General features: G+C 40.4%; 1 protein-coding gene across 2 annotated transcripts; it reads right to left on the reverse strand.

The window, feature by feature from the left end:
* Window positions 1–9077: 9077 nt before the first annotated feature.
* On the reverse strand, window positions 9078–107394 carry LOC126334678 (juvenile hormone esterase-like). Of its 2 annotated transcripts, none has more exons than XM_049997151.1 (12): window positions 104028–107394; window positions 103419–103500; window positions 83627–83794; window positions 66500–66637; window positions 38026–38182; window positions 37251–37436; window positions 33975–34174; window positions 31130–31304; window positions 30880–31055; window positions 30645–30795; window positions 30405–30537; window positions 9078–9310 (listed from the first exon to the last, which is right to left on the reverse strand). In XM_049997151.1, the coding sequence occupies exons 1-12, from the start codon at window positions 104048–104050 to the stop codon at window positions 9133–9135; spliced, it is 1767 nt and encodes a 588-aa protein (XP_049853108.1). In that variant the 5' UTR covers window positions 104051–107394; the 3' UTR covers window positions 9078–9132. The 2 variants fall into 2 exon arrangements, with proteins under 2 accessions (XP_049853108.1, XP_049853109.1); XM_049997152.1 differs by lacking the exon at window positions 104028–107394 and adding an exon at window positions 103598–103816.
* Window positions 107395–108804: the final 1410 nt, after the last annotated feature.

The raw sequence follows: 108804 nt of genomic DNA on the forward strand, positions 1-108804 counted from the left end.
GTTAACATAATTAACACACAATTCATTCAACTCGGTCAAAAAGGCAAACTATTCAATGTACAGTTATGGAATTGCCATCATTATGTTCTGGAAGAGTTGCACTATGTTTTGATTTTAGTTTTATGTGCGGCAACAAATTACTAAGACGATATACAGACAGTTTATGAAAATACATTTTCTGACGATGTAACTGAAATTTTGTAGTGCGGGAAACTTTTTGTTACAGAAGTTAGGTGAACACAGAATGCAAAGAAAGTCTTAATACTGCATCAAATTTTCATCTACTACAAACCAGGACTGTCAGAGTTCTCCAGCATGAGATAATTTGAGTTAAATATGATCCACCACGGTCTGCTCACTAAACAGTTGCCTGTGTGGTTTCGTCATGAGAAACAGGTCTCACAGTTTATAATTGAACAGCTATTAATTTTTCTGATGTTCTTTCACTCAGGGTCAGTAAAGCATATTCTCCAGCACACTCAATTCATACAAAATTCCTAGAATAAATAAATAAATATATTTTTCCCATGTGGAGGTTTCTTTCTGTTTTATTTACATCATAAATAAATAAATATATTAAAAACAAAGATTCCAAGACTTACCAAGCGGGAAAGCGCCAGCAGAAAGGCACAATAAAATAACACACAAACGCACACACAAAATTTCTAGTGTGTGTTATTTTATTGTGCTTTTCTACCAGCGCTTTCCCGCTTGGTAAGTGTTGGAATCTTTGTAATATATTTTTCCCATGTGGAAGTTTCTTTCTATTTTATTTACATCATAAATAAATATATTTATATGACCCACTGTGCTGACAACCAAACGGGGAGTGGAGAATGCACAGAAATTGACAATTTTGTTAGCCATGAGCACATGGCTATCAAATCCTAGTAATGCAGTGACAGTTTTGTCATGGGCTTATTCGTCGATAGGCGGACAAAAGTGTCACCTGTTTGCCACGTTGTAACATGCGCGCATCTCCATGTATGTCCACAGACAGGACAAGAATGAGAAAACAATAACAGTGACAAAAATTACCCATGCGTGTTAGTCATAAGTGTTAAAACAGCAACAAAAAATTTTCTTGCATGTTTTTGTTTCTCTTTGCAGTGTCACTTTGAAAGTTGACAAAATATGGCTGACCCTGATGTTGATAAGACTGCGGTCTCAGTGCAAGCGATATTGGAGGCTTCCATCAGCAACCGATCTTTCCAAATCAATATGCCACTATGAGCATGGTCACATTGTAGTTGATTTCATCGCCTGAACAAATAGAATTTTGGATGACAGTCAGAGAAATTCAATTAAGTTTGTTTTCTTCAGTCAAATTGTCTGACGCTCTCGCGTATAGACTGTGAAAAACTGGTTAGTTTAATTCAAGAAAGAGTGGGTCAGTGACATACTGAGGATAAAACGTGACAGTTGGGTTTAAGTTCGGAATCTATGGACTGAAATCAGGTTTATTAGAACCCTCAATTGGGCAAAATCTTTATTGGAAATTTTAAGTGTAAATTACGAGAGCGGTTTGAAAAGTTCTCGGAATGGAATAGAAAAAAAGTACTTACATCACAGTAACTTTTTTTTTATTTTTCAATGTAATTTCCTTGTAGATTAATACACTTGGTCCAACAATGTTCCAGTGCCTTGTTGGCATCTCTAAAAATGAGTTTCCTCCAGGTGGGTGCACGAATTTCGTCCTTGCCTGACTTGAATTTTTATCACTACATTTTGTTGCAATTTGTCCAGGCGGTTATCACAGTATTTTCCAGTAATTGTCTGCACAGTGGAGAGATCATCTACAACAGGATCCCCTTCGCATCCCAGAACACTGTCTTTGCTTTCTTTGGTGGGGGAGAATTGGCATGTTTCCACTGCTTTGAATGTTGTTCTGTCTCTGGGGTATAGTAGTGCACCCAAGTTTATCTGTGGTCACAAACAGGCACAAAAAATCATGTTCATTTCTTCTAACATGGGCCAAACATTGTTCCAATATGTCCATTCTCATGCGTTTTTGATCCAGCATCAAGATTCATGGCAACAATCCATGATCCACAGAACATGAAACTGACTAAGATTGTTTTCCTGTTCCTTGCTCATTCATTGTAAACCAGAATCAAACTGATCTATCATAATTACTTTGAGGTTGCTACTAGTAGCAAGCTGAAAGACTCTCCAGAAGTTGATTTTGTTAGCTAAGAGACTGATTTACCATGGTAATGTCTATGCAAATTGCAGCACAAGCATTGTTTTCATATGCGGTTGGATAATGCATTCCACGTAAATGTTTGTTCGCATTTGTTTACAATCTGAGAAAATCCAAAGTTAGCATATGTTTGGTACTTGATCTAATTTCTGGAAAAGTACTATTGCTGCTTTTGCATTTGGATCATCTACAGCTGTCATTCCATTAACTGGAAACTGTGGAATTTTACTGCAATTAACATATGCATCTTCAATACATGTAATATTTATCTCCCTATCATATACTAATTTATTAGTTCAGTCTTTACTCTTACACATTGCATAGCATTTATTTATAATATCCAAATATGCCAAGGATGTACAATAATAAACACACAGCTTTTTGGGGAATACTGTGTGAAGTCAAAATAGATCCAAACATGTGCTTTGACAAAATCTTCATAAATTTGTTCAAAATCAACAATCTCTTACTCCTAGTGAAAACCTGCTGCAGAGGTTGGAAAGTTCTGGGTTCATTGATAAGTTGCTCATTTTGAAATGAAATTGGTCAATAACTTCAGGAGTCAGAAAGATCACTGAGATATCTTTTGAGTCTGCCATGTGAGCAATGTAGCACAGGTCTACTAGAAGCGTGTTTATGCTGTCTAGTCTATTTAAGGAACGATTATTTTCAAGTTTTTAAAGCATGTCTTCTAGTTTTTGTTGCATGTCTATAGCTGATGTGATGGCATCTGAGGACTATTTCAGATTCTTGAGAGATTGTGGATTAGCAGATATAACAGGTTCTGGTTATCCCATTACATTACTCTTGCTCGCACTATGTAAGAGTCGAGGGACCATTCAAGTCTCTGAAAGGGTATAACTATTTGTTTCCCGTGCCTTTCATTATCCTTACTTGCCTTACCTTGATTACCATTACCTTGTCTCTGGTTTTCACAGAATTGAGTAGTTCCCTTTACAAAATGTATCCCATATCTTTATTTACACCTTGAGTTACAAGATCATTAGAATTCTAACAAATATACACTATATATTTTTGGCAGTATCTCTGATATTCATTTTAGTTTTTGGTTTGCTCAGCACATAGCTTGGTGTTATTAATTTTGCTCATAGTGGTTAGAGATGTGTAGTACATAGGCGCCGCAGTTAGGCATGCATGCCAAACATTCTGCTGCTCATTTACATAATATTTATTACATTGGTCTTCCCTGTCTTCATTAGTTCTCATTCTATTATGATCATTTTGTTTTTCTCATCTCTGTAATATGTGCTGTCAATTTCAAAGGCACCTCAAAGGAGGTTTGTTCTTTTAGTGCCTACAATTATCTCTTTCTATATTCTGCATAGTTTCCTGAATAGAGCATTGATCTCCTAAACTAAATGCAAGAGGCTTACTGGCCACAGTCAGTTTTCATTTCACACTTTCTCTTTGCAGCAAAACCTTATACTTCACTTCCAGGCGTGAGCATTTCTTACCTCTATTTGCACAGGATAAGCACTCTGGAAAGATTGAAGAGTTGGGACAATTTTCTTTAAGAGGTTGGCTTCACTATAGTGTGCACAACTTGTTTTTCCTTGACAAATTTGAAATAATTATAACCACATCATTTTGAAATTTTTGCACAGCTAAGTAGACCCTGAGTACTGTGCCAGGAAGTTAATACAGAAGGCTCTAAATACGAATCTACGAATCACTACATGCAGTATTGCAAAATGTTTTACTATGCCATCAAAAAGGCAAAAACCATATACTATGTACAAAAATTCAAAATTCAGTGAACAAATCAAATGCAGTTTGGGTCATTATTAAGTGTGAAAGAGATGAACCTGGTAAGACAAAAGATATTAAACTCCCTGATGACAGTAGCAGCATGACCAATGATATTGAATTCAAATTATTGGCTCTAAATTCAATGAATTCCTCCTAAAAAAATCTGAATACACCATGACAAAATGAACTATTGGAAGCAGATAGATGAGATTTATGTAGATGACTATCTGTTATTCACTCCTAGTTTTCCTAAATCAGTTTTAATCGCAATCACAAAACTTTACATCACTGATAAGCAAGTAACTCATCCAACTATGGTGGTATTTCACCTAAAATCTTGTTAGTGGCCTCCCTTGAGCTAAATTTGTAATCGGCTGACAAGTTTTCCTGAAAAACTGAAGTACACAGAAGAAAAATGTAGACCCCTGCCCTTCCCTGTTCTAAGGCATTTTTGAGATGTGAGGTCACAACAGAATATTCAGCCATCTTACAAGAGAACAACCTCTTAACAGCAGCTCAGTTTGCCTTCTGTAAAGGTTTCTATACTGAGAAAGCAATATATGATTTCATGAAGACATTCCTGATAGAAGCAAAAGAAGAAAAGTTAACCTGTTAACATAATCTGTGATCTTGCCAAGGCCTTCAATTGTGTACAAGATAAAATTCTACTGGAGAAACTAAAATGGTAGTGTGTTAAAGCCATTCGCCTTGAATGAATGGGGTCAAAACATTGAAATGGAGGGCCAAATTAACAACTGATACAGGAATAAGGCTATATTCAAAATGGGTAAACTTCACGTTCAGCTTCCCGCAAGTTTCGGGTCCTTGGCTGACTCTTATTCATGACCTATATTAGAGAACTCTTCAAAGACTGTAATCTCTGCTGATGACAAGTATACTGATGGGAGTTCATAGACATCTGTAACAGATATAGCCAAGACAAAAATGAACAGGCTTACAAGCGACTGACAGCAAGCATTTCAATCTCAAAAATTTGCATGCAATCCCAAAAAAATTGAGATGACTGACAGGTACTGCAAATAGTGATTAATGGGTACACAAGTGATGATGCTCCATATGTAGAGTTCCTAGGTATAAACTGAGGTGGCACTGGTGTGAGGGTGGGTTAACCCAAAAAACTCAGTTCTGCCTAATTCACACTTAGAAATTTCTATCTATCTATCTTGACTTTCAAACAGAATTGTTAGCACACACACTCACTCATTACTGCCATATGGCATAATCTTTTGGGACAATACAGCTAAGGTCAAAAAAGTATTTCTTTGACAGAAGCATGCAGTAATAACAACATGTAAGATTGGTAATCAAACATCTTCAGAGACCCAGGTATTCTCACGATTATATGCCAATACATATATTTCCTAATGTTATTTTTGGCTCATAACAAGAGTGCATTTAGGATGAACTATGTAATTCACAACCAGAATTTTAAATGTAAAAATAATTTCCATATACACCAATGAGCCAAAACATTATGACCACTTGTTTAATAGCTTGTCTGCCTGTTTTTGGAATGAAATACATCACTGATTCTGCATATCAGGAACCATCAGTGTGTTGGTAGGTTTGTGGAGGTATGTGGCATTAGATTTCTACACACAGGTCATGTAATTTGCATAAATAACAGGCTGCTGATTTACATATGCGTTTGATCATGCCTGACAGTGATCCAGATGGGTTCCATATGGTTTACATCAGGCAAATTTGGTCGATGAGGCATCGATGCGAGTTCACTATAACGCTCCTCAAATCATTGTAGCACAGTTTGTACTCTGAGACATGCACGATTATACTGGTGAAAGATGACATCACCACTGGGGAAGACATCAAGCATGGAGGGATGCAGGTGGTTTGTGGCTGTCTGTGTTTCAATTACTACCACAGGTCCCATGCAAGCACAGGAGATTATCTCCCATAGCGTAATACTGCACTCACCAATCTGTGCCTGTGGTGTGCTGGATGTTTTGAGCTGCTGTTCCCCTCGATCACTACATTTGTGGAGATGACCAGCCACCTAGTGTAGCAAAACTGTGACTCACCACAAGAGCCAATACATTTCCATTGATTGACAGTCGAATTCCAATGGTCCCTTCACAGCAATTGTAATTAACAATGTCATTGGGTCAACATGTGAACACACAGGGATGGTCTGCTGTAGAGCTCTATGTTCAACAATGTATGACAAACGATGTGCTCTGAAACCTTTTTGTGTGCACCAGCATTGTGCTCTTTCAGCAGAGTTGCCACAGATCACCATCTTTCCAACTTAACAGAGCAAACAAGCCTCTGAACTCCATATTCTGTGAAGATTCGTGTACATTCAACTATTTAGTGCCTATTGGTAGTTTCACTGTCCTAACTCTTTCTCTAAAGGCTCACGGCAGTAGCATGTGAAGAATCGACCAGCTTTGCTGTTTTCGAGGTACTTGTTCAGAGGCTCTTTCTAATAATGATCTGCCCTTTGTCAAAGTCTTTATCTCACTGGATTTCCACACTTGCAGCCCATATCTTCATTAGGGTAATCCTCCATCCGCGTCTGCTCTGCTTACATACTTTTGTTGCAGCGACATGTGCCCGCAACATAACCAGACAGCATACAATGTTGCAGTGGGCAGTGGTCATGATGTTTTGGCTTATCAGTGTAGACTATGAATCCCTCGTTAGGGTCAGAGTATAATATATTCTGGTACAGAAGTCTATGGACCTCAGACAGGAGACTGAAAAACCTGAGATATTACGAATCAAAGTGAAGGAACACCTCATTAGCCACTCCTAAAGTTTATCACAACATTTGTGACTCCAGGGTGTAAACAGCATAATTCTAATTTTGTATTAAGCAGGTCTTGACCCTGCCAACATATAGACAGCTGAAAGATGTCAGCATAAAATTACATATATCCTTTATCTGAAATGTTACATAAAACAGCATCATCATCAAAGAAGTACAAGAGATGAGCAGTGACTTTTTTTCCAAGTAGGTGCTTTTTCTCCGAATATGTAGAGTTATTTAGAAGTAATTCTCATGATTATCAGTGGGAGTATATTAGCATAAGCCATTATTTGTTGTTAATAAATTTCACACTTCACAGAGCTAGCTTTCAGTGGCTGCTTGTGGCTATCAATGCATAACTTGACTTGTTGCACATCCTTGAAAGCTTGCGTTCATGATGGGATTTACTGAACACGATGAATGAATGAATGAGAGAGAAGTGGCTTCAGAAGGAAGAGTAACCTCAACCAAGATTGCAAGCTGGCTTGGAAAATTTAACAACAAAACAGTCTTCTATCCATGAAAAAGGTGAAAGACTTGCTTAACTCAACAAAGGACACAACAAAACTACACTTATCTTGTGTACAGTTGGTGTTCCAGCTGGCATTTCTATTTCTGGGGGCACTTTAGAACAGTTAAATATATGCTCCATTCTGAAGTAGTCACACTTGCCTCTGGAAGCATTGTATATGCATCTGAGGGATACATTCTTTCTCAGTCAGCCTGTGTGCCAACACCACATCAGATTGGTTGCTTAATTGTTGATTTCTGTGTGTGTGTGATTTTTGCCTGAATTAATTTCCATAAGTGTGTTGCTGTCCTGACCATTTGAATGTATATTGTGGAGACTGACAGGAAAACACGACAAGTAAGAGTTTTCCAGCAGACTTGTGCAAATCATTGAAAAACTGCACCAGTGTTGCTTATGACAACACTGTCTAACCCTTTTGTGCAATAAGGTATTTGCAGGCAAGATAAAAAAACTGGTTACTGGGAGACGATAATAACAGAAACATACAAATCATTATTACTTGTGACCTTGTTAATAGGACCAATGGCTCTCAGCTCAGCTTAGCACTCTGTGCCAGTGGATACATGGTGAGAGCACAATGAGAATTTGACATCACATGAGCCAGGGTATTAATGCTCATCTGAAGAATCAAATGAAGCATCCAGTTCTCCAGCCAGTACTGGCCAATAGGGGATAACAAAACTGGCACACGAGAGACAAGGACAGGTCTCCTTCAACATGTGTAGAGGAGGAACTCAGCAATATCTGGGCACATTTGAATAAGTTTAAAGCTCTGTGGAATTTCAATCCTGCCACCCAACTGGAAACTCAAGTGCTTTGGATCAGCAATATATGCTGGTAATTCCGAGGTCACAAAAAGAGGAGACCCAAGTTTTGACTAAACAAGTAGAGTGACATTTTCCACTAGCATATGCATGCACACATTTTTTGCAGCTGTTATTAAATGGTAAAGAGAAAGGAATGTGTGGCTGTTAAGACTTCTCTAGCGCAAATGATTTCATTAGCATGGTGAAGCTCCTTGATATAAGCCCAGTACTTTTTCCATTTGCTTCCAAAGTGATTTTTACCCACTTCTACTGAAGTTAATTTATGGCAATACCACTACATTGTTATTAAGCTTTCTACAATATGATGATTCCCATTAATGTCTGAATTTCAGCTACTATGCAAAACGTTGTGTCACAGTCATATATGGCTCTTGCCATTTCCACAAAAACTTTCTCCTATTTATTAATTATTGTTTTTAATAGCAGGCTGATCTTTCCCCATATGACTAATTCAACATTTTGTTCCTGAGAAATCTTTGCTCAATGGGCTTCTCTCTTGTATTTCACTATTATTGAGTTGCTATAGAAAATGGAATTTCATTGTTTCTGCTGTAAGAAGCGTGAAGACCTACACACAAAACACAAATGTAACTTTCAGCTGACATCTATCATTCTACACCATGAAAGTGTGTTATTTTCTGTGAGTACATCATACTGATTAATATATAAGGTAAGTCTTTCTGCTCCCGGGATTGGAATGACTCCTTACCCTCTCCCTTAAAACCCACATCCTTTCATCTTTCCTTTTCCTTCCCTCTTTCCTGACGAAGCAGCTGCCGGTTGCGAAAGCTCAAATTCTGTGTGTGTGTGTTTGTGTTTTATTCATTGTGCCTATCTACCGGCGCTTTCCCGCTTGGTAAGCCTTGGAATCTTTGTTTTTAATATATTTTTCCCATGATTAATATATTAAGTTTATTTTTTCACATTTACATAAAAATGAAGTAATATCTGCAGTTTGACAGCTCACAAATATTACATTTATTGTGCCAAATAATGTCTTTTACAAAGTTCACAGTTTTGATGCTGATGTACTCCATTTGTATAGATCATCCCAAAACTCCATGCGTTCTTTGTTAAGACTATGCCTTAAGCTGAGATCCTTTTCGATGTTCAGGTAACATGGGTTTGTCAGGCTATATGGTGTCCACTTGACCTTTACATCAGCATCCAGGTGTGGTGTAGGGTCACTGAAAAACACAGAGGCAAAATAAAGATTAAGTTAGAAGATATGAAAACAGCATTAGGCAGAATAGAGCAGATGGACACGTGTAATACAGTCTCAGCAAAATTTTTTTATTTGCTGTTAAACACTGAAAACACATTGTAATAATTTGCTCACAATACAGTCAAGAATATATACCTTCGACATAAAAAGAAGTGAAAAGATCTTTCACAAATATACTCACCAAATTGATCGAATAACTAAACAATGTTACAACTGACTCTTGATCAACTTACAATCAATGAAACTTTGAAGATGATTGGACAGTTCTGCTGTGGAGAACTTTGACGAGAACATCAATAACGATGAATTACACTGAGATGACAAAGGTCATGGGATAGCAATATGCACATATAAAAAATGGCAGTACATCCTGTGCACAAGGTATAATACAGCAGGGCATTGGTGGAGCTGTCATCTGTACTCAGGCGATTCATGTGAAAAGGTTTCTGATGTGATTATGGCTGCGCAACAGGAATTAACAGACTCTGAATGTGGAATGATAGTTACAGCCAGACGCACGGCACATTCTATTTCAGAAATCGTTAGGGAATCCAATATTCTAAGATCCACAGTATCAAGAGCGCACTGAGAGTACCAAATTTCAGGCATTACCTCTCACAACAGATAATGCAGTGGCCGATGGTCTTCACTTAATGACTGAGAGCAGCAGCATTTGCATATAATTGTCAGTGCCAACAAACAAGCAAATCTGCCTGAAATAACTGCAGAAATCAATGTGGGACTTATAACCAACATATACATTGGGACAGTAGAGTGAAATTTGGCATTAATTGGTTATTGCAGCAGAGGACCAACACGAGCGTCTGTGTTTACTGCACAACATCGTCTAGCATGGGTCTCTTGGGCTCATGACCAAATCGGCTGGACCCTGGTCAACTGCAAATCTGTGGCCTGCTCCCATGAGATCCAACTTCAAATGGGAAGAGCTGCTGATAGGATTTAAGTGTGGTGCAGATCCCACGAAGCCATGGACCCAAGCTGTGCAAACTAGTGGTAGCTCCACAATGGTGTGGGTTGTGTTTATATAGAACAGACTGGTTCATCTCGTCTGAACCCGTCATTGACTGGAAATGGTTATGTTTGGCTACTGGGAGGTCATTTGCAGCCATTTGTGGACTTCATGCTCCAAAACAATGATGGAATGTTGATGGATGACAATGTGCCATGTCACCGGACCAAAATTGTTCACGATTGGTTTGAAGAACATTCTGGACAATTCGAGGGAATGATTTGGCTACCCAGATCATCTGGTATGAATCTCATTGAACATTTATGGGATATACCTGACAGGTCAGTCTGTGCACAAAATCCAGCACCAGCAACAATTCCGCAAGTGTGGATGGCTATAGAGCAGCATGGCTCAGTATTTCTGCAGGGTGTTCCAATGACATGTTGAGTCCACATAGCGTCAAGTTGCTACACTATGCTGGGAAAAAGGAAGTCTGACATGATATCAGGAGGTATCCCATGACTTCTGTCACCTCAGTGCTCATACTTCTATAAAGATCAATTGCTGCAAGTAACAAATAACCAAAGGGCCACTGAACAGAACAGCTACAAAGTGCATTTGAATGTACTTCATCTGTGAATCCAGAGCAAGACTAGAAGCAGTAAGCTGTATATCATTAGAGTTCAGTATCAAGTCTCCATATAATGTCACTTTGGCAAGAGATAAAGGCTAATAACTATTACAATTATAAGGCTACCTCAGTGCCTGAGAAGATGCAGCAAAAGTAGAAGACACCAGTAACCAGAGGCTACCCTGTCTTGGCATTGAGGGAACAGTTTGAGAAAGGTTGTTATATGAAGGGTAGAGGACTGTGACAGTCAATATGCATAATTGACCTAGTAAGAGGAGTGTGACACACTTTATCTTGCCTATAGATACAGGAAAGTGCAGCTAGTGGAAGAATGGCAGAGACAAAACCTATGAGCTGAATAATTTCTTGGGCTTCTAACTGAAAATGGAGCTTCTGCTGGTGGAACTCGACTCAAAGCCCTGTGCTTTAAGTATTAATAACAGGGGTAGCATCAAAATATTGCTGCAATCAGGCAATACGTCTCAAATGTGATAGCAATCATGATGGTACAGCAAAAGGGCAAAGTGATGGTAGGCCAAATGTTGTAAATTGGCTACTCTGTAAGACCTCACGCTGCACTAATTAGAAGCCAAAGAACAATATGAGACCAGATGCATTTAGATAGTACTGAAGTTGTCAAGAATACCAAGTGGAGGAGGAGATGCAGCAAGCTCCCGACAGCCATTGTGGCACAAGACAGAGGCAGGCAAGCAAGAGTCTGCCTTGATTCCAGCCAGACTGAACTATAGTTGGTCTCACACCACTGTTTATAGCCAATTATGAGTTCAAGGTCCCACCCCAACCACCATGCCCACTATGCCTTGGATTATCTTATGTTTTTCAGCATACACATTTTATCAGTGTTTCCCAGCTATTATGGATAGCCGCATTAGTTGTAGTACAGGATTTGATTACAATTAGATGCAGTCAACTGATCACTGGGATGTTGCAGTTCATGAAGAAAATATTTGTAGTAAAGTTTGTATGTAATAGTAATAATCCATCAACAAAAATTGAAGATTAACTGTAATGACTATGCTCTAACCGATTTAATGCAAGTCACCCAAGACGAAACTTCACCTGAAAACACAATAAAAAGGGGGATATGCAAAGCAGTTGCTGTGTGCATTCTAGCCACAACGGGCAGAAGAAGGCTGAAAGGTTAAACATACAGCATTCTTGTTGTGCCTGTCTGTGAATCAACATTGCCTCTATATGGTGAGAAGCACTCTGTCCTTTTCATTATATTGTTAACATGAAAATTGTAATTCTAAATGCTGCATAAGATGTAGTTAGCTTTTACGGCAAACTGCAAATGTGAAGGTGAGTAGTCACTGATTTGCTGGAGGACATGTGTCTGCTGGTTCACAAGTGCACTGGACACAGCAGACAGTGTACCTTCTGATTTGCAGCGGCTGGCACAGACCTGAGAAATGTATCTGAATGAATTACTTTGTTTTCCAAAAATATGAAATGTACAGAACTATGAGTATAGTTCCCATGGGAAAAACATCATCATCTGCAAGCTGCCATAAAGTATGTGGAGAACACTAAATACTACACCAAACTCATTTTTTTACACTTTATATTTCACTCAGGAATGGCATGTAGGGAGAAAGATTGTTAGTATTCCTCTGTATAAGCCCAAATCTCTCTAATTTTACAATTATGGTTATTATGCAAGGTATCATTTGAGGAAGTAAAATGTTTGTCATCTTGTTTTGGAATGAGGGTTTTCAGAATTTTTTGAGTACGGCTCTCTGCAATGCACAATTCACTTCTTGTAATGTCTCTGCCTGCAATTTTTTGGGTATATCTGTGGAACTGTCATGAAGACTAACTGAAACTTTGACAAAGCACATAGCTCATCTTTGAATGTTCTCTCTGTTCTGTGTTTATTCAACTTAGTAAAAGTTCCTGCATATTAAATGATACTTCATAAATGTATGAATAAATATTTTGCGAGTGTCCTCTTCCGTATATGAATCACATTTTTCAAGGACCCTAATCAATAAATTGTAGTTTGTCCTTCCCACAGCTAGATTTGTGTGGTCATTTTGCCTTAATCTGTTCCACACATATATTCCTGGATACTTGATAGTTGTAGCTGATTCCAGTGGCTGATCAGTGATCATGTAATCCAAAGGAAATTGGATGTTTCCATCTGTTAATGCGCATTACATTTTATTTAAAAAGTTAGACATCAATTTTAACAGCACATTTTGGTCATCTTAAAGTGTGTACAGATTTTATAACAATTTTCTAATGATGGCATCTCCTAGCAAAAAACTGTCATCTGTAAACAGTTTCAAGAGCTACAGATATTATTGTCCTGTCATATCACATTATGTATACAGAACATTACTTTCATTTCTGATGATGCCTTTTCATTCTGCATACCTTTTTGGGTATTCTGTATGCATTTAGTTTGTTTACTAAATGACGGTACGAACCTGCATCAAAGGCTACTTGGATTACAAGAAACATGGATCAACCTGCACTTCGTTATTAGCAGCCTTTCGGAACTCATGAATGAAAAAAGTAAGTTGGGTTTCAAAGGACCTTTACATGGGGAAGCCATGTTCTTTCCTACAGGAGAGTTGTTCTGTTTCTAGTAAAGTCATAATAAGTGAGGGAAAAACAAGTTGTCTTCCATAATTCTACAATTTTTTGATGTCAGAGTTATAAGTCGATATTTTAGTGCATTTGTCCTATGATCATTCTGAAAGGATAGAACAACCTACAATTATTCACAGTCACTTAGCAAGCTACACTATTCCAGAGATCTGTCAAAGTAGTGACAGAGATGAGGGTCAGTTCTTCCACATATTTCACAAACAATGCACTGAGTGAGCGAACAGGTCCAGTAGTCTTAAACTGAATACCACAAGCGGATTTTCAGTTCTTCTCTCACATATTTGTATTCAGAATGGTTGAACTTTCAAACTATATTTAGAGCTTCCTTGGTGAAGCAATTTTAGAAGTCAGAATTTAGTATTTAAGCCCAGAGTTCTTCACCTTCCATTTCAATGCCGTCATAATCAACAAGAATCCAGACAAATGGATGTTTTGTACACTAACTTTATGTGGGATCAAAACTTTTTAGGTTTTTTGACACATTGGCTTTTGAATTTATTGAACAACTTTGCAAACCATCAACATGTTGATAAAATAACAAACTGCAACTATATACCACACTTAATAAGTAATTATACTTAAGTATCATTCCAATCTAGTACAGATGGTAATCTGTAACAACCAATTAAGAAGAGAGTTACCAATTCTTGAACACGAGCTCAGGTTGTCTCTCTCAAATTCTCAAACCTGTGCAAGTTTACACTCCCGTTGTTGACACTGGTCACGTGGAGGCTGGTCAGCTATAACAAACAGAACACTGTGCTGCTGGGACAATTTAAGGAACCTGCCTCTGACATGTTAGTGGTTTGTTCCATTACATTTTTGGCGTTTGCTGATACCAGTGTTGAGAACTTGTTAGTGATGGATTTCACCAATACAGTTCACATTGTGTCCACTCAGGTACCAGATTCTCAATTGGAAATATTTTGTTTGGATTTCTTTTTGGAAGGTAGAGGGTGTGCTGTGAACTTATCTGTTCATATTTCTTTGAAATCCAAGGCTTGGGCTAATTTTAGTCGTGCACTTCCCATTCACATCACCCCGAAAGATCAAGCGAAAGCACAATTGGACAGACTTCAATCTCTAGGGGTGGTGCAACCCATTATGGGTAGTGAATGGTCGTCTGCGCTAGTTGTAGTTCAGAAGCCATCAGGGGAAACTTCACCTCTGTGGCGACTTCAGTACTACTGTTAATCTGCAGTTGATTGTGGATATGTATCTTATTCCACACCAGGAGGAACTGTTGGCAAAAATATTGAGTGGTCACTACTTTTCTGAAATTGATTTTTCTTAAGTGTATCTGTAGGTTTCTGTGGATGAAGAGTCTTGGTGAGATCTGGTTTTGAATATTCCTTTTTTGTCTCTGTCAGTATTTGCTTCTTCTTTTTGGTCTGGGTAGTGCTCCTGCTATTTTCCAAATTGGTTAGAGCAGTTGACTAGGTCTGTTCTGAGTTCCATTAATTATCTGGATGATATTATTGTCACAGGCTCCTCCATGGTCAATCTCTTGAAAAATTTGTGCACTTTGTTTTCTGTCTTACAGTCCACAGACAGACGATGTAACCTAGCAAAATACACAGTTTTTTCAGTTTTATAGTGTTCATTTGAGGTTTGAGGTCTTGCAGGATGGAGTTTGTGCTATGCCATATGATATTTTTGCCCTTTGTTCAAGACGGAACTTCAGGCCTTTCTAGGGATGATAAATTCCCGCTGGGAGGAGGGGGGGGGGGGGGGCATTAGCACACCTACTGCATGCCCTGTTACCCAAGAATATAACTTTTTGCTGGAGCCCAGATTGTAAATGTTCTTTTCAAATGTTGAAGTCCAAATTCCTCTCAATCCCTTGTTCAGCTATGTTCTCTCCAAGCTAGCACATAGTTTTGGAGACTGATGGCTCACAGTACGGCCTTGGCGTGGTCCTTGGGCATCGATGACTCTGGACAACCTGTTGCTTTCGTCTCCACATCTCTCAATCCAACCCAGCAGCGTTGCTCTCAGATGGAAAATGAGGTTCTTACCCATGTAAAGCCCGTGGTTCCCATACCGGGACCTCAGGGTACGTTACATTTAAGTACTGTATCTTCTTTTGGTTTCATAATCAACTTCGAATAGCATCAAAGCTAACTCCAAGACAAAGTCTATTGGTAGCTTATTTATCCTCCAACCTCACATTTCCTCACAGTTTACAACTACAAATTGTACTGAAAGACTCGTTTTGGCAAGATCTATAATTCGGTGTATGTTAGTATCACTGTATGCTTATAGTTTCTGGTATTATAATTTCTAAACTTCAGACATTTCATATTTTGTGCACTCAAACCACAGTGTTTATGTGTTTGCATGATGAAACAGTGATGTTCCCATGACGTCATGGATCTTGTGCTGTGATTGGCTGACATGAGCAAATGCCATGGAAATGTACAGACAGTATCTGTTGTATTTAAACTTTTGTATTATAAAAATATGCATTTTAAGTGATATAGCGCATACAACCACTCCGCTGTATTGTACATTTCTCTCTTTAAATTTGCTTGTACATCCTTGTCTGCATTTACACTATTTTTGTTCTTGATTCATGTTTACATCAGGTCTGGGTGCACAAAGTTCCTTCATTTTCATCCTAACTGTATGTTCCCAAATCTTATCTAATAAATTCTACACTGAATTCATATTATTTTGATAAATACCATACTCAATTCATATTGTTTTGTTTTCGAACATGTCGTGTACTGCTGTTATTTGCAAGAAAGTAAAACTTGCTGAACTTTTGCGTAACACACTTACAAAAAGAAACCTACTAATAACACATGTTTCCTGACATTCAGAAAGCAAGGAAACAAAGTAACAGGATGTATTTTGTGCTTGGGGCATATTTCACACATTTTTTCCTCTAACTCGTGAAACTCACACCAGGTGGTGCAACTTATGTTACTGTACTGTAGTGTACTCCGGAGAGACATTTGCAAACTAATTCCATCAGTGGATATAGTAGCCAACAACAGACACAGGAAACTACGTAAAACACTATCCAAACAATAATACTAAACATGGGCTAAATACACACTTAGCACAATAAAAATATTACAGATACAGGGATTGGATAGCAAAGTTTCAGAAACTATGTTCATTCCCTTTTGATGAAAGCACTGGCACATGAAAATTGTGTGCAGGTTGGTAGGACACCCACAGGCTGATACACCAGAGCCTTCGGGACGCCCATAATGGCTGTACTCTGAGAAAGCCACGCCCCCATACCTCTGCCACATACACCTAAGTGGGATTCCAAGGTGCAGCCTTAAGACTAGCTACTACCCATTTGAAAAACATTACATGGCACCTCATATATAAACAGTTAAAAAAACACTGATTGGCATTATTTGAATTTGTGTGGGAAATAGGCAAATTGCATTATTGAGAAATTTCTTTTAACATATACTGTGGGGTGGCTCTGCCTCAGCCAAGCCTGCTCTTACCATAATCTATGTTTTCTGGAAATGTCACTTTTTTGTATGGCTGGAGGTTTTATCTCATTATTGACCATAAACTCTTGGTTCTCTTGTTTAATCCTGACACTTTCTTGCCTGACAAGGCAGCACACTGCCTACAACGCTGGGTGCTGTTCTTGTCTCACTACAATTATGAAATCCATTTTCGACCTATGTGTAAACGTGCCAATGTGGACACCTTGCCCTGTCCTCCTGTGGGTCCTGAACCCAACTTCGATCATGAAGAACTGCGTTGCTTCCATCTTCATACTGAAATACAGGCCACAGTCAAGGGTTTCCCAATTACGAGCTTGCTCATAGCAGCTGCTGTTGCCTCTGACCTGATCTTCACAAGGTGATTCGGACTGTTCAACAGCGGTGGCACGTAAACCACCATGTTAGGCTTCAGATCCCTTATGCAACTATTTTTCCTTACAGTATCACTTCTCTATTTTTGACAGTGTTTTGCTGCTGTATATGGAAGACCTATCTCCAGAGTAGTCACTCCTGCTGCGTTACGACGCGAGATTCTATGCCTTCTCCACCTTGGCAATTAGGCAGTTTTACACACTAAACTGTTAACTAGGAGACAAGTTTTTTGGGCAGGGAATGATGGTGAAATTGTCTGTCTTGTCACGTCTTGTGAGCAGCATGCCCAACAACAGGCAGCTCCTACGGCATCCTTGTAACCCTGGCCCACTCCATACCAGCCATGCGAACATATTCATGTCAACTTTGCAGGTGCCTTATTAAATTCCTACTGTGTCTTGGCTGTGGATGCATTTTCCCGGTTTCCTTACATTCTCTGGTGTGTGTTTATGCAGGCTGAGGTCACAATTTGTAAACTTTTGACAGTGTTCCCCCCCCCCCCCCCCCCCCCTCCCCCTCTATTGAGGGGCTGTCTTGAACTTTAGTTTCCAATTGTGGGGCCCAGTTCAATTCTCACAACTTTCAATTGTTTGGTTCCCGTCACAGCATTGGTCATGTCACGTCACCACCATTCTACCCTCAATCAAATGGCAAGGTAGAATAACTAGTGCATACATTCAAGTCCCAAATGAAAAAAGTTTGTTGTTTCCCGGCCAGCAGCCACGCACGGTCCTCCACCTTCTGCAGTCGGGTTCATCAAGCTGCTTCACACCAGGATCATCAGTGTGAGCATGAGGGTTTGGTTGCTGGCCCAAGTGGATACCAGTCACTATTTTCTGCTGCCAGGCACACCGTCTTTGTGACATATATACGGCTGACAGGGTGATCATGTGCCACTCTGATCAGTTGCGTGTCAGTTTGCTGCCAAAGCTAAGGTTCGCAGGTGCAGCCCCCCTCCACAGCCCATCCTGTCTTCCTGTGCCTTGAGTCCATCGTCACCTGCTGTGGAGGCGGCCCCATCTCATTGGCTGCCTGCTCCATGTGCGACACCCTGGGGTTGCAGCTTCCTGGCGCCAGGCATCAGTCCGCCTCTGGCCTGGGGTCCGTCGTTGCAGCCTGTTGTTACAGTCGAGCCACCTCCTTCAGCCTCGTAGCCATCATCATCTCAACCACTGTGGTCGGTGGATCCAGCCCTGTCTCCCTCTCACTGGGACCTGCCTGCTGATGACGATGCAGAGATGGTGATGACATCCTCCTTTTTGGTGCTGTCTGGAGGCACCACGTGGGCCTATCACCCTCAGGCGTGCCTGTGCAGTCCGGCCCTATGCTCTGGTGCTTGATAAACACATCGCTCCACTGCTGCCACCTGATGGATGTGTCTCTCTTTGGGTTGCCAGTGTCTCCTTTGTTGCCCTGGACACTCACTTCGCACAATGGAAAGGTGTGTTGTATCCTGCTACTAGTGTGTCTCTGCCATGCTATCTGCTGGCAACTTGCGCCTATATATGTGCGGAGAGTGCTGTGTGACTTTCTCTATGTTCTTCTAGTTTGTACCATTCACATCAGTTGTCCTGAGTCTTGTTACGTATGGAATCACGAGAGGTTCAGAGGTTTACAAGTATGGCCATATTTGTGTTACTTGGATTGGTTACTGGTATTACTTGATTACTTGACATTCTGTTTTAGTGTATGTCACCTCAATCAAAGGACTACTTGCAGCTCACTAGAGTAGCCTTAATCAGGGTGTATACGTAGACAAGAAGAAAAAAAAAAAAAAAATTCCCGGATTTTTCCCGGTTAAAAATACACTTTCTCCCAGATGAAAACACACTTTTTCTGTAGTATTAAGAGATGCTATATTTTCCCTTGGAACTGTAAAACTTATAAATCCTTTGAATGACTATGTTTTTATACACGGGCGTAAAATTTTCCGGCACTTTAGAAAACGAAACTCAGGGACGAAAACTCCTTTTGGAAAGATTTTTGATTTGCAGCAACATGTAGGCTGCATATTTTCGTATTATGAAAATGTAAATTCGAATTCCACCAAACACCGCATGTTACTTTCCGAACCATTGTAATCGAGATTGCGATGCATTTTTGTAAGCCAGTCGTAGCTCATGTCGAGATCCTGCCGGGAGATGACAGTGGATATTCAGACCACAGGACACGTGATGTAGTCAGCTAATAGCAACACCAATGTTAAGTAATGTGGATACACAAACAGAAAAAGTTAATGTTTTAAATTAATGTACATAGTGTTGCTACAAGAAAAGCAAAGCTTTCACATATAACATTGGTCTCTAAGGTTAATAAACTGCAAGAGAAGCTAAGCTTTCACATATAATGTTGATATTTTTTGTGGGTGTTACACTTTGAGATATATCACACAAATGTGCCAGTAACTCATGACTGGACTGATGAACGGCCATGGGAACTTCAAAAAACACCTACATACAACGGATATAATAGAAGAGGACCCTAAATGTAGGATATGTAATGAGGGTGAAGAAACTGCATCACACCTAATCTTTGAATGCATGGCACTGGAGAGTAAAAGATACAGAATCTTCAGGACAACTAGACCTGAAGAAATTGTGTCTAACAAAAAACTGGTAGAGGGACTATTTGCACTATTTAAGGGCACTGGTTGGCTTTACTAGATATACAGGGAGCGATACCACACAATAAACCTAGTTTTGGTGGGGGCGGTGGCGGGTTGGACCTCAGCTGTTTTAGCTCTCCTGTTAAAATCAGTCAGTCAGTCAATGCGCCAGTAAAATTTTTGGCCGAATCCAGTGACTTGTCCTCACAGTTTTCCCCACAAATAAATTAGCTACAGCAGAGGACAATGTAATTCTGTCAGAGACAGCAAAAGACTTCGAAGAGTAGTTGAACGGAATGGACAGTGTTTTGAAAGGAGGGTATAAGATGGACATCAACAAAAGCAAAACGAGGATAATGGAATGTAGTCGAATTAAGTCGGGTCATGCTGAGGGAATTAGATTAGGAAATGAGACACTTAAAGTAGTAAAGGAGTTATGCTATTTGGGGAGCAAAATAACTAATGATGGTCGAAGTAGAGAGGATATAAAATGTAGACTGGCAATGGCAACGAAGGTGTTTCTGAAGAAGAGAAATTTGTTAACATCGAGTATTGATTTAAGTGTCAGGAAGTCATTTCTGAAAGTATTTGTATGGAGTGTAGCGATGTATGGAAGTGAAACATGGACGATAAATAGTTTAGACAAGAAGAGAATAGAAGCTTTCAAAATGTGGTGCTACAGAAGAATGCTTAAGATTAGATGGGTAGATCACATAACTAATGATGAGGTACTGAATAGAATTGGGCAGAAGAGGAGTTTTTGGCACAACTTGACTAGAAGAAAGGGATCGGTTGGTAGGACATGTTCTGAGGCATAAAGGGATCACCAATTTAGTACTGGAGGGCAGTGTGGAGGGTAAAAATCGTAGAGGGAGACCAAGAGATGAATACACTAAGCAGATTCAGAAGGATGTAGGCTCAACGCTTTCAACATAACCGCTGCTATAAAATCCATTGTTCCAAGTTTACAAACATTTCGTGTAAACTCGTGAATACTATTTCACAGCTTCAGTTCCTTTCACCCATTACACAACCATCTCAGTTTTTTTTTTTTTTCCAACAACTTTCGTTTTATTTCCATTCCCGTTTTTCCCACAAAACCGATCATTTTGTAGCAGCTTCCCACAGGTTTACACGTTATTATTTCTTCATCAAACAATTGTTAGCCTCATTATCATAACCTGCCAGTACATAACCAGTCCTTTGAATACATTTACACACATATTCTTCGAGATTTTATTCGAAAATTTTTTTCGTATTTTATTTTTTCGCAAATTATTTTTTCGAAACTTTTTTCGAAAAAATTTTTTTGTCGAAATTTTCTTGACTTTCTCGAAATTTTCTTGAATTTCCCCACCCTTTAACGTGATCTGGAGACAACATAACTACCCAACCTTTGCACCCATTGTTGTTCACCAACCTAAGTTCAGCACATGATCAACATAGCTCATCTCAAACCAACACTTTTCGACTTTTTTCACACCTTTATCTCTCCCTATATAAATCTCTCTTTACTTTCACTTTAACCTCATATTACCCTTTCCACCTACCAATACCATGTCAACCTCACAACATCCCTACAACGACCCCATTAAATTTTATTTACATTCCCTCCGCAAACATGCCTTCACCCTAGCCAGATTACGCTCCCATATTTTATTTACTCAGGCTTGTCTGACATTTGGCATTACTCCCAAAGGCCTCACACTTAAAGTTCCCATCTCTGGCTGCAATCCTTCTTTCCATCAGTCCCTATACCAGTTCCAAACAGCACAATCCATAGCCCTCACCCGCCTAATCCTTCACCTATACATCGACTCGGCCAATGAACACACCCGTCAACTCCTATCCCAAATCAAAGTCCTCAATCTTTCCTCTCCCACATCCACACCGGCTGTACATAGCATCCTCCTACAGGCCAACCGCAAATTAGAACAACATGCCACCCTCCACCTCAAAAAACTATCCAATCTCCTGGTTTCCCACCTCCGGAAAGGCAACTCACTCACCCTCCACAACCTTTCCAACAAACCTCAACCTCTTCTCATTGCACACAGACCCAGTCTCTCCCATCTACTCAATCTCCCACTTCCAGCTCCACTCCCCCCAACACCTCAAAATTCTAGTCAACACAATCTGGAACCACAACACCCCAATTCAGTAGTTAACCTTTCCTCCAAACCCCTCTCCCAATCCGAAACCTCTGTCCTATCCAAAGGCCTCACCTTCAGCCCCACTCCCAGGTTCAACCAAACTGCCCTTGTCAAGGATTTACTGTCCTACACTCGTAGTCTCTGCTGGAAATATCACTTTGCCACGAAGAAAAACAATCCTGATCCCACTCCTAATAATCCAACTCCCCAAGACACTATCCAAATTGAACCCTGCCTGCAACAGTTCCGTCCTCCATCACAGCGGGACCCACCTCCTCTTCCTCAAAATCACCCTCTCCAAACCTTCCAGGAATTTCTCACTTCCAACCTTGCCTCTCAATCTTTCTTGAAAAACCTTAATCCTACTCCCAACATCACCACAGCCGAATCCCAGGCTATCCGTGATCTGAAAGCTGACCGATCCATCATCATTCTTCCGGCTGACAAGGGTTCCACGACTGTGGTACTTGATCGTCGGGAGTATGTGGCTGAGGGACTGCGTCAGCTTTCAGACAACTCTACATACAAAGTTTGCCGAAGTAATCCCATTCCTGATGTCCAGGCGGAGCTTCAAGGAATCCTCAGAACCTTAGGCCCCCTACAAAACCTTTCACCTGACTCCATCAAACTCCTCACCCCACCGTCACCTCGCACTCCTACCTTCTACCTACTTCCTAAAATTCACAAACCCAAACATCCTGGCCGCCCCATTGTAGCTGGTTACCAAGCCCCCACAGAACGTATCTCTGCCTACGTAGATCAACACCTTCAACCCATTACATGCAGTCTCCCATCCTTCATCAAAGACACCAACCACTTTCTCGAACGCCTGGAATCCGTACCCAGTCTGTTACCCCCAGAAACCATCCTGGTAACCATTGATGCCACTTCCCTATACACAAATATCCCGCATGTCCAGGGCCTCGCTGCAATGGAGCACTTCCTTTCACGCCGATCACCTGCCACCCTACCTAAAACCTCTTTCCTCGTCACCTTAGCCAGCTTCATCCTGACCCACAACTTCTTCACTTTTGAAGGCCAGACATACCAACAATTAAAGGGAACAGCCATGGGTACCAGGATGGCCCCCTCGTATGCCAACCTATTTATGGGTCGCTTAGACGAAGCCTTCTTGGTTACCCAAGCCTGCCAACCCAAAGTTTGGTACAGATTTATTGATGACATCTTCATGATCTGGACTCACAGTGAAGAACAACTCCAGAATTTCCTCTCCAACCTCAACTCCTTTGGTTCCATCAGATTCACCTGGTCCTACTCCAAATCCCATGCCACTTTCCTAGATGTTGACCTCCATCTGTCCAATGGCCAGCTGCACACATCCGTCCACATCAAACCCACCAACAAGCAACAGTACCTCCATTATGACAGCTGCCACCCATTCCATATCAAACGGTCCCTTCCCTACAGCCTAGGCCTTCGTGGCAAACGAATCTGCTCCAGTCCTGAATCCCTCGACCATTACACCAACAACCTGAAAACAGCTTTCGCATCCCGCAACTACCCTCCCAACCTGGTACAGAAGCAGATAACCAGAGCCACTTCCTCATCCCCTCAAACCCAGAACCTCTCACAGAAGAACCCCAAAAGTGCCCCACTTGTAACAGAATACTTCCCGGGACTGGATCAGACCTTGAATGTGGCTCTCCAGCAGGGATACGACTTCCTAAAATCCTGCCCCGAAATGAGATCCATCCTTCATGAAATCCTCCCCACTCCGCCAAGAGTGTCTTTCCGCCGTCCACCTAACCTTCGTAACCTCTTGGTTCATCCCTATGAAATCCCCAAACCACCTCCCCTACCCTCTGGCTCCTACCCTTGCAACCGCCCCCGGTGTAAAACCTGTCCTATGCACCCTCCCACCACCACCTACTCCAGTCCTGTAACCCGGAAGGTGTACACGATCAAAGGGAGAGCTACATGTGAAAGCACCCACGTGATTTACCAACTGACCTGCCTGCACTGTGATGCTTTCTATGTGGGAATGACCAGCAACAAACTGTCCATTCGCATGAATGGACACAGGCAGACAGTGTTTGTTGGTAATGAGGATCACCCTGTGGCTAAACATGCCTTGATGCACGGCCAGCACATCTTGGCACAGTGTTACACCGTCCGAGTTATCTGGATACTTCCCACCAACACCAACCTATCCGAACTCCGGAGATGGGAACTCGCCCTTCAGTATATCCTCTCTTCTCGATATCCGCCAGGCCTCAACCTCCGCTAATTTCAAGTTGCCGCCGCTCATACCTCAACTGTCTTTCAACAACTTCTTTGCCTCTGTACTTCCGCCTCGACTGACATCTCTGCCCTTAACTCTTTGCCTTTAAATATGTCTGCTTGTGTCTGTGTATGTGCGGATGGATATGTGTGTGTGTGTGTGTGTGCGAGTGTACACCTGTCCTTTTTTTCCCCTAAGGGAAGTCTTTCCGCTCCCGGGATTGGAATGACTCCTTACCCTCTCCCTTAAAACCCACATCCTTTCATTTTTCCCTCTCCCTCCCTCTTTCCTGACGAAGCAACTGCCAGTTGCGAAAGCTCGTAATTCTGTGTGTGTGTTTTGTTCATGTGCCTGTCTGCCGGTGCTTTCCCGCTTGGTAAGTCTTGGAATCTTTGTTTTTAATATATTTTTCCCATGTGGAAGTTTCTTTCTGTTTTATTTAGAATGTATATTGCGCATTAGATGTAATTATTTCAAGCTTCTTAAAAATATTCCTGCATGTAGCTCTAGGATGGACTCCACACATGATCCTTATGGCTCTTTTTTGTACACACAGTACGCTTTTAGCCAGTGGATGATTTCCCCAAAATATAATTCCAAATGCCATAATTGCATGAAAGTAACCATAATACGCCGACTTCATGGTGTCCGTATATGTATAAGAAGAAACAATGTGGAATGCGTATGTTGCTGAACTTAGTCTTTTGCATAGGTCCAGGATGTGGTTTGACCAGTTTGCTATCAATCTGCAAGCCTAGGTATTTTGAGTAATGTACCCTGGTTATTGTCTGCTCACCTATTTTGCTACTATTTCCTCATTTTTGGATGTTGTGTGGAACTGAATGTAGTTTGTTTTACAGTAATTTAAAGAAAGACCATTAATGTCAAACCAGCTCATCGTTTCATTTAAAACCTTATTTGCTGTTACCTCAAGTTTGTCTACTGAATTATCAATAAGTAGTGCAGTGTCCTCAGCAAAAATGGTGAATCTACAATATTCCGTACAGAGAGGGAGATCATTTATAAATATAATAAAAAGTAGGGGGCCCAGAACTGAGCCCTGCGGCACTCCACATGTGATGGCATCCCATTCTGAAGATAATGAGACACCATCTTGACTATCTACTACAACTTTTTGTTTCCTGTTTGACAGATATGAGTCAAGCCATTTCTCTGCTGTACCACTTATACCGAGATGTGCAGCTTTTTGTAAAAGAATTTGATGATTTACACAGTCAAATGCTTTTGTTAGGTCCAAAATATGCCAATAACTTTCAGTTTTTTGTTGATAGATACCAAGAGTTTGCCAGTAAATGCAAATATTGCATCTTCTGTTGACAAACCTTTCTGAAGTCCAAACTGACTTTTGCTGAAGATTGTGTGTTCACTGAGATACTTAACTATCCTGAGATGCATTAGTTTCTCTAAAACCTTTGAAAAGCTTGTCAGTAGTGATATTGGCCTATAGTTAGCAGTATCCATCTTATCCCCCTTCTTATACAGAGGTTTTACAACTGCATTAATACGAATAGTACCCAAGGCTAGGGTGGTTTCTCGATCTGACTACGTCTATTTTGTCACTGTCTGCCAGATACAACAAAATAGGCCCTTCTGACACTGCAGAAATTGTAACACACACCAAATAAATGAGAATCTTTTGGCACAAATCATCTATTTTATAATACGACAGAATATAATTCACGAAGGCCAACATAAAATGCCTATTAGGCCTACTACAAGCAAAAAGCTGTATGTTACAAAATAGCTTCACATTTCATTCATATGCTCCAGTTTCTCGAGTACGAGATCGAAATGTAGTAGTTTGAGATTTTTATATAAATTTGGAATCTTCATATTCTTTCCTAATTTGTGCGGTGTCCCCATTTCTTCTCCTTCCTCTCTCTAACAAACAATCTTGTCATGACTAATTCTGGAACTATTCCTGCCTTTGTCAAAACTTATTCGCCGGGTAACTGCACTAACCCTGCAAGAATCACCAGTTTACTTATACCTGATTATTCTCCAGTTAGGCGTTGTTATGTTTGTACAAACCATTTTCCATGCTTCTTCCAGAATAGAAGTTAAGTGGCTGCTAGACGGGGACTGTACAACTGGCCCTTACTAATCTACCGATCTGTCCAAAAACCTTCTGACAAAATTACATTTTCCTTTATACACTAAGAAGATAATACAGTCTTTCTTACCTGTTGGTCGTTTATTTCCACTCTGGTAGTCTGAATCTATGGATTTCTCTAGTAATTAAAACAACCCTGATCATTCACAAACCCAATCAGAAACATAATCAGACAGTGATTGACAGTCCCCTTTTGCCTGCAGGAAAGGTTATTTCTAGATGTGATGAGGATTACCCTGATGTACACATCATGTACACTATGCACACATCAAAAAATCAACTTATTATTATTATTATTATTATTATTATTATTATTATTATTTTACTACTGGACCAAACTGCTGATGTCATTGGTCCCTAGGCTTACACACTACTTAATCTAACTGATGCTAAGGACAACACACACACCCATACCCGAGGAAGGAGCCGCGTGAACAGTGACAAGTCGCCCTAGACCGCACAGCTACCCTGCGTAGCTTATGATTCATTCAGAAATCAACTTACAGGGTGTGTTCAAAAACCAACAAGAGATGCGCATCAAAATCATATGAGTAATTGATAGACCAACGTGCACTGGAAGCTAGGCGCTTTGTGAAACAAAGTTTTTTCTGCTCAAGAATATGAATTTGGCACCCCCCCCCCCCCCCCCCAACAAACTCTCATATATCCGGGCCCACTGCGCATGTGTGAATCTGGCAGGTTTGGGCGCGGCAGTAAAATTTTTCCCGGTTGCATCTAGCTGCTTGCCGCAAGTGCTTACACAGCCAACAGCCACATTTCTGTAGCCAGAAACGGGAGAAGGTACTACTCACATGCCACTCAACTCCACATACAGATGAGCCCACTCGTAACTGCTAAAACGAATCTAATGTAAACAATTGTGACGTCACACTCATCGGAGGCAATTTGTTGTTATGCACAGTCTTCCTAAAGCCATTGACACATTTTGCTGTTGGCAAATGCTTCTATGAGCACTGTGTTTTGTTGTTGTATATGGCACATTTCCTTTCCAATTTATGTTTTAAATTTCGTGTTTTTTTTTTTTTTCTCATTCACGTTTTATTGTTGCAGTATTATTCTGCAGTACCGGGATACAGTAAAATCCTTTGTTAGAGTATCGATTCTTACCAGTCAAAACTACAAAAATTTGATTGTAAACTAAAACAACGGTAAATTCCTGGAATTCTAAAAAATTCCTGGGATTTTCCCAGTTTTCTCCCGGATGAAAAAATCCCCGGGTTTTTCCCGGATCTCCTGGGTTGTATACACCCTGTTATTACATCATGCTACATCTTTCATCTGGACAAACTGTAGCATACAGGCCTCCTAAACAGTACACAGATGTGTACTGTAAACATGGTACAACACATTGCTTATGTAACTTGCAACTTGCAAGGTACAAAACATTTCTCATGAGGAAAACTGATATTACTTCTTGAGGTCATTAGACGTACAGAGGCATTACAGCTCTAATCAGTTTTCAATTGTGTGCTATGAAAGAGTTGTTTTTTGCACTAAATAACAGTGTAGTATACTCATGGATGCTTTACAAAATATCACAAAATAATTATTCACTTATCAGTTCCTTTAATACAGCTTTAGAGTCTCATGTATGGAGGTGAAAGATGAAGGTGTTGAGTCCTGGACAATTCGATGCCTTGCTGATTTTTACAAGGAAGTGAGTGTCATAGCAGCAATACAAGTCTGTAATTGAGTGTAAGTCTTGTGTTTTTTCTTGAAAATTGGTGGCTACAAATCAATAATGGCAAAGCTGTTGAATGTCACACAAAAATGGAGGGGGGGGGGGGGGGGGGGGGGGGGACCATCTACCACAGAGTTAAAAAAGAATAACAACAGTATCTATTGGTTCTTTTGTGAACTATTTTTAGATAAAACTTTAAATCATGACTTTTTTTTACCCAATTTTGATGAAATGAACCCTGTATGTTGCTCCAAGCTATGCTTAATTTACCTGTGAGAATCCCATGGAAATTTGTCTGGTGGTTTTGGAGATTAACATATTCAAACAAACAGACAGACATGACAGTTTTTTTGTTTTATTTTTAGTATGTAACATAAGTTGTAACTACAGTTACTGTGTACTGTGTAGGGAATCCACAGTTAGTAGCACATTTTGAAAGACATATTTAGTTACAAGTTGCATATGCTTTGATTAGACGCCACTTTAGCAATACGTATGTCAACAACAATGCTTATTTAAGTAAGTATCTTCATAGATGGCCTCAAGAGACCAAGTAATCCTCATTCCACGCCATCACACTTCCTCGAGAAGGGCTTTATCAGCAGATGGGAAGTAGAGCCACCTCTTTGCATTATAAGCCAGAACAGATGCATTTTACATCTTACCACTGTGACAGTTTAATAGCAACAGATCAACAATTTCTTTCTGTTCCATATTATTGTCTAATGATAATTTCTTGCCCACTGCTTCACTCGACTAACTGAATTTTGTAAAAGAAGTGATACATAAGAATAGTAAGTTCGAAAAGTATAAAATCAACATGTGGATGCCATAAATGCTGTCTGCCTATTTGGTTGTTTTCTGTGTTTTACTGGCTTATGGTCTTTACAGTGACAGAAGAGACCTAAATCTCTTCGTCCCATGGCAGAGGATAAGAAATTTGCAGAAAAATTAGTTACCGAAACATGCAAGTCTCTGGCGTAGATGCTTCCATGTTCAAATACAGAAGACCTTGAGTGATCCACAAAATGTTACTATATGTGATAGAAATATAATATAAATGGATAGATAACAAATCTACTCACCATGAGGCAGTTGGAGAACATACATATATAAAGGTTAAGGAAATTTGCAAGCTTTCAGAGCTGGTGGCTCCTTCTTCTGGCAGAAGGCTGAAGGGGAAGGAAGAGTGATGAAGAAACGGGACTCCTAAAGTTTAGGAAATGGGGAGAGTTTGGAAAAATTGCCTAGAATTCCAGGTCATGGATGACTTACCAGATGGGATAAAAAGGAAAGATTGATTGTTCCTATTCATCCCATCCACTAACTCTAGAGCCTGATCAGGTTTCTGGGTGACTTTTCCAAACTTTCCAAATGTCCTAAACCTGACCTCTCCTTTCACTTCATTCCTATTCCTTTGGCCCTTTAGCCAGAAGGAGCCATTGGCTCTGTAAATCTGCAAATTTCCTTAATCTTTATATGGGTATGCTCTCCTGCTGTGGCATGGTGTGTAGATTTTTTATCTCACAAGTTACATTATATGTTGAAAAATTGGAAACTGGCTATACGATGACTCATACAATGATTCTTGGAGCAACACAAGCAACCTTTACAATTTTGATGAGTCACCAAAATCAGAGGACTATTTAACTTTTCCCCTAGTTTCTCCACTGATCAGAATTTTCAGTGACTTCCCTCACTCCTGTACCTTAGATCCCAATCCTCTTACACTCACCCCCATTTTATTTATTTCCCTTCGTCCTACAAAATGGGCATTTGCCTATCAGCTCTGCTGCAAGTTTATTTGTTTCTGTAGCAGGAAAAGTTTTCAATCTTAGTAGTTACATGCTCCTTTATTTCCTGTCTTTTTCTGTGCAGCATGAAAAAAGTTAATTATATTTAGAAACAATTACTGGGTGAATATCACTAAGAATCATTCTGAGACTTACAGCGAAAGGAATGCAGAAGTATTTTCCCCACTTCTGAGAAAATAAGATCTACACTGCTGCACTAAACATAGATTTATAAATGCGAACTAATCATCAGAAAGGAGGTGCAAGACTAAAAGAAGTTATCAAGGTTTTTTTTTACATTAACATGCAACAATTGGTACAATATTTAAGCATACCCAGTCTTTGCAAAATTGGTCCACAACTTCACCATCCTTCGTATAGTTGACATTTCTATAGAGTCATGTTCTACAGTGATATCAACAATTGACATATGGAATAAGTATCCAATATCATCGATATGACAAACACCTGAAATAAAATGATCAAATAGCAATAAACAAAAAACTTCAGAACATCTGTGACAGTGTTAAAACTAAGTATACATTTGTGCACAGAAATAGTAACACAGTTATTACCAGGAAGATGAGATGCACCGACAAAACGTTTGAAGACACCCAGAACACTATCAAACCCAAAACTATAATAATACAATGGGCTGTGACTGTACTTCACATGGTAATTTGCTGTTTGGTACACTCCGTGTGCGAAGTTTATATCAGTCTGCAACTAAAGGCCAGAAAAAGCTCATTGATATCTCGAAATTCAGATGATATACTGAAACAGCCACATAGAAAAATTAATTTCACATACATTTACATAATCCATTATGCTATCTTTTGTGAGTGCTTTACCATCAAAATAAAACTGTCTTATCATATCACTGGCTTTCTTCAATCTTTCATTTTCTCTCACTTCCATATCTTCCGGCACGAATCTTTCAAAGTCTGCGTCTATTTCTTTCAGCAACTCTGGCTTTTTTAAAATATCTGAAATTTTTAATAAGTATCAGAAATAATTAATTTTAACAACCTGTACAATGGAAACTATGAGGATGACATACTTCTAAGCTCCATTAAGCCTTCATGAGAAGTAACTCCAGTTAGGTAAGGCACATCACAGAATTTTCCTGATTTTACAATATTTTGTGGGTTATCAGGTAGGAAGACATCTTGTAAACTGCCGGAGTCCTTTTCTGGTATTGGTAAAAATGGTATGCTGTTTCCTCTCCGTTTGTCCTAGAATAGAAAAAATAATAGTAACAGTAACAACAACAACAACAACAATAATAATAATAATGAGATAATTTACACTATCTCCAAACTCTCCAACAGACAGAGAAAATCATCATACACTCCTGGAAATGGAAAAAAGAACACATTGACACCGGTGTGTCAGACCCACCATACTTGCTCCGGACACTGCGAGAGGGCTGTACAAGCAATGATCACATGCACGGCACAGCGGACACACCAGGAACCGCGGTGTTGGCCGTCGAATGGCGCTAGCTGCGCAGCATTTGTGCACCGCCGCTGTCAGTGTCATCCAGTTTGCCGTGGCATACGGAGCTCCATTGCAGTCTTTAACACTGGTAGCATGCCGCGACAGCGTGGACGTTAACCGTATGTGCAGTTGACGGACTTTGAGCGAGGGCGTATAGTGGGCATGCGGGAGGCCGGGTGGACGTACCGCCTATTGCTCAACACGTGGGGCGTGAGGTCTCCACAGTACATCGATGTTGTCGCCAGTGGTCGGCGGAAGGTGCACGTGCCCGTCGACCTGGGACCGGACCGCAGCGACGCACGGATGCACGCCAAGACCGTAGGATCCTACGCAGTGCCGTAGGGGACCGCACCGCCACTTCCCAGCAAATTAGGGACACTGTTGCTCCTGGGGTATCGGCGAGGACCATTCGCAACCGTCTCCATGAAGCTGGGCTACGGTCCCGCACACCGTTAGGCCATCTTCCGCTCACGCCCCCACATTGTGCAGCCCGCCTCCAGTGGTGTCGCGACAGGCGTGAATGGAGGGACGAATGGAGACGTACACCTCTGGTGATCGTCGAGGGGACACTGAATAGTGCACGGTACATCCAAACCGTCATCGAACCCATCGTTCTACCATTCCTAGACCGGCAAGGGAACTTGCTGTTCCAACAGGACAATGCACGTCCGCATGTATCCCGTGCCACCCAACATGCTCTAGAAGGTGTAAGTCAACTACCCTGGGCAGCAAGATCTCCGGATCTGTCCCCCATTGAGCATGTTTGGGACTGGATGAAGCGTCGTCTCACGCGGTCTGCACGTCCAGCACGAACGCTGGTCCAACTGAGGCGCCAGGTGGAAATGGCATGGCAAGCTGTTCCACAGGACTACATCCAGCATCTCTACGATCGTCTCCATGGGAGAATAGCAGCCTGCATTGCTGCGAAAGGTGGATATACACTGTACTAGTGCCGACATTGTGCATGCTCTGTTGCCTGTGTCTATGTGCCTGCGATTCTGTCAGTGTGATCATGTGATGTATCTGACCCCAGAAATGTGTCAAAGTTTCCCCTTCCTGGGACAATGAATTCACGGTGTTCTTATTTCAATTTCCAGGAGTGTATGTTCAGTGGAATAGTTTGAGCACCTAAGTAAGCTCACTGGCCAAAATATTAAGAACCCCATTAAAGACGCATATTAGCCACTTTGGAGTGCTGCATGTGGTGCACAAATGATAACTGGCAATTTTATGACTCTCAACTGTAACTCATAGAAGTGAAATGGTGCAGATGTGCCAGGTGGTAGTATGGAATCTGCGCAGTAAGGTGGGTCAACCTGGAGAGGTAATAGAGTGGCAGAGAGGAGCTATCACATTATGACATACCCATGAACGCACTGTGAATGAAGTTGTACAATTTGTTAGTGTGCGACCTTAGACAGTCCAACGTCCCTACAAGGTGGACAAGTAAGAACAGTGATCATAAAAAGATTCTAACCAACAGGGACTGGAGATGAGTGCCGCACCTAGTTAGTGACAAATGGTTTCAAATCAGCTGCTATTGTTAGTGAATGCAGTTCCATCTCAACCAGTTCCCAAGTGGACATTGCAGAGGCAACTGCATATTGTGGTCATTTGGAGTCAGGTACTTCACAAAAGATCATTGGTAATAGTGGTACATAAAGTGCCCAGTGGGCTAGATAACACAAAAACTGGACAATAGCCAACTGCAGGCCTGTAGTGTGGTCTGACAAGTCATAATTCTCTCACTTTTTCAAATCTTGTAAGGCCTCAAGAGCACTGGCAACCCAACAGATAGAAAACCTGCATTGTGTGGAGGATGTAGCTGAGGACAGAGTTAGTTCTGTGACGTTTTGGAGGCACTTTTCCTAACATGACTTGGGCCCACACATTCAAGTCACTATGAACATTAACCATGATGTTTATTTTAACATTCTCGGTGGCCCAGTGTTGCCCTTTATAGCACATCTTCATGATGAATATTGTGTGGACACTTCTGTCTTCTAAGATGACAACAGCTGTGCTCACAGAGCTACACACATACATGCCTGGTTTAACAAACAATAAGGTACCCTACAGTTCCTTGCTTGGCTAGCTAAATAACTTATTTTTAATCACATAGAAAATGTCTGGGACTATTTGGAACAGCAGATGAAATATAGTAATCAACAAACATACAATATGGATTTAAACATCAACAAATGGCTTCAGCTGGATATGGCGTACCAAAAGAAAATTGTGGACACTCTTGTTTGCCAAATAAAGGAAATTTCAAAGATTTCAAGTGATATTACATGATATTAGTGTGATGTTTTCTGCTTGTGACTGATTTTCTGTCTGGTATGCTTATTTTATAGTGAACAGCACTATACAGGATACATGTAAAATAATTTCAGTCAACTTACATCAAGAGTTACTATTTTTGCAGTGCCTTCCACTATCTGTTTTGGAGTGCAAGTCCTGAGAAAATCAATTAGCACTTTTGGATCATTTGTTTTACATCCCAGCACAGCACCCAAGGCAAACGACCTCTCCTTCAAAGTTTTTCTGCTTGCCCAAGGATTAAAAATAGAACCACTCTGTGCAATTGCTTTGTGAAAAAGTCCTAAATGAGAAAATATATTTAATATGTAACTGTATTAATAGGTCTAAATATTCAGTGAATCAAAAGCTATAATGACACAAACTATTCATAGGTTTGCATTGTATATTTTATCATCAATTTGCGGGAAAAAAAATTCTGCAAGAAACTTTGAAACTCCCTGAAAATATCAAACAATATTTCTTTAAACAGATGTGCGATAACACAATAAGAAAAAGTAAAGGAAAAAACATCAATTAAAATACACTCCTGGAAATGGAAAAAAGAACACATTGACACCGTTGAGTCAGACCCACCATACTTGCTCCGGACACTGCGAGAGGGCTGTACAAGCAATAATCACACGCACGGCACAGCGGACACACCAGGAACCGCGGTGTTGGCCGTCGAATGGCGCTAGCTGCGCAGCATTTGTGCACCGCCGCCGTCAGTGTCAGCCAGTTTGCCGTGGCATACGGAGCTCCATCGCAGTCTTTAACACTGGTAGCATGCCGCGACAGCGTGGACGTGAACTGTATGTGCAGTTGACGGACTTTGAGCGAGGGCGTATAGTGGGCATGCGGGAGGCCAGGTGGACGTACCGCCGAATTGCTCAACACGTGGGGCATCAGGTCTCCACAGTACATCGATGTTGTCGCCAGTGGTCGGCGGAAGGTGCACGTGCCCGTCGACCGGGGACCGGACCGCAGCGACGCACGGATGCACGCCAAGACCGTAGGATCCTACGCAGTGCCGTAGGGGACCGCACCGCCACTTCCCAGCAAATTAGGGACACTGTTGCTCCTGGGGGTATCGGCAAGGACCATTCGCAACCGTCTCCATGAAGCTGGGCTACGGTCCCGAACACCGTTAGGCCGTCTTCCGCTCACGCCCCAACATCGTGCAGCATGCCTCCAGTGGTGTCGCGACAGGCGTGAATGGAGGGACGAATGGAGACGTGTCGTCTTCAGCGATGAGAGTCGCTTCTGCCTTGGTGCCAATGATGGTCATATGCGTGTTTGGCGCCGTGCAGGTGAGCGCCACAATCAGGACTGCATACGACCGAGGCACACAGGGCCAACACCCGGCATCATGGTGTGGGGAGCGATCTCCTACACTGGCTGTACACCTCTGGTGAGCGTCGAGGGGACACTGAATAGTGCACGGTACATCCAAAACCGTCATCGAACCCATCGTTCTACCATTCCTAGACCGGCAAGGGAACTTGCTATTCCAACAGGACAATGCACTTCCGCATGTATCCCGTGCCACCCAACGTGCTCTAGTAGGTGTAAGTCAACTACCCTGGCCAGCAAGATCTCCGGATCTGTCCCCCATTGAGCATGTTTGGGACTGGATGAAGTGTCGTCTCACGCGGTCTGCACGTCCAACACGACCACTGGTCCAACTGAGGCGCCAGGTGGAAATGGCATGGCAAGCCGTTCCACAGGACTACATACAGCATCTCTACGATCGTCTCCATGGGAGAATAGCAGCCTGCATTGCTGCGAAAGGTGTATATACACTGTACTAGTGCCGACATTGTGCATGCTCTGTTGCCTGTGTCTATGTGCCTGTGGTTCTGTCAGTGTGATCATGTGATGTATCTGACCCCAGGAATGTGTCAATAAAGTTTCCCCTTCCTGGGACAATGAATTCACGGTGTTCTTATTTCAATTTCCAGGAGTGTAACTTGAGTAGCAATAACTGCAAAAAAATTATATTACATTTATTTCTAATCTACCCCCCCCCCCCCCCCCCCCCCCCCCCCCCACACACACACACACACACAGAGACGGTGATTAAAAAAATAGTTTACAAACTGACATGGCACATCGAGCATACAGCAAGGATCAGTAATTACACAGGAACCGACGGTTGTAAAAGCCATTCGGAGTTATTAAATGGCATTGCAGTTATTTAGTCACATGCTACAACTGGACACCCATTACTGGAGATGCTCAAAGTTTTGTCCAGATGCACTGAGACACGCTTGACACTGACGATCCAGTGAATGGAGCCTCCTCTTAAAGATACTTGAAGATGTCCTGGTGCCACAACAGTCCTGTCCCACTAGGTCCTCCAGTGATGTAACAGCTGTTTTGTACACAAGGCCCTTTAGATACCCCATTCCCACAGGAATATATGTATTTGAGACAGATTGGGTGATTGTGGTGGCCATGTGACTAGAATGCCACGCCAATCTAGTGGTCAGGAAAGGTTGCCGACCGATGTGCCATCACTTGTCCACTGAAATGCATGGGGGTTCCATTGTGCTGAAATTGAATGTTGTGATGAACAGGCATGAAACATCATACAGCATGTCCAGCAGAACATCTTGCAGCAATACAAGATATGTGCAACCATCAAGTTGGTGTGGGAGAATGTACAGTCCAATTAAACAGACTCCCACAATGCCAGCCCACACTTTACGGGTAAATTTGCATTGTGAGGTATCATTGGTGAAAAAGGAGTCTCAGTGTGAAGCTCCAGTCTGCAATTGATTCCTGCAGAAATCCCTGCACAAATCTCATATGCTAGTTGTAGACCCCTCAGTTGCAATGTCTGGAGGCATTGGAAATGAAACAGATGCTCTCCTTCGTCGTGTACAACGGACGGACGGTTGGGCGATATAAATTGTCACATGCTTTTCTCTGTTTCTCTCAAATACTATGAAGCTTGGGAATAATACATGATACCTTCACGAGAATGAAAATTTTAGTTTGGTGTAAAAAGAGTATGACGATTGATAAGTACACCCTTGCTAGATTTTTTTATTTCTATCGGGTTTTGTAAGCAGCAAAATCGTGTACTGCAAATTGATTCATTTTTATAAGATGTTACCAAAGCAGGTATCACAAAAGGAGAACAACATAACAATTACAAGTGAGCTCCAATGGTCTGTACTATCAACATTGTAAGGGAAGCTCAAAATGGATCACATATTTGGTGTCGTGTAGTTAAAACACACAGACAGACAGACAGATAGACACACACAGAGAGAGAGAAGAGAGAGAGAGAGAGAGAGAGAGAGAGAGAGAGAGAGAGAGAGAGAGAGAGAGAGAGATATGCTACCAAAAGCATTCTAATCAATTACTACCTTTTGACATTGGAGATATCAAATGGTATTGTACAGAGGCACCACCAGCACTTTCACCAAATATTGTAACATTATTTGGGTCACCACCAAAGTTTATGATGTTCTGCTGAATCCATCTGAGGGCAGCTACTTGGTCCTTAAGGCCATTATTGCCTGGTATAGTTGCATCTTCCAAACTTAAAAAGCCTGTTGAGAAACAAACATTTGTCCACTTCTTAAACTGCTACACTATGTCTTAAAATTAATTAAAGCTTACAAAGAAATAGGCCTGTAAAATATGCTTCACAAAAGATATGTTCCGGCATTTCACACTGATTATCTTCACACGGAGAAAATGTTGATATTCAATAGAATTACAGAGTTGATTCCCTTTCACAACTGCCTGAATTTTAATCACTTGTGCCACCTTTCTGTTAAACTGCTTTTTAGTTTTTGAACTGCCATCTGACTCACTCATCCTTCTATCTGTTCATTATATGGTGTCAAAACACCACCTGTCCATGCACAAACATTAACACATAAGGAAAACAGTGTATTAGTTTTGTACACAAATAATACGTGAAACTGCCTACAACAGTCATGTTATCAATGCTGAATGGTAAATTCTACACTCAACAGTAAAGTAATACAAGACTGCTGGAAAGCGTTACTGACCTGGGTAACTTGAAATGTTTATTAGAGCAATTACAGTGTTTTTCTGGTTTGAGGAGGATAATCAAGACTACCTGCTAATTTGACCAAGAGAACTTAAGCAATGTTTCCACAAGGTATTTACCAAGAGCTCCAAGGCGGTAATTCAATGTGACTACAATAACATCAGCAGCAACTAAATAATCTGGACCATAAAGATCAGTGTTTCCTGATCCAAATCCAAATCCACCTCCATGAAACCATACCATAACAGCTTTCAGTGATTCATTTTCTGAAGGAATCTGTAATGTATTACATTAAAACATATTTATTAGTAATGCCCAAAATCAGAATTACTCATCATGCGAATTTTTTATTAGTAACAAAGCTATGAAAGCTTTACATTTGCACAGTTACACTACGAGATCAAATGTGGTTTTATCGTTTTTTATTTTGCTTTCACAAAGGGTATAAAAATTAGGGGCCAGCCAAATGAGAACGCATTACAAAGTGTTGGACTTAATGTAAATAAAAGTGCTTCTGATGACGATTATCTGGAAAATACTTGATCTAACAATGAAAATACAAAATAGAGTTTAAAAAATAATTTGCATTTTCCACAGTGCTCCAATGACTTAACACCCTTGAAGTGGTTCTATGGTTATTCAATCATTCACTCTCACATCATGCTCTGTCAGTCCCATCAGGGAGGAGAGCCTTCACAGATGTGAAACAAGTCAAGTTATACATTAACAGGCAGAATCAAACACTGCTGGCTACTTCTGAAAAATATATTAACAACAAATTATAACCAGTGCTGATCTACCCAAACCAATAATTATAGTAATTATTTCTAGATTACTTTACACAGGGTGGTCAGTGAGAGTCTGAAAAGCTTGTAAGGGAGTTGCAGGGTAAGCTGTGATGAGGAGTAATTGTTTAGCAAAAAATTTGGCATGATTTAGAGTTAATTAGGCCACTAAGTGCACAAATTCAAGTGGCATGCCAGATAAAATTAATGCCAACTGTTCCCATAGCCTAGGTGATATTGCACGAGACTGTTCAGCCCTTGGTTCAGGTCCAGTTCCAACTACCATCACATGTCCAATTTTTGCATCATTCTCTTGTTCAGTTTTAGTAAGGCAAACCAAGAACACATTTGGTGATTGTCCCTGGCAGGTCACTTGAATTTGTTACACACAATGGCCTGACTGACTAACTTCAATGATAATTAACTCTGAAATGGTGCAATGCAAAGAATTATTTTCTTGACAATTATTTGTCAGCACAACCTACCCTGCAACGCAATTACAAGCTTTTCAGACCATTTCTGACCACCCTGTATCATTTGTTAGGAGAAAAATGGCTACTTTGAAGAAAACAACTGCTGTTGTTACTATATAATACTTCAAACAAAGCATATAGACTCTACACAGACCAATATTAACTGTCTGCATGGAGTTTGACTATTATAGGTACAAACAAAAGGGGCAAGTTTAGGACAGCGAAACAAGCAAACTGTTGTCCTGCCTTTCCCCTTTCATTTGTACCTATAATAGTCAGTAGTCAAACACTCTGTACATATTGGCAAAATTAAGTTCTGTCAGATACAAATATTAGAATGAGGTAGAATTTACATTCCTGAGAAAAAGTATTCATGTACACAGGGTGTCCCATCTAACTCTGCAATCTCACATATCGCTGGGGGGGGGGGGGGGGGGGGGGGGGGGGGGGGGGGGAGGAAAAAAAAATGCAACTGGCAGGGATGAAACTATGTCAGAGGCTTGCACAATGGGTGGGAATGTACAATCCACAAAAGTAACCAAAATCCTTTTCAATACAGTGTTACATTTATTTAAATGGGATGTGTGTGTTTTCTACCAATTGGACAGTGAAGGCAACCCCCTGCTCTGCACATTACACCAGAAACTGGAATCACTGCCATCCTTTTTCAGAAGGTATGAAATTTAGAACAGTGAAACCAAGCCTGTCATCACTATTTCTACGTCTAATTTTCATTTCAGTAGATAAGATATACATGTGCCAATTAAAAATTTGCATTTAGTGTTGAACGCTATGTCTGTTTATTTTTATGGATTGTGTGTTCCAGTCAACTGTGTGAGCCTTGACATGGGCGCATTCCTGGCCAACTGCATCTTTTCATATTTAGTTTCAATTCAGAAATACATCAAGTAATGGAGTTAAGTGGGATGTCCTGTATTGTAGAAGGACTGGCTAATGAGGTGTTCTTTTACTTTGTGTTTAAATATTTAGAGATTTGCTATTTCCTGCCTGATGTCCAGTGGCAACTTGCTATAGAATTTGCACCAGACTATAAACCTCCATTCTGAACCCCAGAGAGGGATGCACAGTCTTTATGGAAATTATTTCTGCTTGTAATATTGTGGTTGTGAATTGATAAGTTCATCCTAAATTCGCTATTCTTATTTACACAAATATCATAATGGAGTATATGTACTGGCATGTAAGTATAAGAAGTCTTATCTCCATGAAGAGGCTTCTGCAAGATGTATGGTTATCAACTTTGCAAAGTACTATTATTGCACATTTATGTAGAATAATGACTTTTTCATCCCAGCTGCAATGTCCCAGAAGATTAAGCCACAGGACAGAACTGAGTGAAAGTATGCTAGCAATCTCGCCTGCATATCAACACAGTGAGAGAAACTTCACAGTTTAAAGCAAACAGAACTGTGCTTTCTGGTTAACTTATCCACATGCTGTTCCCACCTCCGTTTATTATCCACATTGATGCCCAAGAACTTCATACAAGGTGCCACACCCAGAGCATCCCCACTGATGCCTACTTCCAGTACCTAGAAGTCAATTTTCTTTCTTTAGAATTCCATATCATTAGTTTTTGCGCAATTAGAGTTTAAAGTGTTGACTGTGAAGCAGTTGTAAACCTGTTCCATTATTCTCCTGGCTGTGACTAGTATGGATATCTTTGGGCTTTTTACAAATATGCTTGTGTCACCAGCAACCATGATGTACACAAAGAACAGGAGTGGGCCAAGCACAAAATCCAGTGGCACATTACATATAATGTTCTCCCACTCTGAATTGAATCTCATTACTCCATAGTTTCACATTTCTCTTATATTGCAATACTCTTAGTACTGTAGTACTGAGGCTCAGGTATTCTAGAACACAATACATCAAAATTTAAAGTGAATAAAAGAATAACAAATGCCATTTTGCGATGCCACTTAATTCTGTTTTAAATTAGCAATTTCTAACATTTATTGTTAAAAATACCGACAATGTAGAATTTGTAACAGAAAGTGTTTGCATTTGTCGAAACTAACCATAAGATCTATATTTACATTTTAAGCTGAGTGAATTATTACACTTCAATAATTTTACATGTCATTCGTCATTGTAAATTAATTACAAATTATGCCCAAAGATTCTAAAACTATTGACATTGTTATAATGAATTATATGTTATCATGGCTGTAACTGTGAGTTAGTTACTACTGGGAAGTCAATATGACAGTAAGGATTTTGTGGTGGTAGAATTTTATAGTGTGTTAGCAGTTGCTCACAAAGTTTTTTTCTTTATGAATTCAAGTCACATAAAAATGCAGTTCAATTACTTATTACAAGAAAAAGTTACTGTCCCTGAATTGAAAGTTTGAATACCACTATCTTCCTACAGAAATAACTCTGGCTATCTGAGACAATCAGAAATGGATAACAACGATCTCAACAAATAATTACATAAGATAAATAAATATAATGAACAGACATACATCAGACAGTAAGCAAAACTAATCTCCAACTGATAACACAAAAGGAATGGGAAGAGTATTTCCGAAAATTATTAAATGAGGACAGAAGAATATCTACAAGAAGGAACAGGGGAAGATAAAGGACATGAAGGTGATGAGATCCAGATTTTAGAAAGTGAAGTACTTCAGGCGTTGAGAACAGGAAAGAATGGTAAATCACCGGGACCAGGCAATATCAATCTGGAGTGTCTGAAATATGGTGGTGACAAAATTGTGAAACTGATAACACAGCTCTTCAACAAAATGATACATGGAGAGTCAATACCCAATGAGATGAAGCTAGTTTACATTAATACAATATTTAAGAAAGGGGATCGCAAAATTTGTTCAAACTATCGAGGAATTTGTGTTACAAACACATTAATGAGAATTTTTGCAAAAGTAATTAAAAACAAACTGGAAAAAAATTTTAGAACCCAAGAAGAACAATGTGGATTCACAACTGGGAGATCATGTGTAGACAATATTTTCACATTACGACAGATTTTGGAGAAACGTAGGGAAAAATCAAAAAATATAGGATTAATTTTCATAGATCTAGAAAAAGCGTATGATACTGTTCCAAGAAAAGTACTTTGGAGAGCACTACATATGGCAAACATAAACCCTTCCTTGATTAAAATAATACAACAGATGTATAAAGATAACATGTGCCAAGTGAAAATTGGTAATAAACTTTCACATAAATTTATAGCAAGCAAAGGCCTTTTACAGGGCTGTCCCATGTCACCATCATTATTTAAAATCTATATAGATATTAGCCTTAGAGCATGGTCTCGTAAATGTAATAGTATGGGATTAGAAATAAGAGATGGAGTTTACCTACATCATTTATTATTTGATGATGATCAAGTAGTCATAGCACAAGATGGGGAGGATGCTAACTATATGTGCAATCAACTAGCAGTAGCATACAAAACTTGGGGTTTGAAGATTTTTGGTAATTAATCAGAATACTTGACTAATGACTTAGATGAGCTATACATTGAAGGAAAGAAAATCAAAAAGATAAACACTTTCTGTTAATTGGGATCCATTTTAGAAATCGAGGGAAAATCAGAGTCAGAAATCAATAAAAGAATTAGTAGCGGACGGAGGGTCATAGGGATGCTTAACTCAGTCTTATGGAGCAGGAATGTAATGAGCAGAACTGAAAAATTAATATACAAATCCATATTATAGAGTGTGGTTCTGTATGGAACAGAGACCTGGACAATTAACATGAAGCACATTAAAAAATTACAAGCTCTAGAGATGGACTTTTGGAGAAGATCGGCAAGAATCTCCAGGATAGAAAAGATAAGGAACACCGAAGTCATAAGGAGAATGGAAATAAAAGAAAGAATATATGACGTAATGGATAGGAAGAAATTACAGTGGTACAGGCATGTACGACGAATGGAGAAAACCAGAATACTAAAATTGATACTGGAGTGGGAACCGGAGGGGAGAAGAAGAAGAGAACGCCCTATGACCACCTGGATCCAAAATGTACAGCACACAATGAGGAGAATGGGCGCAGAGGAAGAAGACACACAAGATCGAAACACCTGGAGAAATATTTTGAGAATATAGTTTAAGAACGGTTATTGTTTGTATTGTAATTTCCAAGTAAATTATTATGTTGGAGATAAGCCTCCGTAATGAGGAAAAGCTCAAAATAATAAATAATACATACATCATTACCTGTTCTAATAATTAGTAACTGAAAATATGGTTTGTTCACAGCCTTTTGGAATGCTATCAATGAACTAGAAATTTTTGACTGTATTAATTTATTCTAATGACATGTTTACGAACAGAAAATGTAAAAGTAGTCAGAAAGACTTTGATTAGTAGCATGGAGCTTGTGTTTAGGGAGAAAACTAAGGGTTACATCTGCAAAATAGGCTGAATGTTGCACCAGTGCATGAGAGGGGAAATTGATTTTTTTGCACTGCTCAGCTCTTTTTGTGGGCAGGAGTTGTCTTGATGAAAAATAATCTTTTTATGTAGAGTATGCCGCATTCCAAAATTTGGTATTCATTGTGATCAAGAGATAAGAATAATTTCCCTCTTATTTACTTGTTTCCAAGCACTCAATTTACAAATTACACTAGCCAACAGTGAAAATGTACCTGAGGTGAATTAAATGTATGGTAAGTATATTGACCATGGTGATAATAAAAACAACAATGAAAAGCTCAAATTATCTCTCATTTCCAAGTTATAGGGGGTGCATGTGGTTATAACTACATTTTACCAGCATTCACTGTCAATCCCTACACATATAGGCTGCAAAATCCTGCTGATGGTAGACAGGGTGATGAAGTTTCAGGCAAAAATAGCTGTGCATATTGTGTCACTATTTTTAGTCCAGGCTCGTAGCAACAAGGGATGCAGAAGAGGAAGAGAGGAGCAGAGCATGGTTCATTTAAGCGTATTTTCAGTCTGTTACAAACTGTGTTCTATTAGTGTGCTGTGAGAAGCGCAGTTATGCTTGTTGTCATGGTGAATCCTGTGGTTCAATATGCCTTGCAAATGAACAACCAGTGCTGGCTATTTCTGCTACATTTGCAGACAGGCTACATTGAAATCGCAAAGGAGGCCAATAATGCCATATATTAGGAAGGCTTTTACAGAGTGTGCTTTGGCTGTGAAATGAGGGGCTTCATGTGTTGCATATCTTGCGTTTTGCATCTTCATTTGTGATTGAATCATAAAAGATATTAAATGGGCTATGTTATGTCCATCATCTGGTGAGAACCCTCAAACCATATAAATGAGTGTTACTTTTGTATAATAAATCCATTAACACATGGTATTTCCAAGAAGAAAAAGTTCCCCTTGACATATTATCCTTCCATACCATCGGCTATGTGCCCATGGTTTCATGGAGATGGATGGTCTGTTCCTGTCCCAACTGTGATTGTGACAACAGCAGTAGTGAAACTAGTACGGCACTGTCATCTTCAAAACCTAGTTTTTCAAAAGATCCTGATTTTGTGTGTAATGATGAGCATACAGTGATTCAAACAATAACCAAGTGTGAGCTGAATAACCTAGTGAATGATCTGGAATTGCCGAAAGGTAAAGCTACACTGCAGCCATCAAGACAACAGCGGAATTGTCTTGATGAGACAGTAAATGTGACTACATTCCTTAACCACCTTGTGCCATTCCTTCTATTTTCCAAAAGTTAAAAGAACTTGGTATTTAATAGTGATGTACAGTGACTAATGGCAGCTATGGGCATTGACTATAAATGTGATCAGTGGTGGTTGTTTATAGATGCTTCCAAAGTAAGTCTCAAGCATGTGCTACTGTATAATGGTAATGTGTTACCATTGTTTCCGATTACGTGAAAAAGACATATGATAGCATGAAATGATTGTTACTGCATAGGCTACAACACGACCACACGAAACTCCATTGCTTTCTGTGCCTCTGGATAGCTGCACCAAGCACTTCATTATAAAAACAATACTTGGCCTAAGCTTTGATCACTTGAACAAAGTTACCACAATGTTATGCATGAAGCACTTGTCACGTGAAAGAACATAATTCTCTTTGCTAAATATAATTAAGGCATTGGACAAAATGGAAGAAGCACTTCTCTGTTTGTGAGAGAAATTTCCACATTTTAGTGAGGCAAAAGTAAAAGATGGGATTTTCGTTAGTCCCCAGATATGCACACTGTACAAAGATGAACATTTCTACACCATCCTGACAGAGGATGAAAAGTTAGCTTGGGATGCCTTTGTTCATGTGTCAACAACCTTTCTAGGAAATAAGAGGGCAGAAAACTATAAGGATATTGTGGCAAATCTTGTGCACTGCTACAATAGACTGTGGTGCGACATGTCCTTAAAGTTACATCTCCTAGGTTTGCACTTAAGACTACTTTCCTGACAACTGTGGTGTTGTAACTGATGAGTACAGAGAATACTTCCACCAGATGATGAAGTGAGATACTGGAGAAAGTGGGGTGCATCAATATTAGCCAATTACTGCTGGACACTAACCAGAGATCCACCAGCAGAAAAGTACAAACATGAGGGAAAGCTGTTGGGTCTGAAATGACCTTCCTCCAAGGGATAATGCCAAGGAAAGAAAGTCTTACAGAGGCCATAACATAAAGTTACCATAACTTCAAATTGAGAGTTAATCTTGCATTTTCATTACCAGCACACAAGGGAACATAAAGATTTGCTGAAACAAAAAGTAAAATTTTGTTGGCTAGTGTACCTGAGCAGTCGTAAAAGAGTAATGTTAGGTTTTTTTTTCTAACAATGAAATTATCTCAGGTTTTGTGCTTCCATCTTCAGCCAGCTTATTGCAACTAGTATGTAAGTTTTGGGATTTTTTGTTTGTTTGTTTATTTGCAACATGCACCATTACAACTTTTTTATAATAATACATGTCTGCAGTGTGAGTGTGTGTGTGTGTGTTTGTGTGCGTGTTTGTGTGCGTGTTTGTGACACGATGATGATAGAAGGGACAGGAAGGAAGTGGGTGAAACCTAATGCAGGCACATAACCTACTCCTCGTGAATAGCACCAAGTGGGGCCGCCAAGCTTAACATTGCCATCTGACGGATGGATCACCATCAACAGTCTCTCATGCTCTCATTTCCTGAAACAATGTGGAGAGGTTTGATATTAAACCAGGATACCGGTGCAAAGTTTGGTGATCAGGAACTCTACACCACCACCTCTTCTCCCCTTACCAGCCAAATACTGGCAGTGAAAATTTTTTCATCCATCAGGATTCAAACCAGCTTTAGCAACTTCTGCCATGGAGGCAGCTAAGTTTTTGGATGTGTTTGCAAATTGAAGTCTTATCCACAATAACCAAAATAATAAAGAATTACACAACATCTGTTGTATTCTTGTGAAAATGACATGAATATTTTAAATGTATAGCTGTTCATTGCCAATGTTATCAAACCCTTTTTCATATTATGCCATGTCAAGCAGTAAAGCTTAATAAAGACTGCAAAACAAAAGCCACTGTCTTCACCGATTTACAACAATCCTTTTCAGGAATACGATGAGACCATTGCAAGTACGTTGAAATACAAAGTATTTCACTTGATAATTGGAAATATTTAATGTCTCCTGCACTCTGATATACTGTATCTCATGTACTTTTTGAAGACATTACACTTTCCGAAATCTTGGATACTCAACAAGGCTGATGTGCCAAATTTAAAACTTGACAGTTTATTTCTTAATGCCAGATAATAGAAAACATTACCCACAGACTTTCAAGTCTACGCGTATAGCATGAAATTCTCTTTAGCAAATAATTCAGTATTAATATGATAACTGCTTTCTGATTTTGAATTTATAAATATCAATTCACACTTTTTAATGATGTAGGAAAAAATATATTGCCACTTACCATAGAGATGACATGTTAAGTTGCAGATAGGCACAATTAAAAGACACTTCCTCACAAGCTCTCGGCCACAGCCTTCATCAGAAAGAGAAACACTCACTGTTCACTCAAGCAAGCACACCTCACTCACACAGGATCGCCAACTCTGACAGCTTGGGCCAGAATGCAACTATCACGTAGGGTGGAAGTAGCAACCTGGAGGGGGCAGTGAAGAGGAAGGGATAGCAGCACTTGGATGGTGTGAGAGAGGAGTGCTGTCAGGGAGAGTATGCAGAGACTGGAATGCCAACAGACACAGTTTCAGTGATGTGGGGAAAACCAAGCAAGAAAGGAGAGGATGAGGGAAAGATGGAATGTTGCATTAGCAGACGGCAGGAGACGAGAATGGGGAGGAGGTGACAGGACAGAGGAGGTGGAAACTGTTGGGTGGAGGGTGTGGAGATAGTATGTTACTGTAGGTTGAAGCACGATAATTATGGGAGTGGAGAATGCATTGTAAGGAACAGCTGATGGTCTCCATGCTTCACTATCCAAACCATCTGGATCCTTGCCTCCACCCCCAGCTTTTCTGAATCGCGCAGATGGGAGTTATTCTTACAACACATTCTTCTCTCTGGTAATTATTCTGGTCTCAACCTATGGTAACATACAGTCCTCACGCCCTCCAACCAACAGTTTTCACCTCATCTGTCCTATTATCTCCTCTGTATTCCCGTCTCCCACCCTCTTTGTTTGCCATCCTCTGCCAACACACCTGCCCATCTTTCTCCACTCCTCTCCTTTTTTTGTTCTGTTTTCCCCACTTTCCCATCCCATATCCTCCTGATGCTGCACCTCTTGTCATTCCAGTCTTTACACGCTCCACCAGACAGTGCTCCTCTCTCCCTCCACCTGTACACTGCCATCCCCTCCCCACCCCCTCCCAATTGCTGCTTCCATCCTGTGTGATAAGTTGCATTGTGACCCAAGCTGCTGAAGTGGGCAGTCATGTTTGCTTGAGGAGTGCTTGGTTGTGTGGATAAATGGCGGGTGTTTCTCTTTCTTTTTCTGATGAAGGATGGCTGAAAGCTTGTGTTTAAATGTCTGTGAACTGTGCCCATCCAGAACTTAATGTGTCATCTTCCCATTGTTCGATTAACACTTTTTGTTGAAGGACTTTTCCTTTTGTCTCCATCAATCTTCTGACTGGTTTGATGTAGCCTGGCTCGAATTCCAGTCCTGTGCCAACCATCATTGCTTCTTCGATGAACAGATTGGACAGTAGGTGTGAAAGACTACATCCCTGTCTTACAGCCTTTTAAATTCGAGCACTTCATTCTTGGTCACTCCTCTTATTATTCCCTCTTGGCTCTTGAACATACTGTATATTACTGATCTGTCCCTGTAACTCACCCTTATCTTTCACAGAATTTCGAACATCTTGCACCATTTTACATTTTCAAATGTTTTTTTCAGGTCAACATATCCTATGAATGTGTCTTGATTTTTCTTCAGTTTTGCTTCCATTATCATCCTCAATGTCAGAATAACCTCCCTGGTACCTTTAACTTTCCTGAAGCCAAATTGATTGTTATCTCGAACATCCTCAATTTTCTTTTCTATTCTTCTGTACACTATTCTTGCCAGCAACTTGGAGGTATGAACTGTTAACCCGATTGTGTGATAATTCTCACACTTGTCAGCTCTTGCAGTCTTCAGAACTGTGGGGATGACATTTTTCAGTAAATCAGAGTGTGTCGCCAGACTCGTACATTCTGCACACCAACATGAATTATTATTTTGTTGCCACTTCCCCAGTGATTTTAGAAATTCTGATCAAGTTTTATCTATTCCTTCTGCTTTATTTGATCTTAAGTCCTCCAAAGCTATTTAAAATTCTGATTCTGCTACTGGATCCACTATCTCTTCTAAATCGACTCCTGTTTCTTCTTCTATCACAACCAACAAATCTTACTCTTCATAGAGGCTTTCTATGTACTCTTTCCACCTATTTGCTCTCTCCTCTGCATTGAACAGTGGAATTGCTATTACATTCTCAATGTTACCGCCCTTGCTTTTAGAGCCACCTAAGGTTGTTTTTACTCCACTGCATGCTCAGTCAGTCCTTCCGACATTCATTTCTTTTTCAATTTCTTCACCTTTTTTATGCAGACCTTTCGTCTTAGCTACCCTGCACTTCCTATTTATTTCATTCCTCAGTGACTCATATTTCTGTCTCCCTGAACATTTTTGTGCTTTCTTCTGTCATCAATCAACTGAAGTATTTCTGTTGTTACCCATGGTTTCTTGGCAGTTACCTTCTTTGTACCTATGTTCTTCTTTCCAACTTCTGTGATTGTCCTTTTCAGAGATGTGCATTCTTCTCCAACTGTACTGCCTACTGAGCTATTCCTTATTGCTGTATCAATAGCCTTAGAGAATTTCAAGCGTATCTTCAATTCTTTGCATATTGATTCTCCCTGACTAATGTCTTAAGCTGCAGCCTACTCTTCATCATTACTACAACGTGATCTGAATCTATACCTGCTCCTGGGTATGCCTTACAATCCAGTATCTGATTTCGAAATCTCTGTCTGACCACGATGTGATCTAACTGAAATCCTCCCGTACCCCCCCCCCCCCCCCGCCTTTTCCAATTATACATCCTCATTTTGTGATTCTTAAACAGAGTATTCACTGTTACTAGCTTAAATTTATTACAGAACTCAACTGGTGTTTCTCCTCTCTCATTCCTTACCTAAGCCCATGCTCTCCTGTAACCTTGTCTTCTATTCCTTCCCCTAAAACTACATTCCAGTCCCCCATGACTATTAGATTTTCATCTCCCTTTATGTACTGTATTACCCTTCCAATATCCTCAAATACTTTCTCTATTGCTTTGTATTCGGTTTGCGACGTTGCACGTATATCTGAACTATTGTTGTCGGTGTTGGTTTGCTGCCATTCTGATAAGAACAACCCTATCACTGAACTGTATACAGTAACAAACTTTTTGGCCTACCTTCCTATTCATAATGAATCCTAGTCCTGTCATGTCATTTTCTACTGTCGTTGATATCACCCTACATTCATCTGACCAGAAATCCATCTCTTCTTTCCATTTAACTTCACTGATCCCTACTATATCTAGATTGAGCCTTTACATTTTTCTTTTCAGATTTTATAGCTTCCCTACCACATTGGTGACTTTCAGAACATTATCCTTTTGTTGGTTATTCAATATTTTTCTCAGTCACCTCTCCCTTGGTAGTCCCCTCCCAGACATCCGAATGGGGGACTACTCCAGAATTTTTGCCAATGGAGACATGATCATTACACTTTTTCAATTACAGGCCAAGTTCCCTTGGATACACATTATCTGTCTTTAATGCAGTGGTATCCATTGTCTTCTGCATCCTCATACCGTTGATCATTGCTGATTCTTCTGCCTTTATGGGCAGTTTCCCAACCTTAGAGAGGGTGCCCTGAACCTCTTTCCCCTCCCGCCACCATATTTGACAATGCCGTTGGTAGAAAGATGGTGACTTCTTACGCCGGAAATCTTCGGCCACCAATGTCAATAATTGATCAACATTTAAGCGGTGGTATGTCTAAACCCTGGGGCCGAGGTAATTTTGATTACTAATCAAAGACATTACCACTAGGTTACAGATGGACACCAATTAACTGCTCTTTAGCTCCTATTTGATTACATCATGCACAGACACCGTACTCAATATATCAAACATATCAGTACATTGTCTTTCAGTCGTAATATGTAGTCTGTATACTACGGCTGAAAGCAAGGGGAAACTACAGCCGTAATTTTTCCCGAGGGCATGCAGTTTTACTGCATGGTTAACTGATGATGGCATCCTCTTGGGTAAAATATTCCGGAGGTAAAATAGTCCCCCATTCGGATCTCCGGGCGGGGACTACTCAAGAGGACGTCATTATCAGGAGAAAGAAAACTGGCATTCTACGTATCGGAGCGTGGAATGTCAGATCCCTTAATCGGACAGGCAGGTTAGAAAATTTAAAAAGGGAAATGGATAGGTTAAAGTTAGATATAGTAGGAATTAGTGAAGTTCGGTGGCAGGAGGATCAAGACTTCTGGTCAGGTGAATATAGGGTTGTAAATACAAAATCAAGTAGGGGTAATGAAGGAGTAGGTTTAATAATGAATTAAAAAATAGGAGTGCGGGTAAGCTACTACAAAAAGCATAGTGAACGTATTATAGTGGCCAAGAAAGACACGAAGCTCACACCTACTACAGTAGTACAAGTTTATATGCCAACTAGCTCTGCAGATGATGAAGAAATTGATGAAATGTATGATGAGATAAAAGAAATTATTCAGGTAGTGAAGAGGGACGAAAATTTAATAGTCATGGGCGACAGGAATTCGGTAGTAGGAAAAGGGAGAGAAGGAAACGTAGTAGGTGAATATGGACTGGGGCAAAGAAATGAAAGAGGAAGCCGCCTGGTAGAATTTTGTACAGAGCGCAACTTTATCATAGCTAACACTTGGTTCAAGAACCATAAAAGAAGGCTCTATACATGGAAGAAGCCTGGAGATACTGACAGGTTTCAGGTAGATTATATAATGGTAAGACAGAGATTTAGGAACCAGGTTTTAAATCGTAGGACATTTCCAGGGGCAGATGTGGATTCTGACCACAATCTATTGGTTATGCACTGTAGATTAAAACTGAAATACTTGAAAAAAGGTGGGAGTTTAAGGAGATGGGACCTGGATAAACCGACTAAACCAGAGGTTGTACAGAGTTTCAGGGACAGCATAAGGGAACAATTGACAGGAATGGGAGAAAGAAATACAGTAGAAGACGAATGGGTAACTCTGAGGGATGAAGTAGTGAAGGCAGCAGAGGATCAAGTAGGTAAAAAGACGAGGGCTAGTAGAAATCCTTGGGTAGCAGAAGAAATATTGAATTTAATTGATGAAAGGAGGAAATATAAAAATGCAGTAAATGAAGCAGGCAAGCAGGAATACAAACGTCTCAAAAATAAGATTGACAGGAAGTGCAAAATGGCTAAGCAGGCATGGCTAGAGGACAAATGTAAGGATGTAGAGGCTTATCTCAGTAGGAGTAAGATAGATACTGCCTACAGGAAAATTAAATAGACCTTTGGAGAAAAGAGAACCACTTGTATGAACATCAAGAGCTCAGATGGAAACCCAGTTCTAACCAAAGAAGGGAAAGCAGAAAGGTGGAAGGAGTATATAGAGGGTCTATACAAGGGCGATGTACTTGAGGTCAATATTATGGAAATGGAAGAGGATGTAGATGAAGATGAAATGGGAGATACGATACTGCATGAAGAGTTTGACAGAGCACTGAAAGACCTGAGTCGAAACAAGGCCCCGCGAGTAGACAACATTCCATTGGAACTACTGACGGCCTTGGGAGAGCCAGTCCTGACAAAACTCTACCATCTGGTGAGCATAATGTATGCAACAGCCGAAATTCCCTCAGACTTCAAGAAGAATATAATAATTCCAATCCCAAAGAAAGCAGGAGTTGACAGATGTGAAAATTACCGAACTATCAGTTTAATAAGTCACAGTTGGAAAATACTAATGCGAATTCTTTACAGACGAATGGAAAAACTAGTAGAAGCCGACTTCGGGGAAGATCAGTTTGGATTCCGAAGAGATATTGGAACACATGAGGCAATACTGACCCTACGACTTATCTTACAAGCTAGATTAAGGAAGGGCAAATCTACGTTTCTAGCATTTGTAGACTTAGAGAAATCTTTTGACAACGTTGACTGCAATACTCTCTTTCAAATTCTAAAGGTGGCAGGGGTAAAATACAGAGAGCGAAAGGCTATTTACAATTTGTACAGGAACCAGATGGCAGTTATAACAGTCGATGAGCATGAAAGGGAAGCAGTGGTTGGGAAGGGAGTGAGACAGGGTTGTAGCCTCTCCCCGATGTTATTCAATCTGTATATTGAGCAAGCAGTAAAGGAAACATAAGAAAAATTCAGATAGGAATTAATATCCATGGAGAAGAAATAAAAACTTTGAGGTTTACCGATGACATTGTAATTCTGTCAGAGACAGCAAAGGAGCTGGAAGAGCAGTTGAACGGAATGGATAGGATCTTGCAAGGAAGATATAAGATGAACACCAACAAAAGCAAAACGAGGATAATGGAATGCAGTCGAATTAAATCGGGTGCTGCTGAGGGAATTGGATTAGGAAATGAGACACTTAAAGTAGTAAAGGAGTTTTGCTATTTGGGGAGCAAAACAACTGATGATGGTCGAAGTAGAGAGGATATCACATCTAGACTGGCAATGGCAAGGAAAGCGTTTCTGAAGAAGAGAAATTTGTTAACATCGAGTATAGATTTAATTGTCAGGAAGTCGTTTCTGGAAGTATTTGTATGGAGTGTAGCCATGTATGGAAGTGAAACGTGGACAATAAATAGTTCGGACAAGAAGAGAGTAGAAGCTTTCGAAATGTGGTGCTACAGAAGAATGTGGTGGAATGAGGAGGTATTGAATAGGATTGGGGAGAAGAGAAGTTTGTGGCACAACTTGACTAGAAGAAGGGATCGGTTGGTAGGACTTGTCCTGAGGCATCAAGGGATCACAAATTTAGCATTGGAGGGCAGCGTGGAGGGTAAAAATCATAGAGGGAGACCAAGAGATGAATAACGAAACAGATTCAGGAAGATGTAGGTTGCAGTAAGTACTGGGAGATGAAGGAGCTTGCACAAGATAGATTAGCATGGAGAGCTGCATCACACCAGTCTCAGGACTGAAGGCCACAACAACAACATACTACAATTTGAAACAAATACTTATCAGTACAATGATCAGCAATGTTGTTGTTGTGGTCTTCAGTCCGGAGACTGGTTTGATGCAGCAGTCTATGCTACTCTATCCTGTGCAAGCTTCTTCATCTCCCAGTACCTACTGCAACCTACATCCTTCTGAATCAGTTTAGTGTATTCGTTTCTTGGTCTCCCTCTACAATTTTTACCCTCCACGCTGCCCTGCAATACCAAATTGGTGATCCCTTGATGCCTCAGAACATGTCCTACCAACTGATCCCTTATTCTAGTCAAGATGTGCCACAAATTGCTCTTCTCTCCAATTCTGTTCAATACCTCCTCATTACTTAAGTGATCTACCCACCTAATCTTCAGCATTCTTCTGTAGCACCACATTTCAAAAACTTCTTTTCTCTTCTTGTCCAACTATTTGTCATCCATGTTTCACTTCCATACATGGCTACACTCCATACAAATACTTTCAGAAACGACTTCCAGACAATTAAATCTATACTCAATGTTAACAAATTTCTCTTCTTCAGAAACGCTTTCCTTGTCATTGGCAGTCTACATTTTATATCCTCTCTACTTCGACCATCATCAGTTATTTTACTCCCTAAATAGCAAAACTCCTTTACAACTTTAAGTGTCTCATTTCCTAATCCAATTCCCTCAGCAGCAACCGATTTAATTCGACTACATTCCATTATCCTCGTTTTGCTTTTGTTGGTGTCCATCTTATATCTTCATTTCAAGATCCTATCCATTCCGTTCAACTGCTCTTCCAGCTCCTTTGCTGTCTCTGACAGAATTACAATGTCATCGGTAAACCTCAAAGTTTTTATTTCTTCTCCATGGATTTTAATTCCTATCTGAATTTTTCTTTTGTTTCCTTTACTGCTTGCTAAATATACATATTGAATAACATCGGGGATAGGCTACAACCCTGTCTGACTACCTTCCCAACCACTGCTTCCCTTTAGTGCCCCTCATCTCTTATTACTGCCATCTGGTTCCTGTACAAATTGTAAATAGCCTTTCACTCCCTGTATTTTACCCCTGCCACTACCAGAATTAGAAAGAGAATATTCCAGTCAACATTGACAAAAGCTTTCTCTAAGTTTACAAGTGCTAGAAATGTAGGTTTGTCTTTCCTTGATCTATCTTCTAAGGTAAGTTGTAGGGTCGGTATTGCTTCACGTGTTCCAACATTTCTACAGAATCCAAACTGATCTTCCCAAAGGTCAGCTTCTACCAGTTTTTCCATTCTTCTTAAAGAATTCGTATTGGTATTTTGCAGCCATGGCTTATTAAACTGATAGTTCGGTAATTTTCACATCTGTCAACACCTGATTTCTTCGGGATTGGAATTACTATATTAGTCTTGAAGTCTGAGGGTATTTCGCCTGTCTCATACATTTTGTTCACCAGATGGTACAGTTTTGTCAGGACTGGCTCTCCCAAGGCTGTCAGTAGTTCCAATGGAATGTTGTCTACTCGCGGGGCCTTGTTTCGACTCAGGTGTTTCAGTGCTCTGTCAAACTCTTCACACAGTATCGTATCTCCCATTTCATCTTCATCTACATCCTCTTCCATTTCCATAATATTGTCCTCAAGTACATCGCCCTTGTATAGACCCTCTATATACTCCTTCCACCTTTCTGCTTTCCCTTCTTTGCTTAGAACTGGGTTTCCATCTGAGCTCTCGATATTCCTACAAGTGGCTCTCTTTTCTCCAAGGGTCTCTTTAATTTTCCTGTAGGCAGTATCTATCTTACCCCTACTGAGATAAGCCTCTACATCCTTACATTTGTCCTCTAGCCATGCCTGCTTAGCCATTTTGCACTTCCTGTCGATCTTATTTTTGAGACGTTTGTATCCCTTCTTGCCTGCTTCATGTACTGCATTTTTATATTTTCTCCTTTCATCAATTAAATTCAATATATCTTCTGTTACCCACGGATTTCTACTAGCCCTCGTCTACTTGATCCTCTGCTGCCTTCACTATTTCATCTCTCAAAGCTAACCATTCTTCTTCTACTGTATTTCTTTCCCCCGTTCCTGTCAATCATTACCTAATGCTCTCTCTGAAACTCTCTGCAACCTCTGGTTTAGTCAGTTTATCCAGGTCCCATCTCCTTACATTTCTACCATTTTGCAGTTTTAGTCTAGAGTTCATTACCAATAAATTGTGGTCCAAGTCCACATATGGCCCTGGAAATATCTTACTATTTAAAACCTGGTTCCTAAATCTCTGTCTTACCATTATATAATTTATCTTAAACCTTCTAGTATCTCTAGGCCTCTTCCATGTATACAACCTTCTTTCATGATTCTGGAACGAAGTGTTACCTATGATTAAGTTATGCTCTGTGCAAAATTCTACCAGGCGGTTTCCTCTTTCATTCGTTAACCCCATTCCATATTCACCTAATACATTTCCGTCTCTTCCTTTTCCTACTACCGAATTCCAGTCACCCATGACTATTAAATTTTCGTCTCCCTTCACTATCTGAATAATTTCTTTTCTCTCATCATACATTTCATCAATCTCTTCATCATCTGCGAAGCTAGTTGGCACATAAACTTGTACTACTGTGGTAGGTGTGGGCTTCGTATCTATCTCGGCTTCAGCAATATTACATACATTTATCTGATTTTTCTGTTATTATTAATATGTTAAAGCCACCAAGAATAGCCACATGTTTGCTTGTAGAGAATGGTTCACATGGGTGAGAACGTTTGTTTCCACTCAGCCCTTGTGCGGTCAAATGAGGAGTTGCTTGAATAAATAAACAGTGATATCACCAGGTTTCATCTACTGGAAATAACAAGCTAACCTCATGTCCAGTGATCATAGATCACTCCTCTTACTGCCTTGTAGGCAGCAGCTGGCTAGTTGGAACAGGCCTAAGGCATAATCTATGAGGGAGGTTTATTTTTGTTAAGTACATAACCTTCAACATACAACTTTATGTGGTACACTTGCCTCTGGAGGTGAAGTTGCTCATGCATGCCTGTGCAGTGGTGGAGGTACATCAGTTCAGATCCTGGTGATGGGTTGAAACTATCACTGCTAGTATTTGGCTGGCAAGAGGAGGGGATGGTGGCATAAAGCTCCTGATCACCAGTCTTTCCATCAATATCCTGTATTAAATTACAAGCCTCACTGCAGTCTCTCATGAAGTGAGACCTTATGACACTGTTGATGATGACCCCATAAGTTGGATGGGGACGTCAATTTGAGAAGAGTCACCCAAGTTGTCAGATCATTGTATCAGGGAAATATCTAATGATCTTCTCAGTATCCACATTCTACATTTCCACACATGCAGTAAGTGCTCAGCAGTTCTAGGTGTGGGGCACCATTTGATACCATATAATCCAACTGGAATCACCACTGTATCATGTAACTTTGATTTTAGGTAGACAGGCACCTTCTTATTACAGATAATATCTGAAAGGCATTTAGGTCGCTTTGATTTTGCTCATGCATCCTCATTCACATAGCTGTCACTCTGTAGTCGAGAACCTAGACATTAGAATCTGCCCACTTCATTAATAGGAGCTTCATTAATTTATATAGTTCAAAGAGATGGAGTCATTTCTAGGTACTGAGTCTTGTGGACGTTCAAATGGAGACCAAATATTTGTAGATGATAATATCCTATCTGGATTTGAGTTTCAACATCTTCCCCAGTATCTGTCACAAGCATCACATTATCAGCTTATAGGGTTGTCCACGGTACACACTTCTGTAGGTCTTGCATTATAGTATCCACTAGAGTAACAGAGCAGCACAGGGACAGCCAAACCTTGATGAGTGCCAACTATCACAGATAAGCTGTCCACTAGTCCTGCAGTGCATCACACCAGGCTGCTGATGTTTTTATACAGCATCTTTACCCACTTTATAAAAATTTCAAAAACTTACTGATTGCAAAGAGAATACCAAATCATCTGATATTGTGCTCAATCAAATGCCTTTTTGAGATCAAGAAAGGCAAGATGCTCTTTTTTTGTGGAATTCTTTCATCATTTCGCATGCAGCAAAAAAATGCATCTATCATGCCGAATCCCTTCACAAACCCACACTGATTTATTGAGAGCTGGACTATGTTCCACTGCCTGTCATCAGGGATACATTCGAATATCTTGATGATGCGGGAGATGAGTTGGATTGGGCAGTGGTTATCTCAGCCAACAGTGCCATATGGCACTTACATTCCGTTTACTTCATTTAACTGTTTCATAATCTACATTGTAGAATTCATGTTTACACTAAGTAGTCCTTCAGCAGCTTGGGCATGCATTTTCACTTGTAATTTTCTGTAATCTCTTCAGTATATATCTTATTAGTCATACATGTAGGTATTGAGGGATTTTCTCAAAAATACTCAGTCTGTTTCACAGCTGGTTTTGTCACGTCAATGGCAACTAGTATTTTTTTCTTGTATTATATCTTTAATTACTGAAACCATTGTTTCATGTCTGCACATAGTGAGAAATGCCAGTGCTTTGGAGAATCCGAAGGCATATGTAGAATGGTCCTAATACCTCACTCTCTCTTTTCTTTTCTTTTTTTTTAGCTTCATTACAATGTAATTCCACAAGGTTCAAAATGAATATAATACACTGTACAGAGGTCATCTGCAACCATCTTTTGCAAGATCTTCCATAATTTCAGATTACACCAAAAATTGTCTACCTGTAATCTCAACTGTAGTTCAGTATCTAATGTAACTGCATCAATTAGATTAGATTCAGTTCTCATTCCATAGACCCAAAAAATGAGATGATTCTCATGGCTGTGGAACATGTCAAAGTATAACATACAAAACATAAAACATCTGGATATAATGCGTACTACTCTGGTCATTTTTCCGGGGGTTGTAAAATAGATGAATTCATAGCAGTAAACTGGAACCACTAATATTTACAGAATTAATATGCTGTCAGAATGAACACTGTTATGCACTTTTAATAAATTTATCAGGCACAAAATACTTAATCTTGACTGTTGTGACCAGGTGCTGTCAAAACTGAGATCTAACAGATATTTTTACTTAAGCTGGTCTAACAGTCCCCGTTAAGATATGCATCTATAGAGTAGGAGGAGTTGCCACTCAAAAAGGTTTTTAAACTCATTTTAAACCATGCTTTATCTGAAAGTATGTTTTTAATGGTTACTGGCAATTTATTGAAAATGTGTGTTCCTGAATATTGGACCTGTTTTTGGACCAAGGTAAGTGGTTATGTACATTGTTCTTGTTCCTAGTATTGATAATATGTATTGAGCTATTGGTTGGAAATAGAGATACATTACTTGCAACAAATTTCATTAAGCAATAAATATACTGAGAAGCAGTGGTTAGAATACAAAGTTCCTAGAACAGGTTGCTACATGATGTTCTTGAATTTACACCACAAATGATTCTTATTACATGCTTTTGTCGTCTAAAAACTTTTGCTCAGTTTGTTACTCCAGAATATGATCCCGTATGAATGATAGAATGAAAGTAAGCTAAGTATGCAAGTTTTTTTATATGTATTTATACCTCCTACATCTGATGTCATTCTCACTGTAAATACAGACTTGTTTAAGTGCTTAAGCAATTATGTGATATACCCTTCCCAACTGAATTTGTTATCGAGTTGTAATCCCAGAAACTTAACACTGCCAACCTCTTCGATCTGCATGTCTTCATATGTTATATACATGCTGAAAGGAAATCTCTTACAGGTTCTGAACTGCATATAGTGTGTCTTTTCAAAGTTTAATGATAGTGAAAAATATATCTAAGAACAAAGACGATGTGACTTACCAAACAAAAGTGCTGGCAGGTCGATAGACACACAAACAAACACAAACATACACACAAAATTCTAGCTTTCGCAACCAACGGTTGCTTCTTCAGGAAAAAGGGAAGGAGAGGGAAAGACGAAAGGATGTGGGTTTTAAGGGAGAGGGTAAGGAGTCTCCTAATATTTTCCGGGTATGCAGCCGAATCCCGTTGACATTCTGCCACGATATTTCGGCCCAAAGACGTCCGGCCATCATCAGGTGAGTACACAACTACTGAAGAGCCCAGGTGCAGTCACAGTATTTATGCCGAATTTCGCGCATGCGAAATGTACTGGCATCCTACAGCGCATGCGTCACGTGTTGACATGCACGGCATAGCCGAGTTGTACATGCTGCCATCGGTGGTGAAAGTAAAAGATCATCTAGTCATTGAGTATCGAATGACGTTGTCTATTCCGCTGTGATTGTATAATTTTAATAACAGGATTCCAATTTTTATCCAGTTGAAAGCCGTTGTCACGGTTTATAAGATTATCGGCAAGACATATTTCCACTGATTCCTTGATTACGGAATCCCAAAATCCGGAAACCGCCATGGGGAGCCCTTTGTCCCCTGTGGTAGTTAACCTCTTTATGGAGGCCTTTGAGGAGAAAGCACTTGAGTCTGCTGTCTTAAAGCCTACGGTCTTCTGGCGGTACGTAGATGATACTTTTGTTGTATGGCCTCATGGCAGACAGGAACTGGAGAAATTCCTTCATCATTTAAACTCTTTACATGAGAGCAACAAATTCATGATGGAGATTGAAAAAGATGGCACTTTACCATTTCTAGATGTGCTAGTACGCCGTAAAAATGATGGGTCATTAGGACATTGTGTGTACAGGAAACCGACTCATACAGATCTGTATCTCCAGGCGTCAAGCTGCCACCACCCAGCACAAACGGCCGGTGTTCTTAGTACCTTAATACATCGAGCGTATGTAATATCGGATGATGAAAACCTCCACGCAGAATTAACACTTGCAGACGGTTTTTAAAGAGAATGGCTACACTTCACGCCAAATAAGAAAGGCCATGCGCAACTGTCATAACAAGAAGCAGTGCACTGAGAACGCTGATGACGACTTTAAATCTACTGCGTTTCTTCCATACACCGGGAATGTGTCGTCGAGAATAGGCCGATTACTGAAGAAGAATAAAATCAATGTTATCTTCCGTCCACCAGCAAAGAACCGGGCCCTGGTTGGATCCGTTAAAGACTATTTACAACTGAAGAAAGCAGGCGTCTACAAAATTCCCTGTGAATGTAGCTCTGCATATATTGGCCAGACGACAAGAACTGTCCATGAACGATGTACAGAACATAAAAGATACACCCATCTGCGGCAACCGTCAAAATCGGCAGTAGCAGAGCACTGCATTTCATTGGGACATTCAATGGAATAGAATGGAACAAAAATTTTAGCTCCAGTTTCCGGATTTTGGGATTCCGTAATCAAGGAATCAGTGGAAATATGTCTTGCCAATAATCTTATAAACCGTGACAACTGCTTTCAACTGGATAAAAATGGGAATCCTGTTATTAAAATTATACAAACACAGCGGAATAGACAACGTCATTCGATACTCAATGACTAGATGATCTTTTACTTTCACCACCGAGGGCAGCACGTACAACTCGGCTATGCCGTGCATGTCAACACGTGACGCATGCGCTGTAGGATGCCAGTACATTTCGCATGCGCGAGATTCAGCATAAATACCGCGACTGCACCTGGGCTCTTCAGTAGTTGTGTACTCACCTGATGATGGCCGGACGTCTCTGGGCCGAAATATCGTGGCAGAATGTCGACGGGATCCAGCTGCATACCCGGAAATTATTAGAAGAACAAATACGCCGGGAAAATTTCAGAAGTCACAGGGTAAGGAGTCATTCCAATACCAGGAGCGGAAAGACTTGAAATTAGCAGAGGTTGAGGCCTGGCGGATATCGAGAAGAGAGGATATACTGAAGGGCAAGTTCCCATCTCCGGAGTTCTGACAGGTTGGTGTTAGTGGGAAGTATCCAGATAACTAAGACTGTGTAACACTGTGCCAAGATTAGCTGGCCGTGCACCAAGGCATGTTTAGCCACAGGGTGATCCTCATTACCAACAAACACTGTCTGCCTGTGTCCACTCATGCGAAAGGACAGTTTGTTGCTGGTCATTCCCACATAGAAAGCTTCACAGTGTAGGCAGGTCAGTTAGTAAATCACGTGGGTGCTTTCACACGTGGCTCTGCCTTTGATCGTGTACACCTTCCGGGTTACAGGACTGGAGTAGGTGGTGGTGGGAGGGTGCATGGGACAGGTTTTACACCGGGGCGGTTACAAGGGTAGGAGCCAGAGGGTAGGTAAGAGGTTACGAATGTTAGGTGGACGGCGGAAAGACACTCTTGTGGAGTGGGGAGTATTTAATGAAGGATGGATCTCATTTAAGGGCAGGATTTGAGGAAGTCGTATCCCTGCTGGAGAGCCACATTCAGAGTCTGATCCAGTCCCAGAAAGTATCCTGTCACAAGTGGGGCACTTTTGTGGTTCTTCTGTGGGAGGTTCTGGGTTTGAGGGGATGAGGAAGTGGCTCAGGTTATTTGCTTCTGTACCAGGTCAGGCGGGTAGTTGCGGGATGCGAAAGCTGTTTTCAGGTTGTTGGTGTAATGGTTCAATGATTCCGGACTGGAGCAAATTCGTTTGCCACGAAGACCTAGGCTGCAGGGAAGGGACAGAATGGAAGAAGATAACATACCCCAGAATGTGTCCTCACCCAAATAGTTGAACGCAGATGGAGATGCAAAACCATGACAAGAGATTCAGGAGAACGAATCTAAGGGCACTCATGCACCATGTAAGGCATCCTTCATCTCTGGAAGGCAGGTCAAACCATAGAACGGAACTTGAACTCAGAGCCGAAAAGTGTGAGACTCCTTTTAGTTGCCTCTTATGACAGGCAGGAATACCTCAGGCCTATTCTAATCTTGGACCTGCAGGGGGGCACAGTTTTCTAGTTCTTTTATTATACTATATCTGTAATTGCATCAATAGTCCTTTATACATCTCTTATCTAACACATACACAGCAGATTTTCTTTGACTAGAAGCAACAATTTCTGCAGATTTTCATGTTCAGAAATCATTCTGCATTGGATCAGAATTTTCTCTCACACACAATTTAAGTAATCTATTGAAGAAACAGAGCTGTAGTTGTTCAAGTTCTCCTTGTCACTTTTCTTGTATGCTAGTGCAATTTTTTCTGGAAAAACTCTCCACAAGAAGAGCTTAGCCAACAATATTTGTTATATTCCTTCTCTCACAGATGCTTTATCAGAGAATTTTATTCTTCATGATTTGTGGACATTGCTTATTGTATGATTTTTGTGAGTGTTTCCTTTGAAGAATTCCGAATGGCTGGTCATTCAAGTATCCTTAAGTATGTAGGTCTTTGGTGACTTCTTTCATACTTAAAATTTTGTACAGAATCTATGAAATTGTTGAAATTATTTTTACTTCGTAAGCAAACAAGGTGTTCTCTGTTCTCATTGATTAAATGACATTTCTGTTATTTGCAATCTTTCTTTTCACTATCTGACTTGGGTGATGTTTTAGAGCTCTTGTTTCTTTAACTCATGATGATCTTAGATTGAAATTGGAAAAATTTTAACTTCATAATTGCAGGTATCAAAGTTGATGAAAATATTACCAGTGATTGTGTAGCTTTGACCTGACACTTTCATAGGTGTTATTCTAGATGTGTGCATTTGATATGGTAATAATGCCTCTTAATCAATTTTTTATTTTGTTTCTCATCTACTTCCAATGTTATAATCTCCACATATTAAGGTATTTTTAAAGGAATCTTCAATAAAAGTCTGATAGTTTTTCCAAAAACAATAATTTTCTTCCTCTTATAGAACAGCTACCACAGCAACAACCAACCAGAGAACACACTCCGTCACACCACCTATTTTTTTTCACTGTTGTAACTTTGTTGGAAGATCATCTGTGTAGGTTAAAAACAAGAATTGGACTAGTACTGAAACCAATGGCACTCCATATGTTATGGTCTCCCTTTGTCAGGTTGTTTTCATGCGTGAGATAGACCCTGTTAATGTGACCCTCTGCTTTTTGTTATGTGGGTAAGATACTACCCAAGCAAGAGGGATGCCATTAATGCCATAACATTTTAGTTTGCTTACTGTAACTTTGTGATCTACACAATCAAGTGTTTGGCAAGGTCGCAGAATACTTTTTCTTGTTTAGTTCTGTTAGCACTTTGAGTTACAAATTGCATTTGGCGCTTCAGCTATTGTTATAACCATCTGCCAAAGATAAAGATAAACATGCCTTAAAAAAAAAAAGGGAGGGGGAAATAACTCCTCTCCAGCATCAACTTCAACTCACTTGTACCCAACATGCTCAGTAAGTTGTCTGATATATTCCAGTCTCTGCCTTCCCCTACAGCTCCCTCTAGTAGAATGCAAGTTATTCTTCTTTGTGTTAACACTTGTCCTATCACCCTGCCCTTCCTTCCTGTCAGTGTTTCCCACATATTCTTTTCTTCGCCAATTCTATGGAGAGCCTCCTCATTTCTTATCTTGTAAGTTCATGTAATTTTCAACATCCTTCTATAGCACCATCTCAAATTATTCTTTGGCAGCTTACTCACAGTCCACAATTAATTTCCTTAGAAAGCTGTGTTCCAACCATACATTCTGAGAAATTCCTTCCTTAAATTAAGGCTGGTAATTGAAACTAGTAGACCTCTTTTGGCCAAGAATGACCTCTTTGCCTGTGGTAGTTTGCTCTTCATGTCGTCCTTGTTTTGGGCAACATGATATTCTGCTTCCAAGATACTAGAGTTCCTTCACTGATAGCTTTTTTAATATCAGTTGTGATTTTTTATGTTTGGCTCACAAGCATGTGACGCCACTGACTGGTTAACATCAATAGGGAGCTGACTAACCCTATCACACCATCATCCAGTTGGTTAGTAAAGCACCTCTATTTCCACACTGTGGATAAACAGTACCATGTGCTGTTGCACATCAGATGCATCCAAGTTCATCAGCTTTCTTGGTATTTTCTGCCGTTTAAGTGTTCTGCAGTCATCAGGTATTGTGAACAACTGTTCTGTGTTGGCATAACATTGGTAATAACAGTGCAGCACATCTAAACACAAGATTTGCAATTAAAGGGGTCATCCAAGAACTCGTCTGCTACAAATCTTCCTCCAAATTCGACAGAGTAATGGACAATGTGCCATACCACTCAGTTGTGATGGATAAAGCTCCATCAGTGCAGTAGAGGAAAGTGAATATTTTACTCTGGGCGCAGAGAAATGTTCCATAGGGTAGAGTTGAACATACATGCATACATACAAGGTGGAGTAAATGGAACTTGTAGTGCTGAACTTACTCCTAGACAGACTGGCTGAAGCTAAAGGACACAGTTTAATGAGGCTTCTTCCTCTCTATCGCAATCATTTAAATCTGAGAGAATATAAAGACTAAGGTGAGAAGTAATGTGACAAAAAACAACATGAAGTTTACACTCAGTGAGCTTGAAATGTTGCCAAAAGTATAAATTGCAAATGTTAGCCGGCTAGAGTGACCGAGTGGTTCTAGGTGCTACAGTCTGGAACTGCACGACCGCTACGGTCGCAGGTTTGAATCCTGCTTTGGGCATTGATGTGTGTGATGTCCTTAGGGTAGTTAGATTTAAGTAGTTCTAAGTTCTAGGGGACTGATGACCTCAGAAGTTAAGTCCCTTAGTGCTCAGAGCCATTTGAACCATTTTTGCAAATGTTACACCACAAGACTGATCTCAAGTTGTCAGCCATACCAAGAAAGCAGTTGAGGAGACATTGGTGTTTGAAAGACTGTGACAAGTTTAGAGTAATACATAACTTCTCTTGTTGCCACGTTAAAATCTGTTTTTTTTTTTTTTTTGTCGAAACACAGCAGAGCTTACAAATATTCATTTCACTAACATTCTAATGCCATTGAATTTGCAACAGAATTCTGAAACAGTGTATTATTGAACTAGCACTTAAGAGCAAGCAGATCAATAGTTTATGAACCAGTCCATTCTCAGAACAAGAATAAATGTGTGACTTTTTACTTATATTGTTTCTTGAGTGTGGAGACATACAATATTACTCCAAGTTTAAAGACTAATTCAATATGGTACATTATCTACATTTAATATGCAGCAACATATGACTTAACAAGCACAAACACAAAACTCATAGTGTCCCCTATTTTTCACTGTAAACTGTAAGAATCTCTCACAGTAGTTTAACTAATACTGAAATATGACAATGACTGAGACAGAAGATCAGCTGGCCTGCATGACTTTCTGTTCAGGCAGTCAAGCGGGCCTGCCAGGTTCTAAGCGAAGTAAGCCTGGCATTATTGTCACGTTCTAACATGCTCAGCACACGCTGGCAACTACACTTCCCTTCACTTGTTCCATACTGAACTGCCAAAAGTCACAACTAATTTTAAATACACTATATGCTATCTTGGGATCCCAAATTTTGAGTTTATATAATCTTCCCACAGTGATGATTTACATGCAATTAATTACCAGAAAGTAATGAACAGTGAACACTACATGTGATGACTTAGTTGAGTATTGGAACTTAGTACTTCACATTTTCAGCTAGTAGAATGATCACCTTATGAAGCTACTGTTTGTATGTCTAGCATCAAAGATTATTTAAAACCTATGATCTAGCTGTACTACAATAACAGCAATATTCTATCCACAATACAGGTGTATATGACCTTTGGAGTGTAGACATTAAGGAAAAGACAATCCTCTTCACCCCTATACTTCTGCCGCACCCAGTCTGCATGCGGGGCAACTGCGCCTTCTTCTAGAGCATCTCTTATGCCTGTCCAAGACTCCGGTGGCTGTGGTGGCTTCATGTTATGCAAACAGAATAGTTATGAACAAAGAGTGAAATTGTGTGCATATGATAACTATATCAAATTTTAGAAAGAGCAATTCAGTAAAATAATTATTTTCAGCATAGTTGCCAAAGTTTAAGTGAGTACATAATTAACAGGATAAAAACATTAAATTACAACTTTACAATCGAAAGATAAAGGCGAGTAAAGTTTGGAAAGAAGAGATTATTGTGTCAGTTTGCATCCTTGAACAATGACAGCAAGGAGAAGAGGAAAATCTGGCTAAATGATCACTGCTACAAACTACGAAATAGTGGTATATATTACTGTCTCTGTGGTACAAGGAGGAAGTAGATCCGTTGTACAGTGATTGAACCTTTGTATTATTTGTAACAACAACTTATGTATACTGAAGTAACAAATAGTTTTACTTGTAGAGAGTTTATTGCTGACACTCTTGTAAGCAAGAAACCAAAATAATAACTATTAAAACTTGTGTTTTGACAAACTGTGGAGCAATGAAGAAGAATCTGATCGAGTGATAATCTTATTGAACAATAGCTAGCAATTAAAGTGCCATAATATACTACCAATATATAAGAGAATGGGACAAAATTAGGAGAACAAAGATGACAGTAGATCCTGTGTCCACGTGGAAACAAATATCCTGATTTGCAATTCTGAGGTTCATAACAACTAAGTGGTGGAAGAATCACCCAGAAAAACAAATGTCTGCAGTTCACACACTGTCCCTTGATGCATATGGTGAATGATCTAGACAATCTGCAAGTGGGTGTACTGAGAAGCAGACAGGACATGATGGGAGACGCCACACCTGATGCCGACTGGGAGTGACGGGCTGTTTAAAGGCCAACAAAACGTCCAAAATCGATGAATCTCAACACTGAAGTCGGGAAGAAGACGTATCAGAATTCTGCCCCAAGATGGTGGCTCTGGGCTGCAGCTACTTGGGGTCCAGCCACAAGGCTTTCATTTGCTGCTTGTTTAATCTTAAAATAATGTGCTATTTTCAAAATATTGTCCAAGGAAGGGTAGTCTAGTTCAAGACATGCAGTGTGTACTTCTGGGTTTCAAGCCAACTGAACCACATCTCAAATCAAAGAATTGGCATACAAAATTTTTCAAGCAGGGTTTTTGCAAGTGAAGTCGCAATGTTGATTCAGTCCTTGCAAATCCAACACCCATCAGTGGAATGGCTGACAAGGTTGCTTGTTGTATCGATAAAACTCAAGACACAATGCGACCCCATGGAATCTTTGTGAATAATAATTTTATAGCAACAGACACATCTCCTTGAACGTAAGTGTGACAGGATTTGAGAGTAGAACTACCTTCTTTAATAGAAAAATTCTCGGGGGAAGACCGAGAAAGGAAGAATGACCATTGGAGTGCATCATTTGAAATCCACAAAGTGGCCAAGTGCTGTGTCCCAATCCTCTTTAGCAATGTTAAACCGTGGGTAGTACATGAGTGGGCTGTTCTTTGCCTGGAAACTGCCCACAGATTGTTTCTGTTGGGAACTCTCAATCTGAAGGCAATCCATAAAAGGTGTATTTCCTGATGGAGCAAGTCAGTTTGCTGCTGTTGCTGTTGTTGTTGTTGAAACTGCTATTGGAATCACTGATGTAACTGCTGCTGCAGGTACAGCTGTTGCCGTTTCAAAAGTTGCACAAGCTTTGTGTCCATGGGACACTGCTAATCTTTTACCTCACAGCCAAGTATAGTGACCAGATCTGAGTTAGACTGGGAACAACTCAAGAACCTGCAGAGGTTGGCCAACTGGTCGAGGGTATCAACAGCAAGTGTCCACAGAGTAAACAAGTGGGCAACAGTGAGAGAAAGACAGACAATGGTGATGGCACTGTTGAATAACAAGTGCAACGATTAAACCAAAATTGAAAAGCCTAAGATGCAGTGAATCCCAACTTGCAGTGAGATCAATACAACACAGTGAAATCATAACTGATGGATTGAACAGCTGCACTGCTGGCTTTAAAAAGCAGCTATGGGCACTGATAGGCCAGCAGGATGAACATGTCTCCACAGCCAGTGCTGCAATGGCAATAGCAGTGCTCACAGATTATAGTACTGCCATCTGGTGACTGTCATTGAGGTCCGACCAGTTGGCTCTCAAATTCACTGGGCCAGGAGACCACGTAAAGAAAGCTCACAAAGCTGTAAATACAACAACATTTTATTAAATTTTTTACGTGACTGGAATGAAATGAAATGATCGTACGGCACTGTTGACCGGGAGGCTCCATTCGGAGACTTTCACCTACTTTCAAGTTCTTGTAGACAGTACTAAAGTGAGGAAATTTCACTTTTTATAATGTTTAATGTTCTAGAGTTTCTACAGCATGAGGGAGGGGTAGGATGGGGGTCGGGGATAAGGGCAGTGATTGAGTGAGTGAGTGAGTGAGTGAGTGAGTGAGTGAGTGAGTGAGTGAGTGAGTGAGTGAGAGAGAGAGAGAGAGAGAGAGAGAGAGAGAGAGAGAGAGAGAGAGCACACACGTGCGCGCACGCATGCACACAGAGTCCCTGATCCCTTCCCTGCTCCCATCCCAGTACTAAAACACTTTCACTTCTACCCACACACCCACTGGTCTTTTTTACCTCTCCTTTTTATAATATTGTCTTTTTTAAATAAAAATATTGTATTATACCTGCCATGTCTGATATGATAGATTAGACCACATTAATTCAATATGGAACACTGTCATAAAAGAGAGAGAGAGAGAGAGAGAGAGAGAGAGAGAGAGAGAGAGAGAGAGAGAGAGAGAGGAGAGAGAGAGAGAGAGAGGGGGGGGGGGGGGGGGGGAGGGGGGGGTAAGTGCCAAGTTTTTTAGTGTGGGTAATCAGTATATTAAAATGAAAAGTATTTATGTATAGCAGATATTTTATGTGATGTATGCATGCTTTTCAGTCTCCACAAACACAGAGCTAGTCTTTAAAAAATTTGTGGTTTCCTATTCAGACTAAAATGTGCTATAGCCTAAATAGTATAGAATAAGTGTGATCTCACACCATAATTTGAAACATTCCATGTGCCACAAGGTGATCCACTTTGCTCTTGTCCACAGTTTGGCAGTGGACATTTGTCCAGGTGGATAGATGGTTGGCAGTCATACCTTGACTGCAACAGAGCTGATATATGGCATGGCTGCTTTCACAGGTGGCCCGGCATCAGATCGGATGGGATAAGCACATGACAGGACTGGAACAGGAAGAGCTAGGTGGGTGGATGGGGCAGGTCTTGCACTTGGGTTTTCCACAGATGTATGATCTCTGTGGGGAAGGGTTGGGATGGGGAGTAGCATTGAGATGGCCGAGGATATTGTGGAGGTTGGGTGGGCAACGGAGTACCACTTCATGAGGGGTGGGAAGGATTCGTTGGTTGGTTTGGGGATAAAGGGACCAAACTACAGTGTCATCAGTCCCAGTGGGAAGGATATGGATAAAATGTTCCTAATTGGAGGGTATGATGATAGATAATCAAAGCCCTGATTAAGGATGTGGTTCAGTTGTTCCAGTCTGGGACGATACTGGGTGATGAAAGGGATGCTCCTTTGTAGCTAGTTCTTGGAGATGGTTGGAATATTGGGAAACATGGATATATTGCACAGGAAATCAGTTTGTGGCCTAGTTCTGGGAGATAGTCCCTGTATGTGGAGGTTTTTATGAGACCGTCAACATATGTGAGCAAGGAAGCTTCCATCACTGCAGATACACTGTCTCCAGGTGGTCAAGCTTATGGGAGGGATTTTTTGGTGTGGAAGAGATGTCAATTGTCTAAATGTATGTAGTGTTGGTGGTTGGTGAGTTTAATGTGGACAGAGGTGGGGATGGAGCTATCCGAGAAGGGTTTTGGGAAGCTAAGGTTTCCTCTAGGCAGCCCATAAACAGATTGATTGGCATAGGGCAGTGCAATGCAGGTGCCCATGGCTGTGTTGTGGGTTTGTTTGTATACCTTCTCTTAAAAAAAAAGTTGTTGGATGTTAGGATGTGGTTAGTAAGGCGTATGAGGAATAAGGTAGTGTATTTTGAGTCTGAAGGATACTGGGAGAATTAGTGTTCAATAGTGTCAAGACCATGGGCATGACGGATGCTGGTGTACAGGGAAATGGCATCAACAGTGACGAGTAGGGACTCAAGAAGTAAAGGGGTGGGAATGGTGGAGAGTTGGTGAAGGAAGTAGTTTTTATATTTGCTGTGGGAGGTTAGATTTTGGGCAATAGGATGGAAGTGTTGGTCAATGAGAGCAGAAATTCTTTAACCAGCTAAAATTTGGCAACCAGTGTTATTGGGTTTGCGAATTTTGGTGAGCACGTAGAAGGTGGATGTGCAATGGACCATAGGAATGAGGAGAGAAATAGATTCAGGGAAGAGGGTCTGGGAATGGCATAAGTCTCTAACCAAGAATGTGAAGTCGTGTTGCACTTCTGCGATAGGGTGACTGTGGAGAGTTTATAGTTAGTGGTGTGAGACAACTGGCAGGGGCCTTCCGCCTAGAAGTCACTGCAGTTCATAACAACAGTTGTAGAACCTTCATCTGCAGGTAGGATGATAAGGTCAGGATCTGTTTGAAGGCTGTGTGTGGCTGTCCTTTCTTCTGCCAAAAGACTGGTTTTCTGTGACCTGGACAAGAATGGCGAGGCCAAGTAAGTTGGAGATGAGGAATTCCTGGAAAGTGACCAGGGGCTGGTTTAGGTGAGAGGAAATCAAAGTTGGATGATGATGATGTGAACTGGCAGAGGCAGGGTTCAATGATAGGATTAAGTTGACTTTGACTGGAAGGATTGGTGGCAAACAAGTGTTTCCATTGCAGGGATTGAGAGATGGAGAGTAGGTCTTTGACAAGTCCAACATGTTTAAATTTGGATGTAGGGCTCAAGGTGAGGCATCTGAATAGGACTGAAACTTCTGTGAGGATTTTAGTGAAAAGGTTAAACAAAGTGTTCTGGGATTGTTTTGGCTCAGGACTTAGTGGAGTGTTGGAAGGGAGTATTTTGGAACATGGCAAGCAGAAAATGTCAGCTAGGCAGGGTCTGGGTGCTATGAACGGTTGACAAGGAGAAATACTGAGGGTAAGACAGTGGTTGGATAGTGATGCCCCAAGGCAGTAGTAAGATATTGGTAGGTTGGATAACTTACACAGTTTGTGTCTGGAATGCTCTTCTAGATGCCGGAGTGCAAGAGACTCAGTTTCCGGTATGTGATCTATGTAGGAGGGCCTGCACGGTAGAAGTATGTCGCAGAGGTAAGAGAGTTGGTCTTCGATGCCTGTGCCATGGTGATGTGTTTTTCCAGTAGCAGGTTTGTGAGGGATAGGAAAGGAAGGGTGGGCTCCAGAGAGAAGCATCCTTATCATTTCACCATTGGGGTGAGGGGGTGGGGGGGGGGGAGGGGGGAGGGGAGATTCCATTGTTTAGCCAGCATTCAAGGATCTGGTGCAGAAAGTTGGAGAAGGAGTCCACTGTGGCAGGAATGGCATTGAGGGAGTGGAAAATGACATAGGAAATGGGCAAATGAAGGCAATGAGTGGTTGTGAGGGGTGCTGGATAATAGGGAAAGGCACACAAAAATATATCTAGATACACAAAAATACATACAAATACATAAAGTGTGTGCATGCATAAAATATGTCAAAAATGCAGGAAAAAAGAACAACGGATGAGATACAGGAGAATGCACATGCTGGGATCAGGAAGGAGGGGGATAGGGGAGGAATCAGTTAGATTCACAAGTTCGTGAGGCACAGGTACATGTGGAAAATAGCACGCAAAAATATGACAGATGAGGGTGAAATGTTATTGATAGGAATGATTATACTTGTAATTATGAGCGGAAATAATTTGGAGCATGCGATACTGCACTAGCAGTCCATATGGTTACAGAGCCATGTACTCTATGTGGATGAGACAATTAATACAGCACAACTGGAACAGTGCACACTTTTTAAGGCAATGAAAACACATAGAAGAAGAGAGAGAATGGACACTAAGTAGAATAGTGTTTTAGAGGAAAAAGTAACAAAGGAAAATATCAATGAGTTGTGGGGTGGAAGAAAAGCTGTTAGGTAAACTTAAATAATGGCAAGTCTAGTTTGGGATATGAACAATGTCATTTAAAGGATAGATTGCTACTCACTGTAAAGATGACACGTTGAGTTGCAGACAGGTATGATGAAATGAGTGTTTATATATATAATCCATCGATCAAGCATTTGCTATTCCAGTCCTGTCATGGGCTTATCCTACCCCATTAGAGGCCAGGCCGCCTGTAAAAGCAGCCATGCCACATATCAGCTCTGCTGGAATCATTTCTCAGCTTTTTATACTGGTGTGATTACCAACCACCAGTCCACCAGGATGAGTGACTACCACCAAACTGTGGCTAGAAGTGGACCAGAACATGCTATAGTACATAACATGCATCATTTCAATGGTTGCTTCATGACCTGGGCCCTCTGGATGCTTCTCTCCACCAGCACCAGATGGGAGTTATCCTTACAACACATTCTCTGCTCCCAAAATCATTCTACCACTGTCCAGCCAACTGTTTCCACACGTTCAGTCCTGTCACCTACTCACAATTTGCCTCCCCTCACCATGATTGTGTGCCACTATCTGCTAGTGAATTCAGCAGTCATTTCCCCTTATCTCCTCTTCTTTCCACTCTCCATCCCCCCCCTGCCTCCCCCCCCCCTCCCCCCAGCACCCTGATACTGCACCTGGCAGTTCTGTCCTGCCACATCCAGTCCCTGTATGCTCCGGTTCCACTTCTCCCACCTGTACCCTGCTATACCTTACCACCCTCCCCTCAAACTCCGGGGCCATGTTCCAGATTGTTGCTCCTGTTTGACACATTTCTGCTGCAGTCTGGGCAGAGACGTGTGCTTGCTTGTGAAAAAGTGTGTGTGTTTTCTTTTCTGAAGAAGGCTTTGGCCAAAGGCTTATATGTATGAATCTTTTTGTCATGCCCGTCTGCAGCTCAACATATCACCTTTACAGTAAATAGCAATCTATCGTTTTCACAATACAGGGTGTTTATAAATGAATATCTGAAGTTTTAACACTTTATAATATTTATTATATTAAACTTACAGTTATAAATGATATGTCAAATGAAAGAACAACTCAAACAGTTTTACCAACAACCTTATAAAAGTTCAATGTGAGCACCATTTGTCACACGGCACACATCAAGTCTATAGCCATGTTCTTCCCAAACACTGATCAGTGTATCTTCAGTGATTACAGCAACAGCTGCTTCAATCCGGTTTCTTAATTCAGGGAGGTCTGCTGGTAGCGGAGGCACATACACAAGATCCTTGATGAAGCTCCAAAGGAAAAACAATCGCATGGCATTAGTTGAACGTGGAGGCCATGCAAAGCAAGCCCTGTCAGTGGTCCCCTTGTGCCCTATCCAGCACTTGGGTACAGACTATGTGTGCCGTGTGACAAATGGTGCTCATATTGAACATTTATAAGGTTCTTGGTAAAACTGTTTGAGTTGTTCTTTCATTTGACATATCATTTATAACTGTAAGTTTAATATAATAAATATTATAAAGTGTTAAAACCCCTATATTCATTTATAAACATGGTGTATTATTTATATTCCAACCTGGACTTTCCACTGTTTGATTTTGCGTAACAGCTTATCTTCCGACCCACAACCCATTGATGTTTTCTTTAAAACACTACTCTACTCAGTGTCCACTCTTTCTCTTCTTTCCTGTGTTTTCTCATTGCCTTACAAACCGCACACCCTCAGAGCCACACTGTACCAACAGTCTTGGCCACACACAAAGCACAGTCGTGTAACCATGCCCCAAATTCTTCCTGTCCATAATTACGAGTATAATTATTCTACTGATCACATTTCCTCCTCATCCTCTCATATCCTCTCGTGTTTTATTTTCTGCACCTGCCTGTGCCACATAAACTTGAGAACCTAACCACTCACACTCCCCCTCTTTCGTGATCCCATGTTGTTTCTCCCATAACTCATCTGTCCTTTCTCCCACGTTTTTCACATTGTTGTGCATATTTTTGCATATTATACATAATTTATGCATCCTTTTTTTGTTATTCAGCTCCCCTCACCATGACCTAACACCTCCATTTGCCATTTCCTATGTAACTTCATGTTTCCAAAATGCCATCCCTATCACAATGGATTCCTGCTCCATCTTTCTGTACCTGTTCAGAAAAGTATCCCTTTCCCTGTCTAAAACCCTGTCTCATCTCCTGTTCCTTAAATGCTACCTAAACCATGCCCCCCCCCCCCCCCCCCCTGTCCGCCAAGGCCTAATCGTAATAATTCCCTTCTCTGGATGCCACCTCTCCTTTCACAACAACCTTCACCTTTTCAGATTCCACCAGCCCCTAACCCTCACAAACTTAATGCTGCAACAACACATCTCCGTGGCACAGGCATCCCAGAACCACTTCTGTTCCCTCTGCAGTACTCTGCTACTATGCACTCCCTACACCATATACTAAGGTGACAAAAGTTATTGGATAGGGACATGCACTTATACAGATGGTGGTATTATCATGTACACAAGGTATAAAAGGGCAGTGCATTGGCAGAGCTGTTATCTGTATTCAACCGATTCATGTGACATCACCTGCAACGGCTCTCTTGGATTCATGATAATATCAGTTGGACCCCACATGACTGAAAAACTATGGCCTGGCCATATGAGTACCAATGGCAGTTGGTAAGAGTTGATGGTAGTGTGCAGATCCATTTGCAGTCATTTATGGACTTCATGTTTCCAAACAACGTTGGAATTGTTATGAATGACAATGTGCCACTTCATGTTGCCACAACCATTTGAAATTCGTTTGAAGAACATTCTGGACAATTGAGAGAAGATTCTTGCCACTCAGATTGTCCAAAATGAATCCCATTGAACATTTATGGGACATAATTGGGAGATAAGTTCATGCATAAAGTCCTGCTCCAGCAACCCTTTCACAATTATGGGCAGCTATAGAGACAGCATATTCAATATTTCTGCAGGGGACTTCCAATGACTCATTGAGTCCATGCCATGTTGAGTTCCTGCAATATGCAGGTCAAAAAGAGATCCAACACAATATTAGGAGGTATCCCATGACTTTTGTCACCTCAGTGTACATCACATCTCAAAAACTGAATTCTTTGCACTCCAGCTCTTAGAAGAGCATTCCAGGCACCCTCTCCATTACGTTATGCAGCCTGCTAACTGACACCTTGGAGCACCTATATCCAACTGCTATCCTACTCATATTGTTCCTCCCTGTCAACCCCTCATAGCACTCAGACCATGCCTAGCTGACCTTTTCAGCTTGCTTCATGCCCCCAACACTTCACTAAATCCAGGGGCAAAACAATTCCACAACACTGTTGTTAACCTTTCCACCAAAATCTTCAATCCACAGAAGTGTCAGTACTCTCCACAGGCCCTCACCTTCAGCCCTGCACCCAAATTTAGCCATGTAGGACTTGTCAGAGACCTACTCTCATTCTCCTGATCTCTGCAATGGAAACACTTGTTTGCCACCAATCCTTCTAACCAAAGTCAAACTAATCCCAATACATAACCCTCCTCTACCATTTCACATCACCATCAAACTGTGATCGTCCCCTCATCCCACTTATCTACCACCTGGTCACTTTCCAGGTATCCCTTACTTCAAATTTTGCCTCACCATCCTTCCCCTGGCCCCAGAACATCAACATAGTAGCAGAAGCAAGGACATACATACATACATAGCCTGAAAACAAATCCTGGCCTTATCATCCTACCTGCAGACAAAGGTTCCACCCCTGTCGTTATGAACCACAGTGACTACCTGTTGGAAGACCTCCACCAATTGTCTGACACCTCGAACTATAAACTGTGCCACTGTAATCCCATTCCAGAAGCAAATAATAACTTCCCCCCCCCTTCCCTCCCCCCCCCCCCCCACACACACTTCTGCAAAGTTCCCAAAAGCCACAAACCAAATAACCCTAGATGCCCCATCGCAGCTGGTTGTTAACAAAAATCTAGCCCCCCACATCAACACATTCGCCACTCCTAAATCATCCCAGCCTCAACCTATAGTAACCTACAGTCCTCCCCACCTCTCAGCTGCTCAGGGTTTGCTCCCCCAACCCTCACTGTGCACTGCTTTCTGCAGGTGCACCCACATTTTTTGCCCCTTTTCTTCTCACGTTTCCACTCAGTGTTCCTCACCCCTCCCCACCCCCAGCCGCCACGACACTGCAACTGGCAGCCCTGGACCGCCACCATCTACTCACTTTAAATTCTGCGCCTGGCAGTGCCGATTCCAATTCCCCCATCTGTATCCTGCTATGACTCTGCCCCCACTACCATGTTTTGGACTGTTGCTCCTGTTCGACACATTTCTATTGCAGTCTGGCAAGATGGGCTGAAGATTACAGCTGTGTGTGAGATGTGCTTGTTTGTGTGAATGTGTGCTCTTCCCCCTGAAGAAGGCATTGGCTAAAAGCTTTTATGTTTATATGAAGCAGTCTTTTCGTCTTATCCATCTGCAACTCAATGTGTCATTGTTACGGTGAGTAATAATCTATCCTTTTCATAATATTGTTTATCTTCCAACCGGGACTTTCCGTTGTTTAACTGCCAAACTGCCATTCTAGTATGACAACTACTTACAGGGTTACTAACTTCATAAAGATAACACTTTTCACGATTGGTTTAAGACAATCAATTGTGTGCTTATGCTACCCTGCTATGGAAATTGCCCATTTAGGGTAACAAAGACTCAATATTTGCTTGGTTCACTTCCTATTTAAGCACAAGTGATGTAAGTATTTGTGCTAAGTGGTGTAAGTAAGAAGGACGTTTGAAAAGTCCGCGCAAAAATAAAAACTACTTACATGTTTGGGGTAAACCTTTTTTATTTTTCGACATTATCTCCTTTTAGACTTACACACTTCATCCAACGCTGTTCTAATTTGTTGATCCCTTCCGAGTCCGAGGGAGCCAAGCCTGGAGAATAGGGGGGATGTGAAACGAGTTGGAATCCTATTTCCATTAATTTTGTGACCAAAACTGCTGAGGTGTGTGCTGGTGCATTATCGTGATGGAAAAGGACTTTTTTGATGACCAATCACCGGTGTTTTTCTTGCAGCTCAGTTCTCAAAAGGTCCAGTAGCAATTAATAATGTGCACCTGTAATAGTTTTACCCTTTTCCAGATAGTTGATGAGGATTATCCCTTGCGAATCCCAAAAGACAGTCACCATAACCTTTCCGGACAAAGGAATACTCTTCATCTTTTTTGGTGCAGATTCTCCCTTGGTAACCCATTGTTTAGATTGTTGTTTGGTCTCAGGAGTATAGTAATGTATCCATGTTTCATCCATAGTGATGAAATGACGCCTAAAGTCCTGCAGATTCTTCCTGAACAGCTGCAAACAATCCTTGCAACACTTCCCATGATTCCGTTTTTGGACAAGCGTGAGCAATCGTGGAACCCATCTTGCGGATAGCTTTCTCATGTCCAAATGTTTATGCAAAATATTATGTACCTGTTGATTCAAGACGCCCACAGCACTAGAAATCACACGCAACTTAACGCTTCTGTCATCCATCATCATATCATGGATTTGATCAATAATTTTTGGAGACTTAACCTCCACAGGGCATTCAGAATGATCAGCATCACTTTTGCCTATAAAGTCACACCAAAAATTTTGAAACCACTTAAAAAATGCTCTAATCGAAAGGTGCAGAGTCACTGTATTGTTTATCAAGCTTTTCTTTACTCCCCTGAGGCGTTTTGCCTTTCATAAAGTAATGCTTAATCACCACACGAAATTCTTTTTCGTCTATTTCTTGACAATCACTTGACTTCCTTGATTCACATGTCAAACACAAAGAAAAAGACCAATATGGCTTGAACTTGCTGTGCGTTCTTTCCAAAGATGCTACTAACTAAACACGACCTCGATACGCACCAGTGGTGCATCTCTCGGACTTTGCATGGACTTTTCAAATGCCCCTCGTAATTCAAGGAGCGAAGCTGCATTACTTGTATGGGGAGAAATTACACAGTGTTTACCATAAAGTACAAACATCTGCTTCGCTTTTCAAATGTTAACGACCTACCACACCATTCGAAACTGATGACAGAATTAGCTTTTTTTTCCTTCTACGTAACAAATACTGTTATTATACTATGGAACCTCCCCCCATGAACCATGGATCTTGCCGTTGGTGGGGAGGCTTGAGTGCTTCAGCGACACAGATAGCCGTACCTCAGGTAAACCACAACGGAGGGGTATCTGTTGAGAGGCCAGACAAACGTGTGGTTCCTGAAGAGGAGCAGCAGCCTTTTCAGTAGTTGCAAGGGCAACAGTCTGGATGATTGACTGATCTGGCCTTAAAACAATAACCAAAACAGCCTTGATGTGCTGGTACTGCGAACGGCTGAAAGCAAGGGGAAACTACGGCCGTAATGTTTCCCGAGGGCATGCACCTTTACTGAATGATTAAATGATGATGGCGTCCTCTTGGGTAAAATATTCTGGAGGTAAAATAGTCCCCCATTCAGATCTCCGGGCGGGGGCTACCAAAGAGGATGTCGTTATCAGGAGAAAGAAAACACGTTCTACGGATCAGAGCGTGGAATGTCAGATCCCTTAATTGGGCAGGTAGGTTACAAAATTTAAAAAGGGAAATGGACAGGTTAAAGTTAGATATAGTGAAGTTCGGTGGCAGGAGGAACAAGACCTCTGGTCAGGTGACTACAGGGTTATAAACACAAAATCAAATAGGGGTAAATGCAGGAGTAGGTTTAATAATGAATAGCGAAATAGGAATGCGGGTAAGCAACTACAAACAGCATAGTGAACCCATTATTGTGGCCAAGATAGATACAAAGCCCACACCTACGACAGTAGTACAAGTTTATATGCCAACTAGCTCTGCAGATGACGAAGAAATTGAAGAAATGTATGATCAAATAAAAGAAATTATTCAGATAGTGAAGGGAGATGAAAATTTAATAGTCATGGGTGACTGGAATTCGAGTGTAGGAAAAGGGAGAGAAGGAAACTTAGTAGCTGAATATGGACTGGGGCAAAGAAATGAAAGAGGAAGCCGCCTGGTAGAATTTTGCACAGAGCACAACTTAGTCATAGCTAACACTTGGTTTAAGGATCATGAAAGAAGGTTGTATACATGGAAGAAGCCTGGAGATACTGACAGGTTTCAGGTAGATTATATTGTGGTAAGACAGAGATTTAAGAACCAGGCTTTAAATTGTAGGACACTTCCAGGGACAGATGTGGACTCTGACCACAATCTATTGGTTATGCACTGCAGATTAAAACTGAAAAAATTGAAAAAAGGTGGGAATTTAAGGAGATGGGACCTGGATAAACTGACTAAACCAGAGGTTGTACAGAGTTTCAGGGACAGCATAAGGGAACAATTGACAGGAATGGGAGAAAGAAATACAGTAGAAGACGAATGGGCAACTCTGAGGGATGAAGTAGTGAAGGCAGCAGAGGATCAAGTAGGTAAAAAGACGAGGGCTAGTAGAAATCCTTGGGTATCAGAAGAAATATTGAATTTAATTGATGAAAGGAGAAAGTATAAAAATGCAGTAAATGAAGCAGGCAAGAAGGAATACAAACGTCTCAAAAATAAGATCGACAGTAAGTACAAAATGGCTAAGCAGGCATGGCTAGAGGACAAGTGTAAGGATGTAGAGGCTTATCTCATTAGGGGTAAGATAGATACTGCCTACAGGAAAATTAAAGAGACCTTTGGAGAAAAGAGAACCACTTGTATGAACATCAAGAGCTCAGATGGAAACCCAGTTTTAAGCAAAGAAGGGAAAGCAGAAAGGGGGAAGGAGTATATAGAGGGTCTATACAAGGGCGATGTACTTGAGGACAATATTATGGAAATGGAAGAGGATGTAGATGAAGATGAAATGGGAGATATGATACTGCATGAAGAGTTTGACAGAGCACAGAAAGACCTGAGTCGAAACAAGGCCCCCGGAGTAGACAACATTCCATTGGAACTTCTGACGGCCTTGGGAGAGCCAGTCCTGACAAAACTCTACCATCTGGTGAGCATGATGTATGAAACAGGCGAAATACCCTCAGACTTCAAGAAGAATATAATAATTCCAATCCCAAAGAAAGCAGGTGTTGACAGATGTGAAAATTACCGAACAATGAGTTTAATAAGTCATAGCTGCAAAATACTAACACGAATTCTTTACAGACGAATGGAAAAACTAGTAGAAGCCAACCTTGGGGAAGATCAGTTTGGATTCCGTAGAAAGACTGGAACACGTGAGGCAATACTGACCTTACGACTTATCTTAGAAGAAAGATTAAGGAAAGGCAAACCTACATTTCTAGCATTTGTAGACTTAGAGAAAGCTTTTGACAATGTTGACTGGAATACTCTCTTTCAAATTCTAAAGGTGGCAGGGGTAAAATACAGGGAGCGAAAGGCTATTTACAATTTGTACAGAAACCAGATGGCAGTTATAACAGTCAATGGGCATGAAAGGGAAGCAGTGGTTGGGAAGGGAGTGAGACAGGGTTGTAGCCTCTCCCCGATGTTATTCAATCTGTATATTGAGCAAGCAGTAAAGGAAACGTAAGAAAAATTCGGAGTAGGTATTAAAATCCATGGAGAAGAAACAAAAACTTTGAGGTTCGCCGATGACATTGTAATTTTGTCAGAGACAGCAAGTGACTTGGAAGAGCAGTTGAATGGAATGGACAGTGTCTTGAGAGGAGTATATAAGATGAACATCGACAAAAGCAAAACGAGGATAATGGAATGTAGTCGAATTAATTCAGGTGATGCTGAGGGAATTAGATTAGGAAATGAGACACTTAAAGTAGTAAAGGAGTTTTGCTATTTGGGGAGCAAAATAACTGATGATGGTCGAAGTAGAGAGGATACAGAATGTAGACTGGCAATGGCAAGGAAAGCATTTCTGAAGAAGAGAAATTTGTTAACATCGAGTATAGATTTAAGTGTCAGGAAGTCTTTTCTGAAAGTATTTGTATGGAGTGTAGCCATGTATGGAAGTGAAACATGGACGATAAATAGTTTAGACAAGAACAGAATAGAAGCTTTCGAAATGGGGTGCTACAGAAGAATGCTGAAGATTAGATGGGTAGATCACAGAACTAATGAGGAAGTGTTGAATAGTATTGGGGAGAGGAGAAGTTTGTGGCACAACTTGACCAGAAGAAGGGATCGGTTGGTAGGACATGTTCTGAGGCATCAAGGGATCACCAATTTAGTATAGGAGGGCAGCGTGGAGGGTAAAAATCGTAGAGGGAGACCAAGAGATGAATACACTAAGCAGATTCAGAAGGATGTAGGTTGCAGTAGGTACTGGGAGATGAAGAATCTTGCACAGGATAGAGTAGCATGGAGGGCTACATCAAACCAGTCTCGGGACTGAAGACCACAACAACAACATACTATGGAAAGAAGCATCACTATAGAAAATATCTAGTTATGTTTCGGCCAAAGTTACTATCTTATCTAATATAGCTTGATTTGTGTTATACTTTAAAAAATTGCAGTTGATCCTGTCCTGTACATTAAAAAGTATATAATCATTAATGGCTAAAATACAGCAACAAGAGGAAGTGGACAAGACAAAGAATACTATAAGCCAAATGCAATTACATAGTGCAAATGGTATGTCTCGCTACTTACAAAGATGTCTGCGACACAAAAGTAGTAGTAGTAGTAGCAGTAGTACTGGCAGTAAAGACCAACTCCATATTTTTATTTGAATTACTGTCTTTATCTTAGCCATCCATATTCCTGTTTCTTATGTCATCTACCCACCTCTCATAAGGTCATCATCTCACAGTCTCTGTCTTTTCTTATCACTTTGATTCAAACAGAAAACTTCCTTGGACCATTTACCACTCATTTATGTACCCATATTCATTTGTATACTTACATATTCTCCACAATCACTTTTCATTTCGTTAAACCATAATTATGTGTTTCGTATCATTCATACTAATGAAAATATTTCACCTGAAAATTTATATACTTTTTGTGTGTTGCATTTGTTACATTTTTAACACTCTGGTTTGAGGGCAGTTCAGTTCACTGCAACTCAAATAAAATTAATTTTTCAGCACCTTCAAATAACTGACTTGAGATTTTATGAAATTCTAAATAACAGGTTATTATCTGCCTTCAAAGTTTTTAAATTGTTTTGACGATGTTCCCCTTGTTCAGAATGCGGATCCTGTTACGTGAAAATCATTGGCCATTAACTACCGATTTTGATTTTCCTACTGATTGTATGATCACCATGTCACTTGGTAGATACTTGACCCTACTATGAAAACACAATATAGCTAATATTTTGGATTCTAGGTAAATCTTTGCTACATTTGAGCATGTTGTCATTTTCACTCTTTCACATACAACACTGAACGTGCAATGGAAAGCATGGAGAGAAGAAATTTTTGTATTCTTCCCCTCTATTGAGATGGTGCCTTCCTATCCACTCAGCATCTATGCTTATCATTAAGATGTGTGTATCTGATATGCTCTCAATGTTTCAGTTATAATTAGTAAATGTACAGGCTACGTTACACTTTAAATTTTTGTGATACCTAAGTAGTAAGATTTGATTCCTTAACACGAAGCCAACATTTTTTCCACCTTTTTAACTGAACAAATTCTATATCTTGAAAGGATATGTGAACAACAGTAATGTTGCATTTTTTCTCAAGTAACAAAAATGGTGAGTATCTTCTGGGGGGGGGGGGGGGGGGGGGGGAAGAGAAGTAATAAAGAAAAAAAAGTCAAGTTTAACGCCCTGTTGGCACAGAAGCCATTACAAACAAAACAAAAAACTGAATTGGAAAATGATGTAGAAGTAAACTGGTTATGGGTTGTTGAAGAAAGAGGAAAAAAAGTTAGAGTTCTTACCTGAAATCTAAGAGGGCCGACCGGTGGCTTTGCATAACGAATACCCTGAAAGCTGCAATATTTCCCTCCATACTTTGCTTCAACTACTTTTCCTTTCAAAATGCCTTGGGCAACTTTAACTGTCACTGTTTCCACACCAGCCATTCTTGTACTATACAGCCTTAGCACCTGCAATAGAATCGTAATTAAACAACGGAAAATCTAGGATGGAATAATGACAACATGAAAAAGATAGTGCTACTCACCACATGGTGAAAACGCTGAGTCGCAGATACAGTCTTTTTGTTGGGCCTATCTGCGTCTCAGCACCTCCACTATATGGTCAATAGCAACTATCCTTTTCATACTAGTAATATAATTAACAAAGATACAGTAGTAGAAAATATGCCTTCAATTATTTTGCACAATATTTTTGTTAACATCTGTATGGTTCATAATTTTTTCTTAATACTAAATGCTCTTGAATGAATTTGCATAACTCAAAAGCTCTAGAACATGCAGCTACAACTGTGGTGTTGAAGTACAATAGAATATTAGTGATATTCATATTTGTACCATACTAATTACTGGCTAGGTATTTATATTTTAAATTAAAATGAGATAGTGAGCAAGCCAACTCCATCATAGAGACCACTTACAGCTCCTGTCAACATTGTTATTGCTCATTATGAAGGGCAGCACCCAAGTTCTGTTTCTTTTATTCACAGTACTACCAGGACATGACAAAGCTAACATACACTGCAATCTACTTACACACACCATGGGCACTAAAGAAAATGAAGACATTAAATAAGTAAGTCCAAAATAGATTTAGTAGTTGCAGCATTTTTAAAATAATACGTTACACTGCATAAACTGTCACAATGTTCAACTACATCCAAGATGAGTGAAATGAATCAAATGTTCTTTCATTTTACCAATGGAACTTCATACGTTTCGATGAAGTAAAAGAATCTTCATTTGTACCTGATGTTAAAAACCTGCTCCAATCTGATTATGCAAAAAATTAAAGGATTGAGGAATTGGAAAGACTTATAACTATGGCAACACTTTTTCTTGTCAGTAAATTTTGCACCCAATGTACACATATGAAGAAAAGACACCCACTCAACAGCATCAGAGAAGCTAAAAAAGCAAAATGGTGTTCCAGACTGTACAGTACAGCAGTAATAAAATGACATTCACAGGACAGAATATGGCACACATATTTTAAATGAACTTGGATGCAAGACTGAAGAGACTCTTATTTTTTATGAAATTTTGAGTTTATATTATAGAGCAGTTAACACAATGATGGTTGTGCTATCACTTAAGACAGAAATAAAATTCAGTGTGAAAAATTGATTTGGTTGATGAACTCCCTGCTGAGGTGGCCTTTGAATCACCAGCAGAGAACAAAGATATGCAAAGACAACTTAATAACAGCTGACTTGTACAGATCACCAAACAGTGATATAGTGAATTCCACTGTCATTTCAAGCTTCTGGATAAATTCTCAACAAACTAGGAACAGGTTATAATGCTAGGAGACGTGAGAATAAACTTTTTAAGCTATAAAGCAAATTATCTTGGGTATGCTCCCATTCTGGCAGAGGTTTATCGTGGGTTGCTGGAGCACCAAAGTCAATGGAAAAAGTGCAGGTTATTGCCATTTTCAAGAATGGTTGTAACTAGACAATTACAGCCCTGTGCTACTGATGTCAGTCTGTGCTAGAATGATGGAACATGTTTTACACTCATATCTTATGATATTATTAGAGAACAAAAATACTGTCTATAAAAATCGACATTGATTCTGCACAGAGAGATCTTGCAAAACTTGGCCCACTCTGTTCGTCCACAAGATTCAGAGTGTTGTAGACATCAGCCCTCAGATTGATGCCATGTTCCTGGATTTCAGGAAGGCATTCGATACAGTTCTCCGCTGTCATTTAGTGAACAAAATACGAGCTTACTGAGTATCAAACCAGAACTGTGACTGGATTCAGGTCATCCTTGCAGATAAAACTCAACACATTGCTCTTAACAAAACAAAACTGACTGCTGTCCAGGTAATTTCAGGTGTATCCCAAGAAAGTGTGATAGGAGCATTCCTGTTAAAAAATATATACTAATTATCTAGTTGATAACATTAGATGTTCCATGTGGATGTACATAGATGATGCTACTGTCTATTAAAAGATAGCAAAGCCAGGAGACTGTAGCAAATTGTCACAAGATTTGCAGAGGATTGAAGATTAGTGCAGGTGGGATTGGCAGTTAACTTAATTAAAATAAACATAGCAAAGTGTGCGGAAATAGCAAAGATTACACTATTGGCGGCAAATCAATAAAAACAATAACTACTGTAAAATGCCTAGGAATGCCACATAAAATAAATTGCAGGAAAAGTAGGTGTCACGTTAAGATTCATTGGAAAAATGTTAAGGAAATATAATTCATCCATGAAAGAAATGGTTTGTAAAACACTTGATCAACCAATTTTTGAGTATTGCGCATCAGTCTGGGTACCTTACAAGGTTGGATTAATAGCAGCAATGAAGCCCAACAAAGAACAGTTTGTTCCAGCACAAGATCATTCAGCATTATGGAAATCGTCAACACTCCAGTGGCAGATGCTGCACGGAACGTGTTGCACCTCAGAGGCAGATTTATTATGAAATTCCAAAAGAGCATGTTCCAGGAGAGTTGGGCAACGTATTAGACCCTCCTCTCTGTCTCACAAAATTACCACAACAACAAAATCTGACAAATACGAGCTAATAAGGAGGTTTACCAATCATCATTCAACCCATGGAAGAGGGAAGATGGAACAGTGGTACCAGAGGTACCCTCCATCACACACCACAAAGTATCTTGGGGACCATGGATGTAGATGTATTCTGAATTGTTAGTGATATTACTATATTCAAATGAGTTCATCCGCACAAGAATAACACTACACTTACAGACTTACACTGACCAAGTTGTTACGCATTTAACAAGGGAAGAATTAGTCGTGAAAATTATTGAAAACTCACTCTCATATCATTGACATCAACAAAGATAACACAGTAATGTGTACAGTGACTTCCTGACTTATAAAAGAAAACTGACCATAATACAGTAGAGGAGCTTGCACACACGGACTAGCAACATGTATATAAATTAGATGATACTAGAGGAAAGTGGGGCCATTTCTCTGGAACACTGAACCGCAGGTGTAATTGGATCCCAAAATTCTTACAAAAACTCAAAACTGAGGGAAAATATGAAAAACCTCTGCAAGCTACTCAGGGACAAATTGCAGTACTTCTCTCTCTCTCTCTCTCTCTCTCTCTCTCTCTCTCTCTCTCTCACACACACACACACACACACACACACACACACACACAAAGAATATTTTACTAAAACTGTTTAGCCTACATTTTTACATGCATCAATTACCAACTTTCTCAGATGATTCTGAAAAATAGAGCAGCGTGAAAACAGGTCAAAAATGGCAAATTATTCTAGACAGTTACAAGCTATGTTTAACGTAGGACAATGTTATGTTGTTTTCTTGAGAGCTAGCTCACTCAGAATGGCTTGTGGGCAGATCTATAATAGATAGCATTATGGTAAGGTGAAGGAGTCCATTCACAGGCATGCCATACCTCCTGTCAAAAACAAATCCAACATGGTTCCTGACAAAGGTACAAGTGGAAAATGACAAGAAATCAAGTATGGCACAACAGAAATGGAAGGCCCTCCACTATGAAATGGTTCAAATGGCTCTGAGCACTATGGGACTTAACATCAGAGGTCATCAGTCCCCCTAAAACTTAGAACTACTTAAACCTGACTAACCTAAGGACATCACATACATCCATGCCTGAGGCAGGATTTGAACCTGCGAACGTAGCGGTCACGCGGTTCCAGACTGAAGTGCCTAGAACAGCTTGGCCACAGCGGCCTGACCCTCCACTATGGAGGCAGGTGAGTGTTATTACTGACTTTGTGATGTAGCAGGTGGGATACTTTTACTTACGTCTTGTTTTGCCATCTGCTTCCATAAAATTCATTTTTTCACTTTTAACTAATTACGATTAACATATGTGAGTATAATCTATATTTTCCTAAAAGAGGTTGGCCCTCAATTTTAAAGAATATAACAAAAGATCTAATTTTGTTCTTAGTTTTAGGTATGTAATTGACTTTCTAATTCATTTTGACTGTACCTAGATAGTATCTTTTGTTATATGGAGAAATCAGTAATTGTTTCATAACTTAAATTCTGTACTAATTTTAAACATTTGGAGAAACAACTAATAGTATTCTTAACTAATACTATTCTTAAAGGATCTATTTGAAAACATGTTAGCAAAGCTAGCCCATTATTAATTCCAAAGTGATTAACAATTTTGTCAAAAGTATTGCTTGTGTAACTAAATCTGGTAATTTCATCATTTAAACAAATAATTTGGCCTAACTCTTGTGGCAGAAGAAACTGCTTAAAAGAACCAATTTTCCGATATATGCAGTTACTTGAGTGAGTTAAGTCTCAATTGTAATTTCTGTAAATTAAACATCAAACTTTGTGTAGTTTCCATAACTCTTATTGTGAGGATACATAAGGGCCCGAATTTTGGTCCCAAGACAGTCAGTCCACGATCGAGTTTCAGACGAGGAATCTGTATTGGTTAGGTCAACAACAGTGCATCTACTTAACTGTGAAATAAGTGTAACACAATTAGGCCGTGTCTTAAAACAATGACAGTGCCTGTTCCATATGTAGCTTTTTATTCTGTGAACTGTGTGGTACGGCTTTTACTGCTCATAGATGTTAAACAGTATACTATTGTAGCAGTATGTGGATGTTTGCCTGCAAGCTATTAATGAGGCTTGTCGAAAGTTAACCAATAGTGCACTGGCTATATAACTGTGTATTATTGGGAGGTTGTGAACAAAGAAAGTAAAGAACTGTGAAACGCAAATATGCACCTGTCGGCTGTATCATTTAAAGTAGTAAGTATTGATCTTCCAACCCCCATTTTTCAGCCTGTGTAGCAACACAGTATGTCGACACCGAGGAAAAGAAATGAAGAAATAAAGCAATGTCACAACATCCCTCACTGCCAGTGGAAGTAACTGAAAGAAACAGAGTTTCTTTGATTTTATATCATGTAAATTATTATTCTCTGTTAGTTATGTTGAAATCTAAACATTAATATAAGCAAGTAGCTATTATATCAAAACTTTTATGCTTATTATTATTATCATCATCATCATCATCATCATCATCATCATCATCATCATCATCATCATCATCATCATTATTATTATTATTATTACACTTTAGGCAAGTGTGGTACATTAAAGGCAGTCAGTTTCAGTACTTGGCTGGTTGGTGGGTTATGGGATTAAACAGCAATGTCATGAGTCTTTCAGTCAACAGATACGTCATCTGAGGTAGAGACGCCAGATACAACTTTTACTAAATTATTGAAGTATGTAGGAGTGGAGTAAATCAAGGTGGTGAAAATTGGGTTAAGCTGGTATACACGTCAGACTGCAGACAAGCGTAATCCCAGGAGTTAAATGTAGTGAGAGAACCCTCACCCCCACCTGATCCCCCCACCAATTCGATTAAGAGCTAAGACAGTTATGGAGTAAAGAATGCCTTCTAGCCAAGACATTGATAATATTAGAAGGCTAAAAATGTAATGGACTTCAATTGGACAATCAACTGCAAAATAAGGTGAGAGAAATAATCAGATTAGTATGTAGGTGGGGGCAGGCAAGTGGCCACTGGGGCTCAGCAAACAACTGTACCTCCCCTGGTTCATTAGAGTCAAAATATTGATGCTGGGAACAGGACCCACTGTCTTGGAGAAAGCATAAAAAGCTATTCAACTGTTCTTTTGCCATTAGCTTGTGTAACGGATAAGGAATCCTTAAAGTCTTGCCTTCAGTGGAGTGCTATCCCTAATAGATAAAAGAGCATGTGACAGAGAAATGGGCTAACTGCACCCAAAACCAATTAAAACACACACACACACACACACACACACACACACACACACACACACACACACACACACAGAGAGAGAGAGAGAGAGAGAGAGAGAGAGAGAGAGAGAGAGCGCCAAGGCAGTTGGAAGAATAGGTGGTGTCAAGGGTCTCAGCATGTGGCAGTAGAAGCCCCATCCTCAATCCCTCTGCCCCGGCTGAAAAGTAATTGAAAATGAAATCTCTCTGAATAAAAACTAATTTCTCAGGGAAAATTAAGAACCAGCATAAATGTCTGTACATTGAAACTTCCTAGTGGATTACAACTGAATGCTTGGTTGAGACTTGGACTTTTACGGGCAAGTGCTCTATACTGACTGAGCTCCACAAGCACAACCCTAGGTCTGTCCTCACAGCTCTACTTCCGTCAGTATCTCATGCCCTACCTTCCAAACTTCACAGACGTTCTCATGCATAACTTGCAGGACTAGCACTTCTGAAAGACAATGTGCATACATTGTCCACCATAATGAGTGGAAAACAACATTTATCATGGAGAGTGAGAAGGAAAGGGTATTCCACCATGATGTGAACTACTGCCTTTAAGGCCCCACAAACACAATGGGAGTGGTTCATAAAAAAGAGAAAACAATGGATTAATCTGGTGTGACCAATACAGAGGCAACATATTATGCTTGATCCCTTCTGGGAGGAATGGAACAGCGGCATGCAGCAGCAGTATTCATGACAGTACAGAGTTTACTAGAGGGAACAGCAGCACAATGGATTTTACTCCATCTGCACATGAGGAGAGATCTTATTTGCAACTGCTTCTCTGGCCAAATGGTTGTCAGTTCATCTCCAGAATACAAAATAACTTGACACCCAAAGAAAGACAACTGATGCATTAGAATTACAGGTTGGTTGGTTCGTCTGTTTAAAAGGGGGGAAAGGGACCAAACTGCTTGGTCATCGGTCCCAATTACAGGTCAGAGACAAGCTAGTGAGTAGCAGATATCACAAATTGCCAAGAGCAATATCTTCAGTAGCTTGAGAGGAACCAGTTTAATAAAACATCAGGCACCATCAATACATCTACATTTACATTTATACTCCGCAAGCCACCCAATGGTGTGTGGCGGAGGACACTTTACGTGCCACTGTCATTACCTCCCTTTTCTGTTCCAGTCACGTATGGTTTGCGGGAAGAACGACTGTCTGAAAGCCTCTGTGCGTGCTCGAATCTCTCTAATTTTACATTCGTGATCTCCTCGGGAGGTATAAGTAGGGGGAAGCAATATATTCGATACCTCATCAAGAAACGCACCCCCTCGAAACCTGGCGAGCAAGCTACACCACAATGCAGAGTGCCTCTCTTGCAGAGTCTGCCACTTGAGTCTGCTAAACATCTCTGTAACGCTATCATGGTTACCAAATAACCCTGTGACTAAACACGCCGCTCTTCTTTGGATCTTCTGTATCTCTTCCGTCAACCTGATCTGGTACAGATCCCACACTGACGAGCAACACTGAAGTATAGGTCGAACGAGTGTTTTGTAAGCCACCTCCTTTGTTGATGGACTACATTTTCTAAGGACTCTCCCAATGAATCTCAACCTGGCACCCACCTTACCAACAATTAATTGTATATCATCATTCCACTTCAAATCGTTCCGCATGCACCCTGTATAAGCCAGTGCTCAGTGAAGCCAAATCAATTATCAGAACCACCTGGAAATGGCAACAAGTCCACTTTATATATTATACATTATGAAAGCTATAAATAAGCTGAGTAATGCCAGAACATAGGACTACTAATTACACACGGAAATATAAAAGCCATGAAACTAAAATGTCCCCAGTCTACCTTGCAACTATAATTCCTGAGGATAACATTTTCATGGCACACCTTACAACAACAGTTACACTTTCAGTACATAAAATGACTGATAGAGACATACCAGTTAACCACAGGCCCAGATCAATCGGCTCAGTTATGTCAAAAATAATAGAGAATATTTGTATAAACACACACTCATTTAAAAAAACAAGTTGCTAAACAAATACCAATTCTAATTTAGAAAACAAATACTAATCACAAAAGAAAGGTGTGTGTGTGTGTGTGTGTGTGTGTGTGTGTGTGTGTGTGTGTGTGTGTGTGTGTGTGTGTGTGTGTGTGCGCGCGCGTGCGCGTTGAAGGACATCAAAAGGAAGCAGGAGTTTAGAAGTGACTGAGATAGGGTTGTAGCCTTGTTGTCAATATGTTTTGGATACATGGCAGCATCAGTTGTAAATATTGAAATCCTTTATTTTAAGACCAATTTTGGTCACTGTGTGAACAATATACATATTCTCATACACATCAAATTATTTGAACCTTTTACACCCATATCATAATAGCACAGCATTTTCTGTGAGGTGTACTGTAACGATTACTTCTGACAGATATCTTCACTTCTACTGTATACAAAAATTTTAAAATTACAGTTGAGCCAATCTTGTAATCTTAGTAGTTGCCAAATACGCTTTGAGCTTGTAGCTTACACAGCCAACTAGCTAAGCTCAGTATTGCAAAAACAAGCATCATAGTGCCCTCTATATTCCAAAGCATACAACACCCAGACAGCAAATACACTCCTGGAAATTAAAATAAGAACACCGTGAATTCATTGTCCCAGGAAGGGGAAACTTTATTGACACATTCCTGGGGTCAGATATATCACATGATCACACTGACAGAACCACAGGCACATAGACACAGGCAACAGAGCATGCACAATGTCGGCACTAGTACAGTGTATATCCACCTTTCGCAGCAATGCAGGCTGCTATTCTCCCATGGAGACGATCGTAGAGATGCTGGATGTAGTCCTGTGGAACGGCTTGCCATGCCATTTCCATCTGGCGCCTCAGTTGGACCAGTGTTCGTGCTGGACGTGCAGACCGCGTGAGACGACGCTTCATCCAGTCCCAAACATGCTCAATGGGGGACAGATCCAGAGATCTTGCTGGCCAGGGTAGTTGACTTACACCTTCTAGAGCATGTTGGGTGGCACGGGATACATGTGGATGTGCATTGTCCTGTTGGAACAGCAAGTTCCCTTGCCAGTCTAGGAATGGTAGAACGATGGGTTCGATGACGGTTTGGATGTACCGTGCACTATTCAGTGTCCCCTCGACGCTCACCAGAGGTGTACGGCCAGTGTAGGAGATCGCTCCCCACACCATGATGCCGGGTGTTGGCCCTGTGTGCCTCGGTCGTTTGCAGTCCTGATTGTGGCGCTCACCTGCACGGCGCCAAACACGCATACGACCATCATTGGCACCAAGGCAGAAGCGACTCTCATCGCTGAAGACGACACGTCTCCATTCGTCCCTCCATTCACGCCTGTCGCGACACCCCTGGAGGCGGGCTGCACGATGTTGGGGCGTGAGCGGAAGACGGCCTAACGGTGTGCGGGACCGTAGCCCAGCTTTATGGAGACGGTTGCGAATGGTCCTCGCCGATACCCCAGGAGCAACAATGTCCCTAATTTGCTGGGAAGTGGCGGTGCGGTCCCCTACGGCACTTCGTAGGATCCTACGGTCTTGGCGTGCATCCGTGCGTCGCTGCGGTCCGGTCCCAGGTCGACGGGCACGTGCACCTTCCGCCGACCACTGGTGACAACATCGATGTACTGTGGAGAACTCACGCCCCACGTGTTGTGCAATTCAGCGGTACGCCCACCCGGCCTCCCGCATGCCCACTATACGCCCTCGCTCAAAGTCCGTCAACTGCACATACGGTTCACGTCCACGCTGTCGCGGCATGCTACCAGAGTTAAAGACTGCGATGGAGCTCCGTATGCCACGGCAAACTGGCTGACACTGATGGCGGCGGTGCACAAATGCTGCGCAGCTAGCGCCATTTGACGGCCAACACCGCGGTTCCTGGTGTGTCCGCTGTGCCTGATCATTGCTTGTACAGTGCTTTCGCAGTGTCCGGAGCAAGTATGGTGGGTCTGACACACCGGTGTCAATGTGTTATTTTTTCCATTTCCAGGAGTGTACAACAAAGCTTACACAAAAAAACCTCTAAAATCATGTGACAATTTTTACCGTCAGAAATCATAACAAAACTTTAACAGCCATTCATAAAAAGTGATAAAAAGATATTATTATTTTGTAAATACCTGTAAGAATTTATGCTGATAACATCAATCGTTACGTTGGTCAAGTTTTTGAGTATGATAAGATAGGGTATAGCATCCCACTGTAAAGTGTTACTATTTGTACATTTAATCTAGGTTTTTGGAAATGTAAAAACGCTGTTTCTAATGTTAACTTTTCTGTATGTTTTTAAGCAATTATTGCGTGCTTTTACATTAGGTATAGTCCAATAAAAAAATTCTTTTGTACTTCATGTAAGAGGGTGTAACTTAATTGTATTTCTTTTATTATGCCTGTATTGTGTTTTTAAAGTTTTTTTTATGACTACTGATGGTAAAAATTGCCATGTGATTTTAAAGGATACTTTTTATGTAAGCTTTATTTTTTTCTGTTGATGGTATTTGTTGAATTTGATGTCTGAATGTTGTACACTTTGGAATATAGAGGGCACTATGATGCTTGTTTTTGCAATACTGAGCTTAGCTAGTTGGCTATGTAAGCTACAAGCTCACTGTACGATGGATCAGCAACTGCTAAGGTTACAAGATAGGCTCTTCTGTAAATTTAAAATTACTGTTTGCAGTAAAAGTGAAGATATCTGTTGCAAGTAATCAACGCAGTATATGATACACCTCATAGAAAAATGTTGTGTTATTATTATATGGGCCTAAAATGTTCCAATAATTTGACATGTATGAGAGTCTGTATTTTTGTATATATTTTCTGTTTTGTACTTTTTTTTATGGTGGTTATAAATGGGGTCACTCTGTGTTAAGATCCTCATGTCTGATGGTAATTATGTATTTTTAGTACTGAATATGGCCACACAGTGCTTCCATTTATCTAAAATATAAAGAGAAATTTCTTAACACTGAACATAAATTTAAATGTCAGGAAGTCTTTTCTGGAGGTATTTGTCTGGAGTGTGCCCTTGTATGGAAATGAAACATTGATGATAAGCATGTCAGACAGGAGGAGAATAGCAGCTTTTGCAATGCAGTGTTACATAAGCTTGTTGATGACTAGAGGGATAGATCAAATAACTAATGTGGAGATACTGAATCAAAATCGAGGGCAAAGGAAATTTACGGCATAACTTAACTAATAGAAGGGATCAGCTGACAGCACACATCCAGAGACATCAAGAAATCGACAATTTCGTGATGGAGGGAAGAGAGTGAGTATGAGTAAGTGAGTGTGTGTGTGTGTGTGTGTGGGGGGGGGGGGGGGGGGGCAGTTGACCTAGGCAAGAATTCAGAGTATGCAGCAAGTAGGTTCTAAAGTAGTTTGCAGTAGTTATTTATTCTGTTTTGGTCCTGTGAAAGCTTGTATAGGAATAGGATAAGTCAACAAAAAAAGAAAAACAGGGGAATAAACATTTCATATATGTATAACAACATTAATACAGGGGGACATGAGAGAAGCCTCCACAAAGGGTGCGTCTCGACAACTAAGCCTTACACATCCGGGCATCCCCTGGGCGTCTAGGTATACCTAGACGGCTGATTCTCTCACACCACAAGCAAACATGAGAGTAAATAAACGGTCCTTATCAGAGCCAACTTTAATTATCGTATCTATAAATATTGAAGGCATATCATCAGCCAAAAAACATCTGTTATCCAACCTATGCCGTGACAAAAAATGTGACGTCCTGTATATACAAGAGACACAGAGAGATGAGCGACAGAGACGACCAAAAATACCGGGCATGAAACAAGCTGCAGAAACACCGCACTCTCAGTATGGAAGTGCTATATTTGTAAGACCAGGGCTTCAGATAATCAGTGCTCACTGCACTGTAGAAATTAACATCGAAGTCATCTCAGTGGAGCTGAGTAACTGCGTGGTTACCTCAGTGTATAAGCCCCCTTCGCCTGCATTTTCCTTCACACCACCCAGGAACTTCCATAACAGCAAGATGTATGTAGTAATCGGTGACTTTAACAGCCATAGTCATTTGTGGGGATACTCTGAAAATGACGAAAATGGGGAGGCAGTCCTCTCCTGGGCTGAATCCTGCCAGTTGTCTCTTATACATGACAGCAAGATACCCCCTTCCTTCAACAGTGGCACGTGGCTATGTGGATTTAACCCTGAACTCCTATTTGTGAGTGAAGACATCACACAGCTTTGCTTCAAATCAGTGTGCTCACCCATACCAAAGATTCAACACAGGCCACTACTGTGTCAAGTTCTTCCAGCAATAAGGCCACAGGAGGTGAATTTCAAACGGAGATACAATTTCAAGAAGGCTGATTGGAAAAAATTTGCTAAGATGCTGGACAAGGAGATTAAGTCTGTGTGACCTATTCCTGAAGAGTATGACAGCTTTGTTTAAACTGTCAAACATTGCTCCCGGGCATCAATTCCAAGAGGGTGTAGGACAATGTATCTGCAGGGTCAGACACCTGAAACAGCTGCTCCTCTGGACAAATACTATCGACTATATGAAGAAAACCCTTATAGCGAGGAAACTTATCTGGCTGCGCAAAATACTCTCTCCTCAATCTCTGAGGCGAAGAGAGAACAGTGGATTAAACTGATGACAGAATGTGAGATGAGTAGAAGTAGTCAAAAGGCCTGGAGATTGTTAAGATACCTTAACAATGATCCCTCCCAACCCAATACGCATACAAATGTGAAGGCATACCAGATCGCACAACAGCTTTTGAAAAATGGTAAACCTGACCATGCCAATAAAATTGGGAGACGAACCCTGGAAAGGGAGCCCGAACAAGAGGGAAACATTCTGTTTCAACCATTCAGTTTGAATGAGCTTGACTCAGCTCTTAATAAGTGTAAAGTCAGAAAAGCAGCAGGGGTAGATGACATAAGAAGTGAACAGATCAAGAACTTTGGTCCAGGTGCAAAGTGCTGGCTACTTGAGCTAATGAAGAATTGTGACAAGAGCGGCAAGATACCAAAATCTTGGCGGGAAGCAAAAATTATAGCTATACATAAACAGGGGAAGGACCGGGATGACCCCAAAAGCTATAGGCCACTCTCCCTCCTATGTCACCTGTATAAGGTTTTGGAAAGGTTGATCATCCAAAGAATTATAGATATGATAGAACCATTACTGATCCCCCAACAGGCAGGATTCAGACAAGGGAACAGCTGCACAGCACAGGTGTTGAATTTGACACAGCATATAGAGGACGGCTTCCAAAGGCGGCAGATAACAGGAGCGGTGTTTATAGATCTTTCAGCCGCCTACGACACTGTCAACCACAGACTCTTGTTGCTGAAGCTATACAACCTCACCTAGGATTACAAACTAACCTGTCTAATTAGAAATACTTCTGCAGAACCGAAGATACTTTGTGGAATATCAAGGACAAAGAAGCAGATGGAGGCAGCAGAAAAATGGGTTGCCACAGGGCAGTGTACTGGCACCCACCCTCTTCAATATATACACTAACGACCAGCCAAAACCAGAAGGAACATAACGCTTCATAAATGCAGATGACCGAGCAATCACAGCACAAGATCACAGCTTTGAGAGGGTGGAGTGGAAGCTAAATGATGCTCTGAAATAATTAACTGCCTATTACAGGGACAATCAATTGAAACCAAACCCAGACCTATGCTTTCCACCTCCAAAACAGACAGGCTAGTAGAGCCTTGCAGATAGATTGGGAAGGAACCTCTTTAGAACACTGCAAGACTTCAAAATACCTCTGAGTCACTCTGGACCGTGCTCTTACATATAAGGAACACTGCTTAAAAACAAAGCAAAAAGTGGCTGCCAGGAACAATGTGGCTAGGAAGCTGACTGGAACAACATGGGGAGCACAGCCAGACACAGTGCACACATCCACATTAGCCCTCTGCTACTCTGTAGCTGAGTACGCTTGCCCAGTATGGTGCAGATCTACACATACAAAGAAAGTTGATGTTGCCCTGAATGAGACATGTCGTATCACTAGGGTTTGTTTAAGAGCCACACCTGTGGAAAAACTGTACTGCTTATCCGGCATATCCCCCCCAGACATCCGAAGAGATACAGCAGCACGGAGTGAAATGAAGAAGGCATTAACATCCGAAGCCCACCCACTACATGGCCACCAACCGGCACAGCTAAGACTTGTGTCTAGAAAGAGCTTCCTTCACAGCACAGAACCACTTGCTGACACTCCACATCAACACCTGGAGAAGAGATGGCATGTCAGATGCCAGCATCTGGAGGAGTGGCTGATCCCGCAAGAAGTTCTTCCCCCAGGCCACTCAGAGAAATGGTCCACATGGAAATCACTCAACCGCCTGCGTTCTTCTGTCACAAGATCCCAGAGTAATCTGGAGAGGTGGGGCTTCCAGGTGGACTCTCTCCAGTGAGACTGTGGAGCTGCCGTGCAGACATCAACACATCTACTACAGTGCACATTACCTCCAACTGTGTGCACCATGGAGGACCTCGTAAACGCTACACAAAGTGCACTGGACGTTGCAAATTTCGGGGCATCCACGTATAGATTAAAATTACCTTATGTTTGACAACACAATCTGTGTCTAATCATTTATTCCATTCTTGACTAGTTCAATTTATAAACCATAATGTATGTATGTATGTATGTATTGTATGTTTGTATGTATTGTATGTATGTATCTAATATTGTTTTTTTAGTTTGCTTGTGACACGATAAATAAAAATACAGAATGAGATTTTCAATCTACAGTGGAGCGTGTACTAATATGAAACTACCTGGCAAAGTAAAACTGTGTGCCTGACAGACATGAACCCAGGACCTTTGCTGCCAGGATGAGTCACGAGTCATGCTTGTGGAGCTCAGTCAGCAGAGCACTTGCCCATGCAAGGCAAAGATCTCGAGTTTGAGTCTTGATGAGGCACACAGTTTTAATCTCTAAGGAAGCTTCAACATTAATATAGTTTACCACTAGTGACTGCTGTGGACAACTTTCACCATAAGCACGGGTGCAGCTTTTTTTTTTTTTTTTTTTTTCCCCCCCCCAACCTCCGATCGTGCATCTAAGCAAGTAAGAGGTAGGGAGGAGCTGGACCTGCACGTCATACGATTGCGCAGCTCCCCCACCACAACCTCTGCTGTTTTCAGCTGCAGTGTGTCAGTCGTAGCCTAGCTACATCCGTGTAAACATGGCCGCTACGCTCGATGCTCCCGCCACATGTGAGTTATGAAGTGTAATCCGTTGTCTGCAAGCAGAAGGATGTAGTGCTGTGTATGGTAAAAACGTTATGAGTGATGGTAGTGTTCGGGAATGGTGTCGAAAATTTAAAGAAGAATGAATAGACGTCCATGAAGAAGGTGGACAAGGTCGCAAGTCTGTCGCCACTGTAGGCCTCGTTGAGCGTGTTGATCAAGCAGTGAGATGCAAACAAAGGTTTACAATTAGCGAACTGTCTGGTGAATTTCCAGATATTTCAAGGTCTGCTTTGTACACAATTGTGACTCAAGACCTAGGCTATCGGAAATTGTGTGCATGTTGGATCCCAAAAATGCTGAGTACCAACCACAAAACGCAAAGGATGGCATCAGCATTATCGTTTCTCACACGTTATACCAATGAAGGAAAAGTTTTTTTGAAGTCGATTGTTACTGGTGATGAAATGTGGGTCATCTATGACAATCCTGAAACAAAGGAACAATCAAAGCAGTGGATGCACACTGCTTCCCCAAGCAAGCCAAAAAAGTTTAAACATTCACTGACGAAAAGAAAAACAATGGCCACTGTGTTTTGGGACCATAAAGGAGTGCTGCTGGTGAACTTTATGGAGCAAGCTATGATAATAACCAAGGAAGTTTATTGTGAAACTTGACGTCGTCTCCGCAGAGCCATTCAAAACAAATGCAGAGCAATGCTTTCGTCTGGAGTTGTTTTGATCCATGACAACGCCTGACCACACAGTGCCAACAGGACAAAAGACCTCCTCAAAAAGTTTAAATGGGAACATCCACCATACAGCCCGGACCTAGCCCCAAGTGATAATCACCTGTTCCGAGAACTGAAGTCATGGTTAGGTGGGCAGCACTTCGCTACTAACGAAGACTTACCTGTCCTCACTGCCGGCAACATTCTTCAAGGAAGGCATTGAAAAGCTTGTGTTAAGGTATGACAAGTGCCTCAATTGTTTTGGCGATTATGTAGAAAAATAATTTAAGACTTTACTGTACTTTTGGTAATAAAATTATTATTTTATGTACATTTTTCTTTTATTTACAGCCAATCTGGGGTAAAAAAAACAGCCCTCGTATAAATAACTGTGTTAATGCACTTTATTATACATATAATTAATACAGTTCATCGCACACTTACCCACCTGCTATAATATGTCTGGTAATTTTATATTATAAAATTCCACTTCATTTGGTGAAGAATTCATTTACAACATGGGAACTGTTGCTCACCTCAAATGGCTTCACTTTTTTTTACATTGACTTTCTACTGTGAAGGACATTTTGTTGATAGACTGACATTCTGACATGGGAGATGAGAATAGCCTATTATTTCAGTTCTTAATTTTAAAATTTTATTGATATAGGTCTACATTGAAGGTTGGTAAGTATTCTCTTATGAAGACTACTGCTTCTTGTACAATGATGGAAAAAAATTATGAACATCTAGGAGGAGTTATGCAACATAAACAAAAGTTAGATGTGAAAGATTATGCTACTAAAATTTCACGCTGCAGTTGCATAGACGTAAAGCTAGTAGAGCCACTATGAGAATGCAAATCAGGTTTGCTTTAAATACAGTCTGTAAATGTTGTGAGTGTTAGTTACATTTAAGATTAGACATGGTGAGTTGATGTTAGTCAAGAATCCCTTGAACATGACTAAAACATCATTATCAATACCACACTGGGTCTGAACAAGGTTGCGTAATAGAGCTATGAGAATCTGGATATTCCTTCTTTGATACTGAAGAAAGACTTGGCAGGAATGTAAACAATGAACATGATTGCTGGCAGCAGTGGTCACTAGAACGTTTGTCTGCAAGACGACTGGGCTCTGAACGGTCATGTGGCACTACCAAGAGGGAAAACCACGGAGTTCGACGTATGGTTCTGATGCTTCGTACTGCATCTGCAGCACACAACAAACTTTTACAAATCAGTTACTTTAAGGACAACTCCAAACCAGACACCCTGTCGCGTGCAGTCCACTGACCCCAAACCATTTCCAATTGCGAATTCAGTGGTGTCAAGTTAAGTACTCATTGGAGAGCAGGGTATGAAGCTGTTGTGTTTTCTGATGAAAGCTGGTTCTACCTCTGGGCCAATGATGGATGTTTGTTGGTTAGGAGGAGGCCCATTAAGGGCCTGCAACCAATCTGTCTGCATGCTAAACACACTGGACCCACAGCTGGAGTTATGGTTTGGGGTGCTATTTCATATGACAGCACTCAAGGTTATCCCACACACCCCGACCGTAAAATTGTATGTCCTTCTGGTAATTCAACCTGTTGTTATCCCACTCATGAAGAGCATTCCAGGGGCATTTCCCAACAGGATAACATTCACCCACATACCGCTGTTGTAACTCAACATGCTCTACTGAGTGTCGACATATTGTCTTGACTTGCTTGACTGCAAGATCCGTCTTCAGTTGAGCACACATGAAACATCACTGGACGACAAATCCAGTATCTTCCTCAAACAGCATTAAGAGTCCCTGTATCGATTAACCAAGCACAACAGGCGTGGAGCTTCATCCCAAAAACTGACATCCAACACCTGTACAACATAATGCATGCACATTTGCAGACTTGCATGCAATGTTCTAGCTGTTACACTAGTTACTAAGGTACCAGCATTTCACATCAGAAATGGATTATCTTGCGCTTACATTAACCTGTGATCTTGCAGTTAGTCACTTAAACATTTTACCTAGATAAATGTACTCCCAAAATTCATTATTCTACATTAATTATTTTTTGGTATTGTGAATTGTTTTCCACCACAGTATATACAGAATGGAAAGTGTATGGAAAAGAAGAGGAATGAATCTTTTCTCTTTACGTTCGACATATTTCCACTTGTACTTTTATGGGTTTTGATTACAGTTAGACTACAGGATGTATTCTCACAGAACATTATGTCAAATCTGATTACCAACTGGAAGTGTGCACAGTATGTCTGTACTGCCATTTCTCTATTACAGCTTGCATTCAGTATCCATGGAATGTAACAGATTAATGATAGTTTTGCTGTAAGAAGTTGAAGAGGTGTGCTTGATTTTAGATTGCTCTGCAGGTATAATCTTAGAAATTTCACATCAACTGTTATATATTAAAAATCATGGATACTATTTTTAATGATTATAATAAGTTTATTTTATTTTATTTATTTTTTGAAACCAGTGTGTTAGCTCCAACAATGATGTGTCTACAGCAAATGAAGATTTTTGCAGTTTAATCCTGTAACCAAACTGCTAGTGTCACCTGCAAATAAAGCTTTCTATGTGGCATTAACAATGTTACTCAAATAGTCTACAATGACAGAAACAGGACTGGAGCTGATGTCTACCTTTCTGGCACACTATATTTGATTAAATATTTTTGGGGAGCAATGTTGTTTTTCTTAAAATGTTTCAGGTAGTTATATGTTGTTTAAGAACAACTTTTTGTTATCATTTAGTAAGAAGTGATCTAATGAAATTCCTCTAATTCCCCTTGCTGTCAACTTATTTAGTAGAATAAAGTCAAACACTTGGAAAAGGTCAAAAAAATATTCCAGTAGCCATTACCTTTTCATTTACAACTTTTAAAACAGCATGCACGTATTCATAGACTGCTGTGTTGTGGATCGTGATTGCCTAACTCATGCTGATGTTTCTGACAGCAATGAGTTTTTGTTTATAAACTATAGTACCAGTAGCCAATTGTAAAGCAGCTTCAAAAAGATCTTTGAGAAACCACTAAGCTGAGCTACAGGCCCACAATTGTTAAGATTGCCCATGGACCCCTTTTACTGAAAGGGATGGGGGGAGAGAGATGACCTTCACAACCTCTAGATAACTTGAAAATTTACTTGGGAGATAAAATAAAAAAGAAGTAATTAATAATATGCTTCAGAAGTGCTACAATGTAATGTCCTGTCTGATTTCTAATACTGTCTGCAACATTATCAAAACCACATGAATATTTCTATAACAAGCTCATTGCCAATATGATTTCATCTTGTATGATCCGTTTGAGAAATGCAGACCCTCTAGAGATTTTGCAGTTTTCAGTGTGTGTATAATATGAGTTTGAAAGTTATCTTGGATAAGATCATTTGCTAGTCTGATTAAGTATTCATTAAAATTATAGGACGTGGTATCGGATACTTACCAACTTTCGCGTTTTAGATTGATAATTTTTGACAACACCTTTGTACATGTTTCTGGCCTAAAGATTTTCCACATGGGTCACGTCTTCTTTTTGCAATTTTTAATAACTGTATAGTAGATCTTACTGTACCGTACTATTCTATATAATTTCGCATTTCTAATGACAAGAGGATTATGTAGATTTTAACATATGTTCAAAGATGAATAAGCTTACACAGGATAGACTAGCGTGGAGAACGGCATCAAATTAGTAAATGTAAAACTTTTGGTGACAATGCGCAGAAAACACGACGGCAATATAATATAGATTATATTAAAAGAAAATTCTGTACCAGAATTTTTCAGAATTGTTTAGCGCTTACCTTCTTGTTTGTTGTAGGTGCGAAAAAGCAGCGACGCGAAAAAAGTGAAAGGCTGGTTTCACTTATTGTTACATAAGTTCTCCTGCAACATGTATTATTATGTTAATAAATGCGATATTTGGTAAACTAGTAATCTAATGCTAAATGACATGTGTTATCGTTTCAGTCACGGCAATTACCGAACTGGGATACACTATCAACGCAGTCAGGTGGCACAGAGTCTGACAGCTCACTGCTTTCGACTCCTTTTCAAGGTAACTTATACCGGAACATTGCAAACACTACTCCAAAAGTTCAACACGATATTAGCACTTAAGTTGACATTTATTTACGTCTCCCAGGTCTTTTACCGCCAAATTTTAAACGGACTGTCAAAAGCCCAAAGCATGACGTCACACGAAGTTTTGGTTATTTATTTGTGTACATGACGCAAATTCATAACCAAAATCTTCCTGTCCATGACTATCTTATTTTATACGTTTCAGTATTAAAATAAATAAACAACATTTATGTAATTTCTTACTACCTATGCCCAGACTACCTGCTGCTTGCCTAGAGAGCTGGCAGCACTGAGCATTACGAAAATGTGTTTCTATGACTTAAACTTACAAGATCTGTTTAAGAAGTATCATTTTGTATGCATGTGGTGTTCTGAGCGTTTAGCTGATAAATTCAATACATTTTTACACCTCTTGGCGCATTACTGCAAACATCTTTTACAGGAAAATGCGCATGCAAAATGCGACATACGTATCAGTTCTCTGTGTAGAAATGAAGGTGTTGTCTGTAGGTCACAAACCTCGCAACCAGATTCGCTATATTTAAGGTCCTTTCCAAGGTTGGGTGCTTGCGTAATTCTGCTGCAAGGACTGTGCGATTTGAAACTGTTAGCTTTTATTTGAAAGCCTTGGCCACTCTCAACCGATATCAATGAAAGTTTCGACTTTTTAAAGTAGTTACTTACTTCGACATCACAGAGGAATAATTTAAGTTTTAAAGTAGTTGCTAGGGAACTAATCGTAATTTTTTTGGTTTCGAACATTACACACCTTGTGTGTTGGGTAGGATAAAGTTTTGTTAACTGAGCCCTCTTTTAGTTTTTGTGTTTATATACTTCTTGAAAGGCAAATGAACACCTCATTTAACTGAGTATTAAGTAATGAATGTTAGAAAAAATATGAAAGGCATAATATAATTCTTAACAAAAGCAGAGAACAAAATATAACATAGTTTCAATTGGTTCACATAACCCCTTTTAGCAGGTCAGCCCATTGCAGTCAAGGAATGGGAATTAACTAACTCATTGATTCAGAAAGTTAATTGTCTATGTGTCAAAGAAGCCTTTGCTGCCCTCGGTACAATACATTATACAGACATACAAACAACAAATAGCAGCATCAAAACTATGTACAAGAAACTAATAAATAGCTAATACAATCCGAAGTAACTCAGAACACAGTGAAAAAGACAATGTATTTGCTTGTCAAACTAATCTTAATTTAACTGATTTTGGTCATTATAACATAGCATCAGTCCTTAATGCAAAGCTTCATTCATCTGTTAGTATAAACTTCATTGCGCCATTTAAGTGCCCATAAAATGACACATGAGCTCTATCTTTTAGGACTAGAAAAACTTCAGCAATGTAATGTTTTAGAATCTTCTTCATTGTAGAATACAACATACAGTCATCATGTGAAGAAATATGTACTGCTGAAGATGAATAACAAATCCTTTGGACCCTTCGTTGGGCTAAGAAAAGTTCAGATGTGAAATTATGATCTCAGAACATTAATACTGAAGTAGATGGAAAGTCTTTTCTTGGATTCAGTTGACAAACGTCAATCACTTAGATTATCCGGAAGATAAGTCTTCATTTGCCTCTGTTCATTAGTTCAGTACTTCAAGACCTAATACTCCATAAGTTGGTTGGTGTAGGTGATGGGAGAATGGTATTTCAACGATTCCAGCAACATCATAGGTTGTGATTGATCTTTTTGTACTTGCCACAAGTTCACAACATGCTGTATTACTTAATTATTTTGGAAAAAAAAAATAAAATGCCAAATCAACAAGATGATGAGGTGGCAGAGTAAGGAAATTAACATATTTTTTTATATTTTTTATATGTGATGTGGCAGCTATGTTTGTGTCGCTGTAATGTGTGTCCAATATCATGAATTTAGGTCACTTTTACTGAGCCTTTTATGTATGACAAGTGCTGCAGCACTGATAAAACTGTTTGTCCACCCCTAAAGCCAGTAGAGCATTGTAAAACATGCTATCCTTAAAGCATAATCTAAGAAACCCAAGTTGTGGGGGCACAGCTATTCCTGAAGCACTAATTATTGCTACCATTGTCATAAATGCATCTGTTTCAGAAGATGTATTCTGTCCAACTGCTCTGCACCCAGTCTGAGCCAATACTTGTGGCCAAAGTGACACAGTGGTTGCTGCTGCTTCATCCAGTTTGTGGGTGTTTTGCAGTCCAAATTCGTATTTTCATTGGAAGTCAGTTTTCTTTCATCAACACCATGAGCAATTCAAGTCCTGCCATGTTCCTTCTTCCCCAGTTCTTTAGTACAGATTTTCTATTCCAGTTAGCAGATTCATATGCTATAATTATTGCACTCTTTGAGCTTAAGCCATAATGGACATTGCATGCAATAATGTTATAGGCAGAAAGTGTGTTTTCTACTTCTGTGAAAATTTCAGATGTTTGCTGAAGGGCCTAAAATTGACATTGTCAATTCCTACAGCAAAATCATATCTATTTATTTTAAGGATAGCTCTTGAAGTAATGTACTTCTCTCTAATATTCACAAGGAAAATTTTTCATAGGTGTATACTGACTGAATGGTTGAAGGGGAAAGAAGAGGGGTGAAGGAAAAGGACTGGTGAGGTGTATGGAATGGGGAGAGTTCAGGAAAGTTGCCGAGAACCCTGGGTCAGGGAAGACTTAGCAAAATCTATAACATCATGTGTAGGGCATTGCAAACTTTGACATTCAGCTCTGCACTCAATTCTTTAATTGTAATCTGCTGATCATCGTGAATAAGTTCATGGTGTTCATTAAGAGGAATGAGAGCTGAGCAGGATCAGCTGGATGACAATTTCTTGTGCACACATATTTCTGAATTTTTGGGCACAGTACATTGTTTTTGCCTTAATGACGACACAGTGAAAAGTATTGCAACATTGCTTGTAATGTATTTCTAAGTTTGGTTAGAATTAGTACTTTGTGTTGAATGAAGATCTGTCTCCCTCGAACAAAATCTTTTGGTCCCAAATGTCATCCACCCTTTCCCTCAGCTTCCCCTCATGCATTTGGATTCATAGTGTTGTAAGACAATATTTCTGAAAGAAGTTTCTCCTCTACTATGCGCCATTGATAATCTTTCCCCATTGTTCATATAGTAAATTCTGTCTGAAAAGTAGAGTCAACACATTTTACTTTTCCTTTCCTTCTTTTTTTCCTAAACTTAGTTGATGAGGATGATGTACTGATGCCATTTGACCATCATGAACCATGTGTTTTGAGGCTCACATGTCTTTCAAAGGAAAAAAGAGAGGTTTTAAAATAAATTATTCACCTGTATTTCACTATGCCCCATTGTTGTTGTTGTTGTTGTTGTTGTTGTTGTTGAGAATGTACTGGGGGCTCAAACCAAAGCTAGAAATTAGTAACCCATGGTACCATAAACAAAACCAACTGAGATGAAACCAATATTGAAATCTGCTCATCCAATCAGTTCCTACTCATTTCTGCAAATTCTTATCAGTATTGTTTCTAACTGCTTAATGACATTTTAGATATTTTCTGTTGGACACCTGTTGGTTCATTAAGAATTGCTTGTGTTTAGAAGTCTGTTGCTGAAATACATGGATTTTAAGAGCTGTTCAAATGCTGTATTCATGTAAGTTTATGACTTGACACTTTATTGCACTTTATGTATATGTTGCTTCTTACAGTATTGGGATGCTAACTTGCATTCATGAGGTGCGTCTACATTTCTGGAACTGTTGCAACAGTGCATAAGGAATACATGAAATGATCACATATACAGATCAGTAGCACAAGCGGTTCTGAGATACCAGGTATCGACCCAAGCTGAGACACCCATGGTAGTACATGGTGTACCCTCCATGGGCGGCAATTCAAGCACTGACTCTGGCTGGCATCCAGTCAATCATACAGATGACGAATACTGTCTTGGGATACGTTATGCCACACCTGCTTGACAGGTTTGTGTACCTCTGTAAGAGCTGTTGGTTGACGAGTCATGTCTCGTCCCTTCATATTCCACACTTGTTCAGCTGAAGAAATGGCAACAGACTATGATGGTGGCCGAGGAAGCTGCTGCACATCTTGCAGAGCATGTCGAGTTCCACAGGCAAGGATTAGCATGCTGGGACAGCACATCACCTTCCTGTTGCAAGAATGGCAAAAGAACAGGTCCAACTACATTCTTCACATACCAAGTGCTGGTTATCATCCCCTCCAGAAACACCAAAGGTAAATGAGAGTTGTAGCTTATCCCACTCCAGACTATAAGACCTGGGGATAAATGCATTGTATGTGACAGCACTCACCAGCTCTACATCGTACATACTGACGACCATCACTTGCGTGTAGGCAGAATTTGCTTTTATCGCTGAAGACCATGATGCAACATTCCATCTTCCAAGTGATCCTCTGACGTTGCCAGTCAAGTTGTGCATGTCGATGCTGTGGCGTGAGTGGGAGACGGGCTAGAGATGTGCATTCCTGTATCCAACATTCAATAACCAGTTCACAACAGTTCATATCAACATGTCTGGGCTCACAAGCCCTCTTGTCTGTGGTGTGGTAGCTGCAAATTCTGCCACTGTTTCCCTTACAATATGATGATCCTGGCAGATGTTTTTGGTGTGTGGGCATTTAGAACCTCATCTACTGGTGTGAGAATGCTCTCGTGACCACTGATATCAGCATTGTTGTACAACTGATGCAGCACATCCAACTTGTGTGGCATTCTCCAAGAGGACCATACTGCCACACTCAAAACACTCACTCAGTTGGCTGTAGGAAGCACAAGTACAAATGTGTCTCCATGCCCAGGTGTACAATTTTTTCTTTTCTTTTTCTTTCTTTTTTTTTCTTTTTCTTTTTTTTTTTTTTTTTTTTTTGCCTGGCAGAATGTTCAATATCTGTGACTTAAGCATAACACACTTGTAGAAATACCTTCAGATTATTCAACTTCATATAGTGATATGAAAAGCTCATCTTTCACTTATTATAGGCTTTTTATGGTTTGTGAAAGAATCCTGCTGGATTCTGATTATTACCTTTTGTGTTAACCAAGCTACCAATTCTTTCACACTTAATTACTTTTACCTTTTCCAA

This window comes from Schistocerca gregaria, chromosome 2 (assembly GCF_023897955.1).
Source record: "Schistocerca gregaria isolate iqSchGreg1 chromosome 2, iqSchGreg1.2, whole genome shotgun sequence".
NCBI classification, from domain to species: Eukaryota; Metazoa; Arthropoda; class Insecta; order Orthoptera; family Acrididae; genus Schistocerca; species Schistocerca gregaria.

Bases quoted from the DNA above. Each gene is read 5' to 3' on its own strand.
- LOC126334678 (XM_049997151.1), bottom strand. From the start codon at position 104,050: ATGATACTTCTTAAACAGATCTT. The intron at 103,501-104,027 runs GTAAGTTTAAGT...TACATGTTGCAG, and splicing joins ATACTTCTTAAACAGATCTT to GAGAACTTATGTAACAATAA. The intron at 37,437-38,025 runs GTAAATACCTTG...GTTTCTCAACAG, and splicing joins TTACCGCCTTGGAGCTCTTG to GCTTTTTAAGTTTGGAAGAT.